This window comes from Pteronotus mesoamericanus, unplaced genomic scaffold, assembly GCF_021234165.1.
Source record: "Pteronotus mesoamericanus isolate MK-2021 breed Mesoamerican mustached bat unplaced genomic scaffold, CSHL_Meso_final contig_311, whole genome shotgun sequence".
NCBI lineage: Eukaryota > Metazoa > Chordata > Mammalia > Chiroptera > Mormoopidae > Pteronotus > Pteronotus mesoamericanus.
Genome location: NW_026555132.1, coordinates 1,141,789 through 1,271,558, shown reverse-complemented (window position 1 = coordinate 1,271,558; position 129,770 = coordinate 1,141,789). Strand labels below are relative to the sequence as shown.

At 44.3% G+C, this 129,770-nt stretch overlaps 1 protein-coding gene across 1 annotated transcript; it reads right to left on the bottom strand.

Moving 5' to 3' along the window:
- Positions 1-20,397: 20,397 nt before the first annotated feature.
- Positions 20,398-123,531, bottom strand: MERTK (MER proto-oncogene, tyrosine kinase). Its single transcript, XM_054575557.1, has 19 exons — positions 123,374-123,531; positions 91,073-91,475; positions 81,405-81,505; positions 79,310-79,483; positions 66,049-66,135; positions 63,532-63,647; positions 58,565-58,748; positions 51,409-51,560; positions 42,032-42,185; positions 39,498-39,651; positions 37,007-37,092; positions 35,449-35,544; positions 34,494-34,574; positions 32,590-32,682; positions 31,427-31,545; positions 28,630-28,739; positions 27,177-27,336; positions 26,396-26,532; positions 20,398-21,448 (listed from the first exon to the last, which is right to left on the bottom strand). The coding sequence occupies exons 1-19, from the start codon at positions 123,456-123,458 to the stop codon at positions 20,935-20,937; spliced, it is 3,006 nt and encodes a 1,001-aa protein (XP_054431532.1). The 5' UTR covers positions 123,459-123,531; the 3' UTR covers positions 20,398-20,934.
- Between the last annotated feature and the right edge of the window lie 6,239 nt (positions 123,532-129,770).

Genomic DNA, 129,770 nt, shown 5'->3' with positions numbered 1-129,770 from the left:
CCTAGATCGACACTCAGAGTGGCTGATGATGAGGCTCAACTCTGAGCTGCTGTGCCGGTGCTGACTACACAAAGTAGAATTTGCCTCAGCAGGGTCTAGTGACTGCTGAGATCTCTCTTTGCATATGCTTCTTATGAAGCCTATTGGATTCTGCTCTGATGTCTGAAAGTGGCCACTAGATGTCTTGATTCTGGGCCTCATGGGAGGCACTCTGGTGCAGCAGACCAGTGTCAAATATTTCATGTGACTGGCCCTGGGCAACCTGTTTTGAGTTACAAGTAATCCACTGCTTATGGCTGCCTCTTCTGTTCCTGAGTGCACAGGGGAAGGACCAAGGCTGACTTTTACCAGCATTGGGCCTGAGGGCACATCAGCAAAAGCCCAAGGCACCCCAAGATCTGCCTCTACCTGTCAGCTGCCTGTTAGGCTGTCACTGGAAGAGCCTGTGGCCATACTCAAGTTGCGTGAGGAAGGTTCTCTGTGAGTCACCAGGTAGGGGCAAGTGGTGTTCCAGTGAGGCCACTCAGCAAATGTCCCAGGGTATACCAAGTCTAGTTGCCACCTGTAGGTGCTTGCACACCTTTGTGTTGGGGCAAGGTCTCAGGGACTCATCAGGATGAGGGTTTATCAGGGTTTATCAGGCCCAAACAGACCAAGATTTGGCAGTGTAAAGGCAGAGTTCTGCTTCTGTTGGGCATAAGAAAGAAAAAATGAAAACATTTTGAACGCAATGCTTTCAGTATAAAAGCTCAGACTATAAAGCAACAAGAAGAAATATAAACAAATATTAAGTTCTAAATAGTGTATTTGTCTTTTACGGTGATATAGGATAGCAATTTTGAGACTAAGTTTTATGTATTCCAGAAGTAATTATATGGAGGATAATAGGAACCAGGTTTCCCACTGACAAAGAAAAGAGTTCAAATATGGAAATGAGAAAGGCAAGAATAAACCCCATAATACTGGCTTGTCACTGAAGATATATATACATGAATTCATCTTTTAGAATTAGATATATAGGTAGATGTAGATGTGTATGTACATTTATTTATATTTCTTTGCTTTGATTACTGATGTGACCTAGTGACACCTCAGTAGCAATGAGCACATCTAGCACTGTTTTGGTTTATTAATACCATTCTCCACTAAAATAAACAAGGGCTCTTTGGAGACGTGGCAAATTCCAGAGATGGGATAAGGAAGGTCATGATGAACTTGGAGCATCTCATTTTGCCAGAAAGCAAGGACATGGCCAAAGAATAATGAGGACATGTCAGAAGAACACAGGCACCAGCTTGAAGGGATTCCTTTCCACTGACCAGATCTGGGACAATTTGAGCACCAAAATAAATAATAATAGCAATAAATTGTAACTCATTGAATTGAATAAGAAGCCATGAGTCCATACTGATATAAATAAGTAAATGACTAAATATATAAATAGAAAAGTAAGAAAATCTCTTCCTTATAGTAGAATGCCAACAAATAAATATAGAAGGAATGATAGAGTTTGAAAATCATTTGGTAACTGTTATACAAGTAACTATTTGGGACTCATAAAAATTGTAAAGGTCACGGAACAGACTTTGGGGAACACTCACAGTCTAAGGAGACTAAAGAGACAAGATCACTAAATGCAACTTGTGATCTTAGATTGGATCTTGAACCAGAAAAATAAATTGTTGCGCACAGAGAAAATTATTAGGACAATTGGTGGAATTTGAATAAACACTATACAATAGAAAATAGTTTTCCATCAATTTCAATTCCCTGAATGTGAAAACTATACCATGATCACACTGTAGGAGAAAGTTCTCATTCTTGGGAAATACACACTGCAGTGTTTAGGGGTAAAGGGGCATCTTGTCTGAAATTACTCTCTCATGGTTCAGAAAGAAACAATACACACAGAATAAGAGAATGATAAACCTGATGAGGTAAATAGAAACCACTGAGAAATCTGGGTCTTCTCCCTTCTTGCAACTTTCCCATAAATTTGAAGTCATTTCAAATTAAAAATTTCCAAAAACTAAAAGGGGATGGCTAGTTCATGTTTCCCAAATCCCATACAGGGACATCTACCTTAGTGTTCACAGTGGATGCAAGATTTATAATTACTTGGTCAAAATGTATTGATGATTGATTGATTGACAGGCTGCTTTGCTCATTCTCTTTCAAGCCTTATGGGATATTTCTGAAGCTACAATATAATTTCAATCTATAATTTTAAGTTATACAGTATAATTTCCAAGGAACAACAAGTAAGAAAAAATGTGTGGAGAGCTGACTGCAGGCTGGAACTGAAAGATCTCCACCACTGGACACTGGGCCAGCACTTCCTCTGGTAGAGTTTATTACAACTGATGTTAAACAGTCATGGCCCAGAGACGCTATGGGAAAAAACAAAAAAGCAGCTGAGGCCACAGGCATCAAGTGACTTTGAAATTCAGTCTTGTAATTCTGGGTATGGTTAATAGCAAAATCAAATAAGTGCTATTTTGCATAAAACTACATTTTCTGTATTACTTTTACTTAAGATATTTAGATTATATGAGAAGTGTTAAAAGCTTATTACACAAAGCCCCTTTTTATATACTTCCAGTTGCCTTCACTTGACTTTTTTTCTTAATCTATATTGTCATAAGTGATGTTAGTTTTGAGTTGAGGCTCATGTATATATAAATGTGAAAATTGAAGTTCTGATAGTTACTTTTCACAAGAAACTTGTAATCATATATAAATATTTTTGTGTCAAATTTTCATTGTCTATTAAGGCTTTAGAAGCCCCTCTTATGCAACTGTTAAATTCAAGAGCACTAAGAAATAAGATTATTTCTAGAGCACTATCCAATCATCACCAGCAGGTGACACTAGAAGATTGAATATATTTTATGTAAAGGAGTATCTACACTAAATGTCCTTTTAACCCAGAGTTTACAGCTTTTAGCTTCAATTGCTGATGCTATACCTGTATATGCCTCTAATTTAAATCATTAAAACCTTAATGCAGTAAACAAATATGTGTGCCGTAGTCAGTGCTGGATATTGTATATTTGTGCAGATTGACCATAATAGACTTAGCAGGGATAGTACCTTATTAAAGAGCAATTATCTTCACATCTTATTTAGGGTTTTCCACCTGCCTATTCTATTATTACCTAGTTTCCAAGACAGATTATAACGAATATCACTAACTTAACTACTCAAATAGAATTTGGTACCTGCTACATCCAAGGTACTGCTTGGATACAGAGGGATAAGATCAACAAGCATAGGCCATGCCGTCACTACAAAGAGATGCCCATCCACAGAGCCAGCAATGCAAAGCAGAATGGCCAAAGTCCTGAATGTGGACATGAAGTGTGTTAAGGGCTGAGGCTTCGGATCAAAATCGTGACATAGGCAGACATGGCTCACCTTTTTGCACAACCACACCAAAATTACAACTAAAATATAGAGCTACCATCATTCAGGAGTATCAGAAATCAAGTTGAATAGTTACAGAATAGCTATGGGGATGTAAAGTATGAAATTGAGTTGAATGGAAGGCTGACAACTAAGGAATTGAAGAAACCACGTCAATCCAGACTGGTAAGAGGGGCATGGATGAAGAAAGGGCTGTCTCAACACTCACGAGGATAAAAATTCAGGAGGGATATCTCGGGATCAAGGAGTCCAAGACCTATACCAGGCCCCCCAGCCCAGGATTCCAGTGCCGGGAAGATAAGTCCCTACAACTTCTGGCTGTGAAAATCAGCAGGGATTGAGTCAGTGGAGAAGGCTGCTGGAGCCCTAAGCAGTTCCTCTTAGGGAACCTACACACAGACTTAACTATTCAGACCCACTCCCTTTGACCCCACTGGGGTGGCAGCTTGAAGGGCACCAGTGGTATACAGGGAAACACTGAAGTGTCATCGGGGTGAGCAGAGGACATTGTCCCTTTGCTGAGCCCTCCTGCCACAGAGTCTGTAGGCAGGTGCCATGTCTACGATTCCATCAAACTGGCTAACACTGAGTGACCTACCTTGGCAATCCACAGAGGCTCTACACCACCCAATTTACAGGCTCACCCAAGTTTCTTTTCCATACAAGTATCTCGTCTTGGCTCCTAAATCCTATCAAATAAGCAACAGTTGGCTTCAGTGAGCCTTAATGACAGCCAGATTAGAGTCACAGCTTGGCTTCACTTGGGAATCTCCAAGCCCAGCACAAGTAGCAGCCATCTCAGATTGCTTTATGGCTCAGGAAGTGTGGCTCTGTACAGGACACAGGTGGGGGCTGACCTTGGCCTGCACCACCCAGGAAACGCCAGGGCCAGCACACCCAGTGGGCCACTATAGATCATGTGGGAGCACCCCCACCCTGCCCCTGAACAGCTAATCTTCCATGGAGGGCAGAGGTTGGTGGTCAGTTGTCACAGCCAGTCCTTGCAGCTGACTGGCCTGGGTAAATCCCCCTCATTGATCTGCCAACAGCAACCAAGTCTCAACTACACGAGGAGAGTGTACTCAGCCCACACAAAGGGTGCACCTTGAGTGAGGGTGAAAGCGGAGGCTGTGCCACTTGACCACAGAGGACACCTAGAATATTAGGCCACACTACCAAGACACGGAGTCAAAGCAGCTCTACCTAACACATAGAAACAAACATAGGGAGGCTGCCAAAACAAGGAGACAAACAAGCATGGCCCAAATGAAAGAATAGATCAAAACTCAAGAAAAAAAGCTAAATGAAGCAGAGATAAACAACCCATCAGATGCAGAGTTAAAAGCACTGGTTATAAGGATGCTCAAGGAACTTAGTGAGGACCTCAGCAGCTTAAAAAAGACCCAGTCAGAAATGAAGGATACACTAATTGAAATACAGAAAAATTTACAGGGAAACAACAGTAGAATGGATGAAGCCAAGAATCAAATCAATGATTTGGAACATAAGGAACCAAAAAACAACCATGCAGAATAAGAAGAAAAAAAGAATTAAAAAAGAATGAGGATAGTATAAACAGCACCTGGGGCAAATTTAAGAGGTCCAACATTCACCTCATAGGGGTGCCAGAAGAAGAAGAGAAAGGGCAAGAAATTGGAAATCTGTCTGAAAAAATAGTGAAAGAAAACTTCCCTAATTTGGTGAAGGAAGTAGACATGCAAGTCCAAGAAGAGCAGAGAATCCCAAATGAGATGGATGCAAAGAGTCCCACTCCAAGACACATCAGTATTAAAAGGCTAAAAGTTGAAAATGAAGAGAGACACTTAAAAGCAAGAGAAGTTAGTTACAGGAAGGTTGCCAGATAGGAGTGGGAAGGAGGAGAATGAGCAAAGAGGTAAGGGGATTAAGAAGCACAAATAGGTAGTTACAGAATAGCTATAGCGATATAAAGTGCAGTGTAGGAAATGGAGTTGCCAAAGAACTTGTATGCATGACCTGTGGACATGAACAATGGTGGGGGGATCGCCTCAGGGAGTGGGAGTGCTGGGTAGAGGGGGGCAAAGGGGGAAAAATCAAGACAACTGTAATGGCATAATCAATAAAATATAGTTTTTTAAAAAAGAGCGTGCTAGGGCTAATTTGGTTATTTTGTTTAAGAGTTCTTCATTTGAGCTTCTTCCCCCAGAAGCAGACCCTGAGATAGGGACTTGAGTGGAAATAGTTTATGTGGGAGGCTCAGTGAACACCAGTAGGAGGGTGCAATGGGATGAATTGTGTCCACCAAATTCATATGTTTAAGTCCCAAGCCCCAAAACCTCAGAATGTGACTGTATGTGGAGAAAGGACCTTTAAGGAGGTAATGAATATAAAAATGAAATCATATAGGTGGGTCCTACTCTGATAAGAAGAGACTAGTATACCACCACATACAGAGCAATGACCATGTGAGACACAGTAAGAAGACAGCTGTGTACGCATCGAGGAAAGAAGCCTCAGGAGAATCCAACCTTGCCAACACCTGGATCTCTAATGCTTTGATTTGGGGCTTCTAGTCTCTAAAACAATGGCAAAATAAATTTTTGTTTTTTCAGTTACCTGGTCTATAGTACTTTGTAATGATAGCCCAAGCACACCGATACAGTGACTGAGCAAATGTGACAGGGAAGGGACGTAGACAGTAATGGGGCATTACCAAGTCAGCTACTACTGTGGACAAAAGGAACATAGTCCCACAGAGAAGCCAAGGGGAGGGGTGCGAGGCACACGCCCCCCACAGTCATCTCCCGTGAGGTATGAAGGAACGGGGATATTTATGTATTCACACCTGTAAGTCCTTGGAGGGGGCTGTCCCCAGGAGGGCACCAGTTACACTGGCAGTTCCAGCCTGCCATGAGCAAGGCAGAGTAACCTTCTCCACTTTTAAGGAGAGCCCTTAAGCTAAGAGATGCAGATGTGAGAACTAGATGTCTGCTCAGGCGCATTGCAGTGAAAAGACAGAAGAGAGATGGGCAAAGCACTGACAGAGACCACCGCAGAAACTCAGCCTGAAATGTTTACACCTGAGCTCATATGCGGTCTGGGATTTGCTTCAAAATAATTGGGTTGGCCAAAAAGTCCATACATTACTTTTTCCATAAAGTAAAAGACATGCTTCTCACAAATAACTTTATTGATTTGGATATTTTGAGTATGTTGACTATATCCTGTGGTATAACATTGATATTGTCAAATAATATCTCAGTGTGATCACTATCAACTTCAACTGGTCTACCTGACTGTGGAGCATTGTCCAGTGAGAAATCTCCAGCACAAAACTTCACAAACCGCTTTTGACATGTTCAATCAGGCACAGCACCTTCTCCATACACTGCACAAAAATATATGTTTTTGCATTTCAGTTGCATTTTTACCTTTTTTGAAAAAATTTAGCACAATATGCCAAAAAGTTTGCTTATTTCTTCCATCTTCAATATTAAAATGGCTACACAAAAATTCACCAATTTTGATGTGTTTTTTAAAGCATGCTGATATGACAGCTGTCACAACACAATTTAACAAAATTATTTCAATGAAGCTAAAGACAACTAAGTGCTACTAGAGCCAGCTTACAGAAGAAAACCAAATAAGTTTTTTGGTTAACCCAATAATACAAGACAGAAAAGAGTGGGGCACAGATACAACAAGAATGGCCATGAACTGACCATTTTATTTAAAAAATGAAGTCTTCCTTCTTTTATTAATCTTTCCTTCTTTTATTAATCTTCAGAGAAAGAGAGGAGAATTTGTTATTCCATTCCCTTATGCCTTCATTGATTGATTCTTGTATGTCCCTGACTGGGAATTGAACCTGCAACCTTGGCGTACGGGGATGACACTCTAACCAACTGAGCTACTCAATCCTGACAAGCTGATGATTTTTTAAAGCCTGAAAATGGATACAAAGGCAGTTACATGACTCTCCTGCCTCCTTTTGTGTAGGTTTAAATTTTTCCATAACAAAAGGTTTGTAAAAAGTGCATCATAGGCTTCTGTGAGATGAAGTAATAGGGACCAAATTTACACTCTTGCCTTAAACAACAACAAAAAAGAAAACAGACCAAATATGTGAAATGGCAGTTTTCAAGACACTGGACATCAGGCAATGAAGGACAATTATCCCTGAGAGAAAGAAAGAAAGGAAAAGGAGAAGAAGAAGAAAGGAGGAGAAGGAGGAGGAGGGGGAGGAGGAGGGGAGGGGAGGGGAGAAGAAGAAGAAGAAGGAAGAAGAAGAAGAAGGAGGAGAAGGAGGAGAAGGAGGAGGAGGAGGAGGAGGAGGGGGAGGAGAAGGAGGAAGGAGGAGGAGGAGGAGAAGGAAGAAGAAGGAGGAGGAGGAGGAGGAGAAGAAGAAGAAGGAAGAAGAAGGAGGAGGAGGAGGAGGAGGAGGAGGAAGAAGAAGAAGGAGGAGGAGGAGGAGGAGGAGGAAGGAGAAGGAAGAAGAAGAAGAAGGAGAAGGAGAAGAAAGAAGAAAGAAGAAGAAGCAGCAGTGAGCCTATGATCGGTTGAGTTTACTGGTTTGAGAAAATTCCCAGACCACACAACACAGGATGGAGAAACCAAAGCAGAGCCTGGCTGATTTCCTGAGTTTAGAAGACCAAGTTGGAAGTCCAATGTGAGAAAGGCAGCTATTAATAGTTTGCAAGATTGAATGTGGAGAGGAGAGGGGTACACAGAGAAGGCATCCTGAGATCCACAGAAGATCCTCCTTAAATCTTCAGCAGAGAGCTGATCTGTCTCTGCAGGTAAATAAACTGACTGAGGCCACCAAAAAGAATCGACACACGGATTAAGAAGGGACAGTGTCATAGAGGGTTGGGAAAGTGCCTGTTCCCATTGCTAATCTGGAAAACTTCACAAATCACAGGGCATGCGGTAGAGTACTCAAAAGCTTCTTGTCTCAAATGTGGGGAACAACTAGCCTTAGATTAAACAGGGTTGATCTCAATAAACATCTTAAAAGCAAGACCCAGAAGGATCAAATGGTTTTTTATTAATCGTGTCCTAGAACAAAGCTCAACGATATTTACAAGAATATAAAAATCTTGAGCACCCCCCAAGATCAAATCACAATGTCTGTCATCCAATCAAAGGTTACCAGGTGTGCAATGAATCAGGAAAATATGAGACATAGGAGGAGAAAAATCAATTAATTGAACCTCACTTAGAACTGAACATATTTCAAAATAAGCAGAGAAGGATAATAAAATTATTGTAACTTTATTCCCTATTTTACTCAAAATTTTAGTAGAGGCATGGAGAACAGAAAAAAAAATAAAATTTTTAGCAATGAAAAATACAGTGCCTGAGATAAAATATATACTGGATGAAATTAAAGGCAGGTTGGCTATCAAAAAAGAAAAGGTTAATAAATTTGACAATGTAGGAATAAAAACAACCAAAATCTCAGAGAAAAAAAAGACAATTAAAAAATTAACAGAGTACCAGTGAGTATTCGAGTGGTTTAATATATGTGTAATTGGACTCCCCAAAAGAACAACAAAAAAAAAAATTTTGAATCAATAATGACTGAAAATCCCCTAAACTTGATAAAAAGTGTAAGCACACAGATCCAAGAAATTTCATTAAAGCTGAACAAAAGAAAATACAGAAAATTACACCAAAGCACATCATAAGCAAATTGCACAAAATCAATGATAAAAAAATCTTAAATGCAGTCAGAGAAAAAAGACGTTACATACAAAGGGAAAAAGTTATAAGGATGACATCTTGTCAGAAACAATGCAAACAAGTAGACAATGGAGAAACATTTTAAAAAGCACTCAAAGAAAAAAAATCTTCTAACTTAGAATTAATTCAACAGCCTGCAGAAACATCAAAAACAAAGGAGAAATAGACATTTCAGATCTATAAAAACTGAAAGAATTCATCATGAGAAGGCCAGCCCTGGAGGTTATGTTCACAAGATGGTTCCAGAGTGAAAACTAGATTTATACAATGGAATGAAGAGCACTGGAAATGGGAACAATGTATAAATACAGGGTGGGACAAAAGTAGGTTTACTGTTCTGAGCATGTGAAACATGGAGTTTATTCTTGTATTATTTATTAATTATTGTATTTTTTCTTTTTAATATATATTTTATTGATTATGCTATTACAGTTGTCCCATTTTTTCCTCCCGTTTATTCTCTTCCACCCTGCACCTACACCTCCCACCAGCATTCCCCCAAACCGATAGTTCATGTCTATAGGTCATGCATATAAGTTCTTTGGTTTCTCCATTTCCTATACTATTCTTAACCTCCTCCTGTCTGTTTTGTACCTACCATTTATGTTTCTTATTCCCTCTACCTTTTTCCTCATTCTCCTTTCTTCCCCCCTCTGATCTCCATTTCTGTGATTCTGTTCCTGTTCTAGTTGTTTGTTTAGTTAGTTTTTTATTTTTTTTAGGTTCAGTTGTTGATAGTTGTGAGTTTGTTGTCATTTTACTGTTCATACTTTTTGATCTTCTTTTTCTTAGACAAGTCCCCTTAACGTTTCATATAATATGGGCTTGGTGATGATGAACTCCTTTAACTTTACCTTACCTGGGGAGCACTTTATCTGCCTTTCCATTCTAAATGATAGCATTGCTGGATAGAGTAATCTTGGATGTAGGTCCTTGCCTTTCATGACTTTGAACACTTCTTTTCCACCGCTTCTTGCCTGCAAGGTTTCTTTTGAGAAATCAGCTCATAGTCTTATGGGAACGCCTTTGTAGGTAACTGTCTCCTTTGCTCTCACTGCTTTTAAGATTCTCACCTTATCTTTAATCTTGGGTAATGTGATTATAATGTGCCTTGGTGTGTGCTTCCTTGGGTCCAACTTCTTTGAGACCCTCTGAGCTTCCTGGATCTCTTGGAAGTCTATCTCCTTGGCCAGAGTGGGGAAGTTCTCCTTCATTATTTTTTCAAAAAAGTTTTCAATTCCTCACTCTTCCTCTTCTCTTTCTGGCACCCTTTTTATTCGGACGTTGGAAGGTTTAAAGTTGTCCCAGAGGTTCCTAAGTCTCTCCCCATTTTTAAAAATTCTTGTTTCTTCATTCTGTTCTGGTTGAATGTTTATTTCTTCCTTCTACTCCAAATCTTTGATTTGAGTCCTGGTTTCCTTCCCTTCACTGTTGGTTCCCCGTACATTTGTCTTTATGTCACTTTGCATAGCCTTCAATTTTCCCTCCATTTTGTGACCACACTCAACCATTTCTGTGAGCATCCTGATTACGTGTTTTGAACTTGTGCATCTGATAGGTTGGCTATCTGTTCATTGCTTAGTTCTATTTTTTGAGCTTTGATCTGTTCTTTCACTTGGGCCATACTTTTTTGTCTCAGCGTGTCTGTTACATTGGAAGTGGGAGAGCCTTAGGTATCCCCCAGGATTGGGGAACCCAGGTCCCTGCACTGTGATGCTGTGCAGCGAGGCAGGACCCAAGAGGGAACAATGCCATTTGCTCAGCTCTCAGCCAGCTTTCAGTCACCTCCCCCACAACCCACATGCAAATTGGGCCCTTTTGATGCTGATTCCCAGGTGGGTGGTCTTATGTATGTTCTAGGACCCTGTGGGTTTCTCCAGCAGACTTTCCTGTGAGGCTGGGAGTTTCTCCTGCTGCCAAACCCCCATAGGTTTGTACAGCCAGAGTTTTTGAGGGTTTCTTTTCCGGCACTGGAACCCTGGGTTGCGTGGTCTGTCTCGTTCCCCAGCTGTTCCTCCCAGTTTATCTGCACGCAAATGCGGGACTACCCAGTCCAGCGGCTGCTGCCTCGCCCGCCTGGTCCTCAAGCCACTGCCTTGCTGCACGTCCTCTCCGCCCCAGCTACCCGTCTCCGCCCCTCCTACCAGCCTGGATTAATGTTTCTTCTTTAACTCCTTAGTTGTCAGCCTTCCATACAGTTCGATTTTCTGGCAGTTCTGATTATTTTTCTTTTTTAAATTTGTGGTTCTTCTTTTGGTTGTGCAAGGAGGCAAAGTGTATTTACCTACACCTCCATCTTGGCCAAAAGTAATTATTGTATTATTTTCTATATGAACAACTGTAAACCTACTCTGCCCCCACCCTACATAAAAGATCTTTTCTTATAATTGAAATATTTAAAAAAGATATTTTACTGTTTAAACAAAAATAAAAACACTATTTTAAGCTCATTTAATATGATTATGATTAATATCAATAATCATATTAAATGTAAACAGATTATCCTAATTAAAAAGCAGCAATGTCAGCCCTGGCCAAAGTGGCTTTTGGTTGGTTGGAGCATCCTCCCATATCCATAAACTGAAAGGTCTTGTGTTTGATTCCCAGTCAGTGCACGTGCCTAGGTTGAGGGCTCAGTCCCTGGTCAGGGTGCATACAGGAGGCAACTGATTGATATTTCTCTGTCACACTGATGTCTCTCTCTCTTTCTCCCTCCCTTCCCCTCTTTCTAAAATCAATAAACATGTTCTCAAGTGGGGAGAAATACCCAAATAGAAAGCAGCAAAGTCAGATTGGTGGAGAAAAAAAAGGGTGTCACTATATGCTGCCTACAAAAAAGGCACTTTAAATATAAAGACACAAACAGGTTAAAATTGAAAGAATGAAAAATGACATGACATGCTAACAGCACAAAAAGGAAAGCTGAAGTGACTATATTAACATCAAACTAGATTTCACAGCAGAGAATATTATGAGGAAGTTAGGGAAAGCCACTTCATAATGAGGGATTACTTCATCAGAAAGACATAACAGTCATACATTTATGCCTCTAATAACAGAACTTAAGATAAATAAAGCAAAAACTGGCAGAAAATTTATAAAAATTCACAATTAAAGTCAGAGGTATGAGTAGTCTTCCCCAAATAATTACCAGAAAAAGTAAACCCAAAATCTGTAAGAATATAGTGGACTTGAACAACACTATTGACCAACTTGACCTGATTAATCATAACAGAACATTTTACCCCAAAACAACAAAATACACTCTCTTTCAAGTTCACATAGAACATCTGCTAGATAGACCATACTCTGGGAAAATGTTCACATTGGTGAATTTGGAGCAGTGCTTAAATGAGTGTTTGTTATTGTAGGGGAAGAAAACAACTTTTTCCTCTATCTTCCTAGATTCTCTAGCTGGGACCCTGTAAATTAGACTGACAAAAAAAGAAAAAAAGATTAACAAAAGAAAAACAAGCAGTCAATTAACATGTGTACATGTGAGATAACTCAGTGATTAGTAACTCAAAAGGCTGGTTAGAACTTGGGCTTATATAGCTTCCTATCAAAGACCAGTACATTTGTAGAGAGGTGACAATGACAAAAGAAAGGGGTTTTAGTCTTCCAAGGGGGGCAAACTGTAGAAAGGTATATATGCAGGGTAACTAATAAAATAAGATTTGTTTGTGAAGGTCTCTTGATGCTGACTTGCCATCTTCCTTTTTTTTCCAAGTTACTGTTATTTATTTTTTTAATTAATTAATTTATTTATTTATTTATTTTAGACAGAGAGGAAGGGAGGGAGAGAAGGAGAGAAACATTAATGTGTGGTTGCCTTTCATGTGCCCCATGCTGGGGACCTGACCTGCAACCCAGGCATGTGCCCTGACTGGGAATCGAACCAGTGACCCTTTGGTTCACAGGCCGGCGTGCAACACACTGAACCAGCCATCTTCTTTATCATCATAAAATTTCCCCAGGAGAGAAAATTTATGGCAATCTTTATTTTTCAGAAGTTTCTGAAAAATATAATAAGGGAAACTTGGAGAAAGCTTCTTTCTGAGTCTGTTGACTCTTGGTTGCCTCTAGCCCAGAGTAATTCCTACACCGCAGTGGTATGCTTGGAGGTGGCAGACTCTAGTTTCCTACATGATATCAACATGCACACTTTTCTATATACTTGAAATTTGTCCTAATTTAAAACACTGTAAAAACTGCAAGTTTTGTCTAATTTTTTGAAAGGTTAAGCAAAAATGAAGAATTATCTACTGATTATTTTAGGAGTCCTTAAGAGAGAGCTTACTCTTCACCATGTTCAGAAAGATACGGGATAAAGGACGATTTCAAATATTTGAATGAGGAATGTAATGCTTTTTAAAAAGCAATTTTATTGAGGTACAACTCGCGTACCATAAAAACCACCCATTGTTAAGTTAAAAGTCATCAGTTTTTAGTAAATTTTATAGAGTTCGGCAACTAGCACTACAGTCTAGTTTTAGAACATTTCCATTGCCCCTTTGTGGACATTTCACAACCTGAATTACACAATACAGTATGTAGTCTTCAGCATTTGCCTGCTTTCACTTAGCATAACGTTTTTGAAACTCAACATGTAGTACACATCAGTAGTTCTTCCCTTCTGTAGCTAAATAGTGCCCCGTTATGGGATATACCACACTTCATTTATGCACTCACCAGTTGATGGACATCTGAGTTGTTTCCAGTTTTATACTGTTATAAACAATGCTGCTATGAACATTCACATACATGTCTTTGTGTGGATATAAGTTTTTATTTGGCAGGTAGTTTCCAAGAAGTGGAAATCTCTGGGATTATGACAAGTTTATTTTTAACTTTTTAAGAAACTACTGAACTGTTTTCCAAAGTGCCTCTATTTTCTCCAACAGCAACGTATCAGGGGTTCCAGGCCTTCATATCTTTGCCAACACTTAATATTTGTCTTTACCATTCCAGTGTGCATGCAGTGGTATCTCACTACATGGTTTCATTTTCATTTCTCAAATGGCTAATGACGTTGAACATTATTGTATTTTCATTCTCTTAACAGCATCTTTCACAGAGCAAAATTATAAAATTTTGAAGAAGTCCAATTTATCCTTTTATCCTTTTATGGATTGTGTCCAACTCAAGGTCACAGATGTTTTCTCTTATGCCTTCTTCTAGAAGTTTTAGCTGTAATGTTTATGTCTACAATCCATTTTGAGTTAATTTCTGTGTATTTTTCTTTTTTCTTTTTGGCTAATGGGTCTCCATTGTCACAGCTGCATTTCTTTAAAAGTTTTGAGTCTAATTTTGTTCTTTTTCCAAAGTATTTTTGTTACAGAAAATCCCCCTGACCCTGGGGGTCTTGTTATTCTATGGTTCTTTTGCCTGCAGCTGATAAGAACTGTGGCTCTCAGTGCCAGAGTCTGGTAAAAAGGAAAGGGACTATTTATTCAAAAGTTATACAGGTTCAGCATAGTGGAGGAATGTAGCCATTAAATCCCAAAGTTTCTTTAAAACACCTACAAAGACAGTCCTTCCTCCCCTTGCCAAACCAGGCCAGTCAGGGGTACCGTATCTCAGGAAAAGAAATAGAAGTCTGTAGCTTGTCTAGGCTCCCGCTCTTAATCTAAAACTGTGTGGCACTTCCTCATGGCAGGCCGGTGCGCAGGCGTCTGCATTCTTTCAAACCACATGGCCCAGACCCTGCACTGCTGCTACATGGTCAAGAGCCCCGCACAGAGCCTACATCCTGTTTTTCTGCTTCTTTCTACATTGCGTGGTCAAGATAGCCCCTCTCTCCACTCCCAAACCACATGGTAAAAAGCCCCAGCATGGCTGCCATGCCTGGGTTTAAATCCTGGCACAGATCTTCCTCCATAACCCCATTTCCGACTCCTCCCACACTGGGTTATACTTGCCAGTAGTCGTTTCTTTTGCCTTTCTCAGCTGCCATTGTTAGTCCGGACGAGCGGGGCCCCATGACGCAGAAGCGGTCTCAAAGCCTCCAAGCTGCTCGCACAGACCCAGGAAGCCCCTCCAGCTCCATGCTCCAATCACATCTCGGGTTAGAGTCGCGCCCATCTCCCTGGCTCAGAGCAGGCACAGGTTTTTAACGTTATTAAAACACTGGCCCCATTCCTTGGAGAGGCAAAGCAGCTCTCAATGGCCCTGCTCCGCTTCCCTCATCCCCTAAGCGATAGCTATGGGGGTTTTCTCCATTTTGGGGTATCTCCAGCTCAGGACCACGTTGCATTTTGGTTCTTTGCATTACTCCATACACATTAGGGTTAGCTTCTCGATTTCTACCAAAACAAACAAAAAACAAAAAACAAACTGCAGGGATTTTTATTGGAATTACGTCGAAATTACATATCAATTTGGGAAGAACTGTCATCTTAGCAATTTGGGGTGTTTCAATCCATGAACATGAAGTGTCTTCCCATTTATTTAGAGCTTCTTTAATTTTTGTAAGCATCTTGTGGTTTTCAGTGTACGTGTCCTACACTTCAGATGTTAAATGTTTCTATGTATTAGATAATATTGTGACTAGAATTATTCTTAATTTCACATGTTGATTGTTCACAGTACAAATGCAATGATTTTTGCATAATGATCTTATATCCTGTGACCTTGCTAAGATCATTGCTTACCTCTCATTTTCTTTTTTCGTGCATGGATTAGTTGGGATTTTTCTACGTACAGAATCATCTCTGTGAATAAAGACAGCTTTCTACCTCTTTTCCAACCTGGGCACCTTTCTTTTTTTTCTATAATTTTACTTCCTATGGGGCAGGGCCATAGAGCACCTGGTCTCTCTAGTTCTGAGGTTTGTTAGAGTCCCAACGTAATGGGGCACATCCAGGGCCCCCCCCAAAGGATATTTGTAATGGGGTCCAGAGATTGGGGTGTCCAAGAAAAATATATTCTCCCCACCGCTAGGGTGAGCTGCCATGGGGGATGGGAGCATTGAGAAGGGCCATTGAGTCACTTTGCATGTCAATAACAGGATAGCTTCATCCCTCATATGCAAAGAGGGTTATTTTGCATATCACTAAAGCTAATCAGGAAGGTTTAAGAGACCTAATACAGAACGTAACTGCGAGAGGGAGGAGGAGAGACAGGGTCCTGTGGGAAAGACGATAGGACACAGACTCTGGGGAACAGTGTGAAGACCATGCAAGAAGAAAGACGGGAGACAGGACTCTTGCTAGTGGGCCAGGAGAAGGTGCCACATGGTTACGGATTAAGAGCTGGAGATCGCCGCGACGCAGCTGATGGTGCTGAGACCCGCAAGAGGCCTGCCTAGCCGAGCCCCTGACTTCTGTTCATTTTCTTCTGAAGGACGGTACCCTGACAGGCCTGACTGGCCTAACTGGGCAAAGTGGGGAAGGCAGGACGGTGTGTGGGCTGGTGATTGTTTTCAAGGGGTTTTGAGGTTTAAGGGTGACATTTAGCCATTAACCAAACCTGTATAACTTTTGAATAAATAGTTCCTTTCCTTTTCACCAAACTCTGCCATTCAGAGCCATAATTCCAAGGGCGGCAGGCAAAGGACCTACAGCCAAGGGACCCTGGGGAAGCGGGGGTCATCGTTTCGGTAATAGTGCCTGGGCACCCCTCTCCCCCATGGGTCCATTTGTTTTGGTAACACCAATAGCACTTGCGGCTCAGCTAACTCACTTCACCATGGCACTAATGAATTCCAACAAAGTGTGCAAGTCAGGGCATTCCAAGGATATTATCTTTAAAAGAAAGCGTGTATTGGAAGCCATCTGTTCCCTCCTCTGGGTTGTGACTCAGGACAGCGAGGCCTTGACTGCTGCTGTTGGCAAACCCCAATGTCTAGAACAGTCTTCTGCTCTGTGAAATGTTGGTGAGTAGGTGAGTTGATTGTGTGTCCTCATGTGACTTGTTCTCGTTAGAATTTATAATTGTGCAGTCTCAACAAATCCATGAATCAATGTATAATTACAGGGTCCTTAAGAGGTATCTTTCAAATATCTGTATGTGCAACCTATTTCAATAGAAGATACTGTACATGAAAATAACCTTAAGCAGTAGTCTTTGGGATACACTTCCTAGAAACAATCATTACATTTAAATACAAAAGAGCCAAGTCATTTAGACATGCTTTTTACAGCTAAATAGAAGGGCAGTTTTAGTTCCATTCTTACAGCTTTAAAAGAGAGAAAATCCACATGTAAAACATTGTTCATTACTGAAATGTTCATTAAAGAAAACAAAATTTCCGTTTTTCATTTTTCACCCAAGGTTAATAAAGTGTCTTTAGAGAAGTTAAGTTGCTGTCCTAGCTGATTTACTTTGTGGTTAAGTCATTTTCCCGTTGACTCAGCAACATTCCAGCTTGCTTTGCTGATGACCAGAAAGTTACAAAGGTCAGGACTAGCCGGGCAAGAAGCAACCTGGTTTCTAAGATAAGAGACTGGGGTTTGGCCTATTTCCTGAGCAGGGAACCTCGGCTTGGTCTGGGGAACGTGGAGGTGGAGGGAGAATCTCACCTTCCCCAGAGAGCACTGACTCCCCTCACGTGCCCAGATGCTGTTGATAAAGCCACCACTGCTTGCCATCACCCACATCTGGGGAGGGGTGGGCCCTGAGGCTGACAGTAGCTGAACTCAGGAGGAGACAGATAGGAGGGGCATCTTTGGGCATCAATGTGTCTGGAGCTGCCCACCTCTGAGCCAAACAGCCATCTGAGGTGAGCAATGGGGGCTAGTCTTCCCCTCTACACCCTGCCAACTGCCTGGCTAACAGCATCGCTGGCAAAGATGAAATTCTTTTCTATTCCAGTTATTTTGTATTATTTTGGAGTGAGCTGGGAACAGAATCAGGGTAAATATTTCTAATATGACAAATGGTGAGTTTGTACGTCGTAAGGAATGAAAATGGCAGAAGCCATCAATTGGGAAAGCCTCTAAGTGTAAAGTTCTCTCAGAGAGCTTGCTGCCCCCTTCCTACAGCCTATCCAGGGGTGCATGGGAAGGTGTGGCTATGTTTATGGTGCACCCATGGAAACTCAGGCTCCAGGAGAGTCAGACAACCTGCCCAAATGCCCAGGGACTATACATGGGACAGCTTCCCGTCCAGCCTTTTGCCGCTGGCTGTGTCCCTGCTCCTGGGACCCTGATCCTTACTTCTTCCTATTCAGTAAGAAAAGACAGGAAAAGGAGGGGAGAAGAGAAGGGAGGAGGAGGAAAAAAAAAAAAGCAAAAAGAACCCTTACAAGGCACATCTATCCACCTGCAGGTCACGAGTGGTTCTGTACATCTTTATTTCTCTTGCCTTGTGGGCTGACCTCCCTGGCCCCATCCAAGCCTGGCTGAAGACAAAGCCCCAGCCTGTTTCTCCGTTTTCTCTCCCCCATTGTTGGCCCATAAGGGCCACTTATGAAAGTAATTTGAGTTTACACAAAAGGGAACTTGAAAGGCTATTTTTAGTTCAGGTTCACAAGACAGTACCAGAGTTTGCTAAAGATTAGAGCCTCTGAAAGTCTGATCTTTCAAAACATCCAGACATTCAAATATGGCAGAGAGGATACTGGGGTTGCAAAGTTCTGTGAGGAGATTTCCAATGTCTGACGATGGTGATCCTGCTCGTTTTCCCCTGGAGAAAACCCACACAGGCATGAGGAGACAGTGCCGACTCCACATGGACAGCGACCCTGGCTCCAAGTCAATTTTTTCTACTCATTAATGTTACAATGAAATGATGTTATTCAAGGACCTGCTGTATATTAGGTAATATAGAATTTATATAAAACTCCCGAATAACAGTTTTAAATTTTCTCACAGACATGAACACATCTTTTTACACTTGAGTTTGTTTTTTTTGCTTGAACTAACCAATCAGCTCCTGATCTTTAATGATGAGTTACTCCTTCTTAATACTCATCATCAAGAAACTTTGCTCAAGGAAATGGCACAAAAATTTCTATTAATTTTTAAAAAACAACTATTTGAAAATTTCCAACAGTAATGATTTTTCTTTTCTTTCAGTGATAAAATGTGATGCTGATATTTCTTAACAGGGCAGATTCTTTCCCTACCCTCAGAACTTTCTGGTATAGGGCATTTCACAGTAACAGGGGAGCTGCTTACCCTGGAGACAGGGCCACGGGGCTGGCAGCCAAGACCAGGGTCCTGTGGCCCTGGGCCTGGTGCTGAAGTTGATCCTCATAGGCCGTGGTGGCCGCATGAGGCTACTCACAAGTGGTGAACAACAGGCCCGAGGTCGGCGGTAGTCCTGGCCCAGCAGTGCTGCCCCGAGGGCTGAGGAATCAACTGACCGCATCAGGCTACGGCTCTTATGAACAGAGTAAGGTAGCCCCTTCTTGCCTCAGTCTGCCCATCTGTGAAGCAGAGATAATAGTACCTGGTGGGGTTGTTATGAAGACTAAGTGAGAGCTGTGCTTCGCACACAGTAAATGCCATCTATGTGTTTATTAATTTAATTAAAAAGTCAGTGAGCTTGGCCCTGGTTGGGTAGCTCAGTTGGTTAAAGCGTGGTCCTGAAACACCAAGACTGCAGGTTTGATCTGCGGTCAGGGCACATACAAGAATCAACCAATGAGTGCATCAATAAGTGAAACAACAAACTGATGTTCCTCTCCCTCTGCCCCCCTCCAAATCAATAAATAATTTTTTAAAAAATGGTTGAGAGGCTCTGGACCAGACCCCTAAATCCCATGCTTAGAACCAGCCAGATGGAGATGGTTCTGAATTCTCATTCCTCCCCCTCCTAGGTCTGGGCCCCATGGACCCCTTGACCTCTGCAGCCTCATTTCATGGCTCACACATGATGACGGCACTGACACCACAGTCTTGATGCAACAGGTCAGTTCCCATGAAAAGCTTGAAACATCCATCGCAGGTGCTCAGGAACAATGGCTGTTGTGACGCAGAGGAGCCAGGGCGCCAACACGGGCTGCTGAGCGCTAAGCCTGCTCCCTGCCGCCCCTGCACCCCAGACAGAAAAGTCCTCCACTTGTCCGGTGCTCTTCTACAATTCATTTGAACTCCTCCCGCTCACACTGTACTTTTCAACCCTTTAATATTTCCTGTTCTTCACCTTTGGTCTCTCCAGAATGTTTTTTCTACTCTTTAAAAACATCCAAGAATGGCCAGAGCAAGTGCCTCAAAGGTCATGCACCAAGGGAATGAATTCCTTTGCAAAGGCACGAGGCTGCCAGCAACCTGTCTTTCCAAGTCAGCCAAGCACAACATGTCCTTCCTCATTCATATTTTATTAGAAAGTTCTGTCAAAGAATTAATCAGTTATAAAACTTTAAATATCAAAAAAATCGTTCTTATCAAACAGATGATTCACAGAAGAATATCAGATTTTCCTTAAGACCAGAAGCGAAGTCCAATGTGGCATTTCATTTTACAAATATTTTTACATTTAATAGTCAGGAAAAAGAAAAGAACTTTAAAAAAACAATTTTGTGCAAATGTTAACATCAAGGAGCAGCTCTACAGGTGAAGCTGTTAAAGCTTAAGTTTTAAAATCAGCAAGATTAAGTGACATAAAATAAGTAATCTCTTATTAAAATATAGTATCTATATCTCCACCATATACATATATATTTTTCTCTTTAAATAAATAGTTTATTTTTAATGAGGACGTACTTAGCGACATTCACCTGGTGCTTTCACATGTGGCATTTACTTGGTATGGAAGACAGACACCAGAAACTTTGGGCGGATGTGGATCTCAAAGGCAGAGGAATCTCCCTGGTTTGGGATCGTCTCTCAGACCTCATCACACAAGGGCTTCTGAGTCTTCTAAGGAGTCGTCTGCAAACAGAAGTTCATCTTGTGGTGGGCTCCCCAAGGGCAGCGTGTTGCACTGGGACCAGGCGACCCCATTCCTTACAGCCCTGTCCTCCAGGAAAATGCCACTCTTCCCAGCTGTCCCTGTGGCCGAGGCAGCAGCAGTCAGGTCCTCCCAGTTCTCACTGCCTGCATTTAGAATGTACCTTCCCTCGTGAGGTCTGCTCTCATGAACTTGGGCTGTGACCACGCTGACAGCTGTGCTGGCCGTGCAGGCCGCAATGATGGAGTCCGGGTCGATGTCCATGTCCAACTGTGTGAGCGGGGGGCCCTCCGCCGGGCCCTCGCCACTCTCTGGAAACTGGGTGTTGATGTAAATGGCGTCGGCTTTGTCCTGTGCTTCGGGCAAACTTTCCAAGAGCTTTTCTAGCTGCAGCCTCAACATGGAAAAGGTGGGCCGGTCCAAGGGCTCCGCCCTCCAGCAAGAGTGCATTATTTCATACCTACAAGTAGAGAACATGAGTTACCTCCCACGCAGCACTGAGCCCTGAACGCCACCCACCCTGTTTCCACCTCATCTTGGGTCTTATCCCATTTTAATCCACACTAATTTTACTTTTTGGAAATTACTGAAGTTTTCCTTGTGGCATACTATTTGGTCAACCTGAATTAATGTTCCATGGGTATGTGATAGTGCTCCTCTGTCTCCAGGAATGCAGGACATACTACGGCCTGTGGACCAAATCTGGCCCACCATCTCTTTTGTAAATAAAGTTTTAATGGAATATAGCTACATTTATTTATTTATGTGTGGCTGCTTCCACTGCAGAGTTAAGTAGTTGCAACAGAGACCATAAAGGGCCAAAATAAAAATTATTTACTATTTGGCCCTTTAGAGAAAAAGTGTGCTGCCCCCCTGTTCTACACCATCAAACTGGGTCTGCCATCAGGGGAGCTGAGCTAGAAGGGCCTGGGGGTGGGCGAAGGAGTGTGTGCCTCGCTGACCAGTCGTTTTGCGGCTGTTTCTACACTTAATCTTTTCAACAGCCCTGTTCTTGTTACTATGCGGTAAAGAGGAGAATGGGCTCAGGGATGTTACAGAACATGCCATGGCTGCGCGGGCAGCACGGGGCACTGGGGGAGCTGGCCTCAAAGCTTCCCTTCGGTGTGGTGTCCTCATTCTCTGCGAAACTAAGGATTACAACGAAGGGACACTAACGTGAGCCAGCAAAACAGGGAGATGATGGAATTAGGAAGACTAAGTTTTACCATCATTTCACTTGGATTCTTTCCTGATTTGAGAAAACTGATATTCATGTTGCTGGGTAAGGAAATGACCCAAATGTTAATCATCTGACACGTGTAGTAGACTACTGCTATCTTGTGAACATAAATATGCAATTCCTATATTCACACATTATCACATCATGAACTTCGGCTAATTCTACTAACATTCACACGCACACACATAGATCTCATTCACATAGATGTATGACAATCAGTATCTGCATTTGTTTACTTCTCAGCTTCTGTCAACAAAGCATGAGCTTCTGGAAGGTGGTGTCTGCAAGCACTCTGCCTGCGAACACAGGACACTGAGCTCGAATAGCAGGCCTATTTCCTTGACAAGCCTGATTCTCCCCTGGACAGTGGCTCAGCTGTTTGACTCTCCATTTTACCTTCATGAGACAGACACTGAGATGTGGCAAACAGCTTTTGTTTCCATTTTTTAGGTTTTTATGGTATAAACTGATTTGCACGATTTCCTTATTTTCCACAGACCCTCAACTGTTTGCAGCTTGAGATGAGCTTGGAGGAATTCTGTTTTTAGAGACACTTCCTTTTCATTAGGCCATGAAAGCGCTGTTACTCAATTTACCTTCATTTAAGGTAAATTCCATGCTTAGGAGAAAGTGTTTACATTCTAGCGATTTTCAACTATTTTAAATCTAGCGATTTAAAAATTTAAAAGAATTTTTAAAACACGCAATACCTGACTATTTAGTCAGGGGCACTGACCTCTTTCCTTAGATTGTCAAATAAAAAAGTGACAACAGCCAACACAACAGTAGCAGTCTGGTGTGAATGAATCAAAATTACACTTTTTTTTTTTTTGGTCAGATTGGCAAAATATATATCTTTAGAGTGCCACCAAATTTTAGTAATTAGTTTATGTGTGCCATGAAATGACAAAGGATGAAAATCGCTGACATAATCTAGATTCTTCTTTATATAACATGGTAGCAATATCACTTTCAAAGTTATTTTTCTTTTACCTTCAATACTTTATGAACTATGTAACAATATAAATATGACTCATAAAGACATGGTAGCACGTATCCTGTCTAAGCCGCTCCCACGGCGCTGGACCGAGGAGGGCAGCAAGAGCGCCTGTCCCTGTTCAGTGAGCGGCGGCCTGTGATTTCAATTTCAGATAAGAAAAACCACCAAATTTGGCAGATGCCTCTGTAAATGGTCATTTTTGTTTTTTTACTGAGATTTTTATAGAAGCTATAATCACAGGTTGCTGGGGGAGCGGGGGATGGGGGTTACTGTGTCATGGGGGACAGAGTTTCAGTTTTGTAAGATGAAAAGAGTTCTGGAGTTGATGGTGGTGATGGCTGCACAACAAGATGAATGTACTTACGCTATTGAACTATGCACTTAAAAGTGGTTGAGATGGTAAATGGCAGTTTCTTTAAAAAAAGGAGTTAAAAACATGCAATCATACAAATTTATAAAATGTATAGATTTATGAATTTATCCATATTTGTCAGGCACCTGCTTTTCCCCTGGCTCTGAGCATGGCCGAGTGCTTCACATCTGCTCAGAGAAGTGACGCCTGAGAGACAGGTGTCACGTTAGCAGCATGTGTCTCTACAGAGCTACGCTGGGTCTGAGCTCTGACACTTGGCCAAAGGAAAGCCCCCACTGCTCTCCTTCCTGGGGCCTGAGATGCCACAGGCAGAAGCAGAGGGGCTGATCAGTAGGTAGAGGAGGGTTTCCGAGAGGGGGAAGGCAGGTGTAAGCTGCATGATGTCAGCGAGCCACCATTTCCTCACGTATGACGAGGGAGTGGAAGCAGATGACGCCTGGGCTTCTCTGATCTGATGGTATTACTGGTAGGACTGGAGGGCAGGGGGACTGTGAAGGACATGTGCTGGTTGATGGGACCCAGTGGGATAAAGAAAAAACAAGGTGGCTCCTGAGTGTCACTGGAGGACGAGGGCAATGAGCGCCAATGCATGAGCCACAGGGGTCAGCAGGTGGGGAGTGTCTGAGGTCTACGGCCAGGAGGCCTTAGGCTCAGCTGAGGAAATGTCCTACAGGGATGACAAGAACATCATGCAGAGTGGCCTTTTGGGACAGGGGAAAGGCCTGCCACTTGGTCAGTTGGAGGTGAGTGACACCCTGAGAAGGGGCAGCCTCAGAGGGCAGGACAGAAGAGCAGGGCATGAAGTGAGCTCCATTCCTTATATCGTTACATTTCTTAGAGCTGCCTTCAAAAAGACCGAGGGGCAAGTAACACAGGCGTGAACTCATCTCAGCTGAGGTTAGACACCAAATGAAGGTGAAAAGCTCAGAAATGTGCCTCATTTTTAAAAGAAAATGCCCCAGATATGGGAACAGAGGCCTCTTTGTTGACCAGCATGCAGACTGGACAGGGGCCCAAGAAGGAGGCCTGGTTCAAGCCTGAAGTACAGAGCCAGCGGGAAGGGGGTGGCTGGGGACCACAGGGCCACCTGATCCTCCTGACCACCTGGCCACGCAGCGTGTGCTGCCTCTGCAACCCTCACCTAAGCATTCCCCTGGAAAGCCGAGTCCGCGTTCGTCTGCCTCTGTGTGAGGCATCGAAAAACCACAGTGTGACATAGCTCAGTCCTTGTTAAGACCTCAGATAATCACTGCAAATACTGCTTGTGGCGCAAAACAGAAGCCAAGAAAGAAATAGCCACAAAACTTCATTCAACATTGTTTGGGTAAAACGGCTTCCTCCTTTTCAGAAGCAAACATCTCATTCACGTGGCCCTTTCAAAAACTATCCTAAAACCCCAGATCTAGCTTAATTAGAATTTCAGAATGTTTTTAAAGGGCTTAACATTTTTTCTTCCTGTTGTTAATGTTATAGTTCGCAACCGCAATAACAAGAGCCACCACCACCAAGCAAGCTGAACAACAAAGTTTCCTTCTGGGAATTTTCGTGCTTATATGAATTCTCCACGTGCATGTACTAAAGACTGACTTTTTCCTGTTTAAAAAAAGTTTCTTTCTGTTTGGCTTGGATAAGATCTGGGAGGCCCACATGCCACCTAACCTAGCCCTTCCCCACGAGGAAGTGGGGCCAGAGCGGGGGTGCCATGTGACAGAACAGGCCAGTCCCACACAGGCCCGCACAGGCCCGCCCAGCCCTTCCAAGCCTGAGCCCACGCAGGCCCAAGGTCCTGAAATCTTCCTGAATATGGAGAAAGTGGCTGTAATCCCTGTTATGGGGAAGAGACTTGACACTAGGAAATTTCACATCATACGCTAGAGGCAACACGACAAGAAATTATTCTAAGGAGGTCAGCAAGGGGTTTGGTCAGATGGGTCTGTAATCATGTTAAATTACTAATCGACATCATGATGTGACACCTGCTCTGTGCCTCCTGCAAGATGAGCATGCCACACACTTCTTTAACCCTCCCAATACCTCTGAAGAATATGCGGCCAAACTGCACCTGCGGCTAACAATGAGGCACACCGAGGTCAAGTCAGCTTCGGCGGCCTCCCCCGTCGGCAGCTGGAGGCGGCACCTGGCCCCTGTGACTCGCAGGCCTGGGCCTCCCCCTACACTGCCCACCCTGGAGAGGAGGGGCCTGTTGGGAATGGGCTGCGCACTGAGGCCCTGCACGCCCGGAGCTGGGGCTCTCACTCGGGGCTGAGAACCTGGTCTCCCAGAGAGTGTTTTAAGACATGCGCTTCTGGGCCCACTTTGTTCCAACAGACTCCCAGTGCCCAGGTGTGGAGCTAAGAAATCACATGTTTAGAATATCCGTCGCGCAATTCTGTTGACCAGCCTGACCTCGGAGCCATGGGTTTAGGTTTCCGAATTTCCTGATTAAGGATATTATTGCAATTTGTTTGTTCAAAGTGCTGTACGCTCGGGAAGAGAAGGATGGCAGCACAAGAGGGCAAGCGATCATTCAGGTGCGGCACGTGCTATGAGGTCAAACCATTTATCCAGGATACATCCCCAGAGGTGCCTGCAGACCTGCAGAACGTGCCGCTTCACTGCACACGTGTACACACCATCTCTCACACCGGTCAAGGCTTTGGCCTGGATGTGCCACCTCTGCACACACGGCCTGGCTAAGAGTGGCCCCTCCTCCTTAGGCTCTGTCCCCCCGGGTCTTCAAAGACCCACGGCTGGCCCATGCAGGGTGCCTGGTGACACGGAGCAGCCCACTCACAGTTCGTCCAGGCAGTCCTCCGGCTGCTTCAGCCTGTGGCCATGGAGGAGATACTCGTATATCTCATGGTTCTGGACTCCGGGGTAGGGCGTCATCCCCCGCGTTGCAATTTCCCACATGGTCACGCCAAATGCCCACTGAGAACAAAGTAACAAGAAGTTCAGATTTGAGTCTTTTCAGAAAGGCTGAATGGACTTTTTCATTTGGAAAGGTCATTTCCTAAAGCCCCGATGACCGTGCACAAAGCTGACAATTATGTCTGAGACGCCACTCTCCGAACATGGTAGTAACGTGGGGTTGGAGCATCGTAGTCCCCATTTTCTACTAATGCTATTCTGGGAACTCTGACAAAGCAGAGTCTCCTGCCACATCAATGCTCAGTCCCACCATTGTCACTGAGCGCTTTCTTTCCTAATATCTGGGTGAGGGTGTAACCACACAGCACCTTTTATACAGCATCTCGGTCCCCTAGAGCCAGTGGATGAACCTACTGAATTTAATATGAATACCTTAGTTGTAAGTGATAAGTCAATATAGCAGCAAATGAAAATGGGAATAAATTAAGGGCCTGTGTAAAAACAGATCTTTTGAATGTCAGGAGATGTCACCGGAATCTAGGATTCTTCGTGAATGAGTATCTAGCAATAAATATGAGAGATGTGAGCATGTTCCCAGCCCTCAGTTTATCCGAGTAAAATGTTTAGCAACACCAGCTAAGTCACTTCATTCACCGTGGTTCACCTCTGAAACTCAAGGTCCTTAATCAAAATTCTTTACCTACCACGTCACTTTTACTGGTGTAGACTCGGTCCGCAAGGCTCTCTATGGCAATCCACTTTACAGGCATCTTAGCGATGCGGCCTTGGCGGTAGTAATCGCCGCTATAAATCTTCTTAGAGAGGCCAAAGTCTGCGACACACACAGTCATGTCATCTCGCAACCTACAGAGAAGGAGTTCGAGTCCTCAGAAACATCACAGGCAAAGCCTTTTTAGAGCACAGCTGTGCTTCACATGCAGTTGAAAACAGGCACAATAAGTAGCCAAAGAAACAGACCACACCAGCCTGTGAAAGACCTGTGAAAATCCTTTATTCCCCTAAATATTTCCTTCATGTATCCCCCTCCCCTAGGTAGGGTGACCATGAGGGTCCTGCTTGGGGACCAAGGGCAGAGCAAGCAAGGGGGAATAGAAGAGAGGTAACCCTGCACCTTCCGGTCTGTGTGGGGATCTGGACGAGCAAGGCCACCTGTGCACAAGGATGGAGACACCTGGTGGGAGGAGGGGAGCTGCACAGGAGGAGCAGAAGGAGCCCCGCTCAAACCCAAGGCCTTCGGTGACTTGGGTGCCCCAGCAGCCTTCTGGCCTGGAGTCTGGAAGCGGCACAGGCTCTGTAGAGCCTCCTGGCAGCTTGGGGAAAGTGGGCAAGTACATCCCATAAGAGGGGGACCCTGGGCCCCCTGCAAACATGGCAGGTGGTACTTGAGGAGTTACTTGGAAAATTAAAGAGATACAATCACATGTATAGCCCAACCTGTTAAAACGCATCCTAGACAAGAAGGAAAAGAGAAGGAATGAGTCATCTGGAAGTAGGGTGATGACTGTCCCTGTTTTCCCGACACTGACTTTTAAAACTGGATGTCCCATGTCCTGGGAGACCCCTCAGTTCTGGGCAACCTGACAGCTGGTCACCCTATTTGGAGGGATAAACATGGAGGAAATATTAAGGGGAATAAAAGATTTTCACAGGTCTCCCTCTGATATAGAAAAACTATTTAAATAAAAAACAAAAACAAGACCCTTCTGGGCTTTCAAAAAAGAGGTGAAAGTGGCAGGGGCTGGTTAGGAGGAGGGCAGGCCCCACCGCCCCATCTCCAACCAAGAAGAAAACATGAAGCGACACAGTTAAGGAATAGTCCCTCTTCTTAGAGCAGCAGACTTAAAATCAAGACATAGTCACTGTTTTGAAGATTTGCAGCGGTCAGTGGCTCTGCTGGGGCAGGGTGAAGTGGGAGGGGAGAACTTAAGCTCAAAGTTCTTGTGCATGTCCTTGCGGCTCTGGTCAGTGTGTCCCCAGAACAGAGTGTCCCCAAAAGGCAGCATCATGAGAACTTAGGGACAGACCTTCAGGATTTTCATTACTCACTGCAACAGCGACAGGCCGCCCCCTGCGTCCCCACCACAAACTGCAGCATGGCGAGGTCTAGCCCCCCCTGGGATGCCGCGGGACTCTTACATGCAGTTTCGAGCAGCTAAGTCTCGATGAAGGAAATTCCTGTTGCTCAGATACTCCATCCCCTGGGAAATGTCTACCATGAACTTCAGCAGGGTCTGCAGAGGGATGGGCTGGGGGAGGAAGCAAGAAGAAAGGTTACTTTTTAATAGAAAAACTTGCAAGTTATCTCTGTCTGGGGGAAAACAATGTTTTTACCTCTTAAACGTGTGGCTGTGAAACACAGAAACAAACCTTCCATTTCCTTATCACTAACAGCACAAATAAGGTTTTAAAAAAAGGAATGGAAAAACAAAGAACAAAAAAAAACACAAACCCTAAAACTGTCTGGCAAACATCACATTTTTTCCTCCTCATATTTAAAAGTACCAACAGTGAATAACATTCATTCCCAAATGATGAGATCAGATGGGATCCTCTGTGTCCTGAGTGGCCGTGGACCAACCACCCATGCCACACAGAAAGGGGACACAAGGCTGGTCTGTTTTGATGGAGGGTGAATTTGTGTGTAGGGGAGGGTTTTAATAGTTTGACTTTAAATGAGCTGTTTCCAATTGTGCACCCACATCTGCTATCACTTTACTTGGAAATGTTTTCAAAGATACTTTGCTGTTACAGGGAAATTAGGATGGTCTTTGCTTCCTTATCACAGGGACTTTCATTTTTGGTTCTCTGGGGCACTGCTGTAAGTTGCAGCAGTCCAGTATTTTCTCCTTGTGGCAAAAGTCCACTGGGCCGCTGTGTTAGAAACCTCCCAGGCTGGAACTGATTCTGGGGATCATGACAGAAGAAGCCCTCTCTTGCCCTGACTGGTGTGGCTAAGTGGCCCGGGCATCCTCCTGCAAATCTTAAGGTCCCTGGTTCAATTCCTGGTCAGGGCACATGCCTGGGTCGTGGATTTGGTCCCTGGTAGGAGCGCGAATGAGAGGCAGCTGATCAATGTTTCTCTCGCACATCAGCGTTTCTCTCCCTGTCTTTCTGTCTCCCTTGCTTCCCCTCTCTCTAAAAATAAACAAATAAAATCTTAAAAAGGAGCCCTCTCTGCAGTGATGCACATGTGACCACAGTCAGAGCCTGAGAGAGGAGGGCTTACAAGTCCCTGGCCAGCACGAACGTGTCCATCCACGGCATCCTTTCCCCAGCACACCGGATTTGTCACGTTTTATTCTGCGTGGCATGAGTTTTCCAAAGTGGTAGTAACAAAGCCACCAAATTTGTAATGACTCATGTTTCCCAGCTAAGACCTGTGTTAATCACACATGGTCTATACAACAAAATGCTTTACTTATCCCTTTACCTTCACTTCACATAATGAAGTTGTTAAAAAAAAAAAAAAGTACACAGATCAGGAAGGGGTCTTATGCCTGTGTTCTCTATATCTGGGGCTTTCATTTTCCAGATGCTAATTTCCAGAGAAAGATTTGGGTACCAAGAAATATCAAATCTGCTCACATTCATGAAGTATACCTTCATGCGAGTATCAGGTACTACGCATTTGTGTTAGTTTTTCCTTGAACAATGATTTTATTCTTGCAAATTCTGACTGCGTCATTTAAAAGATAATTGTGTGGTAGAACTAACTAATAAATGAGTTGAACAAGGTCGCAGGACACTAGATTGATATATAAAAATGAACTGTATTTCTAGACACTAGCAATGAACAATCTGAAAATGAAATCAAGAAAATAATTTTACCTACATAAGCATGTAAAATAAAATATTTAGGAATAAATTTAACAAAAGAAGTGCAAAACTTATACTTTGACAACTACAAAACGAAAGAAACTAAAACAGCTCTAAATGAACGAAATGACAGCCTGTGCTCATGGGTTGGAAGACGAGGACAGAGTGGCACTGAGGCCCCGTCGGAGGGACACGTTCTGTAACTGAGACCCAGTCCTGGGCCACACTAACAGGAACAAAAAGTATTTATTCCCCCCAAATGGATAGAACTGATAGCAAAGAAAAGGTCTAAATAAAAGCTTGATTTTCCAGTTTCTCTGCATTTTGTGACTTCCCGCTTTATTTGTGGCTACAAAAGTATTAAAATATGGAAATATATTCTTTTTCCATATTAATAAAACATGGGAGTTAGTTTCCAACACTGGAGATACACTTGCATTTTTGCAAATAGAAACTATTCATTAGTCAGTAAAATGCTGTATATTGTTTCTCTTGTTATTTTGTTCAAAAGAATATAAGATGATGCAACAGTACCTTTGGCTGGCATAGACAAAATGACTCCACAATTATATGGAAAGGCAACAAGACTAGAAAAGCTAAAAACAATTCTGGAAAGTAGAATGAACCTGGAGGAAACACACTATGCGATTTTAAGAATTACAATAAAGCTACAGCAACCAGCACACTGATTTAGAGGATGGAGGGGCTTGTGATAAAGAGAAAGATGGGTGGAGATAAGTTCTCCCTCAGCGCCCCTGACAGACAGTTCAGGGCACCTTCCCTCTGAGGGTCCTGAGTCAGGTCCTGCACCCAGGGATTTCAGAGTGAACAGTGAAAATGAGGTGACTTCAAAAAAAAAACAGGCCACTCCGAGAGCAGCACTCTGACAGACTGTGCTCCCAGTGGCTTCCTCCCCGTAAACAGGAACAGCAGGACCTGGGCGCAGGCCTGCTGAGGTGGATGCCCCATTTCAACCTCCACAAGAGTGGGCACCAAACAAAGGCTAAAGTCTTTGCCTTCCCTCCTTTATTTTCAAGGTTGGACACTGAGGTTGTTTAGGCCTTGTCACGTAAGCGCTGAGAAGTGTCCAGAGGCAATGCAACTGGTAATTAATTACCTTGGATCCTGTGTCCAGTCGGGAGTAGAGTAAGTAGGTATGTAGGTCCCCATATTTCATAAAGGGTAAAATCACCATGGGCTTCGGGGTGCCCTGAGAGCCCATTTCTATACAAACACCTGGAATTAAGAGCAGAGTTAGTTACAAAGAGCCCTTGTTACCAGTGTTCAGAAAAAACACAGCAGCGGCATGGGCCAAATTCAAACCATGTGCTGCCAAGTGAACAGTTAAAAAAACAAATTGCTTATAACTCATACACAGTGTTCTAGAATATGGAACACACACTGGGTCTTCATCTTGGTATTTTTTTTTCCCTTTTTGATTAGTGTCAATCTTTGCATGAGAATTCTCAAAAATTAATGTGTAACAAGTATAGCTGCCTAGAGACCTGTGGTTTTTGTTGTACTGAGTCCAAGTGAGGGGCAGTGACTACATTAAAATTCAAGAGCAAACTAGTTCCACGTGTTAGTTAAATATTTAATCGTATGAAGACGCGCACTGAAACCAAATGCTTAAAACTATGAAAAGTATTTTGAGGGCCACTAGATAAAATCCACCTTCTTAAATTTTATTGGTTATACAAAGGAAAAGCTGCAACCCCATTTATCACAGAATTCTAGAACTAGAGCCTGCCTGTCACCTGATACCAGGCTTGCAAAGCTCTTGCACATTTTGGTGCGATTACAAAGCACGATTGTTCTCGGTCTGCTGAAGTCAATAGCTGCAAATGAGTAACAGTGGTTTCTTTGACATAATACTGTATCCAAACATTAGTATTCACATCTCCCTTAAGTGTCAAAGACACTTTGAAAGTTCCCCAAAGAATTTAGCATTTATTAAATCGCAGGAGAGCAAAACTAAGTCGTCAGAATACCCAATTATTTTGAGGCTGCTCTCCCTCTCGGAATAGCGTGTCACTCACACAGCAACCACTGGAACCTGACCTCCCCCTTTGTGTTTTTTAGCAAGTGGTACTAAAAGCCCAGTTCTGACATTAAATCATGTTCCATTTTTACCATCAGCCTCCAAAAGTGTGACTGTAAGGAGAAGCCTTTGGGGTGAAAAACCCCGTGTTATGAACTATGTCGGGTTATACCGCGTTTCCCTTGGGCACGGCCCGGATGTGGGGAGCCCTGGCCCCAGCCCTGCGTCTCTCGAGGTACCTAGGAGCCGGATGACGTTCGGGTGGCTGAAGTCTTTCATGCATGCGGCCTCACTGAGGAACTCCTCAATCTCTCGCTGAGAAAAGCTGTCCACTGAAAGAAGAGAGGGGAAATCTCAGGCATGGATAACGTGCTCCATGAAGGGGAGGGGCAACAGCAATTTTGTTCTCTAAAAGTAAAATCAGGAAAAGACAAAACTGTAGCAACAGTAAACAGCTGAGTGTGGTTGTCACAGGCTGGGTGTGGGGATAGAGAGGGGTGAAACATCTGCGACAGTGGACACATGGTATTACGTACGTGCCACACCCACAGGGTATACACCAGAGGGTGAACCCTAATGTAACTTATGGACTTCAGTCAAAAATGTATGAATATAGGTTCATCAACTGTAAAAAGTGCACCATGCTCGTGCAAGATGTTAATGATAGGAGAGCTGTATATGGGGCGGATACATGGGAACTCTGTACTTGTTGCCCAGTTTTTCTAAAATCTAAAACTTCTCTAAAAACTAAAGTGTATTAGTTTTAAAAATCTTAAGCAAATCCAATTGATCTGCTGCAATCAGTTTGGCCTTAAAAAAAGAAGGAACATGTCCCCCTCTCTCTCAGTGCCATCCAAGTCTGGTCACTCAGTCCTGCCCTGTGAACTAGATATACTTTCATACTAATTTTCTGGAGTTAATCCAATTTAAGAGAGACATTTAAAAGTCGATGCTAAGTGACTTAAACCAATAACAAGAGGACACATACTGTGCGATCCCACTTGAATGAGGTAGGCAGACAAGTCAAATTCATAGACAGAAGCAGAGAGGGGCATGCTGCGGGGACTGGGGGTTAAGAGTTGTTTAAGGAGCCAAGTTTAAGTTTTGCAAGATGAAAAAGTTCAGGAGATGACGGTGTTGGTGGTTGCACAACAGTGTGAATGTACGTAATGCAACTGAAATTAGAAGCAGTTATTCGATGGTATGTGTTACTTTACAAGGAAAACTAAATGAAAACACATAAAGCCAGGTGTATCTTAGGGAGTCTGCTATAACAGGGTACAAGGATTAACTAAAATCACTTGAGAGCATCTACAAGTGTCTGTACATCCTATGGGTTTTATATATATTAGTCTTCCTATGAAAATAAATTTTGAAAAATATAAAAAATAATTCTATAGACCTGCAAAATGCCTGCCACTTAGTCCTCACCTTTAGCTTTTGCTGCAAATAAAATGGGTGAAACAAAAGGGGTGGGGGTCTGCCTGCAAACCCCTCCCCAAGTGACCAACATCCAGGCAAATGCAGAGAAGCCCACAGCTGGAGGCCAGAGACTAGTCTTTCAATCTTTGATAAGTACCATGGATCCAATTTGTATGCAAGTTATTCTAATTAAGTTGAAGAATAGCAGAGCCAAGGCCAGAGAAAAAAACAGGTTCCAGGTCCAGCTCCTCTGACCAGGTCCCCTAAATCTTCAACTTGGTAAATGGGGACGAAGGAAGGAGCCTCTCTGACCAGTGCTGAGTGTGGCTCCATGCGGGGTTCAGGTGACATGCCACACAATTGAGGTCTGTTTTATGCCAGCCCAGCTGAACACACAACGAATCAAACTGAGACAATCACGGGGTCCCATGCTGCCACCGGATCAGCCCTGCCCAGAAATTCATGCCTTACTTGGAGTCATTAATGAGAGAGAGGAAATGAATGACATATTATTGTCCTGAAGGTGAAGACTTTACAGTGCAGGTATGAGGAGCTCGTTAGAGTAACTGCCCCTCTGTAACGAGGTAGCGCTCTGGGTGGCCCTCTGACCCACCTGTGACCTAGTTCACGCCCTGTGAACTCCACCCTCACTTTATGGAGCCCCAGACAGTGAAGCAGCTGTCCACACCTAGAAGAATGGGTTTGGTGGGTGATAACTCACATTTCATGGTCTTCACGGCCACCTTCTGAGAGGTCCCATCTTGTTGACTAAGGCTTCCTTCCATCACGGACCCAAACTCTCCTGTGAAGTCAATCACCACCTATGTGGACCTTGTGCAAAATCTCTCCTGACCACAGAACATCACAGTGCCAGAGCCACTGTTTTCATGTGGTCCAAGAGTGACCCACAAGTGGTAGCGGGGAAGAGCTGCCAGGCCACCCACATTTGCAAACCAGGGCACAGGCCAGGCAGTGACATCCTGCTTGTCACCACCTTGGTTGGCTCGGACTTAGCTCAGTTCATTTTATTACAGAACAATATGGACAATGTTTTTGAAATTCATAAAACAGAAACTCTGAACACCATCGTCATTCATCCGAATATTACGGCTGGCAAATTAAGTATGTTTTCATACTGAACTAGGAAGGTGCCAGAATTATAAACTTGAGAAATGGAAGAATAAATTTAAATGATAGAGCAAACCACCCAGTGAATTCCAAGCTTTTCAGTAGAGGCAGGGAATTCACATTTTCAGGGCCTGCTCCGTGTGCCAGGCACCGCAGAGCCCCACTCCTATGCCAAATCTTAGTTTCAAAATCACTATTTATAAATGAAAATAGACTACCTGTATTATCAAACTCACAAAATAATATTTTATTTAATAAAACATACAGAGTCCAGCAGAAGTACTGTCATTGAGTGTGGTTGGTAGGGTATGTGTCCATGTCTTGCATGAAACGGACAGCAATTCAAACATTTCCCCCAAAATGTCATATGCTGTGCTTGAGAGTGATATTGTTATGTTACAGAATTACATGCTTATGATTTTGTAATTAAAGTTTTGGTACAGATTACCAGCTCATAAAAAAGGGGTATTATTTGTGCTAGACCCTGTATTTTAAAAAATTACCGTGAACTGCTTTCTTACCCAACGTGTTAAAAGAATTAAACTTACCTTCACCCAGAATTTTTCCAAGAGTTAGAAGGTTCCTGTCAATCACAACATCTTCTAGCTTATTTTGCAGCTCCTCGCTGACTCCTAAGCTGCGTACTATAAAAAAAGTGACAGGCGACATGAGTTGTCAGTGTTTCCTTTCATTTGACTATAATCCAAATTACATATAAAGTTCCATAAAACAGTAAATGTTTTGCCCATTTTATATATCCCATAGCAACCCCCCATGACAGTAATAAAATATCACATTTAATTCTACTCTGATTAAAGTGAGTAAAATGAATCCTTTGGGGCAAGATTAATTCTGAGGGATTATAAAAATCACAACCATATTTCTCCTTCCAATGTTCATTATCAGCAGCTGGAAATCCCATTCCTGGTGGGTAGGTTCTCCCCTGACCAGGAGGGAGACAGAGAATTTTTCTAATGCAGAAGTTACTGTTCTATCCCCAAGAACAGGATATGAAGGACCCGCCGGGCACCCGCCATCCTCCCTGCCAGGGAAGGAGGCACAGAAGCCACAGGAGACGCGGAGCACAAGCTACTGCTCGCGCTCGGTCCGTGGAGCCTCCTCACGCCGACGTGGGAGGTGCTACACTGAGTGGCTGGTGAGAGGACTGGAGAACAAGACCCTGTGTGACAAGGTGCAGAAACGCAGCTCTCACAGCAAGTGCTGTCAGTAACAGCAGTTACCCCGGAGAGGGAGACCAATTAATTCAATGACTACCTGGCAAATGACTCAGTTGGTGCCCCAGCCAGGCAATGAGCGAGGATCTGGATGAAAATTAAACCGTGGACAATCTGGACACTTTAGCTGTTAGTGAAAACATGTTACCCAAATGGCCCTCCAATAAAGGAGACAAACTGGTCTAAATTAAGAATTTTTTAAAATACAAGAACATCTAAAAGCCAGAACTTCTAGATTAGAAAAGTAAGGAAATTATAACATTTTTATATCACATGAGTGTTTATTTCATAGCAACCTGTATTTCATCATTCTTGTATTTGGCTTGTTATGGTGGTTGTTTTGGCAAACACGCAGAAGTTTAAACTTGAAAATCTTTGCACATACTTTCCATACAGTCTCTGAAATTATCCAAGAACATACAACTATCTGTTTATTCCCACTGTTCAACTATGAGAGGGCATGCTCTCGTTCAGTGAAAGCTCAAACCACACAACATTTGTTAGCAAATCGTTCTCTGAGATGAATGCAAGCAAAAAACAGGAAACAACAAGCTCTGACATTGTCAGATGTTTTGTTTCCTTTAAACCCCTGACCTTTATTCACATCTCCTATCGCCCCGGAGTTCTTTTCCCTCCATGGTTCATGGCTTGTGGAGGCCTTCGCCCCATATTTCCAGTAAATCGGTCGGCAGTGAAACACAGGGCCAGGTCTGACTATCTCCTTGCTGCTTGCTGAAGACATCTTGTACATTAAAAATATCCTTTCTTTGACTCCTTTGGCTTTTGTGAGAAATCTGTCAACGAATTTGTTGTTCTTTCACTCTCCATTATTTTAACTTTTGCCAATAAAAGGAAATGCAAGTCAACTTACAGGTGAGTTGTATGGCTCGCCGACAGAAGGACTTCTTTGCTGTGTAATTGACGACCAGTTCCAAATCCTCCCCCGTGAAGGCGTTCCTGCGTGACCAAAAACAGGCATCTTGAGTCCTAACAATAGCAGGTGCTGACCCCACTGCCGTGGCCCTCCTGCTCATGTGCTCTTTGACCTACATTTTTACATCAGCTTGAGAAGTGTTATCAACAACCTGCAGCCATTTAGATGGTAATTATATTGAATTTACGGTTAACTTGGGGGAAAAAAGCCATCTCTTGAACAAAACTGATCTTTCCCAAACACAAGCATGCTACACATTTCTCTATTTATTTTTGTCTTCTGCATTATTGGTAAAGTGTACTAATATTTTTTCACAAAGTTCTTGCACATCTATTGAGCTTAGTCTTAAGAATGTGATAGTTTTCATGCTGTTGTGGGTGAAATCTCATTCCAGCATTTTGTCTCCCATGTATTTTCAAACTAGAATCAAAATATTTTTACAGCATGTAATGGTCTGAAAATATTTCCTCCTAAAAAACATAAGAAAAGAGGATGCCTAAGGGAGACTTCGGAAGAAGCAAAATGGTATGGAGTTTCTGCAGACTGGGAAGGGCGGCATTGCTACGTGCAGTTCCTAAACGCTTGGCTAAGCCTCAGAAGGCAAAGCAGCACCCTTTGCTTCTGCCCCCACCGCTCCAGATTCCCTCAACTGCATGTCTAGGGGTCCCCACCAGGCCCCTGGATGCTCACAACCACCACGGCAGCTTTGGCTGTTATCCTGAAGGCTCTGTCTTTACTGAGCCTACATTTGAGGAGCCCAAGTAAGTTTATCTATTTCACTCATTGTTTCCTCGGTGATAATGATGTATGCCCACTTAATGACACAAACTGCATGCTGCCACTCGTTTTGAGGACATCAACCTCAGACTCAACACTTCTCCATTAATGACTGTCTGAAAGTTTTAATTCAGAATCACAGCAAGTAAATTGCTAATAACCTTGGAGACCATTTAGAGAGAATACAACGGAAGCCTGGATACGTTAAAAGACTTGTTTAAGGGACAGAATGAACACCAGACCCAAGGCATCACATTCTGTAGCCTGGTGTTGTCCCTTTGTGGGCGTGGCTCCCAGCACCGCAGGGCCTTTACCAGTGCTGTTCTTCTGGCTGAAACGCTCTTCCCTTCTCTCTCCCTAATCAACACCTGCTCTTTCTTCAGCTTTTACCTCAGGTATCAGCTCTGCAGGGAGGCCTTTCCTGCCTTTCTTCATACAGTCAAATCTGCTGCTATATGCTCATAAAGGTCCTTTTATATAAAATTTTTCACAGTTGCCATCTGATATTAAGTTCTGTAATGACTGTCTGACTCTCCATTAACAGGGTGTCCCATGAGGGCAGGAGCAGGGCCAGCTATCAGTGCCCAGCACCTAGCAGGCCTTCGGCGAGCCACTCCTACCCCTTCTGCAGGGGGTCTCTGCAATAAGCCTCCAAACTACAGACTCGGGGATGTTTCAGTCAACCCAGGATTTAGGTGAGATTTTGTCCATGTCTTTAAAAGAGTCGCTTTTAGAATTTATATACTAAGATGTCACAAAGAGAGTTGTTAAGTACTGTGGGTACCTGACCCCAAGACTGAGCTGGACACACATAAAGGACGACCCAGCCTCCACGTCCCTGGGAGTTTTGGAGGGAGTGCCCTGTGCTGAGGCTGTCGATCCTGGGAGAGAGGCTGCACAGCTCCCTCCCTCCCTCCTAACCCTGTCCCACTCCGAGCTGTCAACGACTTGCCTCTTCTACAAAATACCTCCTCCGCTGCCCCGAGAGGGACAAAGTAGATTTCATGGAAATCCAAACTCTCTGCACAGGCACCGGAGTGGAACACTGAGTTCCAGAAACAACACATATACACACAGCTTGTGTTCCTAGGCTTCCTGTTTTTCTTGATATTCAACTATTGTTTGGCTATAAAAGCCTTATGTACAGAAAATAAGAAAAAGAGCCTCTTACAAATTAGACTGCGAAAATATATAGTTTTTCTCCACTGGAAAAATAACTGATCATCACAGAAAATGTGTAAACTACAGGGAAAACATAGAAAACACAGAATCACCCACAATTACAGAATTGCTAATGCTTTGGTGGATTTTCTTCTAGTATTTTTATTTGTACATATATAGTCTGTTTGATTTTTGTTAAGAACCTGGATCACTGAAAGACCTCAAAAAAAAATGTCCTTGTTTAACAGCACCCGAGATGGGCCAGGGAAAGCCCGCTGTCGGCCGCCTCTGCCGGCAGGCCCCCAGGCTGGCCCTTGCTGCCGGCGCCCTGCAGCGCTGGCCTCGTGAGAACGCAGCCCGCCCAGGGGAGCACAGCTCAGGGAGCCCAGCTGCGACACCGAGCAGCTGGCCCGGCAGCACAGGCACTGTCACTTGGCGTCACAACCTCATCAATACCACTGAACAGAATGTTTTTAACTGTGACACTTACCCAAACCACGTCTCCTGGACTCGTTTTCTGATGGCCAGAGAAACATACAAAACCAGCCCAATCAGAACAAATCCGCAGAAGCAGCCAAGGACGATGAGCACGGGGTCGGTGTTGCCAGGTACTGGAGCTGACGAGGGGGCAAACTCTACCCAACCTGGTAAAAGACCAACGGACGCAATTCAGAACATCTCTCTGGGATCTGAAATACACACACAACACTGGCTTGTACCAGGGAAGGGCAGAGAATCCTAAGCTCTGTTTGGAACCAGTCCTTCTGGACTCCGTGGTCCATGTCCGCAGCCACAGGCTACGGCTGTGAGAGTGCACGCTGAGGCTGTGCAGGGTGGACTCAGGGAGCAATGGGAACCGTGTCAGCTACAAAGGTATAAGGAAGTGAAAAAAGGGTCAAATTAATATTTACTGGCCCACTGTTAAGTAAAACACTAGAAACACTGAGAACTAGAATGTTTATTTCTTTGTAAATCTTTATCAAAAGTAGTGTGAACAGAGCTTGCCTCCTTCCAGTCATATAGCTTATGCTGTGGACAGAATCTACTTTTTGTGCCTGCGAATTGTCATTCTTCATTCTCAGGTTGGATCCTCTTCCAACACCTTATCCTTTGTGCTTTCAATGCTCAACAGTATCTCTGAGAGCTCCTTCATGGGGAGATCTCTGCTGGCGTGCCTTCCTCTGGAACATCCCCATCCTTGGGGGCATAACCACTTCATTCACGTGGGTATGTTCACCTTCTATGAATCCCTGGCTGTGTATCTAGAATCTGTGAGCTATTTCCTCCATAATTCCACTCACATTCAACTCAAATTTTACTGAAACACTCACTTTTCCTTTCTTTACTACACTTTCATCTTTGTTGGCTAACTCCCTCTCCCTCTCTCAATTATCCATTTTTGTAAGATGTCACATGGACCTGTCATTTGTAGACAAGACAGGAGCACGGTGATATGCCTTAGATATGAGTGAAATGAGTGAAAGAAGTGCAGTGACCAACCACCATCGGACTTAGCACACTGGTTGTGGTCACGATGAGCCTGTTATTTACGTAGATTTGTGTACTGATGAGCTGGTGGTGAAGTGTATATTCTCTGCAGTTCTCACAGTTAATACACAATAACTCACCTTTGACCCACATTGTTAAGGAATGGTGTTAACTCAACAGTGGTAATTGAAATGTATGCATACTGGAATCATGCAAAGCACAGACTACAATTATAGCAAAGTTTTTTAATACTTCAGGACAGTTTACTATTTATGAAGATAAAAGCTCACCTTTAAAAAATTTTTTTTGTTCTAATCCTCATCTGAGGACATTTTTTCATTGCTTTTAGAGAGAGGAAGGGGGAGAGGGGAGAGAGAGAGAGAAACATCAATATAACAGAGAAACATAGATTGGTAGATTGGTGCCTTTTGTAGGCTCCCCAATTGGGGATCAAATCTGCAACCTAGGCATGTGTCCTGACCAGGAATCGAACCTCTAACATTGTGGTGTTATAGGAGGATACTCCAACCAATTTAGCCATCCAGCCAGGGCAAAAGCTCTGTCATCTTAAGAGTCTGATTTTTAAAACTGTGCCTTTAGGATCAGAATCTCGTCTTTGAATTTCTATGAGGCAGATAAGCTTGTGTCCCCATCACCAGTTACTAATGGTCCCAGGTACAGAGCCTATGGGCCGCAGGACCTGTACAATGGCTCCACTCCTTCACCAAAGGGAGAGCGTGTGTGCGGGTCACTGGAAGAAGCTGTCAGGGAACTCCCTGGTCTGCCCACAAGTCCTGTCTGCTACGAGTACAAAGGCCATGTTTGCAAGGACTCAGGAAAGCACAGGTCACACCGATACAGATGACTGTGCATGGAGCTGATAGCAGTTTAACATCAAAGGACCCAGGGCAGGACGCAGTCAGAACAGAGCTGGTCCCCCTCCTCTGTGGAAGTAAGCACAGTGTTTGGGCCACTTGGGCACCACAGTGGCACCTTGCCAAAGGACACTCCAACATGGAGAAGCGAGCGCGCAGGGCTAGGCACTTAGCTCGGGAGCCTAGAGCCATCTGAGGGCGGCTTCTGCAGCCAACATTGTATGTTCTGGACTGGTCAGTCATGAAGCACGCTGGCCAAGGCCTGAATGGGCAATAATTTGACAAGCAGCACCAATTAAAACAGCAAAGCAAACACTAGCAAGCAAACAAACGGTACCAATTCTAGAGGGTGAAATATCAGCCATACTGCCTTTCTAAGTCAGTATACATCATTTAACTGTATTCAGTAACCCAAATCCAACTAGGTACTGTAAGCAGACCAATCCTCCTAGTAAGTTAGAACCGTTCACATTCACGCTAGTGGGAAGACTCACACACTGGTCTTCCTGGTGAGGTGTGTTATCCCACCAACTCTCTTCACTGTGGCAAAAATTCCTTTTGGTCTTTATGTTTCAGTCTTAACCCAGCCACCCACTCTCGGGCCGTCTGCGTGCCGCCCGGATGGACCGCCCCAGCAGCCAGTGGGGAGCCCAGCTCTCACCATGTGCAGGGACGAATATTTTCAGTGGCACACTGAACGGTCCGACCCCTCCTTTGGTGACAGCGGCGACCTTCACTGTGCACGTGGCATTGTAGACTTGAACGGGAATCTGAGCACGGCTGCCATTCTGGCTGACTTCTTCTATCAGCTCTTTCTGGAGACAAACAAGAAAGAAAAGGAAATGAAACACAACGCTGCCTGGGCCATGTCGCCTGCCCCACCACAGTTCCTCCTGAGGGAAGTCACCCCACACATCCCGGGGCAGTGGCCATGTTTTCACACAGTCCCTTCCCTCACTCAGGCCACAGCCAACAGAACAAAAGCACAGGGATGCAGGATGGGCCGGCAGCAACCAGGGTTGTGAGGGCACAGCACTTAGAGTGGCACTGAAGACGCCTCTGAAGAGCCAGGGGGCATGGAGCCGAGCAGCCAGATGACAAGAGCCAGTGACTCCACGCCCCCGCAGCGCTCCCACAGAACACTGACCCGGAGCCACACTGCACCTGACGCTGATCGCCTGCCAGCGCCCTCGAACCAGTACAAGGGGGCTTGTTCCTTTTAATTATGAGAATTCTGACTAAAATCTCCACTTAGGAGGGTGCTGACACCATTTTTTTTCTACCAGAGTGACAAATGAACAATTTGCCCAATTTTCAAAAATGTGGTTTTATTTTTATTTATTGTGTTTTAAAGCCACCACCAAGTAACATGAGCCGTTATGTCACAGAAAAAAAATGACTTTTGAAAAAGTAACTAGGACCTGCATCACCAGTGCAGCTCAGTTGATTGGGAATCATCCCGCAAATCAAAAGGTCAAGAGTTCAGTTCCTGGTCAGGGCACATGCCTGGGTTGCAGGTTCAGTCCCCAGCTGGGTATGTACAGAAGGCAGCCAATGGATGTTTCTCTCTCGTATCGATGTTTCTCTTCCTCCCTGTTGCCCTCCCTACCCTTTCCTCTAAAATCAAAACAAAAAAATAGAAGAAAGAAGTAAAACGTCACCAGGGCTAAGTGTTTATACAGGACTTTACCCTTTGTTTTCAAACCTCAACTGGAATGATGGCCTCTGGGATAGGAAACTGTGTGTCTGAGCTGACTTTCCAGATAGAAACTGCATAGACTCTGGAATCCTGATTTCACAGAGAGAAAGGAGAACTGCCATGTCATGTGGACACAGCTGTCACGGGTCACCTGTGAACAGAGGAGCCTGATTTGGGGGTAGCTTTATCCCCTGGTCATTCAGTCGCATGCGATCACTTCTAACCATCATGCAACGTGGAACCAGGAACAGGGCAGTCCCATCACTCGTGACCAAGGGGTGACCAGGGTCAGCCACCCAGATATTGCTTCCAAATCTGACAGGCAGTGACCATCAGGTCCCAGAAATGCCCTCAGACAAGCAATGATAAGGGAAAATTGGGACTTAAAACTTTTTGATTTTTCTATCTCATCGGACTCTATTGTTGCAAAAAGGCTTGCCAAGGGTTTGTTAATTAAGTAAACAGATTAATAATTTACAATTGTTTGGGATATTCGGGCAATATATTTTTAGAAACAGAGCACTTATTTATGGTAAACTCAGTTTTTTTTTCTAAAATTGCAATGTATTTGACATGTAAGTTGGTTGAATTTAAGGTGTACAACATGTTGATTTGAAACATCTATCACATAATTGCCATTGTAGCCATAGTTAACACCTCTATCACCTCTTGTAATTCTCATTTCCTTTTAATAGTTGTAATAATTAAGATCTAGTCTCTTGGAAAATGTGATGATTATAATATACTATTGTTCTCTGTATTCACTGCACCATGTGTTAAACCTGTAGGACTTACTACTCACAGCACGTTTGTGCCAAACCTGGTTTTGCTTTTGGGTTACCGGGTCATTCTCTAATCTGTGGGGGTCAGAAAGTCATCAAGCAGAGTAATCCTTGGCCCTGCGGCCCTGCTGTGAGTGAGGCAGTGGCCAAGGACGGCACGCCTGCCTCGGTGCTTACCACCCGCTGGCTCTTCAGTGTGCACAACTCTGCGCCTGACCAGGAGCGCGGGCCCGCTTCTGGCTTCGCACTTCCGTCTACATGCACTCAAATACAAGACCTCATTTCTGAGAGAAAGTGTCTCAAAATGAGATAAATGCATCACTGTCAAAGAATTAAATCCCTCGAAGAAGAGAAATCCTAACAAAAACAGAATTATCCTTTTGGAAATAAACATAAAAGTACTTTATCATACCTACTGGCTTAGATATGAAAACCTAGAGAACTGATTTTTTAATTTCCCCCTCCTGTCTCTTGAATGATTAAAGAGCTAATCGGTGTATGGTGCTTGGCATGGTGCCTGGCCTGGAGCAAATGTCACCCAAGAGCAGCGACGGCTCCCATGACAGCTGTTGTCACCACGTAAAACTGAAGTATGGATGTGACTGATGCTGGGCACTGCTTACTGGCCACATATAGTGAGAAGACATAAAACTATTCACTCTAGGAGTGGGACTATGATAAATTTTGAAGTAGTGATTAGAAAGATATATAGATATATATATATATATATATATATATATATATATATGATAAACATTTTAGTGCAGGTTTAACAATTTTTTCCTAAAAATATTCCTAAACAGTAACCTCCAATATAGTTTTAAAATGATCACTGTTTTAAAAAAGTAATGTCTTTCATCCTTTCTGTTTTGATGCCAAGTGTGTAAACAGAGGTGTGACCACATCCATATCCTGAAATATTATTTCAATTTTGATTCTGAAAGCGGACAGAGAAACCCATTTAAAAATCACACACATGGCCCTGGCTGGGTAGATCAGTTGGGTAGAGCGTTGTCCCGATATGCCCAGGCTGCAGGTTTGATCCCGGATCCCTGGTCAGGGCACATAAAATAATCAACCAATGAATGCATAAATAAGTGGAACAACAAATTTACATTTTTCTCTCTCCCTCTCTTTTCTTTTAAAGCAATAAAATTTAAAATCACACACATGTAGGAGCTGACCTGTGCATAATCCCCCTTAGTGTCAGGTGCCAAGTACAGAAGGTGGGGCCGTGTTCCTGGCACGAGACAGTCTGGTCATGGGCACATGCCGTGGGCTGACTGCATATTTCTCATTTTTGACCTTTCACTTTTCACCAACACAGGCCGATATCCTCAAAGACTTAAAATATAAGAGCATTTTCAGGAAATGAAATTGGAAATACAGTATGACATTGATTACAAATTTACTCATGGATAAAACATGTGGACCTGGCCTACTGGGGAATGTAAAAGCACATCTTCTGAAACATTATGACTTGTTTCTCATGTGGGCATTACTTCATTAGGGTGACCACAGCAGTGTGTGTGTTCAGTTATCGAAAGACTTTAATATTTTCAACTCTCTGAGAAAGCACAACCCTGTATTTGTAACTATATTTAAGAATATGGCCCTTTTCATTGCCTCAGTGAATAGCAATATTCAATCAGGAAGGACTAGCAGATAAAAGTTTGTCATGTTAGCTAATACACAGAAACAGGGAGGCTACCAAAATGAGAAGAGAAAGAAACATGTCCCAGATGAAAGAACAAAACTCCAGAGAAAGAACCAAACAACATGGAGACAAGCAATCTACTAGATACAGAGCTCAAAATTCTTGTTATAAGGATGCTCAAGGAACTTAGGGGAAGAGTAGATGAATTTAGTAAGAACTTCAAAAAAGAAGGAGGAAACATAAAAATGGAACCATAAAACATAAAAGAAAACCAGTCAGAAATGAAGAACACACTAACTGAAATGAAGACTGTAGTATGCCCCTGATTGGTATGGCTCAGTGGACTGAGTGCTGGCCTATGAACTGAAAGGTTGCTGGTTCGATTCCTAGTCAGGCACATGCCTGGGTTGTGGGTCAGGTCCCTAGTAGGAGGCACGCAAGAGGCAACCACACAATGATGTTTCTCTCCCTTTCTCCTTCCCCTCCCCCTCTCTCTAAAAGTAAGTAAATAACTTTTTTTTTAAAAGAATATATTACTACAGAAAATCAGCAGAGGAGTAAATTTAAGCAAAGGATCAAATCAGATATTTGGAAGATAAGGAAGCAGAAAACACCCAATCAGAATGGCAAAAACAAAAAAGAATCCAAAAATACAAGCATAGTATAAAGAGTCTCTGGGACAACTTCAAGTGTACCCACATTCACATCATGGGTGTGCTGGAAGAAGAAGAGGGAGAGCAAGAAACTAAAAATTTATTTGAAACAATAATGATGGAAAACAGGTGCCCTGCCCTGGTGAAGGAATTAAACACAAGTTTAGAAAGTGCAGAGCCCCAAACAAGATGAACTCCAAGAGGCCTATACCAAGATACATCATAATTAAAATGTAAAAGTTTTAGGACAAAGAATCTTAAAAGCAGCAAGACAAAAACAGTTACTTACATTTAAGAGAGCTCCCAAAACACTGTTAGCTGATTTCTCAAAAGAAACTTTGTAGGACAGAAGGGAGTGACACAAAAGATTCAAAGTGATAAAAAGCAAGGACCTACAACCAAGATTACTAACCTAGCAAGGCTATCATTTAGCATTGAAAGACAAAGAGCTTCTCAGACAAGAAAAAGCTCAAGTAGTTCATCACCACCAAACCAGTATTACATAAATGTTAAACAGACACTTTTAAGAAGGAGAAGATAAAAAAAATGAATAAAATGGCTATAAATACATATCAACAATTACTTTAAGTGAAAATGGATAAAATGCTCCAATCAAAAGATATATGGAGGCTGAATGGATAACAAAACAAGACCCTTACTATGATGTCTATAGGAGACACACTTTAGATTCAAAGACTCACAAAGACTGAAAGGGATGGAAAAAGATATTTAATGAGAATGGGAAGAAACAAACAAAAAAAGCTTGAGTAGCAATACTTATACCAGATAAAACAGACTTTAAAACAAAGGCTATATAAGAACAGACAAAGAAGGCCTCAGCAATTCCACTTCTGGGTACCTGTATTTTGCCATGTATAATGCTCACTATTTTGTCCAAATTTTTGAGGGAAAAATAAGGATGGACATTATACATGGGCATAATAATCCCATGCATAATGTGAACAAAAATGTGGGTGCTCATTATACATGGCAAAATACAGTACTTACCAGAAAAACCCAAACACTAATTCAAAAAGGCATATATATCCGTATGTTCATTGCAGCATTATTTACAATAGTCAAGATATGGAAGCAACCTAAGTCTCCATCAATAGATGAATGGATAAAGAAGACGTGGTGAACGTAAACAATAGAGTATGACTCAGCCGTGAAAAAGAATGAGATCTTGCCATCTGCAACAATGTGGATGGACTTGGAGGGTACTGTGCTAAATGAAATAAGTCAGAGGAAGAGATATTCATGGGATTTCACTTATGTGAAATCTAAAAAACAAAAGAAATGAAAAAGCAAAACAGAAACATATTCACAGATACAGGGATATTTTGATGGTTGCCAGATGGAAGGGGGTTTGGGGCATGGGTGAAAAAAGTGAAGGAATTAAGAAGTACAAATTGGTAGTTACAGAATAGTCACGGGGTTGTAAAGTACGGCATAGGGAACATAGTAATATTGTAATAACCAAGTATGGTGTCAGGTGGGTCTAGATTTATCAGAGTGATTACTTAGTAAGTTATATAAATGTCTAATCATTGGGTTGTACACATGAAACTACTATAATACTCTTTGTCAACTGCAATTAAAAAATTAAAAATTATTTCAAGAAAAAAAGAGAAATGGCTGTCCCATTCAAAGGAAAAACTCTCCCACTGGTTGAAATGCCTGCCAGGTCTATGCATGGAATCCACAGTGCCATAAATGCCTACAGAGAAAGTTCAAGGTCCTATGTTCAGACAGGGCAAAGGTGGGCAAGACATGCTCCAGTTTCAAGGAGAAAACACCACACCTGCTCCTGACTTTGGACTTTCATTAAAAAAGCAAAGGATATAAGAAAAATAGAACAAAAAAAGGGTAAATGTCTTCATCAAGAACTAGTAAATGTCCGCATGGTAAATATTGGACGTTTCTTAGTCTGGAACTGATACAATAGTTGTGATAACGAAGGTATAAACTTTGAAAACCAAGTTTTAAGCGTAACTGCAATAATCCACCCCAAGGCCACTTCCAACAAATTTCCAAAAGTGTATACAAAAAAACTACCCTTGCTAGAGCCATGGCTGGGAATCTCTCTTAAAAATACACAATTCCAGTGCCTTCCTAAAGTTGACAGATGCGGCTTTAGTAACAGTTCTCTAAAACTGGAAACAGAAGGACAATTTGAGAGATGAGGTTCTGTCCAAGCCTTGCCCCTCAGAAATGAAGGATGTTTGAGGAATAGAGAGGAAGGGGGCAAAGGTCACTTCAAGGTCACTTCGGTTTTGGGCTCCTCCCAGGGTTGGCTGTTCTTGTGTTTTTATTTGCCTCCTCTTGCAGCTCATGAGTGGGAAGCTCAGCTGAATCAGAGGATTTGTCCGAAGTAAAGTGAGCCCCTAACTCTTCTGTTGTCACAAACCATCACAATGCACAAAGTACACTGTGATCTCAGTGCAGGCGCCCTTCGCACTGGGATGACCCAGCGCCTCCAAGGAGGTGAGGACTGGAAAGGTCGCAGCCCTAACTGTGGCAGCACTGTTCTCGCTGCACCAGAGGGCACTGATGGGAACGAAGGCGACAACAATGCATGGCCCAGCTGAGGGTTAGTGGCAGTGACAGCATTAGGCTCCGGGCTGCGTCATCATGGGGCTTCCGTCACTCCTGCCCTTCAGCTCGTCCCCCTCTAAAGAAGGAGCTGCCTCCCACACCAGGGGAGGAGGAGAGAAAAGGACCTGCACCCTAACTGTCGGCCGGTAATCACCACCTTCTGCCAACCAGAGGGGAAAATTCCCATTGAATTGAAACACAATGATTGTCCCTTCATGTACTGTCCTAAGCATTCAGCACTGTTGAAAGGACCTGTCCTCTAAGATTTGATGCCCCTGACCCAGCCACAGTGCAAATGCCGTTAATCCACAGGCACTTTATACAATGTCCTGGGAGGAAAGTCTAGAAGATGTGAGGCTCCTTCTTCTGTAGCTGCAACTCTAACACAGGGTTTGACTAGTACCAATCATGGCCTGCAATCCTTTACTATGAGACAGGAGGAACCATGGACTTCTAAGCCCTCTTCTCTCTCCTCTATTTCCATCATCTGCTTCCTAGGAGGTAAACTGAGGCAACAAAAGGAAAAGAATGAGTCTCGATTCTCCTACTGGAAAAAGCAGTTTTGGTAAAACTTGAATGACGTGAGGCTGAAAATGATACAAAGCCTGGACATGATCAGTGGGGGCAGCTGCTCCCCTGGCCTTTCTCCTGCCAAAAGCCGGTTGCTTTCATCCACCCCACGACGGAGCAGTCAACATCTCCTCAACCCTCTTCCTCGCCCAGCTGAGGAGGCCTGACAGAGACCTGCCCACCTCCTCCACCCAGGCCTCATCACTCAGCTGTGTCCCCCACCTTTGTCCTCGGTCAACTGCCCTGACCAGAGCTGTGATATTTACACATCACTCCAACCAAGTCACGGTGTTCCTGTGGCTTGACCAGAGTCTCCCCTGAAACAGTCACTCGCACTGGGGAGTACTTAGGGAGGCAGTCAAAATTTCACACTTAGACCCTTCTACTTTTTGTTTGCTACTGTGCAATGAAACTAGTATTTACACCAGAGAGTCCTTACTGAACTACAGAGGAGCTTGCCCTTTTTGTTGATAAAACGGGCTATCTGACACTCTGACACATCAACGTATCCCCCAGTTCCAGCACAGGTTACTATTCAATCATTGACTATTTCCATGGTTGATTTTATGTACCAATGGTACCCAGACAAGTGGTCAAACACACCTGGGTGTTGCTATGAAAGGAATCTTTTAGATGAGATTAATATTTGTATCAGGAGCTTAAGAGGAGAAATCAAGGTTGCCTTCAGGGCTGGGGGTACCCTCAGGGCCCCTGCCCTCCTTTCCCAGCTAGTGGGCCCCCGCCCTAGTCACACTGCTGGGGTGGGCAGGGTCCCCCACATTCCCAGTGAGCAGCAGGAGCAAGCTTTGAGTGGCCAGCCAGTGGGCAGTATGCTCTGGTGGAAAGAAGGCAGGTTGAACGTTGCTTTAAACAAACTCGGTTTTCTCCTTTGTGGAAGGGTGGTGGTCATGTAACAGCCATCTCCGTAATGCACAACTCTAACTGGACTCTTCAATTCCAGGCACCCACTGGCTCCCTTGCCACCTGCCAAACTCTGTGACACCTCGGCCAATTTTCAGGGCCCTGCACACACGGCCAGGACTCTGGTCCGGCTTCCCCTCACACCACGCCCCTAAGAGCATTCATGTCCCAGGGCCTTGAGTGAGTCATGATCCCGCTAAGCTGTCACATGAGGCCTCGTCTCATGCTATCCTTCTCCATCTGGAAGTCCTCCATCATCACGTGTCAAGATCATTCCAAGCCCAGATCAACTACTGCCTTTACTGGAGAGGCCTTTGCAAGGGCCCGAGCGTCCTTGCACATCCTTGCTGAGCGGGCAAACGGCAAAGCCTAACTGCCCCTGACCCTGAGCCATAGTGGGGCTGCTCACACAGACGGTGAAGTGGGTCATGGTGGCAGCAGTGAGACCACCGTGCAGCTGCACAGAGGATGGGCTGTTTGTTCTCACTGCGCAGGGTGTCGATCTCTAGGCCAAAGGACCCTCGATAAATGGGCTCATCACACAGCTCCATGGAGCTTGGGGGCAGGGAACCTGTGTCACTAGGCTGATGTCTGTCTGATGTGCTGTGAGTGGCAAATGCTTTGCCCTGGTTGGTTGAGACTTATGTCTAATTTCAGCTCCTATGGAGACATGTCAAGGCAGCATGTTGTTTGCTGAGCCCTCTCCTTCAGAGTCTGGGTTACCCCTTGCTATTCTCTATGCAGCTGGGTTCTTCTTCAGAAAAGTGTCCCCTGGAATTCCGAGAGGCTATGAATTGCTGGCCTGCTAAGCCCTGTATCTTCTCAACCATCTGCTATGTTTATGTGGGTAGTTCCTCCAAGAGCCCAAGCTCCCCAAAGGCAGAAATCAGGTGATAACAGAGATGAGTTCTACACGTATATACTGAATACATAAATGAATGGATAAATGAGTAAGTGAGGAAAGCACCAAAGGTTCCTTGAAATTTCGTAATTATTCAGTCACCTCTAATTTTTATGACATTCTCCACACTCCACTGGAAGTTGCCTTGCCTCTCTCAGTAACATCTGGTATTCTCACAACAAAACAAAAGCTTCTAAAACAGCATTGAACCAGCAAATCAGAGGAGACAAGCGCACTCTGTTAGTGCTCAGACTTACGGAGGCATCTGCACTCTGCCACATGTGAGATACCCGGTAGCCCACCAGGTCCCCATCCTGCCGCTCAATCGGAGGCTTGATCCATCTGACGTCCAACTTGTTACTAGATTCATTCAGAAACACAGTGACGTTCAAAGGTGCTACCGATGGGGCTAAAAGGAAAAGGAGAGAAGGATGAAGAACAACAAAGAAAAGCACACAGAGACTCTCTCTCTTCTCGGCTTCTGAATGTTTGATTTTCAAATGTTCCAGGAAAGCACTCAAATGAGACTGAGATGAATAGCAGATTTTCACCTTCTTTTCAGTTAAGCACCACTGAGACAGCACATGAGTTCTTAAAAGTCAGCCCTTTCCAAACTAAAAGAACAAGGAAGAGGAAGACAGGGAGGGCGGTGGGTGGTGCGCATGGACTCCCTGGGGAAGCAGAGCAGACACGCTTGAACAGGGTTCTCCAACAGAAACGCGACAGGCAGAAGGTCAACCCGACCAAATGGATGTGACGTCGGTGTCATGTGAGACATACACGGCAGGGAACTCCGCATACTTCAGAGGATAACTCCACCTTCAAGTCCCGAGGCAGGTGACTGATGGTCTGAGGAGAACTAGTCAGTCAGGAACTTACTGTATATGTGTCAGATGTTTCGTTATTAGAGATTTGAGGCTTAAATGTTAATTACTAAGCTAGATGTCAAAAAGCAGCATTTAGCACTGGTTTTCACTCCCTGGTTTACAGTAAATTCTGCTAAGGCACATACCTACTTTATGTCAAAACGTCATCTCTGAACACAGTGAAAGTTAAAGCACTTTGGAAAGTATGTAGCACAATGTATATTGGGAAACAGGTCAAGGTCATTACTATATTCTTTTTGGGAGGGAGAAACCTTGACTCTATCTATTAAAATGGAAAATAGATATAGTTCTTTGGCCAAGTATTTTATTTGCAGGAATTTAATCTACAAAAATTCTCCTGTGGGTGGCATTATATTCAATGAAACAAAACAGTGACAAAAAGGAATAAATGTAGGCAGTCAATAATTGTGATATAATTAATTCTGATATTTTTCCAATGGAAAACTTACAGTTCGGTCAGTTTTAAAAAAAAGGTAGATCATGTGTATTGATATGAAAAAATATCTAATGGAGGTAAAGATCAAATTGCTAAACAGTATGAGCAATGCTCCATTTTAGAAATTTAAAAAGTGTTTGTTATACATGAAAGAATTAAGGCAATTAGAATAATATATACCAAATTGTTGCCTGTAGTTATATATTTCTGATATGCCTCAAAGGAAAAGAAGAGGGAAACCTAACCTTCATCTCTGCTGGTTCCAGGAGCAGTTAGAAGGGATCTCAGCGTAGGACAGTTCATAGAACTAAAGCTGTACCTGTGAAATGAATCGTACTTTCAAACCTGTTCCAGAATTTATGATAAACGTGGTTGACTCCACGTGTCTTTACATCTGTTCCCTTCTAACCCTCTATGACAACAGTAAGGAATTTAAAACAGTATAAACTCATAAGGTAGAGAGGAGTCAACAGTGGGAGAGAAATTTCAACATATAATTGAAAGCTGAAAAAGAAACAAAGAAGGTGTAATTAACTCAGCAAGCTGATTCTGCCAAAAGCACCGGGAGAGGCTCAGAAGCTGTGGGCCCAGGTACTAAACTGGAAGACTGAAAGTTTGATCTGGAAGCTGTTCATCCTTGAGACTCCTCTAACCTATTCCCATACACCTGGCCGGAACTCCCTCAAATCCCCACAGGAGACAGGATGCCTTATTCTATGAACTGAAACGCCTATGGGCTCAGAGCACCAATAGAATGGAGGCACGAGAGGGGCCAGACTGGCAAGCGGGGAAATAAGCGAAAGTCTGTGCCCTGAGTGAGGAGGACTCCACCTTACCTGTCCTCCCCACCTGGCTGCTATTCATGAGGCAGCAGACAGGAGACATCTTTTCTAGACAAAGTAAGAGGTCCCAGAGGAAAGAAAACCAACATCAACATTTGGGGATATCCTAACCTGACCCAAACACTTAAGGTCACTGTCCAATCACCTGACAGTGATGTTTGCCCCACCCACTCTCTCAGAGCATCCTATCACATCGCTGGCTCTCCGCTCTTCAGTAGGAGTGGACAGTGCACTATCAGCAGAGGTCAAGGAAATGAGAGCCAAATGACACACAGGGACGAGGGATCAGAGGAGATGAAGTTGGTGTAGAGAACTAGAGAAAACTAAAGCAACAGAAAACCTGATAATTATTATACCCAAAGATAGGTAAAGGTTCTCATACTTAAGAACTGAAAAAAAAAAATTGTCAATGAAAAAGAAAACTCTTCAACTTAGCAATATGATAAATATTTAATAGAAGAATTAGAAATCTAGCAAACCTCCACAAGAGTGGAATAAAAATTTAACAGCAGGTCGATTTGAGAAAAGAATATTGAGGAAGCCATCAAAAAGGTCCAACAATGCCTAATACAATTTCCGGACAGAAAAACAGAACATTTTCAAAGGAAAAAAATGTTTCAGAAAAAGTCTCAAAACCAAAGCACTTTCATTTCTAGATCAAAAGAGCCACTTAAAGGTTACGATGATGACAAACAGATCCCACATCACAGCCCATCACAACCCTGCAATTAAAGAGAAAAAAAGCATTTTAAAAAACAAATTAAACAGTTCATATAGAAAACATAAGTAGTGGAATTCTCCACAGTAACTCTTGAAGATAGAAAACAATGCAGAAATGCTTTTAAAATTTTGAGAGAAAATAATTTCCAACATAAAATTCTGCATTAGGAAAAATTATCACTCCAGTATGATATGAAGACATGCACATTCCCACAGTTCTTATATTTTACATGTACTTTCCCTGAACCTACTTGAAAATGTGCTCCATGAAAATGAGGGAGTGAACCAAGAGAGGCAGATGCCCAGGAGCAGGCTATGCAGTCATTAGGAGGGAGACAGGAACAACAACACATGAAAGAATTAAACAGTGTCTGCGCCTCACTGAGGGCCAGGAGTAGTGCCTGTTCTCAGCTAACAGACTGGAAAATCTAATGATTCGAGGAGCAACGGACAGAGCACACATAATGGTCTTGTCTTACTGGTGCGTAACAATTGACTTTAGAGTGAGCACTGTTCTCATCCTGCCTCACAAATCTTCAAAGTAAGATCCAAAAGGATCAAACTTTTTTCCATAGTTTAACAATGTCCCTCCCAAAAGCTCAATACTTACAGGAACATAAAAATACCTAGTATCCCACAAGGTTAAACTCACAATGTTGGGAATCCAATCAAAGATTACTAGCTATACAAAGAAATTGCAAAGTCCTCTACATAACATGAATATAAAATAAATCAATCAAAATTGCCCCAGAAATAACACAGATGTTAGAATTAGCAAGGACATTAAAATAGTTTTTACAACTGCATTCCATATGGTCCAAAAGTTAAGTACAAACATGAAAGGCACAAAAAGATACAAAAATTACAATGTGAGAGATGAAATATACATACACTAGATAGAATTAGTGGTGGATTAGACACCACACAAGGCCAGTAAATTTGAAAACACCATAGAAACTATCGAAAATAAAATAAGGAAAAAAAACAAGACTATCAATGAGTTATGAGGCAACTTCAAGTGATCAAATACGAGGTCTGTCAGGAAAAATTCCAGCCATTGTTAACACAACAAGAACAGTTTGCATGACATCGATGTAACCTGGCAGCCAAGGAGAATGGACTGGAATATGCATGCGTGAGCAATGACGACCTCACTGTACTAGTCAGTGGGGGCAGTAGGTGCCATTGAGTGAGCATGTGTACTGTGCAGCCATCACATTCAAAATGACTGAGTGAGTAGAGCAACGAATCTGCATCCAATTTTGCATTAAGCTTGAACATTCGTTCCTCTGGGGAAACTATCTGGATGACTCAGAAGGCCACAGCTATGGGCAACTTGTGATTGGCAGCTTCATCATGACACTGCACCTGCTCATGCAGCACATCTCACACAGACTTTTTTGGCAAAACATCAAATCACCCAGGTGACTTAGTGTCTCTACAGCCCAGATTTGGTACTCTGGGACTTCTGGCTTTTCCCAAAACTAAAATCACCTCTGAAAGGGAAGAGATTTCAGACCGTCAATGAGATTAAGGAAAATATGGCAGGGCAGCTCATGGCAACTGGGAGAACTGTGTGAGGTCCCAAGGTGCCTACTTTGAAGGGGACTGAGGCATCATTGTCCTATGTACAATGTTTCTTGTATCTTGTGTCTTCTTCAATAAACGTCTCTATTGTCCATAGTACAGGGCTGGATACTTTTTGGACAGACCTTGTATATGTGTGATTGGAATCCTCTAAGAAGGAGAGGGGTAGAGACAGAAAAAATATTTGAAAAAGCAATTGTTAAAATGTTTACAAATTGGATGCAAACCATAAACACACAGACTTAAGAATTTCAATCACCCACAAGCGCTATTAAAAAAAAATACACCAGCTGGTGTGGCTCAGTTGGTTGGAGCGACATCCCATAAATGGAAAGTTGAGGGTTCGATTCCCGGTCAGGGCATATGCCTAGGTTGTGTCTAGTCCCTGGCTGAGGTGCCTGGGAGAGGTAACCAGTGACGTTTCTCACATCGATGTTTCCATTTCTCTCCCACTCCCTCCCTCTCTCCCTCCCTCCCTCCCTTTCTCTCTCTCTAAAATCAATAAGCATGTCTTCCAGTGAGGATTTAAAAAAAAAAATTATACCAAAGCACATCACAAATTGCTTAACATCAACAATAAAGAGAAAACCAGAGACAAATACATGTAGATACATTACATACAGAGGAACAAATAAAGACTACTGTAGATTTCTTATCAGAAATAATTCAAGCAAGAAGATAGTGATGCAACATTTTTGAAGCACTGAAGAAAAAAATAAGGAACCTAGAATTCTGTATCTAGTAAAAATAGCTTTCAAAAGAAAGGCAAAATAAATATATCAAAGGTAAAACAAAGATTTTTCTCAGACATACAGAAGCTTAATTCCTCACCAGATCCATACTAAATGAAATGATGAAGGCCTTTAGGAAAGAAAATGATGTTGTGCATGAAAATGTCGATCTATACCAATAAATGAGTAAAATTAGAAATGGTAACTTCATGGGTAAATATATGTTTTTTTTCTAATTATATAAGTCACCCTAAAAAATTACTGATTGAACAAAAATAATCACAATGCCATGTGGATTTACAGCACATAAAACTAAAATGGATAATAGCGATTGTGCAAATATCAGGAGAAAATGAAAGTATACTATTTGAAGGTTCCTGTGCAATATATGAAGTGGTATAACATCACTGAAGGTAAACAGTGATAAAGTAAACATGTATACTATTAACCCTAAAGCAACCATGAGAAAAACAGAAAACAAGAGTTTTAGCTAATACGCAAAGGAGATAAAATAGAATAAAAATATTCAATTAATCCACAAGAAGAAAAAGAGAACAAACTACAGACAAAACAAATAATAAATGTGACAGATTTCAACCTAACCTTTAAACCTAAAGTTTAAAGATGTAAATGAAATTTGCTATGAGCAAGAGAATATGAATAATCACATTATGTTTTAATGGATTACAAATTTAAATACCCCAATTTAAAGGCAGAGATTGTGAATGGATTAAAAAGCAAGACTGAAGTATATGTTCCCTAAATAAACACATTTTGACTATAAAGGTAGAAATAAATTGAAAATAATGATGAAACAAAGATACACCGTGGAATCAAAAGCTAAAATGGCTATTATAATATCAGACAAAGTAGACTTCACAGAGGATAATATTACCCAGGATAAAGAAAATAATTTCATAATGATAAAAGCAGTCAATTTATTAGGAGCGCATAGCAATATTAAACATTTATGTGCAAAGTAACAGAGCCTCGCAACATTTAAAACAAAAGCTGCTAGAGAACTGCAAGTAGAAATAGATAAAGCCACAGTTATAACTGCTGATGTCAATGCTTCTTTCTAGGTAACTGATAGATGTAGGAAGAAAATCAATAAAAATACAATTTGAAAAACACGATCAACTTTAACAAGATGACATTTATAGAGTACACCATCTAATATGAGCAGAATAAATATTTCTCTTCAAGTGCACAGCAAATATTTATCAAGATAGACCATATTTTGGATAATAAAATGAGTTTCAATAAATTATATTCTCCAGACCCAACAAAATGAAATTAGAAATCAAAATACAGATCTCCATAAAACCCCCAAATATTTGAAAACATAAGATACATACCTGAATAACTAATGGGTCAAAGAAGAAACCAGAAAGTATTTTGAGCTCACTGAAAATGAAACTCAGCATATAAAAATTGTTCTCCAAGGTTCTTCTTTCTCATTTGAGAAAAGAGGTGTTTTACAATATGGGCACTAGAGTTCCATGTGTGCAAGGATTAGGCCCGAACGATTTCTGATCCGGGCCTGACGCACAGTCCGTATTAAGGCCAGATCACTGACTGTGTACGGCTGGGGTTACGGGCCTGTACGAGGTGCTGTGTGCCCCAGCGCTCCAGCTGGGGGAGAATGAGGACTGTGTGACTCGGATGTAACAGAACTACAATATTTATTCCAATAGTCACAGAAAAGGAAAAAATCTCAGAATTCAAAAACGGTACATGAAAATTCTTTAAAGTTTAAAGATGTAAGTAAAATTTGTTATGAGCAACAAAATATAGAGATAACAGTACCTACTCCATAGGGCCGCTGTAAGGAACTAACGAGATAATGCATGTAAAGCACCTAACACGGTCCCTGGCACATAGCGTTTGGTGAATGTTAGCCATCTTCAAATTCTCTAGTTTTCTTGAGTTTATGTTATGAGTAATAACAGTTTTTGTTATTATATTTTAATTAAAATAATATATGCTATAAAGAGTATGCTGCTATTAGTATCTTCTTACACACACACAAAGTAATACCTAAATGTAGTTTATAAATTTCTTTCTCATTTTCACTGGCCATCACAATAGAAATTTCTTCTGGAGGCAAAGACCAAATAAAGCAAAATTTAAACTCTCAATCAGGCCACTGGGAAGGACTTGTGTAATCACATGCCATTTGAAGCAATATTCTGAACACCAGGAATTACCTCCTTCGGTTGTGCTGGCAAGGATCCAAGGGCTCCACGTGGACCAGCCAATCTCATTCCTGCAGGACACGCCAATGCTGTAATTAGCCAGAGCTCGCAGCTGCTCAATTTGATACAGAGGTGGAGAAGCAGAGGTGTTAAAAATCATGATGGAGCCATTACTCAGAGGATCAACTTCCTTGACCTAGATGAAGAGTAAAGACGTGGACCCGGCATTAGTAAGGTAGTGGGAATGTCAGACATGGGGCTCTCAGGCAACCCGAGCACGTGGCCCTTCCTGTCCACAGACCGGAAGGAAGTACCTGCTTCCTTCCAGGCCACACACCACTGTCCCCAAGGGCATTACTGAGTATTACTCATGCTGCAGGAACAATGGAGGACCCGAGGAAAGGCCTGAAATAAGTGTTCTCAATGGGGCAGGCAACAGAGCAATAATTATCATTATATTACAATGCTTAGAATACATAATAGGAAATAGCCCTTCTTCTCTCAGAACCACCTCAAGTCTTGATTTCTTTCAGCTGTTTCGTAGAATATGCAACAAAGCCAACAGACATATGGTGACAAAGCCTAAAATATTTATTATCCAGACCTTTAAAGAAAACCCTTCCCAAATCCTCCTTTAGAAGATGGGATACTGGGTTTTGTTTTAATCTGCATTTCTTTTTGTCATGTGTCCTGAGGACCCTCTGCTCTTCCTTGAGGAGAATTTTAGCGTGTTCACTGTTCTTTCCCCCACTCCACCCCAACATAAATTCACCCCAAAAGCATACACAGAGAAGGTGGATTTTATGACATTTTTTTGGTGGGGAGACAGAGGAATGGTCATTTACATCTCACCCAACAAACTTTTCTCCAAACAAATCAGCTTTTTCTCTGATCTGAGTTCCTTCTCTTCACCCTTCCCTCCATAAACCTACCAGGGTCCCCACATCCCTCCCCAGGTGTCCTCTGTCTTCACAGGCAGGAGAGGGGATTCCCAGCAAAAGTCTCTCCAGGTCTCCTTAAGCACCCCTCCGGTCTGGGCAGGGGGCAATTGGGGAGTGGTTTTTTTCAGCACACATTTTAAAAAATTTCTATGAAATGGAGTACTTATAAAATCAGGAAAATCAAAATGGTATTGAATAAAAAAAAGAAGTAACCAGAAGCAATTTGGGAAAAAAATTCTTAAACCCTGTATTTACTCAATAATGAGCTGGCAATCGTGGGGTGAGGAAGCACAATGCTGTCATTTCAGGACATAGGTGCTGAAATTTAGGCCAATGAGCCACGGATAACATTCCAGAATTCCAAATCCACTAACAATGCCTTAAGGGTTGGTGTTAGGGCTGAGCCTGACTTCCAGCTAAGAACCAGAGGCCCCACTGGGTGACAAGAAGCACCAGCTGGCCTGAGGTGTCTCAATAAGCTACAGGTTCATCTCGGTGGTGGTGGTTGGCAGAAACCACTTTGTTTCTTCACTTTAGAGCATGAGCCTCCTTCCTGGTGACCGACGACATAACGAAGGTGGAGGGACCCTGTGGTTCGCACCCACCCATTTTGGGAGCAATGTGTAGAGACAGCATTTCCAGGCACAAGATATTCTTTGAGAGCATGTTCCTGGAAGAATACGGGGTTTCTGTAACAATCCTGCTCAGTGGGTCCTGGGGGAAAAGAGGGGCTGAAGCAGCAAGAAGTACGTGGGAGACTTAAAAATAGCCCTGGAATATGCAGCCCAAAAATGGGTGAGGGAAGGGATTCATGTCAGGACCAAAGGAAGTGGGAGGGTGTGTCCTGCTGCTGCGTGGACCTGAATCTCTGCAGGAACATTCCTTTGTTACCTAGTCAGAGTTTAAAACTGTAGTGGAGTGGGGACCTACTACAAAACTATCCTTGGTTGCTTTAGAAATGGAATATATTGTTAATCTGCAGAATAGAAATTATAACTTCTCAAGCCAGTCCTGACTAACGCTGTTAGGACTGCAGGAGAAAATAAAGGGCCCAGTTATATTTGAATTTCAAATCAACTACAAATGATTATAGGTACATCACCAAATTACTCGTGTAATTTAACTTGTAAAATATTATCCTTAATTGCTAAATCTGGTCACCCTACCAGAGATGGAAAGGAGAATGGGTGAAGGGAGGCAGAGCCAGCAGGTGGGGCAAAGACAGACTAACCATGCTGGTGCCCCAGGGTCCGAAGTGGGCGAGGCAGGATGACTGTTCTCAGGCTATGGCCACCCGAAGCCAAGGCAAAGGCAGAGAGAGCAGGTGAAGCTCGCATGTCATCACCGCCTTCCTCCTTCGGGGCAACCTGGAGTTTGCAGACCTTCCAGCCACCCCCCTCCACTTCACATCTACCCTGAGACCCCCTCTCACCCACTGAGAGGTGCCCGTACATAGGGGCATTCAGGGCCGTACAAGAGGAAAGAGACTCTGGTACTTCTCAACAACAGAGCCCTGAAGTACCCGAAGCAGAAACTGGCAAAGCTGAAGGGAGAAATAGACAATTCAAAAACAACAGTTGAGACCTCAATTCCCCACTTTCCATAATCAATAAAACCACCAGACAAAAGATTAACAAGGAAACAGAAGAACTGAACAAAACTATAAATTAACTCAATCTGACAGATGTAGAACACTCCGCCCAGCCCCGGCTGAATAATCCCCCCTTCAGGGCACACAGAGTAGGGTCCAGGGCAGAACTTGAGCTGGGTCGTAAACAAGCCCTGATAAAGTTAAAGGATGAAAATCATACAAGAGTATCCTGCAAATGGAATAACAATAGAAATCAACAAAGAAAGAACATTTGAGAAATTCACAATCACATGAAAGTTAAACAACACACTCCTAAAAAACCAACAGGAAACAAAGAAAACAACATGGAAAATGACAAACTTGAGATAAACTGGAAAAACAAACAAAACCCTCCACAAAACTTAGGGGATGCAACTAATGCAGGGCAGAGGGAAATAATGAGTATATATGCCCATATTTAAAGAAGAAATTTAAAATCAATCACCCGACCTTCCACTTTAACAAGAAACAATAAAAAAAAAAACCACAACAAACGAACAGCAGACTAAGCCAAAGCAAACAGGAGAAATAAAGATTAGGGCAGAAATGAGTGAAGTTGAGAATAGAAAAACTCATAAAGGCAAACAATGGTTCTTCACAAAGATAATAAAATTTATAAATCTTCAGCTAGACTGACCAAGATAAAAAGGAGGGAAGACTCAAATTATTAAAATCGGGAATGAAAGAGGAGCCATTACTACTAGCTTCTATGGAAAAAAGAAGTTTATAATTGAATATTATGAACAAATTGTATACCAACAAATTAGATACCCCAGAGAAAATGGGCAAATTCCTAGAAACAGACAAACTCCCAAAAGTGAGTCAAGAAGAAATAGAAAATCTGAACAGATCTACCAAATAAAAAAATTGAGCAAGTATTCAAAAAACTTCCCACAAAGAAAATCTCAGGAGCAGATGGCTTCTCTGGCAATTTCTACCAGACATTTAAAAAGAATGAACAGCAACCTTTCACAAACTTTTCTAAGAAATAGGAAAGGAGAAACACCTCCCAACTCATTTTGTGTACCACCCACATGCTGAAACCAGAAGCAGCCAACACAAGAAAACTACAGCCCAGTATCTCCTTTGAATACAGACTCAAAGAGACAGCGGTGAGGGTGACTTTGGGAGTCAACGACAGACCACTGAATTGTACACTTAAAAGGGTGAATATTATGGTGTGCGAAATGTATCTCCAAAAAACTGTTAAAAAAATATCCCCAGTGAGGACTTTGTAGACACAACAAGAACCCCTGACACTTACCAGTGCCTGGTACTTGGGAGGTTTACAAATAAAGCCCGGCAAGAACTAAGCAAGGCTGGGGGAGGCGGGGTGAGGGTGCAGGCTGTTTGGGGGATAATGCACGTTCTCACTCTTCAAAACAAGGGCAGCTGTTAGACAATAGTGGAGGGCAATGAGAGCAGCGAAACTAATTCTGTTTGGTATTAAAAACATCTGGTTGTCAACACAAAATTCTTTGGAAGTCACTTCCTTAAGGTGAGTGGGTATAAATGGCCTGTGCTTAACATGTTTTTGACTCATAAGGCCAGACATTTATGAAACAAAGAACAAATCTTGCACATACTGTATGATAAAGAGCCAGGCAGAACACATTTGCATGTTCAGCAGATAATCCACATGCCTTCACTATCAGGTCCCACACGCAATGTCTCTCCTGACACACGGAGAGGCAGGTGGCTCTGAGCACTGCTTGTGGCATAAGCTTCTCTGCCTCAAGTTTGGCTCTGCCCCTCTGGGCCCTGGGCCTGCAGTGCTGGTGTGGGTTTCAGTGAGACAGTGTCTGCAAAGGCCCTGGGCCATTTTAGGCACTCAGGAAACAAGCAGTAGGGTTACTTTTCATGTTTACAAAACTAACACTCAGAGCAGAGACTACATCACGGCACGGAATCATTGTAGGATGGCTCACTTTTATTTTATACCTGTTTCAGGTAGTGGCTAAAAATGGGTGAAGCCTTTGCAAGGCCTGTAAGCCCCAGGTTTCCCAAGCACAGGGCAAGGTGCTACATTCAATAGCAAAGACAACCCAACTCGTGCCTTCATGGCTACCAGCCCAGGAGGAGCCAGGTTGACGAGCACCTGGCTTCCTGAGCTCTGGCTGCACGCCAATCCCAATTTAGGGATGTGTTTTTGTACCTTAAAAATCAATTCCCGTAGGCCTCATCGTTCCCCCCAGCTGGGCCCTGGCCATGCACAGGAGGGAGGCAGTGTTCTGCGGCAGAAGACCATAAGGTGGTGCACGCAGGTGAACAGTGAGGTGGGAGGAGGTGAAGGACCCTGAAGAGAGGTGTGGAGACGCCCTCAGCACCCATCCGCCGGAGAAAGGAAAAGTCAGGAGACCCACGGGGCACCAACAGTGACGTCCTCTGTACCCTGGAGGTTTGTTTACCTGAATGCTGCAACTGCTGAACACGGAGTATCCATCAAAGCCCGGGACCCAGGAGACCAGGAAGCCATGTGCGCTCCTGTTCTGAACGCTGACTTCAGCTGGCGGGGAGGGCAGGGCTACATAAAAAACAAAGACACACACACACAGTTATAAACCACAGGAGGCCAAACGACCAGACATGTTAATGCCAAGCCCCTTTCCATTTCTTAAGAACAGAAAAATTAAACACAAGTTTTAAAGCGGAGCCACCCTATGCCTGAGGGTGACTATGTTAACCTACAGACAGGCCTTCCAGTGATGGGGTGGTTCTGCCTGGGGGAGAACGGGGGGACACAGGCCTGTTTCTGTGCCCACTGATGAAGGGAGAGCTTTAGCTGGGGAGGATGTGGACATGTCCATCTCCTTTACTGAGCACACGTCCACGGTTGAACTGTGTGCAGGTGCCTTGCTGGGCACACAGTGAGGAAGAAGAGGCACAGCCCTGCCCTCGTGGAGCTCTTGCCTGAGTTGAGGAGACCCACATGAATATACGATGAGAGCATCCTGTGCAGAGAAGCGAGGGGGATACCACAGGAGCATGGCTGTGCATGTATCTGCATGTGTGTGCATGTGTGTTGGGGGGGGACCATAATGAGTGTGCAATGACCTTGGCCACACGTGGGATGTGGACAGGTATTTCAAGTAGAACCTAAAAATCTGAAATTTGGTGGTTGTATTTTCTCATGCTAAATTTAATTCTTAATTAAGAGTAATATTCGCACTTACAATAAAATATGATGACTAATGTTGTGTGCCTACTACGTGCCCCACTTTATGGCCTCCACCTCATCTCATTATTATTAGAACCCTATTGGAGAGGTCGTCCTACCATCTCCATCTACAGATGAGGAAACGGGATCACAGAAGTGACAACTTGCCGAAGGTCACAGAGCAGCGGAGTGCAAACTTGAACTCGGGTGTGCCTGACCCCAGAGCTCGTGCCCCTCAACAGGCCACGGGAGGCCAGTGGAGGGGCAGCGAGCAGGCCAGCGGGAGCACCCGCGGGGACTGGGCATCTCATCGCCACTTGGCCGGCTACATGGCCCGGGGCACAGCTGAGTGCCCTCTCTAAACTCAGTTCCCTCTTCTATTAATGGGGACAGTAACAGTGCTGTTCCATGGGGCATGGTGGGGATAAAATGAGCTGACACATGAGGTCTGAGGAGGGCGTGGGGGCGGGAAGGCAGTAACAGGATGGCGGGAGGACCGGGCCCTGGTGAGCACACGCTGGCTGCCGTGTTCAGTAGTTTGTTTTACCCGCAGACGTGCAGCTTGGTGAGTGGGGGAGGGGGAGCATGTTATCTGACTCACTCCTCTAAACAGATTAGTTTTAGAACTGCCAGGACGTGCCTGCTTTCCCACATCAAAATTTGGCCACAGATACTAGTTAATAGCAGATAAGAAGAAAGGAGTCTTCGTTGCTTTGACAGAAATTTTTAAATAAATAAAAGCCAAAAGCATAAGTTTTGGAAATAGGATTTATTTTTTTAAAAAGCTGAGATGCTGTGAGAAGCAAAAGTTAAAGAAGTAATTCACCTTTGCTGGATTTTTAGGATGTTTACACTTGATGAAAATGTCTTTATAAGTTTATTCCCACTCATGCATTTTTGAAATTCCCAACGTTTCCTTTGAAAGTGGCAATGATGGGATTCGGAACAAAGGAAGGAAGTTATCCAGTTCTCCCAGTGGTGACATGCAATGTGCTCATTTTTTCCTTCCAATGAACTTTTAGAAAATGCCCCCTCATTAGGAACAAATGCTAAAACATAAAATTTGCCTGAATTCCTGTAAAAGCGGATAAGGAAGGGGATTTGAAAAGGGATAAAAAGTCAGTATTTACATTTGGGTTTTCCTTCCTTCTCAAATTTCAGGATCCCACAGAAAAAAAAAAAAGAGGCAGCTGATTGGATTGGAAAGTCTCCACACTAGCCTTCTATTACCTTCTGTCCCAGCTTACAGGGAGCAAGAGGGACAGAGAGGTGAGGAGAAAAAGACAGAGGAGCAGGCGCAGAAGGAGAGTGACCCTGACCTGCCCCTCCCCTGACCTCAGAGCCGCAGGTGGACGTGCTGCACCCCTGCTGCCCTGGGAGGGACGGAGCCCCCGCCCCAGGGGCTCTTCCATGGGTAACTTGGACTAGCTCAGGCGGGAAGAGGGAGAAGTGAAAACGGGGGCTGAGGTGATCAAGGTAGACATTTCAGCCTCTTTTCTTCTCAGACTGAGCAGAGCTAAACTAGCTCACGTTTATTACCAAACTTGCATGCCAGGCACTGTGGTGAGCACTTTTACTGGTGTGTTCTCATTTAAGCCTCCAGCACAGGTGGGCTCTGTAATTACCCCATTTTATAGAGGGGACACAAGCCAGAGAGGTCAGGTGACTTGTCCAAGTGCACAGAAGCAGTCAGTGGGGAAGCCCGGGCTCCAGCTGCGCCCCCACACCAACTCCCAGACATGCTCAAGGGGCCGGCCCCGCTTCTCACCTTTGATGTTGACCTGTATGCCCTTGGACACGGTCAGCCCCTTGTCATTGTGGGCTTCACAGCTGAAGACCGCTGTCTCAGTCAGACCTGAAGGGAACGGAGACTGTGAGACCAGCAGCAGAAAAACAGGCCACTGCTCAGCAGAGCCCTGCGGGTGTCCGCGCGTGCTTTTACTTCCTGGTTCACTGCTTCAAGCCGTAAATGCAAAGTTAATTTTAAAAGTGTTCTGATGTTTTGAAAAGGAAAAAACACACCTGGGATTAAACACTATATACCGGGGAGCAACAAGGGGCCTGAAAGGCAGAGGTTCTCCATTGAAAGCCTTTCAAATTTTTCCCTGATGGTGAGACATTAGGTAACAAAGCACTATCATTTAGATTTTTAAACTTCTATGTGGAGGTGTGAGAGTCACGGACCCCAATATCAGGAAAAGTGGCCTCTGAGGCTCCCCAGATAGTCCCAGTGGCTTCACTGCCCCGTGCACCATGGACACGTCACAGTTCCAAAAACAGCGGGAGAAAAGCCGCAGTTTAAAAAATTTCAGATGATCTGCCGTAACGAGCCCTTACTTAATAGTAAGAATCAATTAACTCATTAGGAATTATTACACAAACAAGGCATTATTACGATGGGAAGATAACAGTGCTAAATAAAAAATGTTTTAAAAATTATTTCCGAGGAGTGAAGACTTCTGACTCATTAATTTTAAGTAGAAAAGAAGAGAGTTTTCTAATTCCATTTTAGAAAAGTCTAATTCCATTTTCCAATAAAGGAATTCGGGGTCCTTGGAGAAACGGCTGACTTTCAGATGGGAGCAAGAAACATGTCAGGTGAGCCTGAGGGAAGGTGTAACACGAACAGAGCATTACAGACACACACACACACACACACACACACACATATTTGAGGGTACAGCAGAGACACATTAGCAACTGAAAGCATTTCCAGTGGCCACAACTGGAACAACATGAGAAAGAAAATAAATAAAGTGCCACTGGATTCTAACCCAATGAGTCTATATTGATATAAATAAACAACTTATTAAAAGGGGGAGAACAAGGCAAACCTCCACAACAATTAACAGGGGTGCTCTGCCCTCAGGAGGGAGCGTAACTCACCCTACTTAAGCACACTGTGACTTCCTTCCAAAGAGGACAGCGTGGAAAGGGAAAAAAAAAACTTTAGCGTGGAGAAACTGACAAACACCGGCTCACCCAGATGATCAAGGTCAATACCAATGGTGGTAAGTCATGCTGAGAGAATGGATCCTTGATATGACGTGATGCCAATGGCACTTCCCCTCTGCAGTCTTCCTCCCGAAAACAGATAACCCAAGTCTACTCATGAGAAAACCCACAGACAGGTCCAACTGTGGGACAGTCTACAGAAAACCTGTCCCGTCCTCCTAAAAACTGTCAAGGTCATTCTGACAGCTGTTAGACAGCAGGGGGTTTGGGGGGCTGGGTGAAAATGTGAAGGGATTAAGTAAAAAAACCCCACAAAAACCAACAACAAAACTTCATAGACACAGACAACAGTACCGTGATTGCCAGAAGAAAGGGGGGTTGGGGGAAAAGACAGAAGAGGGTAAGGGGGGGATAAATGGGGGAGGGCGGAGACTTGACTTAGGGCGGTGGACACACAATACAGTATCCAGATGATGTGTTCTAGAACTGCACACGTGAAACCTATATAATTTTATCAACCAATGTCATTCTAATAAATTCAATTAAAAAATACATTTAAAAAAACTGTTAAGGTCATTGAAAACAAAAGCAGTTGGCAAAATTGTCACAGCCAAGGAAGCCTAAGCAGGCATGGCAACTAAACCCTGAATGAAACCCTGCAGTTGCAAAAAGATTTAAGTGAAAACAAAGGCAATGTGAATGAGGGATGGATTTTAGTTAATAACACTGTATCAGCATTAGTTCATTAATTATAACAAATGCTAAGATGTCACCAGTAGGGGCAGGTGGGGGAGGGAATTATCTGTACCATTTTCACAATTTTTCTAGAAATCTAAAACTATTCTAAAAATTAAAAATTTAAAAAACACAGCCATATATATCCTCTAGTTTAACCTGGAAAGTTCTCTGTCTCTGGCACAAAGTCCACATCACAAACTGGAGGAAGACAGTCTGACAGAATTCTTGAAAATATACCACGATTTGCTTCTTGCCTAAAAGCTTATTTTGTTTTCCTCTATCAATCTCCTTGTATAGGCAATGTCCCATTTGATATTTTTAAAATTTGAAGCTTGTCAGGAAGGAAGCAGTTAAATATTTTAAAACACAAAAAGGAACATGCTGCCAGGCGTGAACCAAGAGAGGCAAGTGGCCAGAGCACCGTGTCTGGGCGCAGGCCTAGGAGGGAGTGCAAATCCGGTCCCTTTTGTGGTGGTGCTTCTCCTCAGCGGGTCCTTGCGCAGAGAAAAACCAGAGCTGGTGGGGGTTTTTCCTTTGCCATCCAGATGGAAGTTTGTCCCCAAGTCTGAGTTCTGATCAGACATGACCCCTGAAAGGGGAAAAACAGACCTTTGTATCTCTGTCCTACTGTTCTGTGATGACCGTTTACTCACTTAAGTAATGTTACATCAGAATCAGACATTTCAGGTGGGCACTTTCACCTTCTAAGATGAGTATTCCCGTCAGGCTGAAGGAAAATCCTAAATGGATTTCTGAGCTGGATTCTCCTGACAACTGCAGGTGCCAAGAAGCTACAGTTCCAAGTAGGAGTCAGGTTCTTTTCCCAGTTGGTCAACTCCTCTCAAGTCAGGGATGAAGCTGCTAATGGCTTGTGCGGTGATTTAGAAAATATTTTACTACATTGCAGAGAAGTATTTATTTCAAACTCATAAGCCACTGCCTCTGGAGTCTTTGTAGCTTCTGCTTGACTTCCTCCCAAAGAATTTTGAAAAATATGTGAAGCCTCTCACATTTTGAGGTTTGCACATTAAACTGCTCCCAACTTAAACAGCGGCAAAGAATGTAACTTCAGGTGTCCTGAATACATCCTGATGTTCTCCAGTAAAACTCCTTTAAAAGGCCCCATGCAACATGCACAGGAAGGTGTGCAGTTTTCCAGAGACAGTATGCTGTGTGATGCCATTAGGTCTACTAGCTATTGAAAGAGATGCCTGTGTATTCTTGTGTTAGAAAAGTGTTCAGTTTTAATTTCTGATTCAGTACGTATCAAAAGACAGAATTCACATAACCAAAACTCACATAACCTGGGTTCTCAATTTTTAAGACTTTGAAGTTTACATGGGTCTTGAGACCAAAGCATCTGAGAACTGAGGCCCCACAGTGACTTGAGATAAGTCTGAAGGGGTCTTTTTCTTTTGTAAAGTAAGGGAGCAACGACAGGGAAGCAGGAGATCGAGGAGACAGAACAGAAGAGCTGGCACAGCATCTGGACTTTGGGCACTTCGTGCGGCTTAGATTTTAGAAAAGAGGCCATCCTGGGAGAGGATGAAGACACTGACTCCTCGAAGCCACCGCCTGGGGCCCACGCTGCCAATCCCTACTTCAGAGCCAGCCTGGGACACTGCTTTTCATGCTTACGTATCACTTTTCACCTTCTGGGCCAGTAAGCTCCCAAACAAGGTGCACATATCACAAGGCTCCATGAACTTGCAAAACTTGACTCATATTTAGAAAAATCAGATTTGGTTCCATCAGAAGACCCAGGGAGAAACTTTCTTTTGGTACTTGAGCATTTGCAGGCTAAAACCAGTCATTTGAGTTCAACGACTGCTGCAAGTCCCCAAGTTCTCTTGGGAAATACTTGAAAACAAAGCATAAGTCACATTCTGGCCGTGAGGGAAGAGCAGGCCCTTCCGTAGACCAGGAGGGTGAGTGGGTTTCACTGAGAGGTTGCCCACCATCCTTCAGGCCTACAGGGTGTACAATGCAGGAAGTAAAAGTGCTTATCATGGGACACGACTTTAGGTTAAACGGGAAGTCCGTTTTCCTCTTTGTGTTTCTTGTCAGAGTGAACACAAAGTCAGGAAAACAATCTGTAGCAAACTCCCTGCCCCCAACCCCTTTCGGAACCACCCAGGAGCCAACCACTGATGACAGCAGTTCTCAACAGATGCCCCACAGATTCTGGCAAAGAGAGTGGAAGCTGGTCCAAACCAGTGAACTTTCTCCAAAACTAGGTGGGCATGTGGGGCCAAATACAGTTTTCTTTGCTGACTGTATCAGTTACACTTTTTTGGCACAAGAGGCCCAGGGAGAGAGACTCACTTAGCGGGGGCTGGACACGGCAACAGGTGTGCACAGGAGACACAGCTCCCTCTCACCGCCCTGCCTTCCCTTTGGAGGAGCACGAACCACCAGACTGGGATGGACCTGCAAGTTCTACACCCAAACTCTGTGTCTTTCCAAAAAGAAATGATCCAGCCCTCATTCTCGGCCCTGCCACCCACTGCCCCCGCCCCGGGCGCAGTGCCCCAGGCTCCCTGAGCCAAGTCCTCTGCCTGTGCCCCTCCCCGACTCCATTCCCTCTCACCCAACACCAAGACGGCTCATGCCCCTCTTCTTGGTTCTCTGCTGGTTTTGAAGAAAGAAAGCCTCTGACACAAAGTCTGAGAGATATTTTAAGGAACATTCAGTAACAGGATGTTCCCTTGAGGGAAGAACATTCAGAAATGCTGAAGGAGCAATTTCTAAGAGCAAAGTTAGGCCAATTCCTTAAGTTCTGGTTTAAGCAATTCGGTCCTTTCATTTCCCTCCCCGACTCCCCACCCCCGGGATCTATCTTTCTACCAAGAGTCAAGAAATAGAAGAATATGTTGCATAAAGGAAGGAACCTATGCTCACGAACTCTGAATGTGCTGTCTGCCCTGAATTCATTCACTTACCTAGTACTTACTGTGTACCAGACATTTTTCCAGGCACTGGGGATGTGTCCAAAATAAAACAAACGCCTCTGTCCTTACACATCTCACATTCTCATGGGGGACATGGGCAAGAAATCATAACCTTTTCAGTAAGTGAGCTGCTTGTGCTCTGAGAAGGTGATTAGTACTATGAAAAAAGAGAAGAGGATCAGAAGGCCCGAGGTGAGTAGAGGAGTGGACTGTCTGGCTCCTTGAGACATGTCCTGTGAGGAGAGTTACGGGAGGGAATGGGCCAAGTTTTTACTGGAGGGAGGGCAGGATCTAGGTAGAAATACAGGTGGAACCGGCCTTCGCTTTGTCCCGTGAGTAGAGTAGACGGAAACCTGGAGCTTGGAGCAGAAGACAGATATGATCTAACATGTTTTATCAGGATCGTGCCGGCTACCATAGAAAGACTAGAATAGTGAAGCATGTGGGTCCATAAGTCACGCCATTTTTTTCCTGATCTGTAAAATAGGTATTAAAAGTGACTACATCACACCTTGCTATAAGGTACAAAGCAAATCTTTATAGGAAGCACTGTGAGAATAGTGAACTGATTTATATAAGGACAAGAATCTTAAGGGCTGGGCAGTTCTACATGTTACTCTTGCTAAATGTTAAAATGTAGCAGTGTTTTGCAGACCAGCTGTAAATAGGCAAACCCTGGTGGGGGAGGGGCAAAACCCAACCTGATAAATGTGGCCAACTAAAAAGAAAAAATTAACATGGAATTGACCAAATAGTGTATATAAGGGATGGCTTAACTACCTCCCAAGAACCATGTCTGGTTCTTGAATAGAACACCCCCTAGCAGCAAACCCCTTGAGTTCAGTAACATTACTATTGCTATTACAATTAATGTTAAGTAATAAGTATATCCAACTAACTAAAAAACTAGCTTAGCTGTTTTCTAAATATAGATTTAAATATGAAATAAGTATTTTAAAAGCCAGAAAGATCAGAATAAGTCTACCATTCTTCTTAGGAAGGTAGCTCACAACTGACGGTAACTACTGCATGTAAAAATTTATAATAGGTAATATCTGAGTCACTCCTGTAGGCTGCTTCTGTATCAAGGATTTTTCATTCATTATTTCTCTGGATCCCCATAAATGTTCCATGAAGTAGACATGGTTACTATGCCTACTTTATTTATTTATTTACTATGCCTACTTTATATAAAGAAGTTGAGCAGCTTGCCTAGGGACACACGGCAGTGAGGGAGCGGTAGTCTCTATGTCGAAGTTGGGGAGTTTCACCTCTAGCCTAGAATGAATACATCACACTGCTAAATACCATGCAGCAAGTGCTTTTTACAGTTCTTCTCTGTTGGCGAAACTGAGTTTTGCCCCTGACAAAGTGGTTCTTTAAAAAGAAGAAAAAAACCCTCTGTTTTGAAATAATTTTTGATTCATAAGGAATTGCAGAAATAGTACAGTGTTCATGTCCACCCTTCCCTCAGCTTCCTCTGCTGATAAGATCTTACACAATTAGAGGACACCCACTAAAACCAGGAAAATTACTTGGAGCAATACCATTAACTAAAATGCAAATCTGAAACTGATTCAGATTTTGCCAGTTTCTGTTTTGTTTTGTTTGGGGAGGAAGGAATGCAATACTGTAGTTTTGTGAACTTTTATTACAGGTTGTACACAGAAGAAAAACTGTTCCATTGCCAAAAAGCAGCTCATTTCTGCTAACCTTTTTTAGGAACATCCTCCTCCAACCTAACCCTGGCAAGGACTGGTCTGTCCGCCATCACTACAACCCTGTCACTTTGAGGCTGTTACATAAATGGAATCCTACAGCAGGGAACCTTTGAGAGTGGCTTGTTGACTCAGAATAATATCCTTTATCTTAAAGATAGCTCTTACACCACTAGACAAAAACACTGGTATCCGAGGCACAGTGTGTAACCTTCCTGTTCATAAACATTCTTAATCAGAGCAGCCTCCACAATCAGGCTCTTCAAATGCTTCCTTAGGTCACATTCCCTCAGTCAGGGACCAGAAGAGTTTGCTTGGAGGTTAATTTCAAGGCAGAACTGTGCCTCCCTGCACACACCCCACTTTACATGGGCACGTCACCCTCTGAAGGCATCTCAGGTCGGAATGGCCTCAGCTCCCAGTCCCTCCAGCCTGAGCTTGTGGGAGGGCTCAGGTATCACACAAAAGGTCCTTGAAATTAAAAATAGGTATAAATAAAGATACTGTTTTATGTCACTTTTTAAAAATATTCTCACTCAAGGACATGTTTATTGACTTTAGAGAGAGGGGAAGGGAAGTAGAAAGAGGAGAGGAACATCGATGCAAGAGAGAAACATTGGTAGGTTTCCCCATGTATGAGCCTCAACCTGGACCAAACCTACAACTTAGGCAGGTGGCCTGGCAGGGAACTGAAACTGTGACCTTTCAGTTTACCAGATGATGCCCCAACCAACTGAGCCACACCAGTCAGGACTATGTCATTCTTTTCCGATGTTACAAAGTTCAAGTGCTTGGGCACAGCCCGAGTAGCTGACTGGGTCTGGCTGATGGCCCGGCCCAGGACAAGTCCTGCCTCTGAATCCTGCACTTGGGGCCCTCTTTACCTCTGCACCTACCAAGTGAATGTACAAAAACCCTCTTCTATTAATTTCACAGAACTGGTTAAAGATATAAATGAGAAAAGAGATAAGACTTTAAGTACAAAAATAATTATACAAATAGAAGTTACTTTAGTATCACTGTGTCTCTTTGTTCCAGTGAAAGGACCTAAGACATGCGACTGTTCGTCATTCGTTTGTTCATTAGCTCACTTACTCAGTCTCACAGTTCTGCCAGGCATTGTGCTGGGTGATGGAGCTAAGCTAATTAATAATTAATATGATAATCACACCGACTAACAACTGAGGGGCCAGACGAGCAGACAGTTCTGCCTGCGTATGGTGGGGAGGTACAACAGGTTATGGAAGAGGCTCTCTGGGTGCACAGACAAAGCCGGGGTGTCGGGCAAGGTTTTCAGAGGAGAATTACACAGGGGTACAAAGATGTCTACATAAGCAACAGAAAAAAAAATTAAAGCCTACATGTTGTTCATCAACAAGGGAATGGTTAAGTGAATTACAGTCCATCCACTCAATGTGGCAGTTTCACAGACAGTGAGACAGACAGGCCCCCGAGCACCGACACCTGGAACGAGCTAAATGGCTCGGCTGTCTGTGTGTACGCACGTGTGAGGACAGTTTAAGAAATGGGACGGGCCTGAAAGGAGGCGAACCAAAGGCTGACAGTGGATTCTGTTGCACAGAGCAGTGAAAGGAGAGAGAAAAGAGGGAGGTTTTCACACTTTGTTTTGTTATGTCTATGGTGTAAATGTTTTAGAATGAATATGTGTCCACATGTTATTTGTGTAATAAAAAGGATGGAATTAATCTGTACAACTATTATCATGTTCACTTGAAGGAAAATCACTTATAGATACACACATATATTTATAGAAAAAATTAGGAAGAAAACACATTAGTGTTTTCATTGTAATTGTAAATGTGTAATAAGCTGTAAAAACACTTTTCTGAATTTTCTACATTTTCAACATACAATCATTTAATAATTCCACAAAATAAAGCTTTTAAAAATCTTATCTTGAATTAAGTATAGATTCACAGAAAGATGTAAAGAAATATACGGGGAAGATCCTGTTTCCTTCACCCTATGTCCCCAATGTGAACATTTCAAACAACTTAAGTCCACTGTCAGAACCAGAAACAGAGTGTCCGAAACACAGGAGGTTAGAGCCTCCACTGACCTTATGCACGTCCTCTTAAAGCAATGCCAACGCTTTCAGGAAACAGAGGAGGGGGTTACTGTTGAGTTTGAGGTGAACTGAAATCCCCAGGTCTTTTTCCTCATTAAACTGCTGCAGAGCCAAAGCTATCTGGTTTCTTGCCTATTTAATTATTTTTAAAGTCATATTCTAACATGTGATATTTATCCTTATCACAGTTTAATCCATTGTCCCAGCTTGAACCTTGACCCATTGGCTTAGCAGATTTTCTCCGTTTGTGCCAGCTGCTGTTCTGTTGTTGATGGAAATCCAGATTCCGATCTAACCGAGAGCAGAGCCCAAGGTCTGTTAATAAAGGCAGCCTCTGAGTTGAGATGAGATGATTCACTGAATCAATGTTCTTGCCTATTGTTCAACTCATGAGAGTCTGCTTACTTCTGTTTTTTTTTTCTTTTTTCCCTCCATCTTGTCTTCTGAGACATTCGTTGATACATCACCTAGTAACTATCACAGAAAAACTGGAAATCAGTTTGGAATTCATTTTGAAATCAGGCCTGACATTGTTGGTGAGCTGAACTCCTAGATAAGATAGTTTTCCACATCCTTATAGGCACCAACTTGATACTCCCCTCTTTTAAGTTTTACTGTGCATTTCCATCTCTCAATGATTCGGTACTTACCAGAGTCATTGTCATTTCCTTATGAAAATAGGACACTCTATCTATCTCTGTTTATCTAGAACTTTTCTTCTTCTCAATGTTTTTAGAGTACTTAGAAGTGTGTTTCTGTGATAAGATCTACAAATTCTTTTAACATCCAAGTTCACAGGTAATTCGTCTCACTCAGAGATCTGATTTATTTACAGGTAGCCAGGTACATCCTTACAACTGCCACCTATTTGGGCTCTCTAGTTCTTTGAGATCTTTATTTTACTTTCTCTAACTTGAAGATTTTTGTCTTCGGTAGAGAAGATAGATGCAAAATAGGAATTGAGTTTATAACCTACTAGTGTACTTTTCAAAATAATCTTTATGTGATATTGTGATTGCACAAAGATACACGTGATAAATTTATACAGAGCCACGCGCATACACACGAGTCCATGTATAGCTGGTACCAGTGTCAGTTTCCTGGTTTGTTTTTTTTTAAAGATTTTATTTATTTGTTTTTAGATAAGGGAACGGAGGGAGAAACAGAGGGAGAGAAACATCAATGTGTGGTTACCTCTCAAGCACCCCCCCTACTGGGGACCTGGCCTGCAACCCAGGCATGTGCCCTAACTGGGAATCGAACCGGCGACCCTTTGGTACTCACGCCACTGAGCCACACCAGCCAGGGCAGTTTCGTGGTTTTGACAGTAGACTTAAGTTATCTGAAATGTTCACATTAGGGATGTAGGATGAGGATGAGCAACCATAACACTCCTCCACTGCTCAGAGGAGCACACCATGGTACAACCTCTTAGGAAAACAGATTCCTTGTTTCTTTAAAAGTTAAACATGCTTACATATGACTCAGCTGCTGCTCTTCCAGCTATTTATCCAAGGGAAATAAAAATAAATGCCACCCAAGAGACTTTCACATAAAGAGACTTTCACGTAAATATTCACAGTAGCCAACAGCCATAAACATCCCAAATGTTAAAAAAAACAAATGGATAACAAAATATTGCACCTTCCTGTGACAGAGCACTGTCGGCAATAAAAAGGAGTGCACGACTGACTCAACACGTGGATGGGTCTCAAACATACCACAGAGCCAAAGAAGCCGGGCACAGAAAAATACGCACTTTATGATGCCATTTATTTAGAGCACAAGACCAGAAAACACTAATCTGATGACAGACATCAGACATGGCTGCCTGTGGGAGGTGGGGCCTGAGCAGAAGGGAGGAAGAGGGACGCTCCTGAGGTGACAACCACGTTCTGCATCTTGATTCATGTGGCAGTGACAGGGGTCTCTAAACTTACCAAACTCACTGAGTTGTGTACTCAAGTACTATGCATTTCACTTACTTGTAGATCAATTTTACCTCAATGAAGAAAATCTTTCTTTATGGAACTTCAGAGCAACCAATCTAGAGAGGATGCAGTGTATTTTAAAAAAATGACTTTGAAAACAAGTCACTTGATGATCAACTCCTTGGAAACTCAAAAGAAACTCAAGAGGAAGGGAGAGAAAACCATAATGTTCCTGGCGGAGTCAGGAGTTAAAAAAGTAATCAACACTAAGGGCGGGCAATCACTTGCTGATCCATCCATTCTTGCCATAATATTTAGTGACTAATACTATGCATCAGGCGCTGCCTTGGGAGAGACCAAGCCCTTGCCCTCACTGAGCACATATTCTCTAAGAAGAGATAATAAATAAACAGGGTCCTTATAGGCTGACAAGTGTAACATGGAAGTCCACAAGGATTCGTGATTAGAAGTCAGAAAAAAGGTGGCGAAGACCTAAAATAGTTAAGAGTGACCAGGAAAGCCTTCACTGAAAAAGTGATATTTGAGTCATGTCACAGAACAAAGGGCAGAAGGACAAACACTGCAGGCAGACAAATGAGAGAGTGCAAAGGTCCTGAGGCAGAAGAAGGGCGATGTGTCTGAGGAAATGAAAGACAACCCGTGTAACTGGTGCTCAGTAAGTAGGGAGAGTGGGATGGGTTGGGTTGGAGAGGTGGGTGGAGGCAGGAAGGACTCCGAGTGACAGTCTAAGACAACAGCAAGTCACGGAAGGGCTTCCAGCAGGCAAGTGACACGATCTGCCACAAGGAGGAAGGATTAGAGTACAAGGCTGAGAGCAAGACCAGCTAGGAAACTACTGGAGTGGTGCTGGCGAGGGCTGACGGTGGCAAGGGCCAGGACGCTGTGCCAGAGATGAAGGAAAGGAGGGAAGGGCAACAGAGAAAGGGAGGGGAAGGGCCAAGTCACGGAGCGTGTCTAAAGGACCCAAGGACAAAGCCAAAGCGGGGAAGGGTTGAGGGGCAGAGGTGGGGGTGGGTGGGGCAGGGGAAAGTGGTGGTGGGAAAATGGAGACAAAGGTATCTGAACAATAAAAAAGAAGAAAAAGAAAAAGAAGAAGAAAGGACAGATTTTGGATGTACTGCAGAAGTGAAACTGATACAACTTGCTGATACACTCATGTGAAAAATGAGAAAAAGAAAGGGCAAGCAAGTGGTGGTATCACTTATTAAGATGAGAAATTCAGGGCAGAACAAGTCCAGGGAAGGACCAAGAGTTTCATTTTAAGATGCCTATGAACCCAGCAAGCAGAAATGCCAAGGAAACAGGTTGCTACATGAGCCTGAAGCTCAGGAGAGAGGTCTGGGCAGGAGAAGCAAAGTGTGAAGTCATCTTCCCACAAATGGGGCTGAATCCAGCAGCCCGGAGGAGCTCCCCCAGAACGGGTCTCGGGAAGAGAAGTGGGTCCAGGACCGAGCCCTAGGGCGCCAGCCATACAGAACTCTTGCCACAGGCACAGGAGGCGCAGTGAGGTGCGAAGTAGCAAAAGGACAGCTTCCAGGAGCCACCCCCACTTTCTCCCTGCCCAGAACACCCTCTGCTTACAGAAGGCCCAAACGCATGAGCCAAGGAAGGGTTAGGGGTATGGTGTTCAGAACGAGTCATGCCAAGATGTGCCTCTGTGAGAAACTTCTGCCCCTCCTCCCTCCACTGCCTGGATAACTTGAATTAGAGGCCCTTCCCCTGGGAAGAGATTACCAGATTTAACCTCTTTTGACCTGCCTATGTGCCGGGACAAACTTCTATCTACCGAACACCCGGCTCTTCCTGCAATGGCCTTTTGAAGTCCCCAAGGTGCCTTACCGCCTCCTCCCTAGTTCAGGATGTCTCGTTCACACTGTTTCCTTTCTGTCTCTGACCCTCTCCCGTATGGGGGGGAGGGGAGAGTCTCTGGTTGTCATGCATGCGGGGTTCCCATACACACGTATGCATTCCATTTGGTCATTTTTCTCTTGCTAATCTGCCTCATGCTTATTTGATTGTCACACCTGCAGAAGGACCCTGAGGATGCAGGGAAGGAAAGGTCCTCCTTCCCTGATAGGGGTGGCACATTGGCCCAACGTTGCTGAAAGATGCCATGAGAGGAGCAAACAGGAAGTCAACGGCGTTGACTCTAGAACACAGAGTGATGTGAACCAAGTCGGGGCACCTCCCTTTGGATGGGCGTCAAGATGGTCACTAACTGGTAGTGCAGCCCCAACCCCACGATCACTCACTCGGCCACAACAGACCCCATGACCCATGCATTTGCGTTGCTGTCAAACCTCACTGAGGTCTTCCCATCACTGGCTCCTGAAGTGCCAGGCCTGCCAGGCCAGCGAGGCCCCGGTCACAACGGAGGTGTGAGGGGGCTCCACTGCCTGGCTGCGGGATTCCGGCCGCATCCCCACCTGAACCGCGGCCACCCTTGGGAAGGGAGAGCACTCAGCCACTGCCCAGCCCTCGCCCCCGGGGGTCCTGCCGGCTCCCCATCTACTGGTCCTGCGCCTCGGCCGCCACACCTGTTTTCATCCTCTCGGTTCACAGCAGTGCTCAGCAAACTTTTGCTCCCTTCTACTGAGAGGAAATAAAGAAATTGGCACAGACTCACCAGGAACAGTTAGCACAGATGGGGATTTTTCGGACCTTTCGCTCACACGGCTGCTGTTTTGAATCCAGAAAATGTTGACGGGCTCTGGTGGGCCCACGGCCTGACAGGTGAGGTTGAAGGCAGTGTTTCTTGTGACGTTCATGCTCTCAGGTTGCCTTGTAAAGTGAGGAAGTCCTGCAGAGAAAGAGTTCATGGAAGGAGTGTTTCCAATCCACAAGCAAAGGCAGAGCCCTAAGGGGAATGGAAATTACGAGAACTGGGCCACAGAGGTTCCTTCTATATCATTTCAGGTCTGAAACTCCAGTTCTCACCTGAAAGTTGGGTAAGAAAGAAAACAGGCTAACCTCCAAAGTCTAGTGCCAGCTGACTTTCTAGGACACTTCCCCAAAGAGCTTGTAACGTGACTCAGAACTGGTTTGACCAGCAGGGAGGCCTGGCTGTTTTGAAATCAGGCCTTGCTCATATTCCTGGGGCAGGCTGGCAGGTTTTCAGGATTCCTCCCCAGAATAAACAAGAGTGAAAAACCAAGCCACGCAATAAGTCTCCTGCTTTTGAGGACAATCTATTGTGTGTGAGGCTTTGAGATAGGTGACATGAATTGTAAGGTCTGTGTACATGCAGCGGGCTGTGTACATGCAGAGGGCTGTGTACATGCCTTTCAAAGCACAGTCTCATAAAAACACTGCAGACACAGTTACACAGTCACAGTTCTAAGACCTCTGACTGTAAAATTCCAGGACCAAGGCCATGAGGAAAGGCACTTCAGGAATGTCTCAGAGGAACCCAAATAACTCATTTATTTGGGGCATGTACCAAAAATGCATCGGGTGAAGCTAACTGTCCTCACACACTGAAATTGTGTTCTTTTGGGGCTGCAAACTCACAGACCTACCTGGTCCCAACAGGAATGATGTCAAAGTGGCAAATGGAAAACATTTTTCCTGCTTCGAAGTTTTGCAAAACTCCATTTGGACTTACCACGAACCTGCCCTGGGCACTTTTCTGAAATTCTGACAAGTAAAATGTCCTCTAAATATTTTTCCCAGATAAACAGCAAAGGTAGGATCAACCCCCACCCATAATGCGACATAACACTAGATTTCAGTCTGGGATGGGCCCAGCACAAGGCTATAGAAGAGACAGCTGAGGGCCCGCCCCCCTCAGGCTTCCTGCAGCATTAGTGCAACCGAGTTTGTGTTTACAAAAGAATGGGTAGCAGGAGCCTTTTAGTGGAAGATGTTTCCAGTTCAACTTGCCTGAAACGCTAATCTCTTGCTTTACAGCCTCTGTAAATGCGGGTCGGGAGAAAGTAGGAAAGAAAGGTATTGCCATAGTCTGCTGACAGGGGACCCTAGAGGGCAGCACCTGGGGGGTGGGGAGTGACCCCTGGGGTGGTTAAAATAAAGGCGCTTCCTCCCTGGAGCCTTTCCTGACAGGCTCTGCCGTCGCACAACCAGGCAAGCAAACCTGGAGAAGGGGACCTGGGCTCACCTGTGCCTCGGCTCACATTCCCCACAGGAGTTCAAGTTCCTGCAGGGCGGAGGCTGCCTTCTCCTCCTCTCCTGTCTCCCTTCTCACTCCCACTGAACCCAGCTCACGGCACGGCACGGAACTAAACACCTGACAAACCCTGGGGCCCTGAATGGAGTCCCAGCCCGAGCTGCTGACCTGTCCAGGAAAGCCACGCACCTCCCTGGCCTCACCACCCACATACGCAGGATGGGAAGAGATGTCAAGTACAAGCAAACTGCCACGCGACCAGGTGAGGGGTACCTGGTGCCAGCACTGAGATTTGGATAATGATATGCACTTGCTCTCCTAAAAGAGTCATCAACTGTTTTTACTCATATAACCTCAGGACAAGGAAGCCAATAATCTCTTTAATCTCAGTCCTAGTTCCTAGAATGGAGCTAAAACTTTAACAATTGAATTCATTTCATTCTTACCTAAAGGCTAAAAAGAGGACTGGCTTATAAAAACTCAGTGCTTATGGATCTGCAAGGTTTGCGAACAGAGTTATAAATGGGCCTGCCACACGGTACAGTATTACAGGCAAGGCAGTTAATACCGCCCACTCTGTAGCCTCTGTACTTACCTTGTACCTCAACATAGATGGGGTCAGACACGATCTCTTCATTGTTTATGTTCGTCTTACAGAAATACGACCCACTGTCTGAACGCTGCACACTGGTTATGCTTCAAAGAAAACACATGAAGATATTTACAGTCACTACTTTTTGAGCTCCTATTGCAGAAACAGAACATTCTTCAACTTCTATGTCACATACCATGACGTTAAGCTTACATAGCAACATGGCTAGGTCATGGGGCCCAGGTTTTTGGTCCAATAAGACTTGAGATGTTTCTGGGAAGGCAGTTTTTCTATGAGATTGAATTTAAATCAGCAGACTCCAACTAAAGCAGATGACCATCCATAACGGAGGTGGGCCTCATCCAGTCAGCTGCAGGCCTATGAGCAAAGACTAAGGTCCTCTGAGGAAGACAAATTCCTCCTCCAAGCTGCCTTGGGACCCAAGACCACAATAGCGATGCTTCCCTGGGCATCCAGTCAACATTGTGCAGATTTTAGATTTGCCAGCATCCACAATCACGTTGGCTGATTCTTGACAACAAATTACTCTAATCCGTATGCCGTTACTTGTCTTGGCTTCTATGGTAGCCTCTGTTCTGGAGTGCTGGCCACTCAAGGCATATTTGCAAATCTGAAGGGTTGTTTGGGTGATCACTATGGCTTCTAGGGGCCAGGCACAACTGTTCCATACCCCAAATGACCCTCTGAGACCAGAATACACTCCATTATCAGTACACATACAGTATCTTGCCTGGTTTTAACATCTACCTCGTTTCTCAAAACAGCAATTACCATTAAAAGGGTGGGGGGTGAGGGGGCGGGGCAGCACTGGCCCTTTGGACTGTTTGGACTCTGCAGGGGCTAGGTCACCATTTGGAAAAGGGATCACTGGCACCATAAGGCTGAGTTTGCAACGGCCATGTGAGGGAGGATATGGAGGTGGGCGGCAAGATATAAATCTCTGCATACCTGGTGTGGTCACGCCCCACATTAACAAGTTCACATTCATATTCTTTTATTATAAATCACCTTTGTTTTGTTTTTCTTATATTACAGCGTGGACACAATGTTATAACATATCTGATAGTAAAAAGTGGCCCTGGCTTTAAGAGGCTGAGAATCCTGCTTTCCACCCTTCCAGCATGTTTACAAACAGGAATTACACAAAATATGTGAAACCTATACTTAGCCAGGGGTGGGAAGGGTGAGGGGAGGAGGGACACTGTGAAATGCTCCCAGACTGTCTCCCACAGAGGGTGCCTCTGCTGGCCCAAAGACACCTATCCACCTGCTCATCTTGGACGTGGCAAAGGCTGTGGTTGAGGGAGAAAAGGAGAAAAGGAAAACACAGAGGGGTCCACCTACCTAGCAGTTTGCACCCAATGGGGCTTATTTATCCAAAGCAAAATAAAACCTATCCTTCACTCAGTCAAGGGCTGAGGCTTATGGCTCAAAAGAGAAGAGGGAGCTGGCAAGGTGGGGGGGGGGACCCCCCAACCTTGGCAATGACTGGTAGCTGATAGAGGGTAACACAACGCCATCAAGGCAGTGAGATCTCCAGGCCTTGAGGAGCCACAGCTGCCTTAGGTCAAACACACGGTTTTCAGAACACATACTGGACATTTTAAATATAACTTCTCTCTAACAACATCATCTTGCAAATCTCTATTAGCCTATGCTAAACACAGCAACTAAATTCCACGTCAAGTGTGGTGTCAGTCAGAAGTAGGGAACCAGGCTGCTTGGGTTAACATCACCTCCATATTGCTACCAGGAGCCAGGAGTGTGACCGTCACCTGTCATCTGCATTTCCTGATGTGCCAACATGAGTGGCGCCCCCTGACTTAGGATTCTCTGACTTCCCCTTTCCCTTCATTGCTGTGTAAGAGAAAATTAATTCCTGAACGCACCTGATGAATGAACACTGGCTGTGGAGAAGACCCAGAGTGAAGGAAAGACCAGATCCCTTCATGCTTTAGGGCAGGAGCTGAGTGCCACAATGTCTAGAGGTCACCAGGAAAACAGGGAAAGACAGAAAGAGACCTCAAGGGACAAGTATTTCCACCAAAGAGGGCTGGCCCTCCCCTGGTACCTCCCTGAATGTCATGGTGACTGGAAGGAGCTGACAGAAGAGGGAGAGAAACGTGTCTGGGGTGGTGTCCTGCCCATCGTGAGTAAGGCAAAGGGGCTGAATGGTGCACCCTGGTTTCAGCAGCTTCTAAAAACTCTGTCCAGCTGACTGGTCAGTCTAGTCTTCTTCACATTTCCAAGGGAAACCAAGAATCATAGCTACTGCAGAGGGAGTCCTTGCCATATGGTTCACAAGTTCACTTTAGAGGGGTGTCACTTTTTTCAGGCAAGGCCCGGGAATCCATGGAGTGGAGGACAAGATCTGACAGGCTGAGGACACCCGTGCCCCTGGGACCCCGGCGTGGCAGCAGGCTTATCAGATGACACAAAGAGCCAGCAACCAGCGAAAAAGTGATAGACAGAGGGGGATGCAGCGCAGGGCCCCAGAAAGGCACCTGAGGGGGCGCAGAGCACACCCAAGTAACCGTCGGGCACAAATCACAGGAAAGCAGCACACCTTGGGCCGCAGAAGCCACGCTGCACGGAAAGCCCAGGAGGACCTCCAGCCAACCAGCGAGGAAAATTCAGGCCAGGACTAGAAAGCGGGGCAAAAGGAATGTGATCAAACTCTGTCTTCAGTCCTTTGTGGGTGAAAAAAGGGGTTCTAGGGAAAGTAACTCTACAGGATGACCTGAATCTAAATGCCTAACAGGCAGGTCATGGGGGGCAGTCACACGCCAGGCATATAACTTTTAGTAGAAGGTTTATCTTTGCCTTCACAGAGCACTGTCCATTGCCTCCGTGCATCTCGGGTTAACGCACCTTAGAAATAAGGTATTAACCACCCTCAAGAGAGCACAAAATCTTGTTTACTATCCTGTAATCTGACCCCCCACTTTGATTTCTCTGGCCTTCATGGAATCCTCCCTCTGTTCCCTCCTTAATCTCAAATGCCTAAAAGAAGCTGTAAAACTGTTATTCTTGGGAGCATTTGAGATCTTGCTCCAGAGTTTATGTCACCAGTTTGCCTCAAATAAATTCTTATAAAAATCCTCAAGAGTTCCAGTCAAGATGGCCAGCATAGGTAAATGCGGTACTCAAATCCTCCCACAACCAAAATTACAGAACACTCATCATTCAGACCACCTGAAATCTAGCTGAACAGAAGTCCTACAACTAAGGCTATAAAAAAGAAGCCACAGGGAGACAGGTACGAGGGGCAGAGACATGAAACGGGCAGGTCCCACAAACACATGTGGCAGACTCAGGAGGGATGTCTCAGATGCAGAAGTGCCCCCCAGCCCCACTCTGAGGCACGAGACGTCCCAGCCCCACCCCAGGCTTGCCAGCCCAGGGGTCCAGTGCCAGGAGGAGAAGTCTCCAGAACTTCTAGATGTAAAGACCAATGAAGATTGTGGCGGAATGAGATAGAGTCCCAAGCTTTCTCCTCTTATTGAGCCTGAGCACGGACTTCTCGCACTCGTGTGCTCTGGTCTCTGTGCTGGGGCAGTAGGGACTATGGGGAAGAACTGAACTGCCTGGTGCTGGTAAGTGGAGGCAGTTTGGTGTCCTCACCCAGGTGTCTGGGTAACTACGCAAAGCAGTTTCTCACAACCTTGAAGGGGTCTGATAAAGTAGTGTTCTCATAGCCTTGAGACGGGGTCTCACAGCCTTGAGTCTGGATCTGATAAACTGTTCCCATAGCCTTGAGTGGGCTCGCATGCGTGGTAGGAAGCTGTTGCATAAGATCTGTTGGCACCCTGCCAGCTTTGTTTGTTTTAGTACTTCAGATGGTAAGGGCTTCTCACTAGGGGGCGCAGACATAGACACAAAGGGGGAATGCAAGGGCCCTTGGGTGCCACGCAGAGGGGACAGGTGACAAGAAGTGTGACATGCAGCTTGCAGCGTATGTGGATCGTCCGCCCTTGAATAAAGTCCCGTCAGACATCTCAATGGCTCTGTGAATATTCTTCTGTGTGCATGAATCCCATGGACCTGTCCAGCCCTGAAGAGTCGCAACACATCTGGCATCAAGGCAACAACTGAGGTAACAGCTTTCTCCCAGACAGAAGTGCTGACAGAGGCCATTTCTGGGCCCTCCTCCACAGATTCATCAGGCAGGTACCAAATATAAGTCTCCTTCAACCTGGCTAACACTGTTCTGACGCCTGGTGATTCCCAGAGACTCCACCACACCCAACTTGGGGCCCACATAAGCCTCTTCCAGCGGCTTTTCCATACCAATGGCCTCTCATGGCTCATGCTTTGGACTTTCCTAAACACTCTCAAACAAGCAGTATCTGGCCTCAGCATACCCCATATCTCTTGCTAAGTGGCCCCAGGCCCAGCGCCAGCGGTACCCAGTGGTAGTGTGCAGCTTGGCTTCTCCTAGGCACCTCCAAGCCCAGCACAAGTAGCAGCCATTTGCAGACAGCTTTGTAGCTTTTGCCAGGTAGGCCGTGGGCAGGGCACAGGCCGTGGCTGACCTTGGTCTGCACCTCTGGGAGGCCTCAGAGCCACTGTACCTGGTGGACAGCCTCAGACCATGCAGGATTACCACTCAACCACCTCCCCAGGTGTCTCACTCAAGGTGGGGATTTGGCAGGCACAAAGTCCCACTGAAGCAAGGCCTGCTCTGCGAGGTTGGCCCCTGCTCAGCAGCTCCTCCGCTGTTGTCCCAGCTGGTCCTCACAGCCAATCGGCCTGGTGGTGAATCCCCAGCAGTGATATGCCAATAGTAATCAAGACTCAACTACAAAGAAGGGTGCACACAGCCCCTGGATGGGGGAGGGGCACACCTGGAGCCCCTGGCTCAAGTTACTGTGGAGGCGGTGCCACTGGGCCCTACAGGACACCTATTGCATAAGGCCACTCTACCAAAACCAGGAGATGTACTAGCTCTACCCTGTACACAGAAACAAACACAGGGAAGCAGCCAAAATGAGGAGACAAAGAAACATGCCCTGAATAAAAGAACAGGAGAAATCTCCAGAAAAAGACCTAAATGAAATGGAGGCAAACAAACTAACAGATACAGAGTTCAAAACAATGATTATAAGGATGTTCAAGGAACATAATGAGAACTTCAACAGCATAAAAAATGGACATGGAAAACCATAAAAAAGAACCAGTCAGAAATTAAGAATACACTAACTAAAATGAAGAATACATTATAGGGAACCAACAGTAGAGTAGATGAAACAGAGGACAAAATCAGCACTTTGGAAGATAAGGAAGCAGGAAACACCCAATCAGAACAGCAAACACAAAAAAGAATCCAAAAAAAATGAAGATAGTATAAGAAGCCTCTGGCACAGCCTCAAGCATATCAACATTCACATCACAGGGGGACCAGAAGGGGCAGAGAGAGAGCAAGGAATTGAAAACCTATTTGAAAAAAATAATGCCAGAAAACTTCCCTAACCTGGTGAAGGAAATAGACATACAAATCCAGGAAGCATAGGGAGTCCCAAACAAGAGAACTCAAAGAGGTCCACACCAAGACACACCATAATTAAAATGCAAAAGGTTGAAGACAAAGAGACAATCTTAAAAGCTGTGAGACAAAAGCAGTTAGTTACCTACAAGGGATTTCCCAAAAGACTGTCAGCTAATTTTTGAAGAGAAACTTTGCAGGCCAAAGGGGATTGACTTGAAATATTCAAAGTGATGAAAAGCAAGTACCTATAACCAAGATTACTCTACAAAGCAAAGCTATCATTTAGAATCAAAAGACAGATAAAGAGCCTCCCAAACAAGAAAAAGCTAAAGGAGTAAAGCAGTTCATCACCGGCAAACCAGTATTACAAGAACCGTTAAAGGGTCTTTTTAAAGAAGTAAACGAGAGATTTAAATATGTGTAATGAAATGGCAATAAATACATATCTATCAATAATCATTGTACTTTAAATGCAAATGGATTAAAGGCTCCAATCAAAAGACATACAGTGAATTAAAGGATAACAAGAGCCTTACTTCAGATTAAAAGACACAGAGGGACTGAAAGGGGTGAAAAAGATACTTCATGAAAATGAAACAAACAAAAAGGTGGAGTTGCAATACTTATACCAGACAAAAATATAGAATTTAAAACAAAGGCTATTATCACAAGGAAGAAGGACCTCGCAATTCCACTTCGTCATATTTAATCTGAAGAAACCCAAAACACTAACTCAAAAAGACATGTACATCCACATGTTCATTACAGCATTATTTACAAGTAGCAAAGCTATGAAAGCAACCTAAGTGTCATCAATAGATGAATGGATAAAGAAATGGTGCGTGTATACAACAGATTATGCCTCAGCCATGAAAAAGAATGAAATCTTGCCATCTGCAACAATATAGATGAACTTAGAGGGTACTGTGCTGAGGGAAATAAGTCAACCAGGGAAATACAAATACCATATAATTTAACTTGTATGTAGAATCTTATCGAAAATAAATGAACAAGTAGAACAAGAACACACTCATGGAAACAGTGATCATTTTGGTGGTTGTCAAATGGGAGGGGGCTGATGGGGACAGGTGAAAAAGGTGAAGGCATTAAAGAGCTCAAATTGGTAGTTACAGAATAGTCACAGGGATGTAATGTACAGGATAAGGAATACAGTCTATAATATTATAATAGTTATATTATTATAACTATGTATGGTGTCATATGGGTACTAGATTTATCAGGGTGACCATTTAGTTATGTAATGTCTGGTCACTGGGTTACCTGAACCTAATGTACTACTGAGTATCAGCTGTAATTAAAAAATAAAAAACTACTTAAAGCAAAAGAAAATTCTCTACGGGTTTGGATAGTTCTTATGTTGACACATTCATGTCAGGAAGAACTTAGCAGTGAAAGAAGGACTGTGTGCTGACATTAATTAGCAAGTCCACGTCCATCATACCTATAGCACAGGACAGGTTTTTCAAGAAGAACTCTGAGTGTTATTTCTACACATCCAAGGAAAAGCGCCCACGCTGAAGGCAGGGTAGGGTGGGCTGCAGCCAAGGAGGAGTGGCGTCCCCGAGGCCCTCTCCGTCCCCGGGGGAAACGGCAGGCAGTCTCCATGCAGGGTCAACAGGAAAGGCTCTGGGCTCAGAATAGCAATGGGGGTGTTCCAACACCGAGGAACTGTTTCCAGAGAGAACACAGAAGGCGGGAGCATGATTCGAGAAAATGCCCAGTCCTGAAAATACGGGGCTGCCCTCCCGCAGGCCCCTCGGTGGGCAGCACAGTGGCAGAGAAAAGGCCCACTCAGGGGCTTCACCAGGCAATGTCACAAGCCCAAGGCAAAGTAGAGATACCAAAGCTTCCAGAGGAAAGAGAGGCAGGGCATTCACCTGTGAATCAAAGTAGCAAGAACAAATCTGAGAGTAAAAAAGAAGAATACTGATGACTTCCAAGTGACAACAGGAAATTTTTTTCTGTTTGAATTCTGTAACATGCCAAACTGCCTCAAGGTGAGGCTAAAAAACAAAATGGCATTTTCAGAGATGCAAGTCCCGGCACACGAGTGAGGATGGGCTTAATGCCAAGTGAGGGAGTGAAAGCCAAGAAGGGGCCTGGCTCCTGGGAGCACTTAGTTGGGAGTCAGAAGGATTGAAGGTCCCGATGACAAGACGAGCACAGAGATGGCTCTGTTGGACCCTCGAGCAGGTGAGGAACTGGCTCTAGGACAGGCGTTGCCAATAATTTTGATCACTTTGAGGATAAATGCCTATTATCCTGATCATTTTGTCACTTGGAGGAGAAATGCCTATTATCCTGTAGAGTTTAGAGAAGAATGTATGACTAATGCTTGGAAAATTAAACAAAATAGCAAGCAAGGAAACAATATTTACTTCAGGAAAATAAAAACGCTACGAAATAAATGTGATTACCATTTATGACATGATTCAGCTCAAAACAACATTTTACACAGCCCCGGTGATGTGAGGCATGGGTGCTGAGCCGCCACAGCTGTGAATAACACTCCATCAGCTGAGTACACACACTGGGGCCTGGCACACACACACTCAACCGAAGCACGGAATCTCTGGAAAGACACCCAAGAAATGGGTGACCTCAGCTCCCCATGGGCAAAGAGTTGAGGGTTGACGTGGGAGAGAGAGCTTTTGAGGAGTTAAAATATTCTACTACATGAATGCACTGCTTTCAAAGAAGTATAAAAATCCCGTAAGATTTTGGCCAAGTACAAATATCTGAACCAGGTGGAACCATAGGACCCACAGAGATTAACCATGGCGTCTACACAGGAATCACCTGGACAGACCACAGGGCCGGCAGTTGCAGAGCCTGTCCCACCATGGCGGCCTCGCCTAGACTGGCTCCGGAATGTCCTAAAGGGACAAACAGTGCCTCTCTGTCCCTAAGACCCCAGGACCTGGGCTAGACGGCTCAGAAATGGCTTTTATGTAGCAGGTAAGCTCTAAAGCCTTCTTAAAAGAAATATAAGAAGGGCAAATATTGTACCTTTTCACTTATATGAGGTCCCTAGAGTAGAGATATTCAAAGAAAATGAATATAGAATAGAGGTTACCAGGAGCTCGGGGAGGGGGGTGGGGAGTTAGTGCTTCATGGGCACGGAGTCTCTGTCTGGCAGAACAGAAGTGTTCTGCAGACGACGGTGGTGCCGGCTGCACCACATGTGGATGTGCTTAATGCCAATGAACTGAACACTCAAATGGTGAAGTTTACTCACGTACATGTTACCATTATAAAAAAAGAAATGAAAAAAAATTTTAAAAGAAACATGAAGATGCACTAATAGACATCCTGTCTACCTGTCACAGATCAAATGGTGCTGGTGGCAGGCCACGGGTCACCTGCGTGCAAAGTCTCATGTAAACTGTGCTGAAAGAAAGTCTTCTGTGTACGAAGCAAGTTACAGAGCATCAGTGGTAACTCACACTGACTGCGGCTACTGCTAACTCTTCCAGCAGGTGGTTTGACCTAAGAAATTACATCCCTGTTTTATACAGATGTTTTGCCGCTTTGTCATGTATGATTCCATCTGGGGGCCACCAGAAGCAGCAGGCGTCAGACCACAGGGCAGCTGTGGGCATGGGGGTGTCAAACACCAGCCACTCAGGGTGCAAGAGACCCACAGGGATACCAACTGACCACTTCACATCTTCACAGAGAAAATCAACTAAAAAAGCCAACATCCTCCCAGCTTTAGTAATGGGAACCATCAAAAGGCCCTCGACTAAACAGAAAACAAGCCACAGAAATGTTCCTTTTGCCAAGAATCACTGATCACCAGGTCTGCAGGGCCTACCAGCCCCAGGAGCACCAGCTCCCATTTTGCTGAGAGCTGCCTCCCAGTCCCATGGCCAGTGACCCCTGGGATGCTTCGCCTGGGGGGAGCGTTCCCAGCTCAGCTCGAGTGCTTCACTCTCACACCAGGCCTGAGAGCTCGTTGTATTCCAGCGGGGCTACAACCAGCTGAAAAGAGGTCCACCCCACAGACGATCCAATACTGATCTACACTCTGAATGGACCTGCGGAGCTGCAAACGCAGAAAACAGAAGGCTGTCTTGTATTGAGGAGGCCTTTGTTTTTGAACCGTCAACCGCGTAACACCGAGAGGAGAAACACATACCTGAAGGACGCAATCACTGCTGTAACTTCATCATCTGGATAAAAGTGAGTAACTGCATGATGTGCCCCAAGCAGTTCCTTCCCATCTTTCCACCAAGAAATATGGGCGTCCTGGTACGTGTTAGGTATACTGATTGAGCAATTAAACTTGACGTCTTTGTGTTCAGAAAGTATTATGTGGCTAACTGTGCGATCAAACACAAGAGGTGGTATGAGCTTGGAGCTGGCCGAGGTCACGCTGGGAATGGCTGCACTTCCTGTGTGGGGTCTTCCAGGCAGGACTGGTGACAACACCATAAAAGGCTGGGCCCCAGGGGTAGGAGGAAAGGCGGACGGCACAAGGTCAGCCAGGTCTCCTGGGAATGGCAGGCTGGGCACGGATTCTTTCCTCTCCTCAGCCAGAGCTGCAAAACAGAACAGTGACTTTTAGCCTTGTAAATACTGAAGTTTTCCAAGTAAGTTCTCCACTTAAGAGGTCACGATGAGGGGGAAGTGAGGCACCCTCACTGACCTAGGAACACAAGCATAGGAGGTTCAGAGACAGAAAGTGAACATGGGTATAAATACATCCTGAGCACGGGACAAGGAAAGGGGTCTTGGGGGCTTCACAAGGACCTTTGCAGAACGATAAGAAGAGCATGTTTGGTAAATGGAAGTTTGTCCTTCCCTACAGACAAGTTAAAAGAGGTTATGGCTGATAATCTCTTACTATGGACTAGGCCTCTAAGACAAGTTTGTCTAGGTAGTAAAGAGAGGAGCACAGTTTCCCTTGAGCCTAGAGGAGGCTACAACTGTCCTTAGCCCAAAATAATCCACATACCACAGAGGCACATTCTGGGGTAACTTGTTCTGAACCATACACCCCATCAAAAACATTTTTTGTGTGTTTTATTCCAAGCCCTCCTGTTGCCAGTAGAAATAGGGTTCTTCCATGGAGTTGCAAGAAAAGCATTTCAGGGACCCATGAATGGGAGGATGGGGCGTAGTGGTAAGATTTGTTTGAGCTGGCTAGCTTATTTTGTTCCCAGCTGCGTTCCAGCCGGCGCTGGGGCCACATGGCTGCAATGGGCCGCATGGCTGCAGTAGACCCGCGCTTGGAGCATGTAGCTGCTACAGAGAGAATGTGGCAAATGGGTGAACGAACGGGCCAATGCGTGCTACCGAGAGGGTCCTTTGTTAAGCTTTGATTATATTTCCTTGGGCTTGGGAAGGGATAAAGCTTTCTTTCAAACGAACCAACCTCATTCCTGGCTCTTCCCCCACTTCTCCTGTGTCGTCCTCTCCCATCCAATCTCTTTCCTAGATCTTCCAGGTGGGGGGAGGGGGATTTCATGCCCTCATCCAATCTGATTCTTTTCACAGATTAGACACCTCCCCTTTATGGTGACCATCTTTGCGTCTCGTGTGCATGCTCCTAGGTAGAGACTGGAAAGCTGGTCCTTCCTCCCTACAATGAGGGTGTTGGGGGGCAGGGGTAGAGGGATGCCAATCCCCTTGGTGGGGAGGCAGTCATCCCCCAGGGTGCCTGAAGTTGTAACCTCCAGACTGAATCAGGCCCCAACAGTCTAGCTTTCTCTTTGACGGACTCTTAGCTGCCTCTGCCAACACTTCATAGCCAACTCAAGAGTATGGCAGGAAGGTGATGGCACCTGAGATCACTTTCTATCTGCCCATGCATAAGACTGTGCCTCAAATCTGGCCAACAGCCTTGGAAGGCTTCCACTGGTTACAAAGAGACCCATTCCGAGGAGTGTGTGTGTTGCGGGGGGTGGTGGTTCAAAGTGTGCTCACACAGAATGACTTGGAGCTTCTAGCAAAATGCCTGCCAGCTGGAATGGACCCAGAAGAGTTTCCATTTCATCTGGCTCTTAAGTATTTCTAAAAATATAGGCTTATAATAGTTGTACTTTTAGTTGTCTTAATGGCCTTTTTGGAATATACGTTTTATGCTGGTTGCTATGTATTCAAACACATTGACCACAATTCTGGTCAAACAGGCAGGTAGGAGAGGCATAGGCTTGGCGTTCTGCAGGTAATGCCTGGGGTACTCCAGGGCCCTGAACAAGCCTCCTGTCATGTTCAAGATGTCACACCCTTCTGGGCTCCTGAGTGTGTGTGTGCAGAGTCGGGTGGTCTCTGCTGAGGGTTGTGCCAGATTTAGTAAGCATGCACAATGCCAGACTTGACTTTGGGATATGAACACAACACAATATACAGATGACGTATTATAGAAGTGTATACTTGAAACCTATATAATTTTATTAACAGGGATCACCCTAATAAATTCTATAAAAAATTTTTAAAAAAATTAAAAAAAAAAAAGAATGTGCAATGCCCACATAAACTTGAATTTCAGATCAATGGCAAATAATTTTTAGCATAAGTATCCAGCTAAGCACTTATTTCATTAATTGAGGTACAAGCAGGAGATCTGGGGTCAGAAGGAGGGACCTGAGAATGTATTCCTCCAGCCTCCTCCCTGCCAAGTCACTCTGAACTGCAAACACGCCTCAGCTGAAGGCCAGTTCTAGTCACTGAGTCCTGTCCGCATGGCTCTCTCTTCTATCAGGTCCACTCCCACGGCTGCTGCATTTGGGAACATCTTGGGGTAAAGGTCAGGGTAAAGGAGAAGAGATTTCACTGGAAGTAACCAGGGAAAACTCACTGCTAAGGTCTCCGTGGCTGTGGGGTGCAGGGCCCTCTGCACACTTGGCAGAGGGCTACATGGGACAGCCCTGACCAGTCATGCAGACAGAGGACTGTGCTGGGGCTGTGGTGTCCATCTGCTCCAGGGACAGGAGGTCAGGGTGACTCAACTCACCAGGCAAGCCTGACACGTGAGTGTGGGCCTGTGCTTTCAGTAGGGGGAGGAGAAGCCCAGTGCCTGGGTCCCCTCCAGCCCCTGCCTTCCTCTGGTTTGAGGCGCTTTCTGCAGTAACAAAGGCTCTAGCTGTTTACCTATACGTTATGCACACTCTTCTTCAGGCTTCGAAGCCCTCCCGGCCCACCTCTGCCTCTTGCATTGGCAAACTTACATCCAGTCCCTCCAACTCACTGAGCTCCAGAGAGCCAGGTTTTGCCCAAATCGCTACTTTTTTCTCTTTAACTATATGAAACTTTCATAGAAGGCATTAAGTAGAGGAAAGCAAACATTACTTTCTTTGATTTGTTCCATTTACCTTTTAAAAACATTTGATCTAATTACAAGCGCACACAGTCTGTTGTAAAGAATTCAAATATTTATAGAAGCATAGAAAATATAAAATAGAAACCTGTCCTGTAACCCCAACCCTGTAATTTAACCTCTGATTACAGTTTGGGGTATAACTTTCGTTTTTACGAGCTGAGCCAACTGAACAAACTGATGGCAAAGTCCCCATGCAGATGATGTCACTGAGGTTGGGAAGCAGCCAGACCCACCCTGTAATCACTATGGATGGCTGAAAAGATAACTGGTCTCCATGATCTGATCTGCCAAAAGTCACCATAATGACTTAATTGCCAACAAATATTTATATAGAACCTCCTGCGACGCAGAGTTGCTGTGACAGTCTAGCAGGGTCGTGAAGGCACCCGCCCAGGCGAGATGAGCAGAGGGTCCCAGGATTAAGCAAGAAACAACACGGCTAACTGGGGGTGGGGGTAGGACTTCCCTGATTCCTCCCCACCCCAGACTGGTCAGCCGCCCCCCGTCTGTGGGTGCTGGGCCCACCCTGTAGTAACATTTTGATACGTGATCACTCATTCACTTCCTTCTCCCTGCTGGGCCTGCTGAGGGCCCCATGGGCCCTCTCACGCACACCACAGCCAGCTCACACAGGCGCTCAAGCAGGTGTGTTGAGTGAGTAAAGACAAAACTAGGGAGGCGAAGGGGGATGCACAGGTTTCCAGGGACAGAGGTGTCAGGAAAATGCAGAGAAAGAAAAGGTCTTAATAGTCTGGCAATACCAATTTAGCTGTCAAGCGGTGCTACTGTGAGCCCTGAATCCTGGGAAGCAGCAGCAGGGTTTCTGAAGGTATCTGCACGGAGGAGGGGAGGGGGCTGTGCTGGACCAGAGCACCAGGTAGGAGGAGGCCTGGAAGCGGGGAAACCCGCCAGGAAGATACTGAAGAACTAACTTCAGGAGCGGCCAAAGAGGGCAAAAGACACAGGCAACAGAAGAGGCTGACCACATCAGCATTCTCTCCATTTCACACAAGAAAGTCAGTCTGACCCAAATATTGAGGAGGGACATAGTCTCAAGGCACAGGGCAGTCCTCAGCAGCGGTCACTTGGCAACTTCATCCTGCCTTGCTGCTTGAAGAATGCAGGCATGAGGCTGTTTCAGATCCAGCCTCCTCATGGTGAAAATGGGGATGAAATACCAGTGCTGCCCAGGACTGCCGTTAGAAATAAAAGTACTGCTACGTTTGGGTCGCAGTAAGCACTTGGTCAATCTTAGCTATTGTTTGTACTATTTTCTCACTTTATTATGAATCAGTGAAAACCTGCCACGGTGCAGTCCTTGAGAACCGCTGATTTGTAGGGTTGGGGCTGAGGTCCACAGGGTTGGGGAGGTTCACACTGGAGTGTCGCGTGGTGGGGGGGGGGGTGTCGTCATTCAGGTGGTGGCCTGCATGAATGGTGCTTGAGAGCTGAATGAGTGTGGATCGTGTACAGAAAGGAAAAAAGAAAGTCATTCCCAAGCTTTGGACTCAAGGTTGATTAGGAATTTCATCTTAAGCTGCCAATTTTTCACTTTTCCTACTACTTCAATCGTATGATGCCCTCCCCGCCCCTTTGTTTTTCCCTCCCAGAAGTGCGTTACTTTAACATTACTTTGGGGGAAGTCACATCAAAAATTTAAAAACTTTCCATGTTCATTATTAATTGTTCTCATTAACTTATCTTCAAGGTCACAACAGTGAATCTGGTAGGTCCCTACGACAGTCGCCATTGTGGAGACAACGATTAGCCAGTGTGTGAGACGTATAAACACCCACAGACACTTCATGAGAATATACGCTCCTTTCAGTAAAGCACCTCCTTTCAAGGTTATGTCCTTGTGTGCTTGGGCTAGTGGCTAAAGTGAGAAGTTTAACCTTATTAGCAACCTTGGATAGGTGGTCCCCCGCCCAGGTCCAGGAGAAGCTGTCCAGGTGTTCCAGCAGCTGAAGGCCAACTCCAGGGGGCCACAGCCATCCAGTCCCGGGGTGACGTGATGACGCTCCCCTGCCATGTACCCACAATCTCCAATCACCACAAAGCCCTTGACCAGATTTCAATGTCTGCTTCTTAAACACATATTGTGTCTCCATCAAATTCCTTCCCTGCCCGGCACAGGAAAGGCCCATGGGGTGTGAGTAGCACGTTTATTCATCCAACAAAGAAAACTGTTAGATATACTACCCATTGATTCACGTGGCTCTGCCTTGTTCTTCTGAACAAATCTGTCTGTAGCTTCCTTGAAGTCTGGAGGTGGCATCGTCTGAACTCAATACAATATGGTGAAGGGAATGGAGTTGACACGCAGTGAACCTCTAAGCAATAAATGGGCGTGGTGCGGGCAGTGCGCTGCAGGGTATGCCGGCAGGGAAGAGCGGTGGTCCAGGCAAGGAGCCTGCTCCAGTGGGGAGGGCACTGCGGCGAGACCGCCTCTGAAGCAGCAGCGCTTCCACCCACCACAAGCAGCCACAGTGGGTCAGATGTTTAGCGACCTTAGTCACTTAGACTCAACACTGGTCAATTAGGGGCTGCTAATAAAGAAGCTGTTTTCTGAGTGATCACTTTGCGCATCCCAAATCCACCAATGTCCGCAGGGTGCACGCGGAGCATGCGCGGTGGCAGGAGGGCTGGGCAATGCTGGACAGCAGCTCTTCAGTGAGAGAGGGCCCAGTCCCTCACACAGAGACGTATCCTCAGGGGAAGCACTTTATAGTGTTTGCTCCCCTGCCAGGATCCGAGTCCCTCAATGGACGGAGATGGTGAGATGGACAGGTCCACCAGCGCACCGTGCAGGTCCTGGCCGATGTCGGGGCGACTGCTGGGCTTACCGGGGAGGTGTGGTTTAGACAAGACACAGGCACTGGCTACCCTGGAGCAGGGTAACTGCTGGCCACAGACAGGAGGAAAAGATATACTTCCAGCCTGTGGCCAAAAGGAACCTCTCTAGTGCTGGCCTCCACACCCTCTCCTGGCAGGAGCATCCTTAGGCCCTTGTGAAGACTCCCATCTCAGGAGGATACAGGGAACGGCAGCTGCTGAAGTGGCAGGTCCCAGAGCAGCAGGTGCAGGAGCTGCGCCAAACTGTCCCCTGGCCCTGGAGGGCCGGCCGGGCAGGTGGAGAGTACGGGCTGGCAGCCCTGTCTGACTCCTCCGCCCTCGGGTGCCAGGTGCCCTCAGCCTGCTCACAGTCTGGGAACCAAGCAGCAGGACAAGGACAGGGCTGCAGAGCTGGCCTGTGGGACCTCTGTCCTGCTCTTCCTCAGACAGCACGATGGGCAGAGGCACGAGCCCAGGTCTCTGAAGTTCAGCAGGCTGGGGGTGGAGGGAGGTGGGGGGCGCTGCAGAAGTGAGGAGTGTCCTTGGCTCTCAGGGGTTCTCTGCTTCCACCTGCGGAGCACACGTGGGCAGGGATGGCAGCCTGGGGGTAGCACTGCCCCATGCCACCAGCATGCTGCCTGGCAGGCTTTGCTGTCCGGCAGCCCGTGCAGTGGAGGAAAGAGGCTCCTTCTGGGGTGGATCTGTGGTTTACAGAAAGGCTTGTGGCCTCCAGAATCCCATTTATGTCCACGCCCTTGGCCCCAAGAGAGAGACACTACCTAGAAAGGTGCCCTTCCCCCCAATTCTGGCTGATGTTTGTTATTCATCTTATGTCCCTGGGCCACCTCCCTGTCACAGTTTAAAGACTCCTCCCCATCCCCATCTCTGCTGGATAAAGCCAAACCTAAAACAAACAGAAACTGTCTACTTAGTGATATTTTACTTTGTGCTAAAGCCAAGAATTCTCCAGTGATAAAGAACAGTAACAGTAATGAACGAGAGAAAACTTTTAGAAAACTCTTTGACCTGAGGTTCTCAAGTGGTAAATGGTAAACATTAACCTCTGGAGTGACTGCACTCAGCCACTTGGAGTTAGCTGGCCCGACACAGCCTCCCGGGAAAGAAGCGGTGGCTGCGTGTGCCTGAGAGGGTCCCGGCTGCCATGTGGTGGCGGGGCCGCCAGTGAGAACCCACTGGGATGTCTGCTCGGTGAAGACAGTGAAGTCGGGGATAAAACATGGTCCTGGTGTCAGGTTCTCCACTAGAGCCCCGGCAGGCACAAGGCTGCCAGATGGAAACACAGGCTGCCCCAGTTACACCTGCATTTCAGGTACACAATGATTGTGTGGGATGACAGACTCAGTCAAACAAATCCAACGCAGTATCACTTTGCAGAAGTAGCCCCAGGAAGCTCACCGTTAGGGGACCGGCTAGGGGAAGAGTGGGTCTGGGTGTAGAGAGAAACCACAGCACCCCCACCTCTCTGAGTCCTCACTTGGAGGTGTGAAGCGCTCCCACCTCGGAGCAGAAACAACGATTATCAGGTGTTCTCCCAATTACCCACTTACGGGGTGCCCATACATTAGCTTGAGAGAGAGAGAGATCGAGATCAGGATCCCGCCTGGGCCTCTCCCCAGGCCTTGTGCACACACACTTCAGCAGTGGGAGCCCCGAGGGCCTCCAAGGGCTTTAGGCAGCCCCTCAGTATCCCTTTCAGTCTGAACCCCACTTTTTGACTTGTGCATTTGATGTTTTCTTGATAGAAGTGCTTTGCGCAAAAAAAAAAAAAAAAAAGCTCCCCAAGCAAGCTGCAGCCCCCAGTTCTCTCTGTGGGGGCACCAAGGTAACCAGAAAAGAGAGTCCCAGAACCCGACTCTGACCCTCCACCATCCTCTCCATGCGCCCCCAAGCTCTCAAACCAGCAGAGCACCAGGGTCTCCAGGGAAGGTTCTGAAGCTCTGACGCCTGGGTTCACCCATAGCTGGAGTTCATTAGCCAGGGGTGTGGCTGGGCATCAGAATTTTAAGAAATCTCTTTGAGTGATTCTAACGTGCTGCCAGGAACGGGCACCAGATCTAAGGAATGAATCAAATCTACCTTGGATGAGGTGTTTCTCAGGGCCTGGCCAGAGGATCCCCATGTACCAGATCCAGGTTTGAATGTGCACGACTTGGGAGTATGGCAAGTATAAGAACTCAGGGTCAGAGGGGCAAGGGGTAACCCCAGCTCACCCTTACTGAGGCCAGGGGACCTTGAGCAAGTCACCTGTCCATCTAAGACTCTGTCCCCTCATTATAAAGTCAGACAGGTAACATCAACTGTCTCGGGGTGAGAGCAGAAGACTGCACATAGAGCACTGTGCACATTGCTTGTTGTGCACAGACATGCAATACATGGTGGTTACTATTTCATAACATGAAACACATGATCTGTGTAATTTTAAAGGTTCCACTAGTCAAGCGCAGACTTATCAATGCTGAACGTATGGAACTGATTATGTTTTAGACTACTGAGCCTCTTGTAATGAAAGAGGAATATATGTTTACTTAACCAACGGTTTTCCTTCTCTTTCACCTTTGGCAGCACACCAAGTGCCAGAGAAAGACTCCAAGGGAACAGTTTCTGGCCAGGGTCTTGCAGCAGCTTCCCCGCCCCCCGCCCCCCCCAGGAGTCTGAGGCTGGCTCTCCCTGAGGGTCAGTCATGGCTTTCCCAAGACCCAGAAGCCACTCTCAGACTCACAGTTTCTTTCCTCCACAAACCACCCCCAACAGACCCCAGCCCACCAAAGAATTACCTCCAAACACAGATGTAAGACTTCCAGTAAGATGGAGATGCAGGTAAACAGCCTGCCTCCTTGCACAATGACATCAAAGTTACAATGAAACTACAGAACAACCATCACTCAGAACCATCAGAAAGTGAGCTGAATGGAAGTCTGACAACTATGGAATTAAAGAAACCACATCCATCCTGACTGGTAGGAGGGGTGGAGACATGGAATAGGCTGGTCCCACACTCACCAGCCCACACCCATGTGTGGTGGATAAAAACTCCAGAGGGAGATCTCAGGAGAGAAGAGAACCAGCCGCCAGCCCAGGGTTCCAGTGCCAGGATGATAAATCCCCATACCTTCTGGCAGCAAATACCAGTGAGGATTGAGTCAATGGAAGAAAATTCTCGAGTCCTAAGCAGTTCCTCTTAAAGACCCTATACACGGACTTATTCAGACTCACTCCCTCTGGGCTCCAGCACCAGGGTAGTAGCTTAAAAGACACCAATAGCATACAGGGAGGAACTGAGGTGTCTGGCATCAAGGAGACCTGGCAGACAGCTTTCTCCCAGGCTGCTATGAAGGCAGAGGCCACTGTCCCTTTTCTGAACTCTCACCTCACAGAGCCCCAGAGCCGGTAGGTGGGTGCCATATCTAAGACTCCATCAAAATGCCTAACACTGTTTGCCCTGCCTGGAGATCCCCTGAGGCTCCACCCCACCCAACTTACAGCTCACCAAACTGTTAACAGGCTTTTCTATATGAAGGCTGGTCTTGGCTCATGCTCTACAACTTCCTAAAACCTCTCAAACAAGCACAGCCGGCCTCAGCAAGCCCCAGCCTGGGTAGCACTTGCTAAGTGGCCCCATGCCCGGCACTAGCAGCAGTCAGACTAAGTTGACAGCTTGGCTTTACCTGGGAACATCCAACCTGCACAAACTGCAGCTGTCTCAGACTGCTTTATAGCTCACACAGAGTCGCTCCAGGTAGAACATAGGCGGGGTCTGGCCTTGGTCTGCGCCATCTAGGAAACCACAGAGGCTGTGCACCCATGGACAGCTATAGACCATGTTGGAGTGCCACCACCCTGCCCCTGCATAGCTGATCCTCCACAGAGGGTGGAGGCTGGGGGTTAGTGGTCCCAGCCAGTTCTTGCAGCTGACTGGCCAGGGTAAATCCCTCCCATTGCCTGCCAACAGCAATCAAGGCTCAACCATGAAAGGAAGGTATACTCAGCCCACACAAAGGGCGCACTGAGTACTGAGCTAGGGTGACAGGGGAGGCTGTGCCACTGGACCCTACAGGACACCTACTACATTAGGCCACACTACCAAGACAGGGAGTCATAGCAGCTCTACTTAATACATGGAAACAAAACACAGGGAGGCTGCCAAAATGAGGAAACAAAGAAACAGGGCCCATATGAAAGAACAGATCAAAACTCCAGAAAAAGAACCAAACAAAAGGAAGATAAGCAATCTGTCAGATACAAAGTTCAAAAACACTGGTTATAAGGATACTCAAAGAATTTAGTGAGGACCTCAACAGCATAAAAAGATACAGTTAGAAACAAAGGATACACTAATTGCTATAAAGAGCAATTTATAGTAAAACAACAGTAGAGTGAATGAAGCCAATAATCAAATCAATGACTTGGAACATAAGGTAGCAAAAAACAACCAATCAGAACAAGAAGAAGAAAAAGAGAATCCCAAAAAAATGAGGATAGTGTAAGCAGCCTCTGGGACAACTTCAAACATTCCAACATTCACATCATAGGGGTGTCAAAAGGAGAAGAGAAAGAGCAAGAAACTGGAAATCTATTTGAAAAAATAATGAAAGAAAAATTCCCTAATTTGGCAAATGAAATAGACATGCAAGTCCAGGAAGTACAGAGAGTGCCAAATAAGATAGAGGCAAAGAGGCCCAAACCAAGACACATCATAATTAAAATGCCAAAGGTAAAGAGAGAATCTTAACAGTAGCAAGAGAAAAGTTGGTTTCCTACACAGGAGCTCCCATAAAACTGTCAGCTGATTTCTCAAAAGAAACTTTGCAGGCTAGAAGGGAATGGCATGAAATACTCAACGTCATGAAAGGCAGGGACCTACAGCCAAGACTGCTCCACTCAGCAAAGCTATCATTCAGAATCAAAGGGCAAATAAAGAGCTTCCCAGACAAGAAAAATGTAAAGGCGTTCGTCATCACCAAACCATTGTTACGTGAAATGTTAAAGAGACCTATATAGGAAAAAGAAGATCAAAACTATGAACAACAAAATGCCAGTAAATGCATATCTATCAACAACTAAATCTAAAAAAGAAACTAAGCAAACGAGAAGAACAGAGACAGAATCATGGATATGGAGAGCATTTTGATGGTTGCCAGATGGGAGCGGGGTGTGGGGCAACGGGTGAAGAGGTGAGGGAATTAAGAAGTACAAGTTGGTAGTTACAGGATAGTCATGGGGATGTGAAGCACAGTATAGGAGATGGAGTAGCCAAAGAACTTATTTATATGCGTGACCTGTGGATATGAACTGTGGTGGAGGGACTGCCTGAGAGAGTCGGGGGAGGGGTGCTGGGTAGAGGGGAAAAGAGTTGGGACAACTGTAATAACATAACCAGTAAAATATAATTAAAAAATAAAAATATGTATTTTCCTTCCTATTCCTCCAACAGAACATTGGATATTATATATAAAATATGTTTTTTTAAACTCTGCAAAGTGGAGAGAAGGCAGACTGACTAGGGACCTCAGGACCCAGGAACACTACAACGATGAATTCCCTGAGGTTTCCTTTTGTCTCATTGTCCCAGTTTGGAAATGCTAATAGTCAAAGACCAAAAACAAACACACAAAAAGCCACACAAGTCTGTTCTCTTTAGTCAAAGGACCAGGAAAGGGGTAGCTCAACAAGACAGAAGACTTTTAGACAACAAACTGCTCTCCTCCCCACTGAGACCAGCAAAAGCCAAGTGCGAAGCTCGGACCTCACTCTGACCAGGCTGCAAAACGGTGACAACAGTTCCACTGGGTGGTTTCCAGAGAGGGCCAAGTGGAGAGCCGGGGCTTTCTTCCCCCACTGGCTGGTGTTAGTAAAGACCCCACGGGAAGCTTGGACTTCCATGCCCACCGGCTGTTAACGAGGCATCCCTCCCTGTCCCCACTGGAGTGGTCATCAGAGGAAGTCTAGCAGTCAGGGCTTTCACCACTGCCCGGTAGGGCATTCATTCCGCTCCTCTGGAGCCACTGGAGGTCAAGTGAGGAACAGCCAGAAAGTAACAAGGCCCTCCCACACCTCCCAGCCAGCGAGGTATTGGTGGAGGCTTAGCAGGCAGCCAGAACTGCCACCCCACCTATGACCAGCAGTGACGAGGACACTCCCACACTCAGATGTCAGTGGAGGCTGACTGGGGACCTAGAATTCTATCCCCACCAGCCAGTAAGAGGAAGCGCAACTGTCTTCCTCAGTAGAACAGTTCAGAGGAAACCAGGTAAAACAAAAGACTTAAGTAAGAGCCAGAGTCTCATAATATAATACCCAAAATGTTGGGTTTCAATAAAAAATTGTCTCTTGACATGTGTGAGATGGTATCTTATTGCAGTTTTGATTTGCATTTCTCTGATGATTAGTGATGTTGAGCATCTTTTCGTACGTCTATTGGTCATCTGTATGTCCTCTTTGCAGAAGTGTCTATTCAGGTCCTTTGCCCATTTTCCAATTAGGTGGGTTGTTTGTTTGTCTGTTTGTTTGTTTTTGGTGTTGAGTTTTGTAAACAGTTTATACATTTTGGGTATTAACCGTTTATCAGATATATCAGTGACTATGTTCTCCCATTCTATGGATTGTCTTTTTATTTTGTCAATGATTTCCCTTACTGTGCAAAAACTTTTTAGTTTGATGTAGTCCCATTTGTTTATTTTTTCTTTTGTTTCCCTTGCCTGGGGGAGATACATCCCATAAAAAATGGCTAATCACAGAATCACAGAAATGGAGATCACATGGAGGGTTATCAGCAGGGAGGGGGAGAATGGGGGGAAAATGCAGGAAATAAGAAGCATAATTGGCAGGTACAAAATAGACAGGGGGAGGTTAAGAATAATATAGGAAATGGAGAAGCCAAAGAACTTACATGTAAAACCCATGGACATGAACTAAGGGTGTGGGGAATGCTGGAGGGAGTTGGGGAGAAAAGGGAGAAAAAAATGCGACAACTGTAACAGTACAATCAATAAAATATACTTTAAAAAAGGCCAAACTGATATTTTTGAATGGAAAAAATACTATAGTCAAAATAAAAAACTCAATGGATGGGCTCAACAGCAGAACAGAGCGGCACAGGAAAGGTCAGTGAACTGAAAGATAAAACAATAGAAAATTATCCAATCTGAACAACAGAACAAAGAGAGACTGAAAAATAATGAGTAGAGTCTCTGGGAACTATAGGACTATTACTAAAGCTCTAACATTTTTATTATCTGAGTCTTTGAAGGAGAAGAGAGAGGGCGAGGTTTCAAAAGTACTTGAAGAAATGCTGGCTGAAAACTTCCCAAATCTGCCAAAAGTTACAAACCTACAGAATCACACATCTGACTGAACCCAAAATATGATAAAGCCCCAAAATATCCATGCCAAGATACATCACAGTCAAACTTTTAAATACGAAAGACAAAGAAAACATTTTAAAAGCAGAGAGAGAGAGAGAAGGAAAACAGTGAGAATCTGTCATCAGCAGACATACTCTAAGAGAATAGCTAAAGAATCTTCTTTAAAAAGAAAGGAAACTTGAATCATCAGGAGAAAGGAAAAAACATAAAAAGCAAACACACTGGTCAATACAGTAGACTTTCCCTCTCCTCTTGAGTTTTCAATGTCTGATGGCTAAAGAAAAACTGTAATGCTATTTAATGTGATTCTATATATGTAGGGGAAATATTTAAGATATTTTAAATGTTTTAAAAGGGGGTAGGGATTCTATAGTTCATTTGAACCACTAAAATATCAACACCTAACATCAATAATTACATTAAATGTAAATAATCTAAAAATGTGCTTATTAAAAGACAAATTGTCAGAGCAGAGAATAAAACATGACCCAATTATCTGCTGCTTAAAAGAAATTTACTCCAAATATAATTATATAGGCAAGTTGAACACAAAAGCCTAGAAAAATATATATCATGTAATCATGAATCAAAAGAAAACATTAATATCAGATAAGGTGGATTTCAAGGCAAAGAAAATTACCAGAGACAGAAAGGCACTTTGCGTAATGATAAAAGAGTCAATCTACCAATAACAAACAGCTGCTCTAAATGAATACAGCCAGACCTCTGTATCTGCAGATTCTCTATCCATGGATTCAACCGACGGCAGATGAAAAAATATTCAGGGGAAAATAAAAGGTCCCTTGCCACTCACATGTATTATGTAGTTGGGCCTACAAATGGCTGCATTTGTATGGAACATATATGGACTTTTTTCCTTGTCATTCCCTAAACAATACAGTAAAAGTATTTACATAGCATTTGCATTGTTAGGTATTATAAGTAATTTGGAAATGACTTAAAGTATGTGGGATGATGTACAAAGATGATATGCAAATACTGCGCCACTGTACATCAAGAACTGGAGCATCCATGCATTTTAGTATCCTAAGCGGGGACTGTCCTAAAATCAATCCCGCATGAGTATCAATAGACAACTACATGCACAAAAACAGAGAGATACAAAATATGTGAAGCTAAAACTGAGATTTGAAAGGAGAAATAAATCAACAATTTTAGTTGGAGACATCAACATCTCTCTCTCAATAACTGATCAAAGAACTAGGCAGAAAATAAGGAAGGACACAGAATTTACAACAATGCCAATCAAAACCCTCATCTAATATCACACTCAATGGAGAAAAACTGAAAGCTCTTCCTCTAAGACCAGGAACAAGACAAGGATGTCCATTCTCACCACTGTTATTCAACATAGTACTAGAAGTCCCAGCCAGAGCAACTGAACAAGAGAAAGAAATACAAGGCATCCGAACTGAAAATGAAGAAATAAAGTGTCACTTTTTGCAGATGACGTAGTTCTTTATATAGAAAACACTAAAGACTCCACCAAAAAAACTACTAAAAGCAATATATTCAGTAAAGTTGCAGAATACAAAAGCAACATACAAAAAATCCACTGAATTCCTATATACTAACAATGAAATTTCAGAAAAAGAAATTTAAAAAAAAATTCCTTTTGCAATTGCAACAAAAAGAATACCAAGGCATAAACTTAAAGAATGTGAAGGGCCTATATACTAAAAGCTACAAAGCATTATTAAAAGAAATTGAAAAAGACATGATGAAATAGAAAGATATTCTGTGTTCACAGATTGGAAGAATCAACACAGGTAACCCAAAGCAATATACAGATTTAATGCAATCTCTGTCATAATCCAAATGACATTTTTAAAAAAAGAATTTTAAAAATCATCAAATTTGTATGGAATGACAAAAGACCCCAAAGAGCCAAAACAATCCCGAAAAAAAAAAAAGAATGAAACCAGGTGAAGTCAATGCCCACTGACTTCAAATTATACCACAAAGTGACGGTAACCAAAACAGCATGGTGCTGGCTGAAAAACAGATACATCGACCAATGGAATACATTTTAGAGTCTAGAAATAAGTCCACAGGTATATGGGAAAATAATTTTTGGCAAAGGAACCAAAACACACACTGGAGAAAAGAAAGTCTCTTCAATAAATGGTACTGGGAAAACTGGAAAGCCACATGGAAAAGAATGAAACTACAGTTTGTCCCCATATACAAAGATTAGCTCAAAATGGAGCAAAGACCTAAATATAAGATCTGAAACAACAAGTTACATAAAAGAAAACATGGACACCAAACTTATGGACTGTGGTCTAAGAGAAAATTTTATGAATTTGGCCTCAAAGGCAAGGGAAGATAAAGCAAGCAAAAATAAATGAAAAGGACTACAGCAAATTAAAAAGCTTCTGCACAGCAGATGAAACCACCAACAAAAGAAAAAGGCAACCAACTCAATGGGTAAAGATATTTGCAAACAACAGCTCCAACAAAGAATTAACATCCAAAAGATATAAAGAGCTCACACAACTTGACACCAAACAAACAAACAATCCAATGTAACAAAATGGGCAGAGGACCTGAAGAGACACCCCTCCCAAGAAGATACACAAGTGGCCAATACCTATATGAAAAGATGCTCAGCTGCACTAGCTATTAGGGAAATGCAAATCAAAACTACAGAGATACCTCTTCACATCTGTTAGACTGGCTATTATCAACAAGACAAGTAATAACAAGTGCTGGAGAGGTTGTGGAGGAAAATGGAACCCTCGTTCACTGCTGGCGAGTATGTAAACTGGTGCAGCCACTACGGAAAACAGCACGGAGGTTCCTCAAAAAATCAAGGAGTTACCATATGACCCAGCAAATCCTCTTCTGGGTATCTACATGAAAAATTTGAAAACATTTATTCGCAAAGATATATGAACCCCTATGTTCATTGCAGCATTATTCACAGTATCCAAGACATGAAAATAACCGAAGTGTCCTTCAATAGGTAATTGGATAAAGAAGATGTGGTACATGTTTACAATGGAATAGTTCCCCCCACCACCAAGAAAATACGAAATACTGCCATTTGCAAAATATGGAAGGATCCTGGGAATATCATGCTAAACAAAATGTGTCAGAAAAAGTTAAGAACTGTATGATTTCACGCATATGTGGGATATGAAACTGAAAGCAACAAATGGACAGACAGACAGACAAACAAAAACTGAGAAACAGACAATATGGTGGTTACCAGAGGGAAAGGGCATGGGGGAGTAGTAAGGGTAAAGAGGATCAAATATATCGTGATGAAAAATGATTTCACTTTAGGTGGTAGGCACATGATAAGTGGAACTTATTCCATGGATAGAAAGTTGGTTCAATAGATGGAAATCAATCAATGTCATCCACTCTATTATCAGGCTAAAGAAGAAAAATCATATGATTAATCATAAAACAAATTTCAACAACCACTCAGTACCATTCATGATTTAGGGGGAAAAAAACTCTTTTAAGAAAAATAGGAAGAGAGGGGACCTTCCTCTACTTGATAAAGTGCACCTACAAAAAACCAACAACTGTCATCCTACATTACGATGAAAAACAGAATTCTTTCCTCCTTCAATTAGGAACAAGGCAAGGATCTCTGCTTTCCCCTCTTAGTCAGCATAATGCTGAAAGTTTTAGCCAATGCAATAAAACAAGAAAACAAAATGAAGAAGCATCAGAAAAAATGATGGGAAAGAAGAAAACAAAATCCACTATTTGCAGATGATTGTCCACATAGAAAATCCCATGGAATCTACAAAAAAAATTTCTTAGATATAATAAATAATTTTATCAAGGTCACAGGATACAAGATAAACATACAAAAATTATTTTACTTTTATATACTAAGCAATGAACACATAGATATCAATATTGTAAATATAATACCATTTATAATCACTCACAAATAATAAAAATATAAGGTATAAATTAAACAGGGCTCACACAGAACTTATCCTGAAAACTTCAAAGCACTGATAGGAGAAATGAAAGAAGGTCTAAATAAATGGAGAGACACACTGTGTTCATAAATTGGAAAACTTGATACAGTAAAGTCATCAATTCTCCTCAAAGTGATATATACAGACTGTGGTATAATAAAAACACAGATGTCTCTTTTTTGTCTCCAGCTCCTGGCACAGAGTTCCCAAAACCCTTGGAATCTCCTGAGTGATAGGAATGTTTTTTCTTATTTGCAATGAGTCCCTCTAGGAACCACCTGAGAATATGCTGATGAGGTGACTTAGGGTGGGACTGGTCATCAGGAGAACTCACCCACCAGTGATTAGAGGATTAGGACATTCTGCCTCACTCTCAACCCTTGGAGAGTAGAAATTGAGTTTAATCACTAATGGCCAATAATTTAATCAGTAGTGCCTGTGTAATGAAACCCCCTATAAAAACTCTGAACAACAGGGTTTGAGGAGATTCTGAGTTGCCGAACACCTCAATGTGCCGGCAGGGCGGTGCCCTGGGAGAGCGCATGGAGGCTCTGAGCCCCTTGCCCATTCCTGGCCCCGTGTATGTCTTCTACTTGTCTGTCCCTGAGCTGTATCATTTAAAATAAAACTGCAACGTAAGTTTTGCAGCTTTATTATAAATGAGTTCTGTGAGTCAGTGTAGCCAATTAGCTAACTTGAGTGGGGATGGCATGGGAACCCCTGAATTTGTAATTAGCTTGGTAGAAAGGTGGGTAGCCTGGACAGTCCATTGAAGCTGGTATTTTAAGTGAGTGGCGGGGGGCGGGGGATGTCTTCTGGGATTGAGCACTTAACCCGTGAGGTCTTTACTAATTCTAGTAGTGGCAGCATTGAATGGAATTGTAGGACACCAGTTGGTGTCAGAGAATTGAAAAATTGGTTGTTCTTAAAACACCACATTTGGTTTCAGAAAAAATCCACACACAGAATTCTTAACAAATCCCAGCAAGGATTTTTGTTTCGTTTTGTTTTAGGTATAGGCAACGTATTTCTAAAATTTGTGTGGAAAGGCAAAGAAACTAGAATAGCTAAAACAATTTTGAAAAAGAATAAAGTGGGAGGAGGAATCAGTCTACCCAATCCCAAAACTAATTATATAGCCATAATAATCAACTTACATGTTGTTGGCAGAGAGATGGACACACAGATCAACAAACAGAAAAGAAAACCAGAAACACACCCACAAAATTTACCGAACTGTTTTTTGGCAAAGGTCAAAGCAATTCAATGGAGGAAACACAGTCTTTTCTCTCTCTCTCTCTCTCCTCCCTCCCCTCTCACTTCTCTCCCCCTCCCCTCCTCTCTGTCACCCCCCCCCACTCTATCTATGTATACATCTACCTATCTACCTACCTACCTGAGAACATGCTTATTGATTTTAGGGAGAGTAGAAGGGAGGGAGAGAAACATCAACTGGCTGCCTCTCGAACATGCCCTAACGGGACTGAACCCACAATCCAGGCATATAGCCTGACCAAGAATCCAACCTGTGACCTTTCAGTCTACAGGACTGACCAAGTGAGCCACACCCACCAGGACAAGACAGGCTTTTCAACAGATGGTGCAAGGGGTCATCCACAGGGAAAAAAATGAACTCTGACCAAAGTCTTACTCCATATTCAAATATTAACTCAAAATGCGTCCCAGGTCTAAAAGTAAAACATAAAAGTATAAAATTTTTAGAAAAAAGAGAAGAAAATCTTCCAGATCTAGAGCTAGGCAAGAGTTCTCACACTGTAAGTAGGATTCATAAAAGAAAAATTTGATAAATTAATTTCATCAAAATTAAAAATTTTGCAGAAGACCCTGTTAAGAGGATTCAAAAAACAACTACGGACTGGGATAAATTATCTGCAAACCACATATTTGACAAAGGACTAGTATCTAGAATATTAAAGAACTCTCAAAAGTCAGTAATAAGAAACAGTCTAATTGGAAAATAAGCAAAGACATGAAGAAAAGTTTGACTTAAGTGGATGGATGGACGACAAATATGCTCCTGGAAGAAAAGTTCAAACACAGCGTGATGTCACTACACACCTATCAGGGTTGCTAAAATTAACAACCGTGACGACTCCAAATGGTGAGAAGGATGTGCAATCACAAGGGCCTTTGAAGAGAGAGGGAGGAAGGAGAGTTAAGAGTCAGATGATGCAGAGGCAGAAGGACCAACCCACACTTGCTGGCTGGGAAAATGGAAAAGGTGGCCATGATGTGAGGAATGGGCAACTCCCGGAAGCTGGACACGGCAAGAAAACACACCCTGCCCAACACCAAAACCTGGATTTCGGCCCAGTGAGACGGGGCCAACTTCGGACCTACACAGCTGGGAGTTTTTGTTGTTTTAAGTTTTGGTAAATTTTCATGACAGCAAAAGGGAAAGTAATACAGTATAATTCCACTTATATACCATTTTGAAATGACAGAATTATAGAAGTGGAACACAGAGTAGTGACTGTCATGGTTAAGGAGGCGGTGGGGTCAGAGGGAAGTGGGTGTGGCTACAGAGGGCAGCTGAGGGATCCCGGCGGTGATGGAAGCATTCTGGTGTCGACGGGGCCCATAGAACTATCCTGGCTGTGGCATCTTCCTTGAGTTTCCTAAGACGTTACTATTGGGGGGAAACTAGGGAGAGGGCGCCTGGGAGCTCGCTGTATTCCTTCTTGCTAGGAACAGCATGGGAAGCTAATATGATCTCAAAATTCAAAGTTTCATTTTAAAAATCCAAATATGTTCAATATGGTCTATTGGGTTAAGAGGCAAAGGACCCAGCACCTGCATTACCCCACCCCCACACTCATGCTCCTCCAGCCCTTCACCCACACAGTCTTGGGAAGGGAAGGGAGTAGCCCTCTCCCCAGTTCATGGCGGAGGAGCCTGATGCTCACAGGTGCTATTTGACCTGGCTAGGTCTGCACACCTGGGAAGGAGCGACGCTCACAGCCCCACGCCCCTCACCATGCAGCCATGTACAGGCCCCAGCCCTGGAGCCCTGGCTTGTGGCTCGTTCTGGGGCTGAGCAGAAGAGGACTCCCGTGTGTGGGCAGCTCTGGTGAGGACAGCCACTGGCTGATCAGCCTGGGAGGGCATCGGCCTGCTTCACAAGCTACCCTAAGGTGACACCAGGCCTGTTAGAATATTGTTGGGAAGAAAGACCTCAGTCCAGATCTTTCACTGCAATAACTTGCATAAGGGATGTGCAGAAAGTAGCCTTTTCTCCCTGCTGAATAACAAATTCGGCAATATGTAACAAAGCTGAAATTGCACATAACCTACAACTATACAACTCAGCATTCTGGGCCCTAGAGACCTGCTCTGGCCACAGAGAGACATGCAAGAAAGTTAAGAAAGTTCATGGCTTAACTTGGGTAGTGTTGTTGTTTTTTTTTAATTTTCATTTTTTTTCCTAATTATTCATTTTATTAATTTTTTTACTAAAATTTATTTTATTTTATTTTTTAATCAAGTTTTTCTATTACAGCTGTCTCAATTTTTCCCCCTTTACCCTCCCCCGCCCTTCCCACCCCACCCGCCTCTTCCACAGTCGGTTCCCACTCTGTTGTCCATGTCCGTGGGTCATTCATACATGTTCTTTGTCTAGTCCCTTCCTCTTCTTTCCACCATTGTCAGTATTTTTGTTCTTGTTTTTTTAAAGATTTTATTTATTTAGAGAGAAGAGAAGGGAGGGAGAAAGAGACTAAGAGAAACACTGATCAGGTGCCTCTTACACAGCCCCAACCAGGGACCTGGCCTGCAACCCAGGCTTGTACTCTGAACCAGTGACCTTTCAAAGTCTGCAGGCCAGTGCTCAATCCACTGAGCCAGGACTTGGGTAGTGGTTTTGACACATACTTGTCAAACTCATCAAACTCAACACTTAAAACCTGTGCATTTTATTATAGCAAATTAAACCTCTATAAAGAAAAGATTAAAAAGAAGAATGTTCGTTGCAATATAAAAACTTAGAAAAATCGAAATGCCCAGTAAGAGACTGAATAAATAAACTATGATATATTCACATATTTGCCTATGAAGATATATGAACTAGGGCAACACTTTTCAACCCTGATGAATCTAACAAACTTAACATAGAATGAAAAACCAAGCTGAAGAAGAAAGTACACCATTAATGTAAAACTATATAATATGCACATGACAACAGCTGCTAAGTATCTCACTCAATGTTCATATACCCCCTTTTCCTACAAATGGGACCCAATCTCACTCAGTGTAACAACTTGTCTAGCTAACGCATTTGATTTGCACTCTTACCTGCAGCCTGAAGTGGTTGGGGAAATGTATGCACAACTCTGTAGCATGGAGCTTCACATAAAGTTATCACCGTCTTGCCCTGGCTGGGAAGCTCAGCTGGTTAGAGTATCGTCCCAACACGCCAAGGTTGCAGGTTTGATCCCGATCAGGGCACAGACAAGAGTTAACCAGTGAGTGCATAAACAGGTGGGGCAGCAGAACGATGTTTCTCTCTCTAAAATAAATAAATTAAAAATAAAGAGCTATCGTCCTCTTGTGTCCTAAAAAGAACAGGCTTGGCCCTGGCTGGTGTGGCTCAGTGGATTAAGCACCGGCCTGCAAAGAGAAAGGTCGCTGGATTGATTCTCAGTCAGGGCGCACGCCTGGGCTGTGGGCCAGGTTCCCAGTTGGGGGCGTGCGAGAGGCAGCCCATCCATGTATCTCTTGCACATTGATGTTCTGTCCCTCTTTCTCCTTCCTTTCCTCTCTCTCTAAAAAATAAATAAATAAAATCTTAAAAGAAAAAAACAGGCTCAGCTGGGATAAAAGTTTGTCTTTTGTCCTTCCTGCTTCCTTCTGCTTGGAATGCAAATCAAACGCCCAGAGCTGCAGCCGCCCTTCCGAGGCAGTGAGCTCCAACACCACAGACTAAAGATGGAGGATAACGAGACAGGAGGAGCCAGGTCCCCGGCCACAGCCCAGAGCCTCTGTCCCAATCCCAGCCTGGCTGCCCTCAGACTACTTGTCAAATGAGAGAAACACCTCTCTTTTGGTTCACTCAAGTGAGGTTTTTCTCTTACACGCAGCCAAATGGAAACCCGAACTGACATGCTGTAAAACCACAGTGTAGAGTGGTGCCAGTACAATTTTGTCTGGTCAAAGGAAAAAGAGACGCCTGGGAATTAAAGCACCTACTGTGGGGAAGTGGTTTTCTCTGGGGGAGGGGAGGGAGAGGATGAGAGTGGAGAGGGGAGGAAGGGGCACAGCCCCTGTACTGTGGGTGGCTGGTTCTTATGCTGGGTGGTGAGTACAGAGGCGTTTTATTCCCTTAATGCCCTTTTGTGTACCCTGAGTATTTTATAACAAGATTTGAATATAAAGAAAAAGAATAGGTGAGAAAAAAAAAACATAATGGTAAAAAGAGAAAGTTTGGTCTTTATGTTTCCTGGTTGACCCACCGGATACCAATGGTGGGTCCCTCGCTGAGTGGCCCCCACGAGAGATCCCCACCTTCCTTCTACCTGTCAGTCGAAATAGCATAAGGGCACTTGGCTTGAGGGACTGTCAAGTCCTGTAGCTGTTACCCTGGTCAAAGACTTACCACCTTCCTTGGGTAAACAAAACTATCTTATTTCTACCCTTAGGACCAGGTCCTAAGCTAGGCGGGGGGAGGGTGGCGTGGGGAGGCGTGTGAGCGTCTCCACCTCTACCCAGGAATCAGATGCGCTGCATCTGTGGAGGGTAATGATATGTGCACCCCAAAGACTGAGTCCACATGTCCTGGGTGGGGCCTGGGCATCTCTATTATGAAGAGCTTCCTCATTGACTCTCTCCTTGTCCTCCAAGCTCACATCAAACCTGGGATGAGAAGGTGCATCTCTGGACTACCGAAGTGGTTGGCTTTTTTTCTAACTAATGCTTCAGATCTAATGCTAACCCTAATGAGCTTCCTTTTTTCTTTGCTCCAAAACTTTCAAAGAACAGTGTTCTCATCCATAAATCTGCACATCACATGACAGAGCTGTAAATAGCCTTACAGGCTGCTTCCCCCTTCCTGTGTGGGGACAGCCATCCAGGCGTGAGTGGAAATTCGCCTGCAGGTGTGGCTGCAAAGGAGGCACTAAGACGAATCAGCTGGCCGTGCGTGGGGCGGTCAGTTCTGGATGGAAAACCACGTTCAGCAAGGCTGGGTCCCTGTTGGACTATTCTGCACCAAAACACCCTGCTCTGACTTCTAAAAACCATCATTTTCCAAAACCGTAATGAGGCCAGTCTACTAGCAACTTTAACAATCCCTAAGGCTTAAAATAGCAAAGCAATTGCTTCTCCCCAATAAGCAAAGCTTTCCCTTGGGTCTCACCAGATGCAAGACTGCAGCTAAGACAAAGTCTAAATGAGGTGTTTGCCGTTCCTGAATGTGAAGGTAACTGGACACCCCTCCTCCGAAAAGAAAGATCTGTCCCATTTGCTGATTATAGGTGCCGGCCTGCTACCTCAGTCCCGAGGATGGGCCCCTCCCCAAAGCAGCCAGGGCAGGAACCACCCCCGTGACGGACCTTGCTGGGGCCTTAGGCGGCTCGGCAGATGCTAGGCAGCCCCTTTGAAGGACCAAGAAATATCCAAGACACCACTAATGACTGACTGAGTACAAAGAGAAACACAAGAGCATAAAAACAAACCCCACACACTGAGATATGAAATGGGTTTTCTCCAAGTAAGTCTCTCAAATATTCTTAGCTTTTGCTGTAAACAATTTCTTATGTGACCTTGTCCAATAATGAAGTCAGCATTGGTTTCCCTCCCTCCCTCTGCCCCCCAACCCCTGCTCCTTCTCCCACCCCTGCCACCCCCAGACTCGATGGAAAAATCCATTTTACCTTTAAGTAAAGAAGGAAGCACTGGCGGCTGATAAAATGAGGCAAAAGGATGAAATAAAATGCTTCAGAATTGAATGTAAGTTTCTCAGCGAAATGTGGAAGGCACAATTACCCTTCCTTTGTCACTTTAAAATCCAGGACCTGCATGCAGCTGGGCCCACTGGGTCCTGCTGCATAACAGAGGCCCAGGGAGTGGGAACGACACAGCTACCACGGAAGGGCTGCCGGCTGCATGGTCTCACAGAAGTGGGAAGGACCTGGGCCTTGGCTGCAGCCAAGAATCTTCCTCACGTGTAGTTCAAAGCCACAGTTCGGATGAAGCCAACTCAGGCCTCCTCAAAGGGAGAACGTGGGAGTCAGCTCCTGTGCAAGATCCTGACAGGGTTCCCAACCCTTGCCAGGCTGAGACAGTTGGCCCGAACGAGGAAGGGGTACAGAGAGGGAACAGGTTCCCTTTCTGTCAGGTGTCAGCAAATGGCTAGGGTGTGAGAGGCAGATCAGGGCTTCCCCAGGTACACCGAAAGGCCGGCTCACGCCTGCCGCCAACGGTACGTATCCAGTCAGGAGGGCACCTGGGCATGCACACTAGGCACATGCACACCAGGCATGGACAGACCAGGCAGAAGCACGTGCATACCAGGCAGGTACACAGAGGCTGATTTAAGAAACAAAGCTGTCTTTTCCATCCACTGCAGCCAAAAGACTTCACTTGATAAACCTAGTTTTGGCTGGTAAAAAGGAAATATCTGGATGTTTACACTCAAAAACAAAAAACAAAACAAAAACCACACCCACAGTTGGCGCAGTTACGTGGGAGAGTAGAGCAGGAACTGGCCTTCATTTTTAACCTCCCAGAGAAGCACATGACAGGAAGCTATTCCTGGACCGAGTTAAGTCTGAATTCAGCAAGTGAATGTAAGGGGGCGGTAGGACGGGGCGGGCAGGGCAGGCCTTGCCCATCCGTGACAAGTGTGGGCTCTGCAAGGGAAATACCGGGAAACAAAATCCTAAAGAACACAGCCAGGACTCAGAACTCAGGACGGACACCCCACAGCCTTGCCCCAGAGGGAACAGAGGAGGATGGGCCCACAGTTCTGCCCTCATAGTTCGAGGTGCAATTTAGGATACATTTCAATGAGAACAAAAACTTTCCCTCTAACTCGGTCTCTCCTGATAAAAACAATTACCCCAAAATTTGAGCTCACCCTGGCCAGGTAGGTCAGTTGGTTAGAGTTCTGCCCCAATAAACCAGGTTATGGGTTCAATCCCCAGTCAGCGTACATATAAGAATCAAGTAATGAATACATAAATAAGCAGGACAACATATCGATGTTTATCCCTGTCTCTCTCCCAACCCCTTTCCTCTCTCTAAAAATCCATAAATAAAAATTAAAAACCAATATTGGCCCTGGCCAGGATCATTTAGTTGGTTGAGTTTCAGCCCAGGAACCCAAGGGTTGCTGGTCCAATTTCCAGTCAGGGCACACGCCTGGGTTGCAGGTTCAGTCCCCGGTCAGGGTGTATGAGAGAAGCAACTGATCGATGTTTCTCCCTCTCCTTTTCCCTCACTTCCTCTTATTCTATTAGTAAATAAATACAACCTTTAAAAAAAATCGAGCTCAGAAGAATGGAAGAGATCATTGGTAGTAATGGCGAATATTTCTACAGCACTCACTACATGCCATTAGCTCATTTCATCCTCCCCACAACTCTGTGGATAACTGAGAGTCCCGCTGACCAGAGAGGAAACTGAGGCCAGCCAGGCAGGGCAGGGGTGGGCTTGATGGCTACTCAGACCGTGAGCCACGCCCCTGTGAAGCAGTTCATTTCAGGTGAATGCTTTTTCCAGTTTTTATAATCGTTAACTTCCTGCTGAGACACATATCAACCATAGTCTTGTGCTCTGGCTTAAGATGAAATCTGTGACAATGGGCCAAGTTAAAGCGCTCAGGGCTATCACTGCCTGGGCGCTGAGCAACCCATCCCTGGTGAAGAGCTGCTAAATCAAGTGTTTTCTACATAAAAATCTCAGCTTTTGACTTTTTTTTTCTTCCAGCTGGAAGAGTTAAGAGAGCATAGACTATGTTAATATGCTATAATGGGGTTAATAAAAGTCCAAAAATCTATTTTCTCTCATTGTCCTAACTTTTCTAGTAATGAAGTCACTTCGGCATCACAGTGAAATGAAAGGTGATTTTTCTATGAACCAAGACCCCTCCACCTGCATCCACCAGAAAAGGGCACAGGAGCTGCTGCAATTCTGTTTCTGGAAAAGACGGCAGGGAGAGAGACACGAGGAGCACACGTGAGGCCAGGGAGGCCGGGCTCTGGGCGTTATCCCGACAGTCACCAACCAAGCACCTGAGACAGGCTCAGCACTGTGCCGTCCAACACCAGGTCAGAAGTGTCATTAGGAACTAAAAACGGAGAGAGAAAGAGAGAGAGAGAGAGAGACAGAGAGAGAGAGGACTGGATGGTGAGGGCGTGAGGGGAGGCCTCTTCAGAACATCTGAGCTGAAACCCAAAACAGAAGGAGCCAGCAAGCATAGGTCTTGGAGCAGGAGTCAGCCAAAGGACGCATCCACTGCAAAAGCGCTAGGAAGGAAACCCAGTGGCTGAAGCATCCTGAACAAGAGGGGCAACTGGAGCCCTGGCTGGTGAGGCTCAGTGGATTGAGTACTGGCCTGCGAGCCAAAGGGTTTCCAGTTCGATTCTCCATCACCGCACGTGCCTGGGTTGCAGGCTGGGTCCCCAGCAGGGGATGCATGACAGGCAACCCACACATTGACTGCCTCTGTTTTGGAAACAAGTCAACAGGCCTGAGAGACTCTGTGAGTCCTTACAAACCCTGGGAAGGAATGAAAAGCCACCTGAGGATTCTAAACAAGGGACAACCCAGTCAGACTAATCTTTGTACTTCATTCAGGTTACTGTGTGGGAATCGGCTGTTAACTCATGTTCATTTGCAGGTGGGAAATGGCCATTACTCATGTTCATTTACAAAGGTCCTGGCTCAGCCTGTCCACCTGGCAGCATATTCCCAATTCAAAGGCATCTAACGCATCAACCTGTCCAGAACCAACTCCAGCTGCTAACTCACTGGCCCTAATCCTAGGATTATCTGGAAATTATTTCTAAAAATATGGTTGAAAAATCTCATTATTGTTAATATAAAAAATAATTGTGCTCTACTCAGCATTTTAAGAAAAGTGGATCAGACTTAAGAAAGTAGACCAGATTTAAGAAAGTGGACAAGATGAAGGCAAGGGTAGATATGCATTCATTCCTTGCACAACCAAAAGAAGAAGAACAACCAATTTAAAAACAAAAAACAACTAGAACTGCCAGAAAATCAAACTGTATGGAGGTCCAATGACCAAGGAATTAAAAAAGAAACCCTTATCCAGACCGTTAGGAGGGGCGGAGATGGGCAGCTGGGGTAGAGAGGACATGCAGCAAGGCAGCTGCTGGTGGACTGGGCAGTCCCACATTTCCGTGCAGATAAGCTGGGAGGAGCAACTGGGAAGAAGAGACAGACCATGCAATCCAGGGTTCCAGGGCGGGGAAATATAGCCTCAAAACTTCTGGCTGTTAAAACCTGTGCAGGTTGCAGCACTGGGAGAAACTCCCAGTCTCATAATAGAGTCCACTGGAGGGACCCACAGGGTCCTAGAACATACACAAACCCACTCACCCGCAAATCAGCACCAGAAGGGCCCAATTTGCATATGTGGGGGTTGGAAGATTGGGGAGTGACTAAAAACCAGCCAAGAGCCCAGCAGGCAACATTGTTCCCTCTCTGACCTCTCCCCCACATACAAAACGACAACACAGAGATGTGGGTTGCCCCGCCCTAGCGAATACCTAAGGCTGACCTTCCCCTTAAAATGTAACAGGTATGCAGAAACAAAGAAACATGGCTCAAATGAAAGAACAGATCAAAATTCCAGAAAAAGACCTAAGCGATGAGGAGATAGCCAGCCTATCATATGCGGAGTTCAAAAACTGGTAATATGGATACTCACAGAAATGATTGAGTACTGACACAAAACAGAGGAAAAAGTGAAGGCTCTGCAAAGTGAAAATAAAGAAAAATATACAAGGAACCAACAGTAAAGGGAATGAAACCGGGCTCAAATAAACGATTTGGAACAGAAAGAAGAAATAAACATTCAACCAGTACAAAGAGAAGAAACAAGAATTCAAAAAAATGAGAAAAGGTTTAGGAACCTCTGGGACAACTTTGAAAGTTCCAACATCTGAATCATAGGGGTGCAGAAGAAGAGGAAGAACAAGATATTACAAGTTTATCTGAAAAAATAATGAAGGAAAAGTTCCCCAATCTGTCCAAGGAAATAGACTTCCAGGAAGTCCAGGAAGTTCAGGAGTCCCACAGAAGTTGGACCCAAGGAGGACCACACCAAGACACATCATAAGTACATCACCCAAGATTAAAGATAAGTAGACAATCTTAAAAGCAGCAAGAGAAAAGGAGACAGTTACCTACAAAGGAGTTCCCATAAAACTATCAGCTGATTTCTCAAATGAAACGTTGCAGGCAAGAAGGAGCTGGAAAGAAGTATTCAAAGTCATGAAAGGCAAGGACCTACATCCAAAATTACTCTATCCAGCAAAAGCTGTCATTTAGAATGGAAGGGCAGATAAAGTGCTTCCTGGATAAGGTAAGTTAAAGGAGTTTATCAACACCGAGCCCTTATTACATGAAAAATTAAAGGAGTTTATCTAAGAAAAAAAAGAGGATCAAAACTATGAGCAGTAAAATGACAACAGACTCACAACTATCAACGACTGAACCTAAAAAACAAAAACAAACTAAGCAAACAACAAGAACAGCAACAGGATAACAGAAATGGAGATCAGAGGGGAGGGAGAGGGGGGGAAAATAAGGGAAAAGATACTAGGAATAAGAAGCATAACTGGTACCAAATAGGCAGGGGGAGGTTACGAATAGTATAGGAAATGGATAAGCCAAAGAACTGATATGTAGACCCATGGACATGAACTCAGGTAGGGGTGGGGGGAATGTTCAAGGAAGGGAGGGTATAGAAAAAAAATGGGACAATTTTAATAGCAAAATCAATAAAATATACTGAAAAATAAAAATTAAAAAAAAAAGGAAAGAAAAAGAAAGTGGATCACAGTAACTTTCCAAAAATTACCTACTTGGCCCTGCTAGTGTAGGTCAGTGGGTTGAGCACTGGCCTGTGATCCTAAAGGTAGTGGGTTCAATTCCCAGTCAGGGCACATGCCTGGGTTGTGGGCCAGGTCCCCAGTTGGGAAGCATGCCAAAGGCAACCAATCAATGTTTCTCTTCCTCTTTCTCCCTCCCTACCCTCTCTCTAAATAATAAATAAAATCTTTACAAATAAAAAAATAAAAATGAAAATTATTTATTTGTGACATATGCCCTGCTTACTTCCAGAAAGCACTTCAGGACATTGTTATAAAGCCAGTAAGCAACAGGACAGGTTAAAGTGTTCCTTGGGAAGTGGATGGTATATTGTAATGTATGTTACAGCATCAGTTTAGGAGGAATACACTAACATTTAAGAGCTTTAAAAGCCCAATTCATTCTAAAGGTTGAGTTTAGCTGCACACACAGCTTTGTCACTGGCCAGGTTCTGGAAATGCCTTCACTGTCACCTACTTTTACATTTCTCCTCTATCCTCTCCCAGCACCCAAAAGGGACCTCCCTTTGCCAGGTTTTGCTGCTCACCATCACCCCCACCAGAGACTGATCGGCAGGGAAGACTGAAACACCCTTGGGTCAGCAGTTTCACTTCTGCCTGCCTACAGCTTTGAAGGATGGTATTTGTGTGTATGGGGATGGGAGTATTCCTGGGTTAAAATGGTGGGTAGGTGTGAACTATTTATCCATTCTTCCACAGCATCGAGTCTACACACACAGCATACCAGACCCTGTCTTAAAAGGGTACCACTTGGACCCACAACATGAAAATCTTAAAACTAGACAGTCTCATTTTCCGTTTTGAATCCCTTCGCCACAGCACTCTTCTGCTCTAAGGCTTCCAGTGAGAATCCCAGTCTGTAGTTTTTTCACAAGGTAAGTCTAACAGTGTCAGACATCTCCCAAGTAAGTTCAAGATAAAAAGCAAAATTAGAAGAAGAAAAATGAAGAAATGTCTCATCCTTCCTGCTGTGTGCATTTTAACAGACCTTTGATGATTATCTGACTAAAGCTGTCAGCTACAAAAGTTTGTTATTACAACTTTTTAAAAATTTAGAAAAACACTCTCTTTTTAAATAACTTACACCAAAACTATTATTTCCATTACTTTTCCAATATTTTCACTACATTCATGACTTCTAAGGCTATTTATGGCCAGCCCTCACTAGTAAGAAAAATAACAGATTGGCAGATTATGAAAAATGGGTCTGGCAGGAAGGCTGAAGAAATTTTTGAGGGTTTGGGGGGGAGTGGAGAACAGGCTTGTTTTAGTTCTTTGATTGGTTTTGGCTTTTGATATTTCACATTGCTGCGTTGCCCCAAATTATAAATTGCTTACATGTAATTTAATGGTCAAAAATAGGCACTGCTTAACAATTTTTCATTTGACCCTGACTAGTGTGGCTCAGTGGGTTGGGCATCGTCTGGCAAATTGCAAATCGAAAGGTGGCACATTGGATTCCAGATCAGAGCACATGCCTGGGTTGCAAGCCAAGTTCCCAGCTGGGGTCCAGCCAGAGGCAACCTATGGATGACTCCCTCCAACATCGGTGGGTGTTTCTCTCCCTCTCTTTCTCCCCCTCTTCCCCTTTATCTAAAAATAATAAAATCTTTTTTAACAGTCTATTTAAAAATTAATTTTTCATTTGACCAACTGAGTTTTCAAAAGAAATCATCAAAGGAAAAGTTTTAACTAAACTGCTTAACTGTAATTTGAACTTCCCAGGCATTCTTTTAAAAACACCTTGACTCTAATAGGTGAAAGCGAATCAGCCATATTCGTGGTCAAAAAAAACCGCATGCTGGATGGAAATAGTCTAGCCACGGAAAAATGCCTGGGATGTGTTTATTTGGCATACACCCCCCCCCCCCCCCCACACACACCCTCTTCTTTGTCTTTTTGCTAAAGCCTGGTTAAGTTTCTCCCTCCTTCCAGAAGTGGATCCAGATCAGACTTCTACCCTGTTTATCCCTCACCCGCGAACCAGCTGTGGGTGCAGAACCACCCCGCGGATCGCTGACCGGCCTGCGCTCATCCAGCCAGCAACTACACTGGAATACCTGTAGGCACATGTGACTGAACCCCGATAAACCTAGACGATATCCTGTCGGACAATAACAGGAATACAGAAGGCGCTCCGGTTCTTCTATACCCGCACCCCACAGGCTGTCCTGCAGAGGGGCGCTAGTATTGCCCACGGGGGCCCAGTGAGAGCAGCCGGAAGGCCACCCCTCCCCAGCTCTGGCCTTGGTCCATCAGGCCCAACCAGCCTCCCCAACTCCGCAGCCTGCACGTCTGCGGGCCTCGCGGTCCCTAGGAAGGTGGGTGTGCGGCCCCCAGGGCTCCCGCCAAAGCAGTCCAGCAGCGCAGAATGATCCAGGGGAGCTTCCCCCGCCTCCCCCCCCCCCCCCCCGCCCCGCATTCCTGCCCAGACCTTCGACCACGGTCCTCTTCGCAGAAAATTTGGGGACTGAGAGCTCTTCCGCGAGCGAAACTCCCTTCCCTCTGAAAGGGGGTCGCCGGTGACCTCCGCCCGTTCCACGGAAGGCGCCTACACCGCCGGTCCGGCGCCCGGGCTCTGGTCTGCTGCGCGCCCTGTGATCTCAACACGGTGTGGGAGAAGTGGGTGTTTGCAAACCTGCCCAGTAGCTGGGCGCACTCCCCCTCACCGTCTACTGATGCCTCGCCCTGCGCACCCTCCTGTACCCCCAACACAGGCCCTCCTCCCCTGCCTCTCGCTCAGTTCCCCCACTCTGCCTGGCCTCTCCTCCAGCCCCCAGCCCCCGGCCGTACACCCCCTCTCACAGACCCCAGGTCTCTCGCACTCACCGCCTTTCCAAAGCCCTAGGACGAAGAGCCAAGGAAGCAGAAGCAGCAGCAACAGCAGCATCGGTGGCAGCGGTGCTAGCCCCATCACGGGGCCGCGGGTCAGGAAATTCTTCCCAACCTGCGGGCGGCCAGGCCAGCGGAGCTACACAGTCTGGCGCCAGACTGCAGGCGCCGGGAGTGCAACTGGGAGGTGCCGTGCTCTGGAAGGGGGCGGAACCCTGGAAGGGGAGGGACCAACGGGAGAGCACAGGGGCGGCCCTTGGGAATGAAGGGGACCTGCCGGCCAGAATCTGAGAGGAAGGAAGGGAGAACTAGAGGGACTGGAATGGAGGCCCATCGCGGGGAGGCACGGCCGAGGTGGAGATGAGAAAGGGGCCGTCTCCTGGCGCCCCGGAATCCAGCTGAGCGCCCGGGGCACCAGCCAAAGTTGTGGGGCCTGCCCAGCTTGGAGGAGCTAGCACCCCGTGTTCCCCCGGGAGGCAGAGCCGGGTGCCGGTCGAGCGCTGAATATCAACGAAAGGCTCAGAGCAGGAGTGTTAAGAGTCGGATACTGACTTCACCGCTATGTACCTGTGTGCTAACTGGTTTGACTCTGATGGAAATGAGTCAGTCCTCATTGTATGCTCTTTGGATCGTCCACTGCGCTTCTAGTGCCTGGCCCATAGAAGGCGCCCAATAGATACTTGTTCAAGGAACCTGTGAATGAATTCCACCTAACCTAATTTATAAATTCCGAGATTAGAAAGCGTACTTTTTGAATTACAGACATTTTACTTGCAGGAAACTTTTTTAAAACAATTGAGTAAATGTTCAGTCTATGGCCATACCACCCTCAACGCGCCCAATCTCACCTGAATAAATGTTCAGGGATACTTATATGAGGATGACCATCACAGAATTAAGCATAAAGCAGAAAATAATGTTAAGTCCGCTAATTAGAGCTAAAGTACATAATTTATGATGTATCAGGGTAAAAGATACTAAAGATATTTTTAAGAAAATTTTTAATATTATACTTCCAGTCAAGACGGAGGCACAGGTAGACATGCTTCGCCTCCTTGCACAACCACAAGAATCATAACTAACCTCAAACAAAAAACACCCAGAATGGCCCAAAAGTCAAACTGTATGGAAGTCTGACAACCAAGGATTTAAAAAGCCACATTCACTCAGATGGGCAGGAGGGGCAGAGTCAGGAGATTGGGCAGAGAGGACACAGTGTGGCACAGAGAGATGACAGAGGGCAGAGCTGGCAGTCTCACATTCACATGTGGTGGATAAAATTCAAGAAGTGTTCCTTCAAAGCAAGCAATCTCAGACCCAGGCCAGACTGCGCAGCCCAGGGTCCCAGTTATGGGAAGACAAAGCCTCATACTTGTGGCCGTAAAAACCATTGGGGGTTGGAGTGGCAGAAGAAACTGCCAGTTTCATTTATAGCGCCCACAGAGACTTAGAATGTTGGCAAAACCTACCCACTCTGGGAATCACCATCAGGACAACAGCTAGAAGGACACCGGTGGCATACAGGAAGTGGATTCAGTGACTGGAAATGGGGCGAGTGATGGACAAACCTCCAGAAGCCAGGCAGAGGCACTGTCCCTTCTCCAATCCCTCCCCCACATAGATACAAGCAGTGAAGCTGGTGCCCCACCCTGGTGAACACCTAAGGCTCTGCCCCATACAACTTAGCAGGTGTGCTAAGACAGGGAGTCAAAGCAGCACTACCTAATACACAGAAACAAGCACAGGGAGGCTGCCAAAGTGAGGAGATAAAGAAATATGGACCAAGTGGAAGGATAGAACAAAACCTCAGAAAAAGAACTAAATGAAATGGAGATAACCAACCTATCAGATGCAGAGCTCAAAACACTGGTGATCAGGATGCTCAGAGAACTCACTGAAGTATGGAAAAGCACAAGGGAAGAAATGAAGGCTACACAAAGTAAAATAAAGAAAAATCTACAGGGAAACAACAGTGAAGGGAAGAAAGCTGGAATTCAAATCAACAATTTCGAATATAAGAAATAAACATTCAACCAGAACAGAAAGAAGAAACAAGAATTTTTTAAAAAATGAAGAGAGTATAAGAAGACTCTGGGACAACTCCAAAAGTGCAAATATCTGAATCATAGGGGTGCCAAAAGGAGAAGAGAAAGAGCAAGAAATCAAAAATGTATTTGAAAAAATAATGGAAGAAAACGTCCTTAACTTGGCAAAGGAAATAGATATACAAGTTCAGGAGGCATAAAAACCCAAAGAGGACCACACCAAGACCCATCATAATTAAAATGCCAAAAGTTAAAGAGAGAATCATAAAAGAAGCAAGAGAAAAGGAGAGAGTTACCTACAAAGGAGTTCCCATAAAACTAACAGCTGATTTTTCAGAATAAACTTTGTAGACAAGAAGGAATTGGCAAGAAATATTCCAAGTCATGAAAAGTAAGAACCTACAACCAAGATTACTCTATTCAGCAAAGCTTTCATTTAGAATGGAAAGGCAGATATAGTGCTTCCCAAACAAGGTAAAACTAAAAGAGTTCATCATCACCAACCCATTATTACATGAAATGTGAAAGGGACTTATTTAAGAAAGAGAAGATCAAAACTATAAAAATTAAAATGACAACAAACAACTATCAACAACTGAATCTAAAAAAAACAAACTAAGCAAACATCTAGAATAGGCACAGAATCATAGATATGGAGATCATTTGGAGGATTATCAGCTGGGAGTGGAGGGAAACTTTCTATCGCAAGTGATAGCTTATCCCCTTGTCTTGTTGTTGTAAACCCCACTACTGGTCTATCCCTTTCACAGGGTCTCAACTAGGAGGGACGCTTCCAACCATCTCCCTGCTGGTTTGGTCTGCTGTTAGGGACCAGGGATGCCTGGCTCTGAGGCAGAACTTCATATTTGGTCTGCCCTCAGATTTGAGGATGCTCAGCTCTGGCCGCAGACCTCTAGGGCACTTGAGTTGGGGCCACCCTCCTCAAACCTCCGTCACCCCTCGGTTGTCCTCATCCCTGAGATATCCTTCCCTTTTCTTTGCCGTAGTTCTCACCATGGGCAATACTCAACTGATCCTGCCCAAAGACTCGCTATTGAATTGTCTAGTTAAGAGCTTGAAGCCTTTAGGACTCACTGACCTCAAGTCTGAACACTTGTTTTCTGTTGTGACATGGCCTGGCCTCAATACAAACTAGGTGACCAGGAAATCTGGGCCATGAATTAATCTCTTAACTATAATGCTATCCTCTGTCACGTGACTCTTCAACACCCCTTGCATCTCCTCTCCCTAATTCTCCTCCTGAAAACCTGGGAGCTGCTAAATTCTGGGAAAAACTGGTCCTGCATCTCAGTGTAGACAAAAAGAGTGGCATTTTAAACTCAAGCTGCTTTTCCACCCCTTTGCCCGATGAAACCGAAGTCCTTCTAGGGGAAGCTTGCCTTTCCTTCCCTTCCTTTTTGAAGTGCAAACACCTGGCCTTCTTCAAGAGCTCTTGTCTAGGCCATTTTTAAAACACAAATTTTGGGGAGATGATTCTTATCAAAAGAGGGAAAACCTTAGCTATATCTGAGCCAATTTATTTTATTTCAGCTATTCCTTTCTAAATTAGTAAGTTCTGATAAAAGTTATGGAAAGTCTAAGTATTTTGAAATAAAACATGAAATACCAGAACACAGATTGCTAGACCTACTTTTGGCTTTTTAACTACAAAGAGGCTGTGAAGTGAATCTGGAGCTATAGGTAAATGTCTTGTACTTTCTTGGAGGTGTGTTTCTTGAAAGTGAGAGTGTGTTTGCCAACAGAGAAAGCTGTTTCTAATGGTCATGAGATGTGCTCATAAATCAATCTAAGGAATGCCTATTGCTTACTTTTTAACCATTATGGGAAATTAAGGCTTCTAAAAGTTAAGTTCAAATTACATTGGAAGGAAATTGTATGGTTTTAATAACAGAAGGCATAAGGCATGAAAAGGCAATTTTAAAGGACAGGGGTTGAAAGTGAATTATTCTAAAGATGGTTGTCTCTAAAGGGATCTTCATAAACTTTTCTTTTTCAGAAAGAAATTTTGTGAAAATTGAAGACAGTTTTGCGAAGGCTGTGAAAGTTTTAAATTTGTGAAGAAAGCAAGCTCAGGCTCCAGTACTCCTTCCTCCACCTAATCCCTCTCTGGTGATATGCTTTGATGACTCCGGTGGTATCTGGAGTTGTTTCTATTACACTTTCTCTTGTCGTCATCCATGTGGGGAATAAATCCTGTCAGCTGTGGAAAAATCCTTCATCAAAATGTGCTTTGTCAATGTTGAGATAGAAGGTAAGCCTACCCTCTGGACATGGAGTCACCCTATATGACTGTCCCCAGGTGACAACTGCGACACAGGGTCCATTGAGTTGGGAACTGATCACCCCTGATGTTTGAAGGGACCTATTCCTTCCCCTTTGTTTGGTGCTCTGGTCATTGGTATGGCCACCCTCAGGGCATGGGGTAAACACATCCACAGGCAGGAGGGGAGCTGAGTCCCCTGTCTGAGTAGAGTAAATCCATTCCCAGGGCATATGGCTAGTACCCTGGCCACTGGTAAGGCCACCCTCAGGGCATGGGGTAAACACTTCCACAGGTCAAATGGACTCTCTCTCTCTCTCCAACATGCTTTCTCTCCCTCTGCCTGTGTGGCTATCTCAAATGGGCTTTCTATTGAGTGGGTTACATCCACTTCCAGGGCATCTGGGTGATGCGCTCGTCATTGGTAACGTCACCCTCAGACACAGGAAACACATCAGTCTCTTTCTATTCCTCAGCTGGTGTGGACTGTAACTCCCTGTCCTCCATCTGAAGCATATACCTATCTTCTGTCTCCAGGTTTCTGACCTTTCAGGGGGCCAAAGCAGCCGTGCCCTGCTGCTGGGCTTAACTATTTTCCCCACTCATTAACAGTCCTTAAAGCTTTTATTGAGAGTCTCAACAGGTCTTCTTGCTTGGTATTTAGGACCTTCCATCCCTTTCCCAGTCTTCTTGAAAGTAGTCAAAGCAAATCAGAAATCATATACTTTCTCTACCAAAATTAGTAATTCAAATTATGTGTATGGTCTTCTTGTGTTCAGTCTTCATGTGTGTGGTCTTTATGTGACATGTATCTATCTGTGTGTTCCATGTGGTGCGTTCTCTGCCTCCATATGGCATAACGAGGGTATAATATTCTATTGGCCTAAAAATATTAACTACTTATATGAATTAAGCAGAAGCCTATATGCTGGACAAAATATTTGGTATGAAAACTGGTTTTAAGTTTTACTGTCTTTTAGGGTTATTACCAAATGTGTGTTCTTTTCCAAAAAGTTTACATTATAATCTTTTGGTTAAGTACATTTGACAATGTTCCCAAAGTTTCAATGTTAAAAACTGAGAAATAACTTTGAGTTATTCCAATGGGCCCCTGGAATACCTCAAGGATTTGTTTTCTCCTCACAAAAAAAGAAGTTTTTGAACTAATTAGGCCAATTTAATATGCTCAAAATTACATGGGTATCTTTGCCAAACAGAATAATAACTATTTTATTTGTATACAAATATTTTTATAAAAATAGACTTTCTAGAAATTTCAACCTGCCCCAGGGAGAAACTTGCAAAGATTCAGAATCAAGTTCAAACAGGAAGCTCTCAGGTATAACAGGTGTCCTGTCAATGATATTGGACAAGCCAAGAGTGGTTCCCCTGTGGGGACACCAAGCAGTGGTACTCTGGGTATTTGTAAGCCACACACTGAGAATTTCAATTGTTTCCAATGCTCAATGCACACTTCTGGTAAGTCCTACACAGCGTTTTAAAACCTTACATACTGTTAGGTCTTTATATATATATATATATATATATAGATTGTATGTTAAATCTAAAAATATGGACTTTATATTGTTACATCATCTCATAGTAATTATCATTTATCAAGAAATTGTTATCTTGAAATATATTTTACAAAGAAACGATTATTTATTAATTGCATTTTAATCAAATCTACAACCATGTCATTTTAAATTCGGTAATTTATAAACAGTCACTGTATTACTCTAATGCATTTGCAAATGTATCTTTGAATAGGTTCATGAAAAAGACTCTGACTTACTCCAAATTATAGGTATCTAAGCAGTTCATGGAAACACTGGCAAATAATCAAGACAAACAATATTGCTCATATGGGACTAAATGAACTAAAGATAATTGTTCTTATGACTTTGTTCAAAATATTGTTAATTTTAACTCTTTTTTTTTCCAGGTGTCAGGGAACTTTTTCCCCCTAGAACAATTTGTAAATTATACCCTTTTAAACAATATTGAGATGTTTATATTTTTCTCCCTACCTAATCTCTCCAGAAAATCTCTCCTGGTACCAAATGCA

Bases quoted from the DNA above. Each gene is read 5' to 3' on its own strand.
- MERTK (XM_054575557.1), bottom strand. From the start codon at position 123,458: ATGGGGCTAGCACCGCTGCCACCGATGCTGCTGTTGCTGCTGCTTCTG. The intron at 91,476-123,373 runs GTGAGTGCGAGA...TCTGTTTTGCAG, and splicing joins CCTAGGGCTTTGGAAAGGCG to CTCTGGCTGAGGAGAGGAAA. The intron at 27,337-28,629 runs GTAAGAGTCCCG...CCTTCTCTGTAG, and splicing joins TTAGCTGCTCGAAACTGCAT to GTTGCGAGATGACATGACTG.